This window comes from Choloepus didactylus (genome assembly GCF_015220235.1).
Source record: "Choloepus didactylus isolate mChoDid1 chromosome Y unlocalized genomic scaffold, mChoDid1.pri SUPER_Y_unloc1, whole genome shotgun sequence".
Taxonomy (NCBI): domain Eukaryota; kingdom Metazoa; phylum Chordata; class Mammalia; order Pilosa; family Megalonychidae; genus Choloepus; species Choloepus didactylus.
In genome coordinates this window covers 2533317-2677495 of record NW_023637624.1, presented here as the reverse complement: position 1 = coordinate 2677495, position 144179 = coordinate 2533317, and the positions used below count along the sequence as shown (strand labels likewise).

The window sequence follows — 144179 nt, the reverse complement described above, 5'->3', positions numbered from 1 at the left end:
ATTAGTCTCAAAGTTCACTCATTAATGTTAGTTGCTATTAGTGGGACAAAGCAGTGTTTGTCCTTTTGTTTCTGACTAATTTCATTTAACATGTCATCAAGGTTCATCCATGTTGTTGCATGCTTCATGACTTTATTGTCTTTTAGAGCTGCATAAAATTTCATTGTGTATATACCACAGTTCGTTTATCCACTTGTCCATTGATGGACATTTGGGCTGTTTCCATCTCTTAGCAATCATGAATAATGTCACTATAAACATTGGGTTGAATATGTCCTTTCATGTCCCTGCCTTCAGTTCTTCCTAATATATACCTAGTAATGGGATTGCTGGATCATATGGCAACTCTATATTTGGCTTCCTGAGGAACCACCACACTGCCTTCCAGAGTCATTACACCATTCTACATTCCCACCAACAGTGAATAAGTGTGCCTCTTTCTCCACATCCTCTCCAGCACTTGTAATTTTCTATTTATTGGATAACGGCCATTCTGGTAGGTGGGAGATGATATCTCATTGTGGTTTTGATTTGAATTTCCCTAATGGCCAGTGAAGTTGAGCATCTTTTCATATATTTTTGAGCCATTTGTATTTGCTCTTTGGAAAGTGCCTGCCCATGTCTTTTGCCCATTTTTAAAAATTCAGTTGTCTTTTTGTTGTTGACTTGTAAGTTCTCCTTCTATATTCTGGGTATTAAACTCTTATCTGATATGTGGTTTCCAAATATTGTCTCCCATTGTGTAGGCTGCCTTCTTTACTTTTCTGACAAAGTCCTTTGATGTACAAAAGTGTTTAATTTTGAGGAGATCCCATTTATCTGTTTGTTCTTTGGTTGCTCGCACTTTGGGTGCAAGGTCTAGGAAACCACCTCCTTTCACAAGGATCTTTAAGATATTGCCCTACATTTTCTTCTAAGAGTCTTATGGTCTTAGCACTAATGTTTAGGTCTGATCTATTTCAAGTTAATTTTTTGTGTAAGATGTGAGATAGGAGTCCTCTTTCATTCTTTTGGAAATGGATATCCAGTTCTCCAAACGCCGTTTATTGAAAAGGCTGCTCTGGCCTAGTTTCTTTAGCTTGACTGCCTTATCAAGGGTCAATTGTCCTTAGATGTGAGGGTCTATTTCAGAATACTCATTTTGATTCCTTTGTGCAGTATATCTATCTTGATGTCAATACCATGTTTTTTTTTGACTGCTGTAGCTTTGTAATATGGTTTAAATTCAGTTAGTGTGAGACCTCACACTTCATTTCTCATTCTCAAGATATTTTTGGCTATTTGAGGCACCCTACACTTCCAAATAAATTTGGCTGTTGGTTTTTCTATTTCTGCAAGGTAAGTTGTTGGGATTTTAGTTTTATTGCATAGAATCTATGAGTCAATTTAGGTAGAATTTATATCTTAACTGTATTTAGTCTTCCAATCCATGAACATGGTATGTCTTTTAATTTATTTAGACTTTCCTTGATGTGTTTTAGCATTTTTTTGCGGTTATCTGTGTGTAGGTCTTTGATGTTCTTGGTTAAATTTACTCCTAAATATTTTATTCTTTTGGTTGCCATTGCAAACAGAAATTTTTTCTTGATTTCCTCCTCACATTGCTCCTTAATTGTATATGGAAACACTACTGATATTTGCATGTAGATCTTGTATCCTGGTACTTTGCTGTACTCATTTATTAGTTCTAGTAGCTTTGCTGTTGCTGATTTTCTGTGATTTTCTACATATGGTATCACGTCATCTGCAAACAGTGAAAGTTTTGCTTCTTCATTTCCAATTTAGATGCCTTTATTTCTCTTTCTTGCCTAATTGTTCTAGCTAGAACTCCCAGCACAATGTTGAATAACAATGGTGAGAGTGGGCATCCATGTCTTCTGCGTAATCTTTGAGGAAAAATTTTCAGTATTTCACCATTGAGTATGATGCTGGCTGTGGATTTTTCATATATTCCCATTATCATGAGGAAATTACCTTCTATTCCTATCCTTTGAAATGTTATCATCAAGAAAGGTGTTGAATTTTGTCAAATGCCTTTTCTGCATCAGTCAAGATGATCATGGGATTTTTTCCCTCTGATTTATTGATGTGGTGTCTTACAATAATTGATTTTCTTGTGTTGAACCAGCCTTGTATACCTGGAATAAGTCCCTCTTGGTCTTGATGTATAATTCTTTTAATATGCTGCTGGATTCAATTTGCAAGTATTTTGTTGAGGATTTTTGCATCTATATTCATTAAAGAGATTGGTCTGTATTTTCTTTTCTTGTAGTATCTTTTTCTGGCTTTGGTGTTAGAATGATGTTGGCTTCATAGAATGAGTGAGTTAGCTTTCCCTCCTCTTCAATTTAAAAAAAAAATTTAACATGATTCCTACTAATTCTTTCTTGAATGCTTGTTAGAATTCACAAGTGAAGCCATCCAGCCCTGGGGTTTTCTTTTTTAGGTGCTTTTTGATGACTGATAAAATCTCTTTACTTGTAATTACTTTTTTGAGGTCTTCTATTTCTTCTTCAGTCAATGTTGGTTGGTCATGCTTTTCCAGGAAGTTGCCAATTTCATCTACATTGTCTAGTTTATTAGCATATAGTTGCTCAGAATATCCTTTCATTATCTCCTTATTCCTGTAGGGTCAGTAGTTATATCCTCTCTCCCATTTCTGATTTTATTTATTTGCATCCTCTCTCTTTTTTTGTCAGCATAGCTAAGGGTCCATTGATTTTACTGATTTTCTCAAAGAGCCAACTTCCAGTTTTGTTGATTCTATCTATTGTTTTCATGTTCTCAATTCCATTTATTTCTGCTCTAATCTTTGTTATTTTTTCCTCCTGCTATTAGTATGCCTACCCCACTTTTTTCCAGTTATTTGCATGAAATATCATTTTCCAACTTTTTACTTCCACCTGATTTTTATCTTGTGTCTAAAGTGACTCTTTTGTAGACAGCATGTAGATTGGTCCTGTTTTTTAATCCATTCTTCTAGTCCATGTTTTTTGCTTGGGGAGCTTAATACATTAACATTTAATGTTATTACTGTAGAGGCACTACTTTCTTCTACCATTTTGTTCTTTGGATTTTATATGTCATATGTTATTTTCTCTCTCTCTCTTTTTACCCTTACTGATAGTCTCCATTTCTACACTCTTCTCCCAATCTCTGTCTCCTGACCTTTTCTATGTGCCTGTCATGCTCCCTTTAGTATTTCTTATAGAACAGGTATCTTCTTCACAAACTCTCTCAGTGTCTGTTTATCTGAAAATATTTTAAACTCTCCCTCATTTTTGAAGGACAGTTTTAATGGATATAGATTTCTTGATTAGCAGTTTTTCTCTTTCCATATCTTAAATGTATCATACCACTACAATCTCACCTTCATGTTTTTTTGCTGAGAAATCCACACATAGTCTTATCAAGCTTCCCTTGAATGTGATTCATTGCTTTTCTCTTGCTGATTTCAGAATTCTCTCTGTTTTTGACATTTGACAATCTGATCAGTAGGTGTCTTACAGTATGTCTATTTGGGTCTATTCTGTTTGGGGGTATACTGTGTTTCTTGGATCTGAAATTTTATGTCCTTCACAAGAGATGGACTGTTATTTACTCCATTATTTTTACTGCCTGTTTTCCCTTCTTTTCTCCTTCTGGGGCACCCATGACATGTTTATCCATGCATGCTTCATGTTGTCATTCAATTCCCTGTGATGTTGCTCATATTTTTCCATCCTTTTCCCTATCTGTTCTTTTATGTGTAGGATTTTAGATGTTCAGTCCTCTAGTTCACTAACTCTTTCTTCTGCCTCATCAAATCTGCTTTGTAAGTCCCCCTTTATTGTGCTTTTCATTCCCATAAGTTCTGCCATTTGTTTTTTCAACTTTCAATTTCTTCCTTATGTTCACCCAATGTCTTCTTTGTATCTTTCCTCTCTTGTGCCATATCTTCCCTCAACTCATTGATTTGATGCTTTAATTGATTTAGCATGTTTGTTTTAACATCTTTTATTAGTTGTTTCAACTCCTGTATCTCATTTAAAGTGTTAGTTTGTTCCTTTGACTTGGCCATATCTTCATTTTTCCTAGTGTGACTCATAATTTTTTGTTGGTGTCTAAGCATCTGATTTCCTTGATTAGATTATTCTATGGTTGTTTTCAGCCTTTTACTTAGGGTTTTCTTGTTAGTCGGCTTTGTTCTCTACCTGCTCATTGGTGTTCAGTTCAACTTATTCTAGACCTCTAGCTTAGTTTCTGTTTAACTGATCAGAATTTTTCTCCTCTTGCTATTATTGTCCTGCCTATATGCACTCTTTCTTTTTCTTTTTCTTTTTTTTTTTTTTGAGGAGATTCTTCCCAGATACGATTGACCCCAGATTTTCCCATACAAGACAGGCCCAGGACTCACAAGGAGGGTGTAATCAGTATCAAGTTTCCCAGAGGATGAGACTCAGCATGTTGTCAGACTTTTCTGTGGGGCCTCTAGAATCTGTGATTTTCTATCCTGCCCAGCAAGTGGCACTTAGCCTGCAGCTCCTTTAATTCTCAGCAGACCCTATCCCTGACAGGGGCTAGTTGAGAAAGAGGCTGAGGTAGAAGGCAAGTGTGCCAGTTTGATGTATTATGTCCCCCAAAACACCATTATCTGTGATGCAATCTTGTGTGGGCAGACATATTAGTGTTGATTAGATTTTGGAATCCTCTGGGTGTTTCCAAAGAGATGTGATTCAGTCAACTGTGGACAAGACCATTGGTTGGATAATTTCCATGGAGGTGTTGCCCCACCCATTCAGGGTGGGTCTGAATTAAATTACTGGAGCACTATATAAGCTCAGACAGAAGGAGCAAGCTTGCTACAGCCAAGAGGGACACTTTGAAGAATGCACAGGAGCTGAGGGAGGAACTGCAGTTTACAGAGACATTTTGGAGATGACCTTTGAAGCAGACTTTTGCTCCAGAGAAGCTAAGAGAAGACAAATGCCCCAAGGGCAACTGAGAGTGACATTTTGGTGATAAGCTGAGCCTAGAGAGGAACATCCTGGGAGAAGGCCATTTTGAGACCAGAACTTGGAGCAGATGCCAGTCTTCTGCCTTTCTAGCTAACAGAGGTTTTCCAGTTGCCATTGGCCATCCTCCAGTGAAGGTACCCAATTGTTGATGCATTACCTTGGACACTTTATGGCCTTAAGACTGTAACTGTGTAACCAAATAAACTCCCTTTTATAAAAGCCAATCCGTTTCTTGTGTTTTGCATTCTGGCAGCATTAGCAAACTAGAACAGCAAGCTTAAGCTCTTTAAGTTTATTCCCTGCCCCTGGTGCCTGTGTTCTTTGAAGGAGGGCCACACTTGAGCTGGGCCCCACCCCACATTTTCTTGGGGAAGATATGCCCTGTAGGGAATTATCTGCTTCATTTGACTTCTTATTTTGTCTCTCAGACCTATCTTAATTCCACCATTGCCTGAGACATCACTGACAACTGAAAATCCCTAAGGTTTTCTCTAATGATGTACTTAGAATAGTTTTTAGAAAAGAAAAAAGGAAATCCCCTTTTCAGAGTCAGTTTTCAGCCCCAATATTCACCAGTCAAAAGCCAGAGTTGGTACTCCACTCTTTGTGCCCCTTTTCCTGCAGCAAAGCTCTTTTCCACTATTCTGAGCTCAGCCAGCTCCAAAAGCCTCTGTTTGTATTTTTTTTTTCCATCATCCCTGCCTCCTCTCTACCAGGAGAGACCTCCAGTTTCCTTTTTATCTTTCTCCATGTTTATCTGTGCTTGTAACTTGTATTCAGTAGTGCTATTTTTTAAATTAAAACTGCAATTAGAGCTTGGTTGACCTTTCTTCCCTTACTCCTCATAGAGACTGCTTCTTTTCCCCACAGGGAAGTGTCCCAACTCATCCTTCCATGCCAGTGTGTGTGTGATGGGGCACACCAGGCTCCACAGTTTGGGGGATTAACTTATACTTCTATGCTGTGATCTCAGCCATTCCACCCATTCCAAACTGGTGCCCAATGTGTCTGGTCATGGATGTTCCCAAAACAGTTGTTCCAGACAGTTCCTGACTATTTACTAGCTACTCTAGTGGGCTAACTAAATTCCACACCTCTTTACCCTGCTATCTTTTCCCAATTCTCTGTTGAGATATTTTATAAACATGAAAGAGGGGAATGCTTACCCTCACTGTTGGCAATTAATTTGTATATGCTAAGTTGTAGACAGCATCAGGAAGAGAGGTAAACTGTGCCAGAGTGCATGAGTTTCATGGCATAGTGGATTTGGGGACTAGCTTATCAAAGAGGATCCAAAATGAAAAAGGAGCAGAGTGTTCCTAAGGCTCTAGCCTTCTATTCAAGTGCTGCCACAATTTTGGCAAAAACATTTTGTGGGATTGCTATGTACAGGACCTGAATTACCTGTACCTTGATTCATTCTGCATTCTTTTATTTGAATGAAAATCATCAATGTGGTGATTGAACCAGGGAAACTGTCCTCATCATCTCACATTCACTGCCATGCAACAGCCAGCCTTGAAAGTTTAATAGTAGAGACTGCTATGTTATTTAGGTTTTAGCATCAGGTAGAACTGATAGGAAGGACTAGGAGGCCTGTTAAGTGGTAACATGGCAAGGGTATATGCAAGGTTCCTAAGACCCTTCCTAATTTCTCCCTATCTGCAACATCATAAGAATGCAGATGTGATAGCTTGGATCTAGAGGATTACAGGTGTGTCCTATTTTATGTAGTAATTGTATCATATAAAGGTGGCCACCAAGCAGTTTTCCCATGTAGAATCACGTTCCTCATTGCCTTTCACAAAAACACTAGAAATTGATCCTTTGACAAATATTTAGACCCCAAGTGGCTGCAGATTCTCAAAAATGTGAAACATACATTGACAAACTTATTTGAAAAGAAAAACTTCAAATTTCTTGATAATGTCCTAAAAATAAAAATGTATGGACAGAACAGTTAAATGAAGTTCAGGGTAGCTTTCATAGGAAAAAAAATTGAAATAGATTCCTTTCACTTCCTACATCCAAGTGCTGCTGGGAGGATTTGATGCCATAAAAGAAAAAGTCCTTTATGTATGGCAAGGTGTTGTAGACATTTGAATTCTGATTACTGTTTTAGCCAATCGTGGACAGTCCCTTTTAAAAAAACAGAACTACCTCTCACCCACCATGGGCAGTTAGAAAAATAACGATATCATTTGCCGCTTAGAGGGTAGTTCATTTACAGTTTTAGTGCTGCATATTAAGAGCTGCTCACAGAATGAACATGCTTTAATTCTTAGTTATCTGTGGTCTTATCTTTCAGGATAAATTTGGTGGTATGTGAGTTCACTCTGTGGTGTTCATGCTAATTAACTGGGTGCTTTCCATTTCCTTGCCATGGGTAGAATAATGGAAAGATCACAGAGTCCACCAGCACACTGTGATTGTGGGACTTTGGGCAAAGCAACTGAAACCCCCCCAAGCCTCAGATTTATCATCTAAAAATTAGAGGGACTAAGGTGGTGGAATAAGGACAGGCAGAACTTACTTCTCCACTGTAGAACAACTAGAGAACAGGCAGAAACTGTCCAAAGCAGCAGTTCTGGGGCTTGGGTTACCAAAAGGACTGCTGCAATATATCAGGAAAAGCTGAAGGGAAAAAGCAGAGAAACTACAACTGAGAAATAGGGGTGACTGTACTAAATTGCAACCATCCCTAAGGCTGACTGACATGCACTGGCAGGACCAGGCAGCCAAAAAGTGGTGCCCTCTTACTTTGGCTGCTGGCTGATGAAGTTAACTCTCACAGTCTTGCAGCCTAGAGTCTTGCTATGCAGGAGCCTTGGAGCCAGGAGATTCATTATATCTGCATACAGAGTTTGCTTCAGTGCCCAGTGCCCACCTCCCATCCATGAGGCTGCCCACTGTGGGTGCCTGGATTGGGGGAGATGGAACAGACCTCCCCTCAGGAGGTGAGAGGGAAACAGAAGAGTGATGATCTGATGGTTGGCTGGTGAGGACACCCTCTGGGTCCTACAGTCTTGAACATTTCTACACAGGAGACCAGGGCACTCACTGCTCAGCTGCTTACATGAACAGAGATGCAGGGTGAGGGAGGGAACTGCATTGCAAGGCCAAGTGACCTTCCCCAACCCCTGAGGCTGAGGCTGTGCACTGGCCTGTTCCTTGCTAGTTGACAAAACAACACGCACCTGGGTGGGCTTCTGGCTAGTGAAGTAGACCCTCTTGTTCCCACAGACTGGAGTCTTTCCACTCAGGAGACTGGGAACCACCAGCTCCATTGTACCCACAAGCAGAGTCTTCTCCATGGTGCAAAGTGTACTCCCCCCAGCCCCAGGGCCAGAGGCTTACTGTATGCCCAGATCTGAGAGAGACAGGGAGGCCCTCCCATCAGGAAAAGAGGGAGGAGAAGAAGAGTCCTGTGGGAACATTTGGCCAGAGAGAGCAACTCTCTGGGGCTTGCAGCCATTTACTGGATTTTGGCTGGTCTGGTCCCTGCCCAACTGGCTGCTGCAGTCAGGGAGAGTGGGGTTGTGGAGAATACATGGCCCAAGAGTGCCATCTGCTGGGAAGATAAGGAAAATGCAATCTGGCAAGCTGCTTTTCTGCCCAGCCTCTAAGCACCTTCCAAAGATGTTGTAACCCTTGCATGAAACCCTGACCCTGGTTTATCTGGGAATTACTGACAAAACAAGTGCCAAAGGAGACCTTCAACACAAACCCAAGCAACAACAAAATCTTAACAAGAGAGGAAAACCAAATTTTAAAATAATTTTATCAAGATAATCAGTTGCCAAGACAACAGCAAAAGAAAAAAAAAACTGTATATGAAGAAACAAGAAAATGTGGCCAAGCCAAATGATAAAATTTTAATTTGGAGGAGAAACAGAATTTTGAACAACTATTGAAACGTGCTTAAAAAAATCTCCTAAATAACTTCAATGACATGGTTAAAGAGATAAAGGATATCAAGAAAACATTAGAAGAGCATAAAGGAAAATTTGAAAGAATAAATAGAAATAGCAGATCTCACAGAAATGAAAGATACTATAGATCAAATTAAAAATATACAAGAAACACACAACAGCAGACTTGCAGAGGCAGAAGAAAGAATAAGCAAACTAGAGGACAGAGAAAATGAATTTGAATACACCAAAGAAAAAATGGCAAAAAAAAGATGGAAAAATTTGGAGTGGATCTCAGGGAAATGATTGACAACATGAAACACACAGATATAATAATCATAGGTGTCCCAGAAGGAGAAGAAAAGAGTAAATGGCCAGGAAGATTATTTGAGGAAATAATTGTAGAAAATTACCCGACCCTTATAAAAAACATAAATATGCAAATCAAAGAAGCCCAACATACTCCAAATGGAATGAATCCCAATAGACCAAATCCAAGACACATACTAATCAGACTGTCAAATGCTGAAGAGGAGAAAATCCTGAAAGCAACAAAAGAAAAGCAAATCACAACATTCAAGGAAAGCCACATAAGATGAAACACTGACTACACATCAGTCACCATGGAAGTGAGGAGGCAGTGGTACAATATATTTGATTCTGAAAGAGAAAATTTGCTAGCCAAGAAGTCTTTATCCAGCAAAGCTGTCCTTCAAAAGTGAGGGGGAGTTTATAATTTGTAGGATAAACAAATGCTGAGAGAATTTGTTAACAAAAGACTTGCCATGCACAAAATACTAAAGGGAATTCTGCTGGCTAACAAAATGACAGAAGAAAGAGGCTTGTAGGAGAATATAGAAAGGATGATTATCAGTAAGGGTAACTTAAAGGATAAGAAGAGAGAAAAATACTAGCTCTGACAAATAGAAGTCATGGGATAAAATGGTTGAAGTAAGTTCAGATGTTAAAGTGATACCATTGAATGTTAATGAATTAAACCCCCCAATCAAAAGACACATATCAGCAGCATGGATAAAATAATATGATCCATCTTTATGCTGTTTACAAAAGACTCATTTTAGACCCAAAGCTACAAATAGGCTGAACATGAATGGATGGAAAAAGATAATTTATGCAAGCAATAACAACAACAAAAATATGTAGCTGTGCTGATGTCAGTCAGAAAAACATAGACTTTAAATGCAAAAATGTTATAAGACAAAAAAAGGACATTGTATTTTAATAATAGGGACAATTCACCAAGAGTAAATAAGTAACAATTATAAGTATGCACCTAATCAAGGGGCTCCAAAGTACATGAGGCAAACACTGGAAAATCTGAAGGGAGTAATACAAACATTTCTACAATAATGGTGGGACACTTCAACACACCACTCTCTTCAATAGATAGAACATCTAGACAGAGGTTGAATAAGGAAATAAAGAACCTAAATGATATGGTAAATGAATTGGACCAAACAGATCTATATATAGATCATTGCACCCCAAAATAGGATAAACATTCTTCTAAAGTGCTCATGGAATATTCTCCAGGACAGGCCATATGCTGGGACACAAAACAGGTCTTAATTATTTTAAAAAGATTGAAATTATTCAAAGCACTTTGTCTGATCATAATGGAATGAAGCTGGAAATAAATAATGACCAAAGAACCAGAACTTTCACAAATATAAGGATGTTATAAAACCCACTCTTAAACAATCAGTGGGTCAAAGAAGAAATTGCAAGAGAAATTGGTAAATATCTGGAGACAAATGAAAATGAGAATACAACTTATCAAAACTTACAGGGGAGTGATGTCATCAACATGGCAATGTAAAGAGTTACTGAAAACTCCTCTCCAGAGAGTCAATGAAATAAAAGGACAATTCTGAATTGTTTGAAACTCCGGAGAAGGATATAGACTGGAGAAGGACCCTGCAGATGCCGAATTGAAGAAAGAGAACAAATATCAGGTAGAAATCATCCATCCCAGACCAGCCACTTCTTTGCTACCCCTCACTTGGGCTCATGTGGGAAAGGCATGAAAAAGGCACAGAATCTACAGACAGGAACCCTCCCACCAGGGACTCAGATTTTAAAATCTCTCACAGCAGTGAGACAAACCCCCACTGTTTGAAGACCCAGGGAACAGGGGAGGACACTTCAAGGCCCAGGTCAGAGAGAGACAAAGAGACTGAAAATACATGGAAAGAAACTGCATTTCTGGTCCTGGGTCTGCAAACCCTTCCCCCACCTTTAAGAGAAGCAGCAGCTGGCAGCCATTTCCTTGCCTTGGGGGTGGCTGGAGTACTGGGTCATATGAGAAAGTATTCTGCTACAGGTGTAGCCCCACATTGAGCCAGATTTTGGTCAACAAAATGAGGGAATAGGAACCCCCCAGTTTCAGCTCACCTGTGTAGAAGCAGCCTATGCACAGAGACAAAGCAACCTCTGAAGATGATTAAGTTACCAAAGAGCACCATCTTCTGGGCAGTCCTTTAAGTGCAAGGGAATAGAAATGTTTTTTAAAAGATGCCCAGATCCTTTATTAGGACCACAGGAGCTGCTCTAGATACCCTGCACAGAAACCAAGTCCAGTTTTGGCTGAGAAAACTGGACAACACAACTGTCAAAGCAGGGCTCTAAAACAAATCCAGGTCTTGCTGACTGGTGAAAAACAGAGCATCACTGTAAGCCAGCAGATCTATATTACCATACACAGTGAACTTGCTGGGGTGCACAGTGCCTAACTCCCATCCCTGTGGCAGGCCACAGTGGGTCCCAGATTTGGGAGGAAGACTGAGGGGAAGAGCCAATCTCATAGCTGGCCAGTGAGAGAAACCAAGAAATATAGAGATCAAAGAAAATCAACATGAAAACCCAAGGCAAAAGAGAGAAAACAACCTCCAGAATAAACTAATCAAGAAAATCAGCTGCCTAGACAGCAAAAATCATGAGCCACACAAGGAAACACAAAGATATGGCCCAGTTAAAGGAAAAAACTAACAACTCAACTGAGATTCAAGAGTTGAAACAACTAATTAAAGATGTTCAAACAATTCTAAATCAAATCAATGAATTGAAAGAAAATGAGACAAAAGAGACAGATATAAAGAAGACACTGGTGACCATAAGGAAGAATTTGTAAGCTTGAAAAAAACAAAAGCAGCACTTATGGGAATGAAAGGCACAATAGAAGAGATGAAAAACACAATGGAGATATACAACAGCAGACTTGGAAAGGCAGAAGAAAGGGTTACTGAACTAAAGGACAGGATATCTGAAATCCTACACACAAAAGAAGAGATAGGGAAAAGAATGAAAAAATATAAGCAGGATCTTAGGGAACTGAAAGACAACATGAAGCACGTGAATATAAGTGCTATAGGTGTCGAAAAGGAGAAGAAAAGGGAAAGGAGGCAGAGAGAATAATGGAGGAAATAATCACTGAAAATTTCCCAACTCTTATGAAAGACATGAAATTATGGTCCAAAAAGCACAGTGTACCCCAAACAGAATTGATCCAAACAGACCCACTACAAGACACTTACTAATCAGATTGTCAAACGTCAAAGACAAAGAGAATTTTGAAAGCAAGAGAAAAGCCATTTATCACATAAAAGGGAAACTCAATAAGAATAACTGTGGATTTCCCAGTAGAAACCATGGAGGCAAGAAGGCAGTGGTATGATATATTCAAGATAGTGAATGAGAAAAACTGCCAACCTAGAATCCTTTATCTGGCAAAACAGTCCTTCAAAAATGAGGGAGAGTTTAAAATATTTACAGATAAACAGACACTGAGAGAGTTTGTGAACAGGTGACCTACTCTACAGGAAATACTAAAGGGAGTGCTACAGACAGATAGGAAAAGATAGGAGAGAGAATTTGGAGAAGAGTGTAGAAATGAACATACCAGGAGACAGAAAGAAGGTAAAGATCAGGCATTTGATCCTGAAGGAGTACAGAATGTTCAACAGGATTGATTGTATAGATCCGGAAGTGGATACCACAATACTGGGTGATGGTAGCATAATACTATAAGTGCATTAAACAAAGAGGATTGTGAGTACAGTTGAAAGAGGAAGGTTGGGGCATGTGAGACAGCAGAAGGAAAGATAGAAAATAAAGATTGGGATCATATAACTTAGTGAAACCTAGAGTAGTCAGTGATTGTGATTAAATGTACAAATATAAGCATGTTTTTAACATGGGGAGAACAAATGAATGTCAACTTTGCAAGGTGTTGAAAATGGGATGCAATTGGGGAAAAATACAATCAATACAAACTAGAGTCTGTAGTTAAAAGTAACACTGTTATATGCTTCCATTAAATGTAACAAAGGCAAAACACCAAAGCTAAATGTCTATAAGAGGGGATATAAGTGAGGGGCATGGGATTCTTGATGTTGGTGGTGTTGTCTGACATTTTTATTTTATTTTAATTTTATTTTTTTCTTTTGTTGCTTTTTAGTTGCCATTTTTTCTTTCTTTTCATTTTTTCTTTTTTTGCGTCTTTCTCTTTCTTTGTGGAAGAAATGGAAATGTCCTCATATAGATAATGGTGGTGAATGCATAACTATGTGATTATACTGTTTACTTAGGAGGGAATGTATGGTGTGTGAATAAAACCATCTAAAAAATAAATAGAGGAATACAAGTGCTGGGGAAAATGTGGAGAAAAGGATGTACCTAATCACTGTTGCTGGGGAAGTACAATGATGCAGCCTATATGGAAGGCATTGTGGTGACTCTACAGGAAACTAAGCATGGGGTTGCCATATGGCCCTGCAACTCTGTTATTGGAAGAACTGAAAAGAGGGACATGAATGGACATTTGCACAGTGGAGTTTATGGTGGGAGTATTCACGATTCACAATGTTTGGAGGTGGCCTAACGGTACATTGACTGATGAACAGAATGGCAAACTATGGTGTATACATACGATGGAATATTTAGTGGCTACAAGAAGGAATGATGTTGTGAGCTATGCAACTAAGTGAATGGACAATGAGGACAGTATGTTGAGTGAAATAAACCAGAAATGAAAAGACAAACATCATAATGCCTCACTAATAGGAACTAACTATAATGTGCAAACATTGAGAATTGAATCTGAGAGCATAAGTTATCAGGGGAAGGCTTATTGTACAGGTTCCTAGACTGTAAGCTCTTACAGCAGTTACATCTATTCCTGAATTGTAATGGTTGTCTCTAAATTCTGAGATGCTGAGCTCTTTATGTATAACTTGGTTGGTCTCTGGAACTTTGGGTATCTGTGAGATACCTAAGACTCAAAGCCAGAGTCCAGCAGCTATGAATATCAGCATTACCCCAAATTACAGCAAATGTTAAAGAATTTGAAGAAGAGATCAGACTTCAATTAGATATAAACAAAATGGACTTGGTTAGGACTAAGGTAAATCAGACTAAAGGGTAAAGGATGATATTGTTGGTGTTTTAAAACTTCAACTTCTGTGTAGACCAAAGGAAGAGATGTCTATTAGGTACAAAATCTATAATTTTTGTGACACACTATACAATTTAGCTTGTATGGTCATTTTATTCAAACACCATAATTACATGAAATTTTGACTAGGGAGTGAAATTTAGTTGGTTTGTACAGGTTAGTGTGAAGCCCTGATACATCCCAGAGTAATTTGGGCAGAGAATAAAAATTGTTTGCAAATACCCCTTAAGTGACTTTGGGAAAATGTGGAAATATTAAACTTCCCCACCTGGAGAATTATTGATATTCTTATAAGCATTGGGGACTACCAATTTAGAAGGTCAAGCTCTCAATCTTGGGGCTTGCCCTTATGAAGTTCGTTACTGCAAAGAAAAGTCTAAGCCTACTTAAAATTGTGCCTAAGAGTCATCCAAAGAGAACCTTTCTTGTTGCTCAGATGTGGCCTCTCTCTCTAAGCCACCTCTGCAGGTAAACTCACTGCCCCTTCCTACATGGGACATGGCTCCCAGTGGTGTTAATCTCCCTGGCAGCGTGGACATGACTCCCAAGGATGAGGCTTGACCCAGCATTGTGGGATTGAGAAAGCCTTCTTTGAACAAATGTGGGAAGTAAAATGAAACAAAATAAAGTTTCTGTGGCTGAAAGATTTCAAATAGAGTTGAGAGGTCATTCTGGAGTTTATTCTTATGCATTATATTGATATCCCTTTTCAGTTTTTAGTGTATTAGAATAGTGAGAAAGAAATACCTGAAACTTTAAGTATAACCCAGTAGCCTTGATTCTTGAAGACAATTGTATAACTATACAGCTTATACTGTATGACCATGTGATTGTGAAAACCTTGGAGCTCCTACTCCCTTTAGCCAGTGTACGGACAGATGAGTAGAAAAATGAGGACAAAAAGTAAAGAAATAATGGGGAGGAATGGGGGTATGGGATGTTTTGGGTGTTCTTTTTACTTTAATTTTTATTCTTCTTTTCTTGTGGTAATGAATATGTTCATAAAATTGTGATGAATGCACAACTATATAATGGGACTGTGAACAATCGGTTGTATGATACCATATACATATGTACTGTGAATGATTTTATGGTTTATGAATGTATCTCAATAAAAGTGAATTAAAAGAAAAGAAAAAAAAGTATGAGAATCAGTGAAGGTGGTGGTGAGAAGAAAATTTATAGTCCTAAATGACTACATTAAAAAGTAAGAAAGAGCTAAAACCAAAGACCTAACTTAACAACTGTGCTGCAAACTAATCCAAAACTAAGCAGAAGAAAAGAAATAACAAAGATTAAACCAGAAATAATAAAATGGAGAACAAAGAAAAAATGGAATCAATAAAACCAAAGCTGGTTCTTTGATAAGATCAATAAGTTCAACAAACCCTTAGCTAGACTGAGAAAGTCAAGAAGAGAGAAATGCAGGTAAATAAAATCAGAAATCAGGGGTTGGGGAGTCGTTACCACAGACCCAAGGAAATAAAAATGATCATAAGAGGATATTATGAAAAACTGTATGCCAGCAAACAAGACAAATTAGATGAATTGGACAATTTCTTAGAAACACACAAACAACCTATATTGGCTCAAGAAGAAATAGAAGACCACAACAAACCAAACACATGTAAAGAGATTCACTCATTCATTAATAACCTCCCTACAAAGAAAAGCCCAGGACCAGATGCCTTCACAGGGGAATTTTACCAAACATTCCAAGAAGAATTGGCATTATTCCTGCTTAAACCCTTCCAAAAAGAATTGAAGAAAAAGGAACATTACCTAACTCATTCTATGAAGCCAAGTCAACCTAATATCAAAGACTGATAAAGATACTACAAGAAAGAAAAACATAGACCAATCTCCCTGAAGAATATAGTTGCAAAAATCCTGATAAGAATACTTGCAGGTCAAATCTAACAGCACATTAAATGAATTATACACAATGACCAAGTGGGTTTTATTCCAGATATGCAAGAATGGTTCAACACAAGAAAATCAATTATAATAAATTGAAAGGGAAAAATCATATGGTCATCTCAATTGATGCTGAAAAGGTATTTGACAAAATTCAGTATCCTTTCTTGATAAAAACAGTTCACAAGGTAGAAGGAAACTTATTCAACATGGAAAAGGGCACATATGAAAAACCTACAGCTAACATCATGCTCAATGGTGAGAGACTGAAAGCCTTCCCTCTAAGATCAGGAATAAGACAAGGATGCTCACTCTCACCACTGTTATTCAACATTGTGCTAGAAGTGCTAGCTAAAGCAATTAGGCTAGAAAAAGAAATAAAAGGCATCCAAACTGGAAAGAAAGAAATAAAACTGTCATTATTTGCAGATGACACCATCCTATATTTGGAAAATTCCCCCAAAATGACAAAGCTACTTGAGCTAATAAACACATTCAGCAAGTGGCAGGATACAAGATCAACAGAAAAAAATCAGTGGTGTTTCTATACACTATTAATGAGCTATCCAAGGAGGTAATTAAGAAAAAGATTCCATTCTCTATAGCAACTAAAAGAATCAGGTTTCTAGGAATAAACTTATCCAAGGATATAAAGGATCTATATACAGAAAAGTATAAAACATTGCTAAAAGAAATCAAAGATGAACTAAATAGTTCTTCTTTGATAAAACAAATAGTTTAGTTACCAAACTAAATTTGGTAACCACATATCAGTTAAGGGTTTGATATCCAGTATATATAAAGAAATCCCACAACCCAACAATAAAAAGACAAACGGCCCAATTATAAAATGGACAAAAGACGTGAATAGACATATCTCCAAAGAGGAAATACAAATGGCCTAAAAGCATAGGAAAAGATGTTCATCTTCATTACCTATTAGGGAAATGCAAATCAAAACTACAATGAGATATCTTCTCAAACTTATTAAAATCGCCACTATTAAACACATGGGAAACTACAAGTGTTGGAGAGAATGCAGAGAAATAGAACACTTATTCCCTGCTGGTGGAAATGTAAAATGGTACAGCCACTGTGGAAGACAGTTCTGCAGTTCCTCAGAAAACTAAATATTGTGTTGCCCTACAACCCGGAAATTCTGCTACTCAGTACGTATCTAGAATATCTGAAATTTGGGACAACAAACAGACATTTGCACACTGATATTCATAGCAGCATTATTCAGAATTGCCAAAAGATGGAAACAATCCAAGTGTCCTTCAACCAGTGAATGGATAAACAAAATGTGGCATATACACATGATGGAATATTTCTCAGAAGTAAAGAAATAACAAGATCCTGAAACATATGACATGGATGAAACTTGAGGACATAATGCTGAGTGAAATAAGTCAGACACAAAAGGACAAATATTGTATGATTTCACTAATTTGAACTAAATAGAATATGTAAACTCATTGTCATAGAACTCGGAATATAGGTTTTCAAGAGATATAATGAGGCTAGAGAATGGGATGCAGTTGCCTAATACGTATAGAATTTTTAATGAGGTTGAACTTGAATGTTATAAATGGATAAAGGAGGGGTTTTTAGAATCATGTATATCACCAGAAGGAAAGCTAGAGGTTAAAATATGGGATTGTTCAAGACAGTGAACCTTGTGGTGGATGTTGTTTATGATTAACACTACAAATTTAAATAGGTTCTTTCATGATCTAGTACAAATGTATGACTCTTGTACAGAGTTAAGGGCAGAGCTGTAAATGGGGAAAAAGTACCTATTGCAAGCTATGGACTATAGTTAACAGTAGTATCTTAATATTCTTTCATCCACAGTAACAAATGTACCCACACAAATACTAGGGGTCAAAATGCACGGGAAAGCGGTGTGGATGTTTTAGGTATTCTTTTTTATGTCTATTTGTTATTTTTCTTTTTGGAGCAATGATGATGGCCTAAAATTGAGTGTGATGATGATTGCACAACTAGGCGATGATACTGTGAGACACTGATTGTATACTTTGAATGTGTTATATGGTATGTGAATATACCTCAATAAAATTTGCAGTTAACAAAAATTAGAGAAATGCAAGATGGTGGTGGTAGCGGGCACTGAGAGGTGCTTTGGCCACTGCAGGAGAAGGCAGATAGTTACTTTTTTCACCTGTTGGCAATGAAGGCCTTTGCTAAACACCTCCTAATTTGAAGGGGCACCCTTCTGCTTCAAAGGACAGATATGGCAACTGCCTAAAGCTTTGAAGGAGATCAATTCTTCAACTCACGATGTCTGATTTACTGTGAATGGGCCCAATCTTTGATGAAACTGAAAACGTTTTGGGACATACACAGTCTCAAAAGATGGGATTTTCAATACCCAAAAGAAATGGAACTTAATGTTGTGCCAATGTTAAACTAGCGCAGTTGGTATAAGTTCTGCAATGTAAATAGAACACTAATTAAAAACAACTTGTAAAAATTCAGTTTTAGTACAGTGAATTTTTATTCCAGTATGATGGAGACATCCTGATTCTTAGACTTTCTGAGGGTTTTAATGACCACTAGAGCTTGTCCCCTTATGTTTTGTCCAGCTTAATATTGTTTGTCTAGTAAGATGGGTTTTATTGCCTGTTTCTTTGATATATAATCAAGCTTATAGCTTTGAGAAACCAAACATTTTACAGAGTAAAAAATTGTTAGAAACAGGGAGGGAAAATCTGATTTATTTCTAAGTCTTATTTATCTGCCCTGCACTAAGATTAAAAGTCTTGCATGGGTTTATGCAATTTCAGTTTAAGTGAAAAAAAAACCAATCAATTTACACATTTTGGAAAAATAAGATTTTGTGGTTATCACATGCCCTTAATGATTGGATCTTTCATTGAATTCATGAATTCATGAATGCTACTGTTGCTACTTGGAAAACTTCTGTTAACTTTTTTTCATTCAAAGCTGAATTTGCTTTTTAATAAACTAAAGAAAATACCAACGAAGGAAGAGAAACTGGCATAAGAATTTGCATAGGGAGAAACTCTGAAATAAATGTACCAAAAATGTGAAATAGAATCATGTAGTAAATATATTCTTAGTGTTTTTCATTTTTTACAATCATGTGGAAATCAGAAATATTTGTACAGGTGTCAGATCAGAATTTTCAAGAATTATGTTTCAATGAAATTCTACTTTGTGTGACATTTCAGCAAATAGAGAAAAAAATTCTGAACTGATCATAATGAGCTAAAAGTTAGCTTTTCATTTATGAATCATGGAAGTGCTAACCATTAACTCTTGCCATGTTAGGAGACTGAAAGTTCACACTAACTTATTTGTAAAGACCGGTGCTGTTCATTTATGTTGAGAAGGACCTTTCTTTTGTGACTATAGGACCATTTTTCAAAATGGGCTTTCTTCATAGAAGAAATGTTTAGTTTAATTAGGTTTGGATTTTAAAATGTTTTTTTCTGAATGACAAGATATAGTGGGTTTGGCCAGTTTATTTTATCTAATTTAATGAATAATAAATATTACACTCTTGGTTTTTACCTATATGTTTGTTGGCTTATGAAAATGTTATGAAAAATTCTTGAATATGCATGCTGCTTTCATTTTTATAAACTTTTTATTTTTTAACTCTAGCTTTATTAGTAATTCCAAAATGCTACGATTTAGCTGATTTCTTCATCCAGACAGTTGGCTTTGTGGGTGGCTCTTTTCATACTACTGTTAACTGTTTTTTAAGAAGAAGTAATGTAAAGACTGTAACCATTTAATGCACTAAACTGTTTCTTCTTTTACATGTTTAAAAACTTCTTAAAGGACTCTGTATTATAATAACTAAATTGCTCCCTTTTTTAAACTAAAAAAAATTTAGAGTTATGCTCCCCATGGTTGTGGTGAGGGGGCAATGAAATGAAGTAATGTGCAAGGGGCCATGAACTGGGAAGCACCTTGCAAATTCTCTTAAGGTATAAGCAAGGGTTCTTTCTCCAAAACTTCCTTTTGCAGGATGCTTTTTGTTGTTACTGTTATTGTTTGCTTGTTTGCATCTTCCAGTTTTCATTGCAGGTATTTTTTCAGCTTCGTGGCCTCAAAGCAAGTGAAGGTTCATTTGGATGCATGTATTTTATTGATTTGAGGCAACCCATTGATTTTTAGTTTCTGCCTATTCAAATTGGCTTTCTGGGGCTGTTTATTGTATTTTTAAGTGAACAATTATTTATTTAGAAATGATGAATGGGATAGTAAGCAAGTTTCTCTGAAGGGCAACAGAGTTTAGAAGGAAAGGGGCTACAAGAATTTTACCCTCTCTGAGATCCAGGTTTGGATGTTTGTAAAATTTCAGAGTTGTACAGACCCTGTGTTTAGAACATAAGAAACTTTTATATGGTCCCCTAATACTTTTCTCTACCATACATAAATCACTTAGACATTTACCCACTTCCAAATTAGTAATGTATATCTCATATGTATAAGCTTTCACAACACCAACCCTGAAGTCACACAGGGCAACCTCTTTGAATTTGAGAAGACCCACCACTCACTAAATTTGTCCCTAGGAGAAAGTGACAGTGGCTATAGTTCAAAGGTTGCAAACCAGTTGCCTGTGGGCCAACTTTGGCCTGCAGACATGTTTTGTTTGGACCTCACAATTTTTAAAATTCAATTAGTTGCTAATATTTCAAACTTAGAAACAAAAGCCCAGATTGCCAGCTTCCTTTGAAAAACGGAATGAGCTGGTAACACTGATCAGCATTCAGCCATGGCAACAACCACTTAAAACTTAATAGTGACCGAGTTTGGACTCTCCAGTTCTCCATACTCCCTACTAGGTCTGTTACCAACCAGCCTTCTATGGGCATTGACTAGACAGCTTGTGTAGTAAAAGTGACCAGTTTTATATCATAGAGTCAGAGAGGAGATAATTATGGTTTGGTTAGTATACCCAACAACAGGACGGATAACTGGCTAGCCACTCTCTTGATGGAACCTTTCACTTGAACCAGAAAATGAACAATTAAGGCAATGGACATGAATGTCCCAAGGCTGTTTCAAAGGATTTTCTGAGCTCAATAACTCTGAATCCATACTCCCTCTTTTTTCCTATTTTCTACATGCTGACTGGCTATTGTTTGTCTACATGAATTTCCAGTCCCTCTCTCTCCACTCCTACTATCCATATCTTGGAGACAGGACTGTTACCCCACAGGGCCTAGAAAAAGGTGGAGTCAACCATTGGAACTCAAAAAATATGTGTTAACTAATCAAATGAATGAAGGAGTCAGTCCAATGATAGATGTACCACAAAGCCCTTCTTTGCTTGACTGTGACAAATGGAAGGAGTACTGAAGATTTTGGTGATTGTGTCCTCAGATTAAGGGATTTGCTGTGTTCTTGGATGGAAAACAGGATGTCATTAATTAGCAGGGCACAAGTGAGGAAAGAAAACAGAACATTTGTTAAATGTCAGTAAGGGGAATTAAAGGGTAATCATTACCAATGTTTGATGGAAGGAAGTAGCTGGGACAAAAAGGCTGAATTCTACTTATTTTAATAAGTACTTCAAATCATAGTAGGCCAGGGTCTGGGAATCTTTGGGAGGAACAAATATCCTTCCCCATTTCCTCATCACCTCCTCATTCCATTGTCCTACCCCTGAAAGGAATAGGAGGAAAAGAGAGTTGAGTATGGGGGCAGAAACAAGGAAGGGCGGGTGAGGTTAAGGGAGGACAAAAAGGGTCCTTTGTAACATTTTGGCTGTAGAACCCAAGGTTAAGAAATTGTAAGAATGGAAATAGTGGTTTTTAAAATGTGTATTCCCTGTGGGTTAGTTTCCAGATGACTTGCAAGTTGGTCTCCTGTAGTATTAATATCCATAATGTGAAATGTTTGGGGTCAGAATTAGTAATTTGCTTGTGTTGAATAAAAACAAGTGTTTACATCATTATTTCCTTACTCAAGGCAATGCTACTTCTTTAGATTCCTTTCTTCAGTGCCCTTCTTCATCATTTAATTTGAAGTGGTTTAGGCACCTAAGGAATTTGAGGACTACAAAGCTTACCCACTGCTTAACGTTAATATTCATGACTGTCACGGTTAACTATATTCTCCTGCTTCCAGATGGAAATTTGGCTTTTGACAGATACAAAGAAATCTGAAAGGCAAAAAAAGATCAGTTCCCACAGGTTGTCAACCCTCTTGTAGTGCCAAGGAAATATAAGCTTTGGGTTGACAAGCCATAGCACCTGTCAGAAGTTACTGACTTGATGTATAATGGTTCATTAAAAGGCAACTCAAAACTTCACCATCCACTTCAGGAATTTTCTTCAGTGGCCACTCATAGACTTTCCTTGAAACTCTCCCCTTCTCACACCCTCAGAACCAGGTATCAGTTATCAGGGCCTCATCCTTGTTGTGTCTTTTCCCCTTAAAGAACTCAAGTAACCATTCCAAAACAGCCAAAGTGTAAATAGAGTTTTTGTTGGATTCTTTTCTTTTTAATGAATATTCTACATATTCATGCCCCTGCCATGACACATGGATACATGTTTATGCCATCTAGGTTAGCTGGAATATTCCTTGTAATCTCAGAGACACAACACATTCCTTGTAAGCTTCAGTGTTCCACTTGTTCTTTCTTGCCCCTATAATGGCAATTTTTTAAAATATTTTTATTGAGAAATTATTTACAGAACATAAAATTCACCTATTTAAAGTGTACAATTCAACAGTCTTTTGTACATCCACAGAGTTGTGCAACCATCATGACAATTTAAATTTTGAACATTTCATCACACAAAAAAGAAACTCCATACCCATTTGCAGTCATTCTTCATTATCTCCACCTGAGCCACAGACAATGACTGATCTGCTTTCTGTCTCTATAGATGTGCCTATTCAAAGCATTTCATATAAATGGAATTGTGTAATATGTGGTCTTTTGTGACTTCTTTCAGTTAGCATAATGTTTTTGAGATTTATCCAGGTTGTAGTATGTATAAGTACTTCATTCCTTTTATTGTTGAATGGTATTCCATTGTAGGGATATACCAGTTTTTGTTTATACATTCATTAAGCAATGGACATTTGGGTTGTTTGCATTTTTTGGCTATTAGGTGTAATGCTGCTGTGAACACTCCTTTACATGTCTTTGTGTGCACAGATGTTTTTAATGATCTTCAGCAGAATTGCTGGGTAATATGGTAGCTATATCTTGAACAACTTAAGGGGAATACCAAACTGTTTTCCAAAGTAGCTACATAATTTAAATTCCTACCAGCAATGAATTAGGGTTCCAATTTCCCCATGTCTTTGTCCACACTTGTTATATTGTCTGTCTTTTTCATTGGAACCATCCTAGTATATGTGAAGTGGAAATATATTGTCGTTTTGATTTGCATTTCCCTGATGACTAATCATTAGCATCTTTTCATGTGTTTAATAGCCATTTGTATATATTCTTTGAAGAAATGTCTATTCAGATCTTTTGCCCATTTAACTGGGCAAAATTTAGTATTGAGTTATATGGGTTGTTTAAATATTCTGGATATCAGTCCTTTATCAGATATATGATTTACAAATATTTTCTCCAATTCTGTGGATTGTCTTTTCACCTTCTTGGTTGTATCATTTGCAGCACAATAGTTTTTAATTTTGATGTAATACAATTTATCTGTTTTTTTTTTATTTTGATGCTTATGTCATGTCCAGGAAAGTATTGCCTAATCCAAGGTCACAAAGATATCCTCCTGTTCTTTTTCCTAGGAGTTTTATAGTTTTAGCTCTTACATTTGAGTCCATGATCCATTTTGAGTTAAGGTTTTTGTACAGTTTAAGGAAGGGATCCAATTTCTTTCTTTTGCATGTGAATGTCCAGTTGTCTGAGACTATTATGTTCCCCATTGCATTGTGTTGACCCTTGTCAAAAATCAATTGAGGAGAACCTAAGATGGCGGCTAGGTGAGACAGGGCGAAAAAACACCTCCATGAGAAATACTAGATAAAAGCCAGAAAGTGACCCAGAACACCAGTTCCAGTGATGCACCAGCCAGACAAGGTCTGCTAAATCCACAGGGACTGTGCATTTGGTAAAACCGAGAGTCTGCATTCTGAAACTAGTGAGTGAGCCAGCTGAAAATCTGGCAGCCATGCTGTGATGTGGGGAAACCATGGGTTGGCATTTGGAGATGGACTAGTTCTTTTTCAAAAAAAAAAAACAAAAAAACCTAGAAGCAGCTGCAGATACAACAGGGAGAACTGTGCAGTGAAGCATGGCAGGAACAGGCTGTACCAATGCCTCAGTCTGTTCCTGCCATGCCCTTCCCACACCCACTGCTGATTGGCTCAGGGCCAGGGGGGACAGAGGGGAGCCAAAAAGAGAAGGAAATCATGCCCCTTGCAGCCATCTCCCTGGCGGACTGGGGATGCTCCTGCCTGAGGCTGGACCCACAGCCCAGAGCCACACCAAGAAACCCAGTGTGATGGGGAGTGTTTCCCACAGCACCATGCACATGCCACAATATCAGCCACGGACAGTGGCCTTTAGTGCATCCACAGCTAATTGGCCCAGAGCTGGGAAGGAAGAGCTGTGTGAAAAGGGGGAAATTAACATGCCCCATTCAACCATCTTTACAGCAGGCTGGGAACTCCCCGGCATGGCCCAGCAGCCCAAGGCTTCCCTGGAGTGCCAGCATGCACTTATAATGTGGCACAGCTTTCCCTCAGCAGAGGTCCTGGAAGACCATAGCTGGGAAGGGGGACCCGCTCAGAAACCCCAGGGACCCTACACCAATACCAAGGACTTGTGGGTCAGCAGCAGAGACAATCTGTGGCAAGAATGAAATGAAGGCTTAGACTCTTGCAACAGCCCTAAATCTCTGGAAACACCTGGGAGCTTTGATTATTTAAGCAGCCCTGCCTCCCTAACTACCCAGACACATGCCCCACATTCAGGGTGGACAGCATCAACAACACACCCAAACTTAGTGCACCAATTGAACTCCACAAGAATCAGATCCCCACACACCACAAAGACGAAGTTGGGGAGAAATGACTTGAGGGGAATAGGTGACTCGTGGACGCCATCTGGTGGCTAAATAAAGTGTATGCCACCAAGTTGTAGATCTGACAAATTAGAGGTTGGTATTTTTTATAACCTGAAAGAAACCTATCAAGTAAAGCAAATGCCAAGAGGCCAAAAACAACAGAAAATCTTAAAGTGTATGATAAAACCAGATGATATGGAGAAAAAGAGACACAGTACTTGGCACAATTAATCAAAGAACTAAAGTCAAACAATGAGAGCATGGCACAGGATATAAAGGACATGAAGAAGAGCATAGCACGGGATATAAAGGACATAAAGAAGACCCTAGAAGAGCACGAAGAAGAAATTGCAAGAGTGAATAAAAAATAGAAGATTGTATGGAAACAAAAGAAACTATTGGCCAAGTTAAAAAGACTCTGGATACCTATAATACAAGATTAGAGGAAGTTGAACAATGACTCAGTGTCCTAGAGGACCACAGAACAGAAAATGAAAGAACAAAAGAAAGAATGGAGAAAAAAATCAAAAAAATCAAAATGGATCTCAGGGAAACAATAGATAAAATAAAACGTCCAAACTTAAGACTCATCGGTGTCCCAGAAGGGGAATAGAAATGTAAAGGTCCAGAAAGAGTATTCAAAGAAATTGTTGGGGAAAAATTCCCCAACCTTCTACACAATATAAATACACAAAGCATAAATGCCCAGCAAACTCCAAATAGAATAAATCCAAATAAACCCACTCCGAGACATATTCTGCTCAGACTCTCAAATACTGAAGAGAAGGAGCAAGTTCTAAAAGCAGCAAGAGAAAAACAATTCACCACATACAAAGGAAACAGCATAAGACTAAGTAGTGACTACTCAGAGGCCACCATGGAGGTGAGAAGGCAGTGGCATGGCATATTTAAAATTCTGAGAGAGAAAACTTTCCAACCAAGAATACTTTATCCAGCAAAGCTCTCCTTCAAATTTGAGGGAGAGCTTAAATTTTTCACAGACAAACAAATGCTGAGAGATTTTGCTAATAAAAGACCTGCCTACTTCAGATACTAAAGGGAGCCCTACAAAAAGAGAAACAAAGAAAGGAGGGAGAGATATAAAGAAATTTAACAGACATATATAGAACATTGCATCCCAGGTCACTGGGATGCACATTCTTCTCTAGTGATCACGGATCTTTCTCCAGAATGGACCATATGCTGGGACATAAAACAACCCTCAATAAATTTAAAAAAATTGAATTTGTTCAAAGCACATTCTCTGACCACAATGAATACAAATAGAAGTCAATAACCATCAGAGACTTGGAGAATTCATAAACACCTGGAGGGTAAAAATGAGGGGGAGATGGAAACATTCCCAGATAATCAAAAGCTTAGGGACTTCATCACCAGTAGATCAGTACTCTAAGAAATCCTAAAGGGAGTTGAGCAGGCTGAAAGGAAGGGACAGTAAACAATTGACTGAAACCACATGAAGAAATAAAGATTTCCAGTAAAGATCACACAGTAAATATAAATACCAATACTACTGTATATTTGATTTGTTACTCCACTATTTACTTCCTACAGGATCTAAAATACATAAACTGTAATGATAAATTGATGGTTTTGGACTCAATGTAATATATGTAATTTTTGACAAGAACTACATAAAGGTGGGGGAATAGTGGTATATAGGAACATAGTTTACGTGTCCTATTGAAGTTAAGTTCGTATCAAAGAAAAACAAGATTGTTATAGATTTAAGAGGTTAAATTTGGGCCCTGTGGTAAACACAAAGAAAGTATCACAGAATATGACCATAGAGATGAAAAGTAGAGTATGGGTTATGAGAAGTGGGGGAAGGGGCAATGGGGAGTTAAGAAATGAGTGTAGGGTTTCTGTTTGGGGCAAAGGGAAATTTCTAGTACTGGATGATGGGAAGGTGATAGCATTGCAGCATTCTAAATGTGATTAATCCCACTAATGGAATGCTAGGAAGGGGCTGGAATGGGAAGATTTAGGCTGTATATATGTTTCCACAATTGAAAAAAAAAGACAGTCTAAATAGAGAATGACAATTAAATGCCAAGGTTGATACTAGATGGGATCTGAGGATGTAGGAGAGGAGGCTCAAAGGGACACAGTTGGAACATAAGAAAAAAAAGGAAATATAGAACGTAAGCTTTGTATCAATGTTGAATTTCTTGAACTTCTTAGCTACGCTTAATGGAATTGCATAAAAGAATGTTCTTGTTCATGGGAAACGTGTATGTGAATTATATTGTTTGTTCAAGGATGTGTGCAGCTTGCTCTCATATGTTCAGAGGACAGAGCAATAGATGATGGATTATAGATAAGGAGGGAGGGAGAGAGGGAGGGAAAGAAAGAAATGGTGGTGTGACAGGATGTTAAAGTTGGTGGATTGGATTGGGGTATCAGGGGAGGGGGGTTGGGGTATGACGGAGTTATGTGTATGGGGTTTGTATTGTTTTTGCAACTGTTCCTGTAAGTTTGAATTTATTTCAAAATAAAATTTAAAAAAATCAATTGAGCCCTCCTCCCAGGCTGCAAGGGGAGAAGTTCTTGAAGAAGCCAGAATCGCTGTTGCTTTCACAGAGTCAATGAAGGAAATAGCATAAATGCAGTGTCTGCGTGTTAAAAGCAAGATCTATGTCCAGAGCCAAGGAATCACAACAATGCCAAATGCCAACTTTAATGGGAACACCTTTCTTCAACATTCAGGGATTAACCAAAGTGCTGATAATTTGCATGTGTTTCTTTTGATATGTGGACTCAGACAAGTGAAAGACCCTCTTTACTTGGTGGCTGTGTTTTCAGAATGGCATTGAGAAGAGCCCAATGTTTACCTAGTAATTGTAGGTCCTGAAGTCAATCCAGTGTTTACAAAGAAAGTAAAAGCCAAAGTAAGAAGCGCAACTGGGGTGCAACTGATGGGAGAGATGTCATGAGAAAACCTCCATGCAGTTATGAAAAATTGCTTTGCAGTGGTGAATAGTTCCATTTCTGAAGGCATGTCAGCTGCAATTCCGGAGGCAATGGATTTAGAAGTCCCTGTATTGGCAATGGACATTCCTGTGAATGTTGCTGTGGTGAGACATGAAGCTACAGGATTATTGTTTTCAGATCCTCAGGAGTTTGTTCAGCTGGCAGAGGCTGGTTAGTGATCATCCTTAAAGAAACAGATGGTGGCCCATGGAGGGGAGTACAGGGAGCACATATCATTCCTGGTGCTCAGAAAGAGCCACCTATCAGAGCCTTGTCCGGAGGCTCGAGGGGAGCATGGAGGACTGAGAGGACATGCCAGCCCTCACCATGTGCCTTTTGAGCTTCCATCTGAGCTCTGCCCAGGGCCACCACCCAGACATGGCTGCGTGCCAGTCAGGTCCAGTCCAGTTCCAATCAACCCATTTTCATCTCTGTCATGGAGGTGTTGGTCACAATGCCACCATTTGCCCCCAAGTAACACCAGGTTCACCCAGAAATTTCCATGCTTTCAAATAACACACCAGCTATTCTTAACCAGATTGGTCCTGATGGAGGTTCAGAGGCTACATGGGGATGGGGAAGTATAGCTGGTTTTAAGGGGAATTAGGGAGAGGATTTGATTAGCTGCTTTAGGACTTCCACATAGACAACAGAGGCTTGTTTTTAAGCCATCACAAGTGTAGACACTTCTCATCTGTATTCTCAATGGCCCATACACATCGCTGAGTTCTAAAAGCAAACACAAAGGCCAGATGTGACAGCTGAATGCAGCCCTAGTAGTAGTTCTAATGTGATACAGCAGATCTGGGCTCTGGCAGTAGCAAACAGTTGGTCCTCTGATAGCACCTGGGCCCACCTGCTCCAGCAGCTATGCTTCTCCAGTTACCAGGGATGCAGTCAGTGTGAGATGACTGCTGGCATCCAGGAGAGCATGCAGACAACTCCCCAGACCCACCCACATTTGAGTGGAAACTGAGTTGAAAACCAGGTTGGAATGAGGAGTATGCTGCCAATAGCCTGGAAAGTTCCCAGGTGCCCAGGTGGAGGACTTGAGAGCCATGGTGATGTCCGTCTGCATCAATACATCACCAAAGTAGCATCCATTCTTTCTGAAGCTGTGGAAATGTTTTTGTGGGATGCAAAGGGCTTGGAGGGGCCAGACAGTATAAAGCAGCCTTCAAAGCCCCACTTAGAAAATGTTTTCCTAAAGAGTTTATCTGAAAGCTTCTGACTCCAGGAGGGGGTTGGGTGGCATAGTGACCAGAACCACCCTTGCTTTTTGCTTTCTAACCATCATATTAAAAAAAAACTGGCAAAACTTACATCTTGCTTTTAAAAGAATGTCTCAAATTAAACATCTTCAGGTCTGATCATTTGGAGATGAGAAGAGTATGCTGAGATTCCATACTGTGTCACTTGACACTTCATTCTGCCACTGCCATCACAGAACAGAAGTGCTTTCCAGAGGCAGTTCACTGAAGCAACAACTGCAGGGAGGACAGAGAGGGGGAGCCAAAGCCCTGAGCCCCGAAGGAGTGTCCTTCTAAACCAGAAGTTAGAAAGGCTGCCCTAAGGAAAGGTACAGTTAGATCCAGTGCCATCTTACAAAGAGTACAAAATGCTGTTGCTTGAAAGAGCAACTCTTCCTTACTGAATGACACAACAGCTGCCTGACCTCCACTCTACCTTGACATCACTCATTTATGTTTTCATATAAAAATGCACATGAACTAAATGCACTTTGGGAAAGGGCATGTTTTCAAGATAATAAACTGTGTCACCAACAGCTGTACAAAAAAACGATTGATGATACATCTAAGTGTTTATTTCTAGACTCTCAATTCTATTCCATTGATCTATATATCTATATATGTCAGTACAACACAGTCTTGATTACTATAGCTTTGTAGTAAGTTTTGAAATCAGGAAGTATAGATCCTCCAAATTTGTTCTTTTGCAATCTTTTTTGGGCTACTTTGGGTCCCTTGCAACTCCATATGAATTTTAGGATCATGTTGTTCAATTTCAAGACAGTTAAGATTTTTAAGGATCTGCATTGAATCTGCATATCAATTTGGGGAGTATGGCAATTTTAATCTTCTGATTTTAATCTTCTGATCTATGAACCTGATATGTCTTCTCATTTATTAAAGTCTTAAGATACATTCAGTGATGTTTTGTAGTTTTCAGTGTTGAAGTCCTGCCTTGTTTTGTTAATTTTATGCCTAGATATTTTATTCTTTGTGAAGACATTGTAAATGTGATTATTTTCTTAATTCATTTTCAGATTACTTTTCCCACTGCATATAAATACAGTTGATTTTTGTATATTGATTGTATCCTGCAAACTTGCTGAACTGATTTATTAGTTATAATAGTTTTTAGTAGGTTCCTTAGGATTTTCTGTATAAAAGATCATGCCACCTGCAAATAGAGATAGTTTTAATTTTTTCCCAAATGAATAACTTTTATTTCATTTTCTTGCCCAATTGCCTTGGCTAGAATGACTAGTAATCTTGAATAAAAATGATGATAACAGATATTGTTTTATTGTTCCTGATCTCAGGGCAGGGAGGAAGCATCAAATCTTTCACCATTAACTATGCTTGTTGTGGGTTTCTCATAGATGGTGTTTTGGTTTGCTAAAGCTGCCAGGATGCAATATACCAGAAATGGGTTGGCTTTTAAAATGGGGATTTATTCATTTACCAGTGTACAGTTCTAGGCTATTAAAATGTCCAAATTAAGGCATCAACAGGAGAACACTTTCTTTGAAGAAAGACTACTGACATCTGGGGATTCTCTGTCAGACAGCAAAGCACATGGCCAGCATCTGTTGGTCCTTCACTCCTGGGTCTTGTTACTTTCAGCTTCTGGTTCCAGTGGTCTCCTCTCTGAGCTTCTGTGGGGCCTCTCTAAGCATCTCCAGGGTTTTTCTCTAAGCTTCTCTGGGTGTTTCTTTCTAAGCTCTCTGGGTATTTCTCTCTGTGTGTTCCCTGGCTTTTTTTTTTTTTCCTGTCCTTTATCCTCTCAGAAAGGATCCCAGTAAGGGATTAAGACCTACCTTGAATTGGGTGGGTCACATCTCAATTGAAAAAAACCTAACTGAATGGTCCCACCCACAATAGGTCTGCACTCACAAGAATGGATTAAAAGAAAATGTCCTTAGAATTGTAAAATTATAAGCTAATAAACCCCTTTTGTAAAAGCCAACCGATTACTGGTATATTGCATTTTGACAGCTTTAGCAAACTGAAACAGATTTTGGAACCAGAGAAGTGTGGTGCTGCTGTGATTTGCAAATACCAAAAATGCTGGAAAGACTTTACAAATGGAAAAGGGAAGATTCTGAAATAATTGTGAGATGCTTGATAGGAAAAACCTAGATTGCTTTGAACAGACTATTGGTAGAAATATGCACTTTAAATGTACTTTCAATGAGGTCTTAAACATAAATGATGAATGTGTCATTGCAAAATTTTGGAAGGGAGATTCTTGTTTTAAAGTGGCAAAGAATTTGGCAAAATTGATTCCTGATGTTTGATGGAAGGGAGAATTTGAAATTGATGAGCTGGGATACTTAGCTGAAGGGACTTGAAAATTAAATTGGAAAATGCAGCCTCGCTTCTCCTTGTACCTTATAGTAAAATGTGAAAAGAAAGGGACAAGCTGAGAACTGAACACTTGAGTACAAAGAAACCAGAAACTGATGGCTTGGAAAATTCTGAGCTTTTGAAAAATGAGTCCCCAGAGGATATTGCCTCATGTGAGGCTTTAACCAAATAGAACCAGCCAGCCATTTCAGCATAAGTCAGAATTGGAAAAGGAGTTATCCAGAAAGGATTTGTGGAAAGTCCTACTGTCTGACAGTTGGGAACCCTGTATGCTGCATGCAAACCAACAACTTTGTTGTGGGATCTGTACAAATGGAACCACTGACAGTCTGGACTAAAACAAACAGAAAAGGGACAGATTGAAGGAAAAATGTCTTCAAAGCCAGAATCATGGAAGCTAAGGTCTGGAACCAAGAAACCTTGGGCCTGTAAAGTGGACCTGCCCATGCATACGGAAAGGGTGAATTTGTCCAGAGTTTGTAGAGGGTGGGCCTTCCACCAGTTTGTTCAGGAAGGGTGTTATCACCCCAGGGCTCTCAGATGTCTGGAAAATTGAGGGGAGCTTGGCCGACCCATTATTCAGGATGAATGCTGCTGCCCTATGCTTCAGAGGGGGTGGAGCAGATTCCTGGGGGATTGGGGAGAGTATGGCTATGACCCCACTGTTTGGAGAGGGGTGAGCCTGTGCCATGCAGATGGCAGAGAGTCCAGGTGGCTGCCTCAATGCTTGAAGAGGGTGGAATGGAGAACATGGCAGTCTCCCCAATGTTGAAGGTATTGGAGCCTTCACCTCAGTGTTGAGAAAACAGGGCTGCTGTGTTTTCTAAGCCCTTGGAAAGGGTGGAACTGCTGCTCTCTCAAGCCCTAAGAATAAAACATCTTTCTGTAGATGACTCTCAAACTTTGAAATCTAATGGAGTTTTCCCTGCAGGTTTTCAGAACTGTTTGGGAGCTTTGACCCCTGTTTGTATTCCAATTTCTCCCTATGGGAAATGGGAACTTTATCATATGACTGTCCCTTCTTTCTATATTAGAAGCAGATAAACTGTTCTAGGTTTCAGATCTATGCAGCCAGAGGGGATTTTGCCTTAGGACAGGCCACACCTGTAACTGATTTTGATGAAACTTTGTACTTAATATGGTTACTGAAATGATTTAGGTTTTTGTGATATTGTGATGGAATGAACATTTTTTGCATATGGAAAAAGCATGTCTTTTGGGGGTCCAAAGGGTGGAATGTGCTGGTTTGAAGCTTTTATGTACCCCAGAAAAAGCCATGTTCTTTTAAGCCATTCTTGTAGGTGCAGACCTATTGTGGGTGGGACTTTTTGATTAGGATATTTAAATTTAGAAGTGACCAACCCCAATTCAAGGTTGGTCTTAATCCTTTACTAGTGTCCTCTATGAAGAGAATAAAAGACAGAAAAAAGCCAGAGAGCTCAGAAAGAGAAACACCCGGAGAGCTAAGAGAGAAACCAGAGAAGCCCAGAGATAAACCCTGGAGATGCTAAGAGAGGCCCCACAGAAGCTCAGAGAGGAGACCACTGGAACCAGAAGCTGAAAGCAACAAGACTTGGGAGTGAAGGACCAGAAGACACTGGCTATGTGCCTTGCTATCTGACAGAGGATCCCCAGGTGCCAGCAGCCTTTCTTCAGAGAAGGTATTTTCCTCTTGATTCCTTCATTGGGACATTTTCATGGCCTTAGAATTGTAAAATTACAAGCTAATAAACCCCCTTTGTAAAAGCCAACCCATTTCTGGTATATTGCTTTTCAGCAGCTTTAGCAAACTGAAACAGATGGGTTTTATAGGTAGAGGAAGTTCCCTTCTATTCCTAGTCTGTTGAGTGTTTTTTGTTTTTTGTTTTTTTTTTATCATGAAAGGATATCAGATTTTGTCAAATGCTTTTTCTGCATCTATTGAAATCATCATGTAGATTTTGTATTTTATTGTATTAATCATGTATATAACATTAATTTACTTAGGATATTAAATCAGTCTTGCATTTCTGAAATAAATACCACTTCTTCATAATGTTCATTTTAAATCAGTTTAGAGAAGAAAAAAAAAAAGAAATATGCAATCTTACCATCTTTTATAATTATCCACATAAATACCTTTACTGGTGATCTTTGTTCATTCATGTGAATTTGAATTACTGTTTGCTAGTCACTTGCATTCACCCTGAAGAACTTCTTTTAGTTTTCTCATAAATACTGCTCTCAGTGAATTCGCTTAATTCTTGTTTAAATGCATCTGACCAGTACTGGAGGATGGGTATTCCCTGGGAATACATGAAAGATGAATGGCTTCTTCCCCCTAATTAGCCTTTTCTCTTAGCCAGAGGCAGTATTCAGTTTCAGTTTGGCTCCAGTACAATAGACTCTTAGAGGCCCTGAGATCATCATAGTGGTGTCCACCATATGGGGAGATCTATGCACAAGAACACATTCTCTCTTTTTTGTTACATTTCTTATTAGAGAACATGTGGGTTTACAGGAGAACCATACATAAAACACAGGATTCCCATATACCATTCTATTATTCACACCTTGTTTCGGTGTGCAACATTTGTTACAATTGATAGCACATTTTATTTTTAATTAAGTTTTATTGAAATATATTCACATACCATACAATCATCCATGGTGTACAATCAACTGTTCACAGTACCATCATATAGTTATGCATTCATCACCCCATTCAATTTTTGAACAATTTCCTTACACCAGAAAGAATAAAAATAAGAATAAAAAATAATAATAAAAAAGAACACCCAAATCATTCCATCCCTCCATCCCACTCTATTTTTCAGTTAGTTTTTGTCCCCATTTCTACTCATCCATCCATACACTGGATAAAGGGAGTGTGAGCCACAAGGTTTTCACAATCACACCATCACCCCATGTAAGCTGCACACTTATACAATCATCTTCAAGAATAAACATTACTGGGTTGCAATTCAACAGTTTCAGGAATTTCCTTCTAGGTATTCCAATACACTGAAAACTAAAAAGGGATATCTATATAACACATAAGAATAACCTCCAGAGTGACCTCTCAACTCTATTTGAAATATCTCAGCCACTGAAACTTTATTTTATTTCATTTGGCTTCCCCCTTTTGGTCGAAAAGATTTTCTGAATCCCGTGGTGCCAGGTCCAGGCTCATCCCTGGGAGTCATATCCTCCATTGCCAGGGAGATTTACATACCAGGGAGTCAGGTCCCACATGGGGTGGGGGGCAGTGAATTCACCTGCCAAGTTGGCTTAGCTAGAGAGAGAGGGCCACATCTGAGTGACAAGGAGGTACTCCAGGGGAGACTCTTAGGCATCCTAATAAGCAGGCTTAGCCTCTCCATTGCATCAACAAGCTTCACAAGGTCAAGCCCCAAGATCAAGGGCTCAGCATACCAAATTGCCAGTCCTCAATGTTAGTGAGAATATCAGTAATAATCCAGATGGGGACGTCCAACATTACTCCATTTCCCCCAACTCCTCAGGGGGGCCATGAATATATATTTTTATTCTCTGCCCAAATTACTTTGGGATGTATCACCATTTCACACTAACCTGTACAAACCTACCAGATCTCACTTCCTCTTCAAAGTTCCATGTAATTATGGTGTTTGAATAAACTGACAGTACAAGTTAAATTATTTAGTGTGCTATAGAAGATACATATCCTGCACCAAATAAATATCTCTTCCCTTGGTCTCACACAGAAGTTGAAGTTTTAAAACACACTCAGTGTTGTCCTTAACCCTTTAGCCTGATTTGCCTTAGTCCTAACCAGATCTGTTTCATTCATATCTCTAATTGAAATCGGGACTCCTTTTCAGCTTTTTTAACAGTTGCTGTATGTGCTAATACTGACATTCATATCTGGCGAGCTCAAGCTCTGAGTTTCAGATGTCACACAGATACCCAATGTTCCAGAGACCAACCAGGTTATACACAAAGGGATCACCATCTCAGAATTTGGACATAGACATTACAATTCAGGAATAGATGTGACTGCTGTATGAGCTTATAATCTAGGGATCATTACAATGTTTTCCCCTGATAAGCTGTGCTCTAAGATTCAGTTCTGATTTTACACATTGTAGTTAGTCCATATTGATGAGGCATCACAATGTTTGTCTTTTTGTTTCTGGCGTACTTCATTCAAAATGCAGTCTACAGGATCCATTCACCTCCTTGTGTGTCTCACAGCTTCACTCCTTCTTGCAGTTGCTCAATATTCTATTGTATGAATACATCACAGTTCACCATTCTGCTCATCATTCAATGTACCCTTAGGCCACCTCCACCCATTGCAAATCATGAATACTGCCTCCACAAACAACAGTGTGCAAATGTCCATTCATGATCCTGCTCTCAGATCTTCCAAGTATATACCCCATAATGAGGTTGCAGGACCTGATGGCACTCACATACTTAGTTTCTTCTGGAACCACCACACTGTCCTTCAGATAGGCTACACCATTCTACCTCCCCAACAGTAAATAAGTACATACCTCTCTCCATGTTTGCTCTGGCACTTCTATTCCTATTTATATTTTTTCCTCCAATTTTATAGAGATATATTTGCATACCATACAATCATCCACAGTGTTCATGGTATCATCATATAGTCATGCATTTATCACCACAATCAGCACTTGAGTATATTCATTCCTATGAAAAAAAAATTTTAAGAATAATAAAAAAGAAAAATACAATACAATATAATAATAAGGTCAGACAACACCACCACTACCAAGAATCCCATATCTCCCTTATATCCCCTCTCATACACTTTAGCTTTGGTATATTGCCTTTGCTACATTTAATGGAAGCATATTACAATGTTACTGTTGATCATAGACTCCAATTTGCTTTTTCCCCAATACCATCCCCTTTTCAACACTTTGCATGGTTGACATTCATTTGTTCTCCCACATGTAAAAACATTTTTATATTTGTACATTTTGTATTTGTACACAATCATTGACCACTCTAGTTTTTGCTAAGTTATACAATCCCAATCTTTATCATCTATCCTTACCTCTGGTGTCATACATGACCCTAGCACTCCTCTTTCAGCTTTACTCACAGACATCTTTGTTCAGTGTCCTTACAATATTGTGCTACCATCACACAGTATTATGCTATTTCTGGATCTACACAATCAATCCTGTTGAAAATTTTCTAGTCCTTCAAATCAAATGCCCAATCTCTATCCTCTTTCTATCTCCTAATAACTGATGTTATCAGCATTTAACACTCAAAGTTTGATCATTAATGTTAGTTCATATTAGTGAGATCATACAGTAGTTGTCCTTTTGTTTCTGGCTGACTTCACACAACATAACATCCTCAAGGTTGATCCACATTGTTATATGTTCTTTGACTTTGTTCTCTTACAGATGCATAATATTCCATAATGTGTATATACTACAGTTTGTTCATCCACTTATACATTGATGGACATTTGGGCTGTTTCCATCTCTTGACAATTGTGAATAATGCTGCTGTAGACATTGGTTTACAAATGTCCATTCACTTCTTAACTTTCAGTTCCTCTGAGTATATACCTAGAAATAGAATACCTGGGTCATATGGCAAATCTATATTTAGCTTCCTTGAGGAACCACCACACTGCCTTCCATAGTGGCTGCACCATTCTACATTCCCCAAAACAGTGAATTAACTGCCTTTTTCTCCACATCCTCTCCAGCACTTGTAATTTTCTTTCTTTCTTTTTTTTGGTGATGGATATTCTGGTAGGTGTGAGATGATATCTCATTGTGGGTTTGATTTTCATTTCCCTAATAGCCAGTGAAGTTGATCATCTTTCCATCTCTTTTTGAGCTATTTGTATTTTCTGTTCAGAAAAGTGTTTGTTCATGTTTTTTTGCCAATTTTTTAATTGGATTGTTTGTCTTTCTGTTGCTGAGTTGTAGGATCCCTTTATGTATTCTGGATAATAAACCCTCATCTGATATGTGGTTTCCAAATATTGTCTCCCATTGCAAAGGCTGCCTTTTTACTTTTCTGACAAGGTCTTTTGATGTACAAAAGCATTTAATTTTGAGGACATCCCATTAATCTGTTTGTTCTTTGGTTGCTCATGCTTTGTGTGTAAGGTCAAGGAAACCACCTCCTGTCACAAGATCTTTAAGATACTGCCCTACATTTTCTTCTAAGAGTTTTATAGTCTTAGCACTAATGTTTAGGTCTTTGATCCATTCTGAGTTAACTTTTGTCTAAGGTGTGAGATAAGAGGCTTCCTTCATTCTTTTGAAAATGGATATCCAGTTCTCCAAACATCATTTGTTGCAGAGGATGCTCTGGCCCAGTTGCTTTGGCTTGACTACCATATCAAAGATCAATTGTCTGTAGATGTGATGGTCTATTTCAGAACACTCAATTCAATTCCATTGGTCAGTATAGCTATCCTTATGCCAGTACCATGCTGTTTTGATGACTGTAGCTTTGTAAAATGTTTCAAAGACAGGTAGTGTAAGACTTCCCACTTTGTTCCTCTTTCTCAAGACATTTTTGGCTATTTGGGGCAACTCGCCCTTCCAAATAAATTTGATAATTGGTTTTTCTATTTCTGCAAACTAAGTTGCTGGGATTTTAATTGGTGTTGCATTGAATCTATAAATCAGTTTAGGGAGATTGACATCTTAAATATATTTACTCTTCAAATCCATGAACTTGATATGTTCATCCATAATTTTAGGTCCTGTTTGATATCTTTTAGCAGTTTCTTATAGTTTTCTCTGTATAGGTCTTTTGTGGCCTTGGTTAAGTTTATTCCTAAATACTAGATTCTTTTGGTTGCTATTGTAAATGGAATTTTTTCTTGATTTCCTCCTCCTGCTGCACATTACTTGTGTATAGGAACACTACAGATTTTTACCTGTTGATCTTGTAGCCTGCCACTTTGCTATATTCATTGATTAGTCCTAATAGCTTTGCTGTAAATTTTTCTGGATTTTCTACATATAAAATCATGTCATCTGCAAACAGTGAAAATTTTACTTCTTCCTCTCCAATTTAGAGGTCTTTTATTTCTTTTTCTTGCCTAATTGCTCTAGGTAGAACTTCCAGCACAATGTTGAATAATAATGGTGACAGTGGGCATCCCTGTCTTGTTCCTGATCTTAGATGGAAAGCTTTCAGTCTTTTTTCATTGAGTATGATATTAGCTATGGGTTTTTCATATACTGCCTTTATCATATTGAGAAAATTTTCTTCTATTCCTATCGTTTGAAGTGTTTTTCATCAAGAAAGGATGTTGACTTTTGCCAAATGCCTTTTTTGCATCAATTGAGATGATCATGTGGTTCTTCCACTTTGATTTATTGATGTGGTGTATTATATTAATTGATTGTCTTGTGTTGAACCAGCCTTGCATTCCTGGAATAAATCCCACCTGATTGTGGTGTATAATTCTTTTAATGTGCTGCTGGATTCAATTTTCAAGTATTTTGTTGAGGATTTTTGCATCCATATTCTCTAAGGGGTTAGTCTATAATTTTTTTGTACTATCTTTGTCTGACTTTAGTATTAGGGTGATATTGGCTTCATAGAATGAGTTAGGTAGCTTTCCCTCCTGTTCAATTTTTTTGAAGTGTTTGAGCAGGATTGGTAATAATTCTTTCTTGAATACTTGGTAGAATTCACATGTGAAGCCATCTGGTCCTGGGCTTTTCTTTTCTGGGGAGTTTTTGATGACTGACTCAATCTCTACTTGTGATAAGTGTGTTGAGGTCATCTATTTCTTCTTGAGTGAATATTGGTTTTTCATGCTTTTCTAGGAAATTGTCCATTTAGTCTAAGTTTTCTAGTTTATTAGCATATAATTGCTCATAATTTCTTCCCATTATTTCCTTTATTTCTATGGGGTCAGTAGTTATTTCTCCTTTCCCATTTCTGATTGTATTTATTTGCATCCCCTCTCTCTCTCTCTCTGTCTCTCTCTGTTTCTCCCCCCCCAACTGGTTTTCTAAGAGTGTGTTGTTTAGCTTCCACATATTTGTGAATTTTATGACCCTCTACATGTTATTGATTATCAACTTCATTCCATTGTGATCTGAGAAAGTCGTTTTTATAATAGCAATATTTTTTAATTTGTTGAGACTTGCTATGTGACCCAACATGTGGTCTATCCTAGAGAATGTTCCATTTACACTTGAGAAAAATGTGTATCTTGCTGTTGTGGGATGTAGCGTTCCATAAATGTCTGTCAAGTCTGGTTCACTTATTGTACAATTCAACATCTCCATTTCCTTATTGATCCTCTGTCTTGATATTCTATCCATTGATAAGAGTGGTGTGTTGAAGTCTCCAATTATTACTATAGAGGTATCTATTTCTCCATTCAGTGTTTGCCTCAAATATTTTGGGGCCATCTGGCTTAGTGCATAAATACTTACGATTGTTATGTTTTCTTGATGAATTGACCCTTTCATTAATATATTGTGTCACGATTGTCTCTTTTATTTGTTTTACTTTTGAAATCTAATTTGTCTGATATTAATATAGCTACTCCCACTTTCTTCTGGTTGTTGTTTGTGTGAAATATCTTTTTCCAACCTTTCATTTTCAGCCTATTTTTGTCCTTCTGTCTAAAATGAGTTTCTTGTAGACAGCATATAGATGGGTACTGTATTTTAATCCATTCTGCCAGTCTATGTCTTTTTATTGGGGAGTTTAATCTATTAACATTTAGTGTTGCTACTGTAAGAGCAGTACTTTCTTCTACCATTTTGTCTTTTGGATTTTATATGTCATATCTTATGTTTTTCTCTCTCTCCTTTTACCCTTCCTGATAATCTTCACTTCTACACTCTTCTCCAAACTTCTATCTCTTGTTTTCTCCTATCCACCTGTAGGATTCCCTTTAGTATTTCTTGTAGCGCCAGTATCTTACTCACAAACTCTCTCAAAATATTTTAATATTTTAAAATTTTGCCTCAAAATATTTTAATCTCTACCTCATTGTTGAAGGACACTTTTGCCAGATATAGAAGTCTTGGTTGGCAGTTTTTCTCTTTCAGTGTCTTAAATATATCATACCACTGACTTTTCACCTCCATGGTTTCTGTGGAGAAATCTGTACATAGTCTTATCATGTTTCCTTTGTATGTGATGAATCACTTTTCTCTCACTGCTTTCAGAATTCTATCTTTGTCCTTGACACTGGACAATCTGATCAGTAAGTGTCTTGGCATAGGTCTATTGGGATCTGTTCTGTTTGGGATATGTTGTGCTTCTTGAATCTGTAATTTTCTGTCTTTCATAAGAGTTGGGAAATTTTCAGTGAATATTTCTTCAATTATTCTTTCTACCCCTTTCCCTTCTCTTCTCCTTCTGGGACACCTGTAACACATTTATTCGTGTGCTTCATGTTGTCATTCAGCTCTCTAGGACCCTGCTCATATTTTTCCATTCTTTTCCCTATCTGTTCTTTTGTGCATGTGATTTTAAATGTCCTGTCTTCCAGTTCACTAATCTTTTCTTCTGCCTGTTCAAATCTACTGTTGTATGTCTCCATTGTGTTTCTCATCTCTTCTATTTTGTCTTTCATTCCCATAAGTTTTGCCATTTGCTTTTTCAAGCTTATGAATTCTTCTTTATAGTCACCCAGTGTCTTCTTTATATTCTTCGTCTCTTTTGCCACATTTTCCTTCAGCTTGTTGATTTGGTTTACGAGATTTGTTTGAACATCTTTAATTAGTTGTTTCAATTCCTGTATCTCAGTTGAACTATTAGTTTGTCCCTTTGGCTCTTCCATATTTTTGTGTTTCCTAGTATGGCTCATTATTTTAAGCTGTCTAGACATCTGAATTTCTTGATTAGTTTATTCTGGAGCTCATTTTCTCTTTTACCTTGGGTTCTCTTGTTGCTTGGCTTTGTTCTCTATCCTTTGGTGTTCAGTTCAACTTATTCTAGACCTCTAACTTAGCTTCTATTTAGTTGATCCAAATTTTTCACCTCTTTTTTTTTTTCTGTTTGTTGCCTGGGTCTCCTCAGATATGGTTAACCCCAATCAGATTTTCCCTTCCCAGAAAGGCCCTGGTCTCAGGAGGAGGATATGGAGTTTCCCTGAGATTGATACTGTTTTGTTAGGCCTCTGTACTCTGTGTTTTTCCTATCCTGTCCAGCAGATGGCATTTGTCAGCCTGCTGCTCCCTATTGGTTAAAGAGGTGCAGTACCTTTAATTCTCTGCAGACTCTTTCCTTGTCAGGGGCATGGCTGACTGAATGGTTTTGTTTTCCAGCCCCTGGGATCTGAGTTCTTTGAAGATGGGCTGCCACTTGAGCTGGACCATGCTCCCCTTTTCTTGGGGAAGTTATGCTCTTAAAGCAATTGTCTCCCCCACTAGGTTCATTGCTTTTTCTGTCAGACCTATCTCAGCTCTCCATTGCCTGGGTACAGAGGCCAGTTGCAAATATATGAGGCTTTTTGTAAAGCACTACTTAGAATAGTTATTTTTAAAAAAAGGAAAAGGAAAAGGCAAAACAAAATGCCTTTTTAAGCCCTTTCACTAGCCCCCAAGTTTTGTCAGTCCCGATATAGAGCATTTAAAGATATGAGCTTTAGGCTATTAGCTCTTTCACCTTAATAGTTGCTCTCCTGCAGCTTTAATTCTGCCCTTGCCAGGGGGCTATTGAAGAGTAAAAAGATAAGAAGTCAGAGAGCAAGAAGAGAAAAGGGAAAAAAGTAAAAGAAGAAATAAAATAAAATAAAATAAATAAAATAAAATTTAAAAAAAAACCCTTTTCAGAGCCACAGAATGAGAGCCTGATTGGGTGTCCATTTCTATGTGCCTCCACTTCCTGGAGCATGGCCTTTCTCCAGCACCCTAACCCCCCCCCAACTCCAAAAGCTAGTTAATTAACTTGTTAATTAATTTTGCAGTTGAGGCTGGGTGAGTCCCCCTTCTCTCTTCCAGCACAGATTGTTTCTTTTTCCCTTGTGTAGCCAGCTCCAAGACAGTCCACCATGTCGGGAAGGGGATGGGTGCCAGCCCCCTGGCTAGGGAAACATACAGGTTTCTCTGCAATCTCAGCCATTCCACCTGTTCCAGACTAGTGTACAATGTGTAACTGTTCACTGAAAACCCCTTAAAGGCTGTTTCATACAGTTCCTGGCTATTTACCAGCTGACCTAGAGGAGTAACTAAATTCTACACCTCACCACTCCACCATCTTGCCAATAGCACATTTTTATAGTTGTACCATGAACTATAGTCCCTAGTTTAACTTAGCATTCACTGTTTGTGTAATGTAGTTCCATGGATTTTTATAATTTTTATTCTGTTACGATACATACAACTTAACATTTCCCTGTTAGCACCATTTTACATTTCCACCAGCAACAAATGGGTGTTCTTATTTCTCAGCATCCTCTCCAACACTTATTATGTTCAGCTTTTTAAATAGCAGGCATTCTAATGAGTGTGAAATGGTATTTCATTGTGGTTGTGACTTGCATTTCCCTGATGGCTAATGATGTTGAGCATCACATTCTCTTTTTTGTTTCTTCAAAAGATTAACCCAGGGCTATACTCAAGATCTAACCATGGCTAAGAATGGAATAGAATCACATCCTCCTTGAGTCCTCCGTGCACAATTAATAGTTTTGCTGCTTCTCTCTTTCTTGCATGGTTAGGTTATGATTATTATCATTTTCTTATTTCTTATACTCCATCCCAAAATTTTCTGCATTGGTTCCTTTTTCTTCCCTCCCCACCTGCCCATCTATCCTTTTTTCCTCTCTCCTGTATCTTTATTTTCTAGAATACAAAAAGGACACTCTGCTCTGCCTGGGCTATAGACATTCTGGGGCAACCAGGGTGGTTGACAGCATATTTGCTGCACATATTGTAAAAATGTTCAGTCTCCACAATTCAATTTTTTCCAATTAATTTGTAAAATATCAAGTATCAGGAGGGGACACAGGTCCAGGATATCATCCATAAGTGTCACTGTAGTAATGGAATAGAGTTGGTTTAATTCTATCTAATTTTATGTGTCAAAGCATTAGGCTTAAAACAGCTCTTTGTTTCTATTTGAAAATCCAGTCCATGAGGGCTTTGGAGTGTGTAAGGGAGAAGAGGGCAAGGTTCCTTAAGGAAGGCTCATTTCCCAGAGTAGTTGCTCCCTTTGTGGTTTTCCTGTTCAAATCACCACAGCATCGAACTAAGATTTAAGGTTAGCCTGAAGAACCACAACTGCTCATTTTGCTAGCCCAAAGTAGATTCTGCTCTCCATATATGCCTGTCCTGTACTTTTTCCAGACTCCTGATTTGAAATAAGTACATATTCTGCTCTCCTTGTCACATATAGCAACTTGGGAAATAAGGAGCTAGCTCTTCCATCCTTTCAAAGGCCTTGGGGTGACTGGTAGAGCTTGGCAAGGGGGTGGGGTGATCCTGAGTAGGGGTTGGGTACTGGGATATTGGGAGTGGGCTCTGAATAACAATGCAGAATGTTTTTTCTTGGGGAGAGGGTATAGTATAGAGGCAGACAAAATAGGAACTTGAAGAAAGATAAGAGGGTCAGTTTGTCCCTCTGAAAATTTGCATCTTTTTAGGTGAAAATGTTTGTTATTGCCCATACAATACCCACACATTGTTTTCCTCCAAGCAGCTGTGAAGTAGCTACAGGAAAGACATGAGGTTCCTCTGCTTTGGATTCTTCAGTCTAATTGCCTTGGGACTGTCACAAGACTTTGATGATAGTAGGTGGAGAAATGACATGGCTATTGCTGTTTGGTTCCCCAGCCTCCTCACTCTTTTCCTGGTGGCATTTTGAGTTATCTGTCAGGGTTATGTTACCAGTGGCATATACCTGGGTTCAAAAATTCAAGGGCCTTTTTGGGTCAGGCATGCAAAGTAAAAGCTTGAAGAGTAAAATAATAGTAATAAAAAGAGTTAGCATTTATTGCACCCTGACCATGTCCCAAGCACTGTGTTAGGAGCTTCATGTGCATGACCTTGATAATTTGTGCAATAACTCTGTAAGTGAGATATTACTATTATCCCCATTTACAGATGAGGCAACCAAAGCTCAGAAACTCATTTGCCCCAAGGTAGCCAGTTAGGCACTGATGGCACTGGGATTTGAACCCAGGCAGTTGGTGGCTCTAGCACTCATGTTCTTAACCATCCAGAAGCAGAAAAGTACAAGCAATGGGGAATAGTGGAGATTGTGACAAATCAAAAATATTTGTTCCCCATTAAGAGAGATCCAAATTCAATTTTTGGGTACTAAAAACCACAGAAGTCAAACAAACCCCATTTGAAGGCCACCAGTTTGCAATCTGACCTGGATTCTGGTTCTGCTTCAGACTTTTGCAATGATTTTGCCCTCTGTGAACTTCAGCTCCTCCATATGCTGAATGAAGGGGCTGCACTGGACACTAGAGGAATTATTTTCAATCTTTTCACTTTTTTAAAAAAATCAGAACCCCTCTTTGAATGAAATCTTAACACTAAAGTCCAAGATATTCAAAACATAACCCCTCAGCCATAAGTCCACAAATGGATTATTTAGGGACATTAAACCTTCCTAGTTTGGCAGAAAACAATGCCTCAGTATTTTTGTGGAATGTTTGATGTATTGCCTCCAATTTTTCTGGAACAAAGTTGGAAAAACTCTGTGGCAGTCTGTGGTCATTTCATTCTTTCACTGGATTTTTGTAATATTTGCCTTTTTAGAAGAATGAGATCTGTTAGTATGAAGCAATAGGTCTTTGGATGATTAATTCATGGGAGCCCTACTCAGGTTTCTTCCAAATGGTCCATATCTAGAGATTGTTTTTAAAAATTGTTTAGAGCAGAGATTTTCAGCTCTCAGAGAGTCATCAGTTTCTTCGGGAAGTGTTTTAAAGGTCTCAAAAAATATTTCCCCCCAAATTAATGGCTATTCAACTTTAACTGAAAGTCAGCATGCCATATATTATATTCCTTCTCCTCCATACCCCTCCCTCAGGGGGCAAGGCATGCAGTAGATGATTCTCCCAGATGCTTCCATTCAAAGTATCCTGTGCCTTCAGCTGTAGATTAACTGAGCCTCCACATTAAGGACAAAGTGTAAAACTACTGAATGAACTATAGAAGCCTTCTCACACCAGTCTTCTAGTTGTCCCTTTTCAGTTCCTCCCAGCAGGAGGAGGACAAGCAGAATATGCAGAAGTAACAAGAAAAAGAAGTAGACTTAAAAGGGATGATTAATTTGAATGCTGTTCTCTTAATCATGACTTCTCCACCTTCAGGATTTATACTCACATCCCTCCATTCACATTGAGTATTTTTCCTAAAATGAATATTTTTCAGACAACTAACAGCATAACTAGTGAGGACTAATATCTTCTGTCTGAACCAGGATGTTTAGAATCCCTAAATTCTGGGTGAATAATTTTTTAAGAGCCATTAACCCAAAGAAGTCTGTGGTGGAATCAATGATAAACAATTCACAAGTAGAAAACAGCCTCATTTGCAGTGACCATTGTTACAAGTAAGTATATGGGGCTGGAAAAGTCTTTTCACTTCAACCTGCTACAGTAGTATGGAGTATTTGACAATACATGTGTGCCAGTTTGAGTGTATTGTGTTCCCCAAATGCCATTACATTTGATGTAATCTTATGTGGACAGACATTATCAGTTTTGATTAGATTTCCTTGAGTGTTTCTTTGGAATGTGCCCCACCCAGCTGTGGGTGATGACTCTGATTGGATATTTCCATGGAGCCATGGCACCACCCATTTAGGGTGGGCCTTGATCAGTGGAGCCATATAAATGAGCTGACAGGCAGAGGGAACTCAGTGGAGCTGTGAGTGATGTTTTGAAGAGGAGCTATGGCCAAGAGGGACATTTTGAAGAATGCACTGGAACTGAGAGAGGAGCTTCAGCTTACAGAGACATTTTGTAGATGGCCTTTGAAAGCTGACTTTTGCTCTTGAGAAGCTAAGAGAGGACAAACACCCCAAGAGCAACTGAGAGTGACATTTTAGAGATAAGCTGAAGCCTAGAGAGGAACGTCCTGGGAGAAAGCCATTTTGAAACCAGAACTTTGGAACAGACGCCAGCCATGTGCCTTCCCAGCTGACAGGTTTTCCGGACACCATTGGGCATCCTCCAGTGAAGGTATCCGATTGCTGATGTGTTACCTTGGATACTTTGTGGCCTTAAGATTGTAACTGTGTAACCAAATAAACCCACTTTTATAAAAGCCAATCCATTTCTGGTGTTTTGCATTCAAGCAGCATTAGCAAACTAGAACAACATGAAAATGAATTATGAACAGGAAATATACAACTTTAAAATTTTTCATTTGTGACAATATATTAATAAACATACTTCAATTCCATATTGTGGATTCTTAGTGGAGATAGAGAAAAAGTAAAACACAGAAAGATAAAGAAATAAAGGAGAGCAGGAAAAAGTAGGAAAGGGAGAAAAGGAAGCTGAGAGAGAGAAAAAAATTTGTGGGGGAAAGGGGAGAGGAAAGAAAAAAGTACTCAGGAGTTTACATGGACATAGAAGTAGTTACTGTAATCTTCCTTTATTGCCATACCATCCTTTATGTCACTAACCAATGGCTCTCAGCTTCCACCTGGACACCACAGTGACAGACAGTTTCCTACCTCATGAGGCTGCTCATTACATCCTGGCCAGTTCTGAGTCTGGTAGACAGTTCTTTCTTTTTGGTCCCAAACTACCTTGCTATAATTTTAGCCTACTGGTTTCATTTCTTCCCTCTGAAGCTTCATAGAATATATCTGATGAATCTTCTACACAATTACCTCTATAAATATTTGATAACTCCTCTCTTCTCCTCTCCTAGCCTTCTCTTCCTTAGGCTGAACATTCCCAGTGCCTATAGGTGTTCCTTACATGTAACAAGTTTCCAGTCATCTTCCTATGTACACATTTATCAACATCCCACTTTAAAATGTGGCACCCATAACTGAATGTACTTTTCTAATCTAGGCAGTGAGCTGAGGCTCACCATTACTCTGAACATGATTAATCCAGTTTGTGATTAGGCTACCATGTGGCATTAATCAGTAGAGTTTGGGTCTGGTTATTCTACAAGCAACGCTCCTGTAATTATTTCTCTTTGTTGTCCATGCTAATATCATGAAAGAACTTGGCAAATACTTTGCTGAAATCTGAGTTCCCTTGGGCTACTGCATTCACAGGTTATCAAGTGGGAGATCATAATTTCCTGGGTCATGGCTTGTAATGCCTGAAGAACGGGTTCTGCTTTAAGGTTAAGTTCTTCTCAGAAGAAGCAAGGAGAATTTATTAATGTAGATATCTGCCAAACTGAGATCAAAGGCCTTTAAACTGAAAACTGAGGAAAGGGATAACCATTCAACCAAGAACTGTAAAATTAGCTAGTAGAGGAGACACCTTTTATGACAAAATAAGAACAGCAGAAGGAACATTTAGTAATTGAGTAACTTGGAAGAAGGGCAGAAATAGTGTTTGTAGCTTCAGTTGTATGGACAGTTAAAAATTTGAAACTGTCTTTAGCAAAAGGGAGTAAATATAAATGCCTTGGTATCATGAAGACCTAGGGTGGGGGCATATATGGCATGGAGTTGAGGGGGTTAGGATAGAGAAAACCAAATGCTGTAATTAAGAGTGTATACCACAGGCCACATAGACAGAGAGAGGAAAGGAGTGATGTATTCTTAATGCTTAGACAAGAGTTGTTTTCCTATGGCTGACTCAATTTCAACAATTTTAATATAAATTCTTATTCTTCCTGCCACCCACCTCCTCCCTACAAGATATCATTGTTCTCTTTCTCCTGGCCCCTTGGCACCATTCTTTTATAAGTATCTCTAGGTTAAGAAAAAACCTTGAAACTCCCATAAGAGGGCTCAAGTAAATTGTGTTTGCTCATGAACTGACCTTCCCGTTGGCATGCAGTGGTGCTGCCTATTGTTTCTATCTTATTGGTTGGTGAATTTAACAAAAACGTATAGATGTGTGCATGTTTGGGGCAATGGGAGTGGCAAAGAATTGTTTAGGTTGGGGGGTCCTGAACTCAAATGCCTCCTGGAGTCAGGCACCCCATCTAAAGGGAGCAGCTCTACTAAGTTCCAGCCAATTGTTGCCTTGTAAGAATATAGGCCCACTGTTGCCAGATGTTCTATTGTTTTGTTTTTAAAGAAACAAGAAATCTGGATTTTATGTGAAATATTTTGCATCTTAAATATTCTCAATTAATTAAAAACTAAAAAGTTAGGTGGGCAAAACAAAACACTTCCATGAGCCACCAATTGGTGAATTCTAATTTAGGTGACTGACAGAATTCATGGCAAAGCCTGATTTGGTGATTTAAGCTCAGTCTGGCTCTTTGTCCATTCAGTATGGGTTTGGTTCTAGCTTGGTGGGGTGTGAGCGCTTCTCACAAATGGCATTCTTGCTTATGGGTCTGTATCCTGTAATATAAATCAGAACTTCCTCCATGATGATAATGTTAAAAAGACTCTATGCTTGTTTGTGGTCAGTGTATTTAATAAATAACAGAAAATATCAGTTATGAGATAGGTAAAGAAAGTAATCACAAGGTGAAGACCCCTTTTGGTGCCCTTTTTATGTGGTTGCTCCCTCACCAGATCATGATGGCCCTTGAAGAGCATACGATTTGGTTCTAAAAGTGATGGGATGCTATTGGAAGTGCACTGCACAGGGAAGGGACATGGTCCAGGTTTATATTCTAAAAGGAGCACTCCAAAAGGGCTGACAGGTAAGCCCTGCCTGGAGCTACAACCTGGAGACTTCCAGAGAAACTGTCTTTACTGACCTTAGCCTCTTCCCCTACTATTTGCTCTTTCCTTAGGAGTGTTGTTATCATATATATTTATACCCCTTCTCCCCCAGTGGAGGTGGTCCCCATGGTTCTTGGGCCTTGTGTCCTAAGAAACTTGGGTCCTGTTTAAAACCTTTAAGTCTGGGTTCTTGAATGAAGGCCTTTTCAAAGTAAAGATGCCATGAATATGTTTGGTGGGAGATGGTACTGGATCACTGATGTCCTACCAGGATGAGTGTGTCATCCAAGGGTAACCAATGACTTTTCTGATTGGATTGACTTTCTAAGTTCTTGCCTGACCCTCAGGCCATTTTGCAGATATGTGACAGATATAGAGCCTTGGAGAAATCCAACCTTCCCATTAGGTGCACGGTGTGAACTGTCTTGATAATTGATCTAGGTTTCTCTCCTTCAGAAAATACTGAAGGAAGGACCACTGCTAAAGAACTGTAACTCCTTCAAGAGATGGAAGCTTAGATATTTCCTGGTTTGAGGACAAATTCTTTGCTTTGCACAGCATCCTGCGGTAATTATAGAACCTTGTCAGGTTGGGTTAGTGGGAAGGTACCAGGAAATGTTTATGTGGGGAGATGGGCCTTTAGGCCAAGATGTGTTGACAGACATGGGGTGGAAGTTAACACCCTCTCCTCTTCCCTTAACTGCTCCTTTGGGCCAAATGGAGGTTACTTTCCTCTGCCTTCCCCTCCTTCTTTCTTTTCCCTTTCATGGATCCCTGAACTTGCTCCTGCACCTAGAGCAGAGCCAGCTAAATAATTTGTAGGGTCCAGTACAAAATGAAAATGCAGGGCTCCTTGTTCAGAAAGCAGGAAAAACATGCCATTAAAAGTACTAAACTGTAAAGCTTTTTCCTTTCTTCTGCAATTTCTCAACTCATCGTGGTGTTTATTATTTGCTATTTAGCATCCCTCTAAGTAATTAAAAATTAAAATTTTAAATAATTAGCATACATTTTGACCATTTATCTGTGTATGGTGTAATGCCAATTCTAAAGGCAAATAGGAAGGATTATGAGGAGATGGTAGAGTAGGAAGCTCCAGGAATCAGTCTCTGCACCAGAACAGCTATTGAACTAGCAGGAACTTCCTTAATGAACAATTTTGGAACTCTGGAGTCTAGTTGAATACTGTGCAGCACACAGAGAAGACCAGGAGGAAAAGGTGGTAAATGCAATTGAATTTCACTGTCCATGCAGCATCTGCTATCTCCCATTCCCCAGCCTTGCAGCAGACAACAGTGGGGTCCTCAGCTCCCACTCCTGGTTCAGCTTCCTGGTTCCCCAAGATCCAGAAGTGTGCAGTCTGAACAATGATCACTGCTTTTGTTGAGCTACTTTGGATCACTGATGGTCCAACTCTGAGGGTGGCCATTATTCAAAACTGTGTTGAGAAAAAGCAGCAGAGGAGCCTTAAAGACAATATACCCTTCCTCAAAACTACAGAAAACAGTTAAAGGGCTGCATTAACTGGGAAAGTGCTGGCAGAAGAAAACACAGTTTCAGAAAGCCATAGGAGAATCTCCTGGCATACTTGCTAAACCCTTCTTCACCCCTTCCCCAGGTCAGCGTGGAACCATCTATTGCTCCTATTGTGGGTCCCTGGCCTCCTTCTTGCTGGGAAACTCCTCCCCAGCATGTCACCACAACCTCACACCCCAGAATTTGCCTTCCAAGGAAAACTAGCTTGGGACAGAGAAAGCACAGTAGGAAGCAATTAAGCAAAACAGCCTGGGGCAAAGTTTTACCTCCTTTACGTCCTAACATGGTACATCCAGAAGAGGTAGAGAGTCTATTTCATAGGTAGTAGAGGGAATATTCAAATTCCTATAAACAGAGGAATTCCTAGGGCCCCTAGCAAGAAAAAAACAGGACAAGACACAGGCCCAGAAAATACAGGGAGGATGCTGCACTTTGCATTCTCCTTGGGCTGATCTTCTTGATAGAAAGGCTGAACTCTGAATGAGAGCACCAGCCAAAGCAAAACCAATTTGCAAAGGCTGTAAAAGGTGTTTTTTGCATTGGTTTGTTTGGTCTTGTTAGCTGCTAGAACACAAGAAAATCTCTGTCATGACACCAGCTGGATACAAACTCAAGCCAAGGGACTAAATCCCAGAGTTAACACCTTGAAATATTAAAATGTACAGTGGTACACTGTGCAAAAAAAAAAGATTATAAAAGAAACAAAGAAACAGGAATTGTTGGTCCATCCAAAAGAACAGGATGAAAATCCAGAAAACATCAACAAAGAAGAAAAGACTGTGGACATACTAGACAAAGACATTTAAGAAATGATCCTCAGTATGCTCATGGAGAGGAAAGAAAATTTAGAGAAAGAACTAAAGGATATCAGAAAAACAATGGATGAAAAATATGAGAATCTTAATAAAGAGCTAGAAATTTTAAAAAGGAAACAAAAGGATCTACTGGTGTTGAAGACCACTGTGCCAGTTTGGATATATTATGTACCCCAGAAAAGCCATGTTCTTTAATGCAATCTTATGGAGGCAGATTTATTAGCCTTTTGATTAGGGTGGAATATGTTGATTGAGTGTTTCCATGGAGATGTGACTCATGTAACTATGGGTAATACATTTGATTTGATTATTTCAGTGGAGGTATGGCCCTACCCATTCAGGGTAAGTATTCATTAGTTCACTGGAGTATTTAAGAGAGAAGCTAAAAGCTGACACAGACCCAGATGCTTGCTGTCACTTGGAGATGCTTGGAGAAGCAGACAGAAGGATGTTTGGAGATGCTAATCTAAGAGCTGAAGCCCAGCATTTGCCCTGGAGAAGCTAAGATAGGACTCCCAGATGCTGAGAGAGAAACACCCTGGGAGAAAGAAGCAAGGACACCCAAGAGCTGAGAGAGAGGAGCCCAGAGACATTTTGGAGAAAGCCATTTTGAAACACAACCTGGAAGCAAAGGACCAGAAGATACCAGCCATGTGCCTCCCCAGCTGACAGTGGTGTTCCAGACACGATTGGCCTTCCGTCCTTTTGTTGATGCCTTAGTCTGGACAATTTTATGCGTTTAGAACTGTAAATTTGTAACCCAATAAATCCCTCTATAAAAGCCCATCCATTTCTGGTATTCTGCATAATGGCAGCATTAGCAAACCAGAACAACCACAATAACTAAAATTTTAAAAAAATTCCCTAGAGGATTTCAACAGCAGTTTGGAGCTGGCACAAAAAAGAATCAGTGAACTCAAACCACAACTATTGAAATGAGACAGGCTGAGGAGCTGAGAGTAAAAAGAGTTAGAAAAGTGAAAATAGCCTAAGAGACCTGTGGGACAGCATCAAGCATACCAACATATGCATTATGGTTCTCCCAGAAGGAGAAGAAAAAGAGAAAGGTGCAGAGGAATATTCAAATAAATAATGACAGAAAACTTCCCAAACTTACAAAAGACATGAATGATGAATATGCACGTCCAAGAATGCCAACAAACACCAAACAGGATAAACATGAATAGAAGTATAGCCAGTCACCTAGCAGTCAAACTGTTGAGTGCAAAAGAAAAGAAGAGAGTTCTAAAAGCTGCAAGAGAAAAGCAACATGTTATGTAAAAGGGAGTCCCAATAAGATTAAGTGCCTATTTCTCATCAGAAACCATGAAGACAAGAAGGCAGTGTGATGAAATACTTGAAGTGTGGAGAGAAAACAATTGCCAATGAAGAATTTTATATCTAGCAAGTCTTTCTATCAAAAATGAAGGAAAGATGAAGATATTCCTAGATAAACAAAACTGAGGGGGTTCATTACCACTAGACTTACCCTACAATTAATGCAAAAGGGAATTATTCAGAAGGACACTATACAATGGATCAAAACAGCATAACAAAGTAAAGGTCTCTGGTAAAGTTATCTATATGAGTATTTACAAATGCCAGTACTCTTGTCTCACACTTTTGGGTATGTAACTCCACTTTTTACAACTCTTACAGGTACTAAAATGAAAATTCATAAAAAGTAACAATAAAGCTATGGTTTCAGACATACAAAGTACAAAGATATATAGACATACCTTGTATTGTGGGTGCAGTTCCAGACCACCACAATAAAGCAAATATCACAATAAAGTGAGTCACGCTATTTTTTGGTTTCCCAGTGCATACAAAAGTTATGTTTATACTATACATTTGTCTATTATAGCATTATATATAAAAAACAATGTACATACCTTAATTTAAAAATACTTTTTCATTAAGGATGCTAAACATCCTCTGAGCCCTCAGAGAGTCATAATCATTTTGCTGGTGGAGGGTCTTGCCTTGACATCGATGGCTGCTGACTGATCAGTGTGGTGGTTGCAGGTGGTTGAGGTGACCATGGCAATTTCTTAAAATAAGACAACAATGAAGTTTACCATATTGATCAACTTTTCCTTTCACAAAAGGCTTCTCTAGCATGTAATGCTGTTTGATAAAATTTTACACACGGTAGAACTTCTTTCAAAATGGAGTCAATCCTCTCAAATACGGCCACTGCTTTACCAAACAAGTTCATGTAACATTCTAAATCCTTTGTTGTCACTTCCACCATGTTCACAGCATCTTTACCAGGAGTAGATTCCATCTCAAGAAAACACTTACTTTGCTCATCCATAAGAAGCAACTCCTCAACTGTTGAATTTTTATCAAGAGATCACAGCAATTCAGTCATGTCTTCAGGCTCCATATCTAATTCTAGTTCTTTTGCTATTTTCACCACATCTAACATTACTTCCTCCAGCGAAGTCTTGAACCTCTCTAATTCATTCATAAAGGTTGAAATCAACTTCTTCCAAACTCCTGTTAATGTTGATATTTTGAACATTTTGATCACAAATGTTCTTAATAGGTATCTAGAATGCTGTTCCAGTTTGCTAACGCTGCCTTTATGCAAAATACCAGAAATGGATTGGCTTTAAAACCGGGGTTTATTAGGTTACAAATTAACAAGGTATTAACAAGAGGATACATTCACTGAAGAACAATGGCACCTGGAATACTTCTGTTAGCTGAGAAGACACTTGGCTTGCATCTGCTAATTCTTTGCTCCTGGGTTGCATTGCTTTCAGCTTCTGATTCCCGTGGCTTTCTCTCTAAGCATCTGGGAGTCCTTTCTTAGCTTCTCTGGAATGAGCCCTGGGCTTCATCTCTTAGCTTAGCATCTCCAAACATCCTTCTCTCTGCATCTCCAAGCTTCTCTAAGCGTGAACAAGCATCTGGGTCTGTTTTGGCTCTCAATTTCTCTCTTAAATACTCCAGTGAACTACTCAAGACCCACCCTGAATGGGCGGGTTCCACATCTCCATAGGAATAATTTAATCAGAGGTTCCACCCCAATCAACAGAGTAATTTGTCTGCCCCCACAAGATTGCATTAAAGAACATGGTTTCTCTGGGGGACATAATATATCCAAACTGCCACATTCCACCCCCCGGACCCTAGAAAGATGTTCTTTCCAAATGCAAAAATACTTTCATTCCATCACAATATAGATAAGTGCAACGCCTTAACATTCTCCTCTGCCTGTGTACCTTGAAACACAGAACAAATTGTCTGCTTCTGATATACAAAGGAGGGACAGTCATAGAATAGTCTTTCCCACTGCCATAGGGAGAACTGAAAGGAAAACAGGGTTCATGGGGACCAAAACAGTTCCTCAAACCCACAGGGCAAACTTCATTAAATGTCAAAGTTTGGGAGCCATTTAAAGAATGATGTTTTATCCTTGGGGCTTGAGAAAGCAGGAGTCCAACCCTTTCCAAGGGCCTTCCTGGCAGCTCTTTCCTTTCCAAATGCTGGGGTGACTGCTCCAACATATCCACACATTGGGAGACCACCTTCTTCTCAGCCCCATACTCTGCCAACTTTGGGATGGCACCCAGACTCTCTCCCATCTCTGGGACACATGCTCAACCCCTTCAGAATAGTGGTGTGGTGGCCAGGCTCTCCCCAGTCTCTGGGGAATGTGCTCAGCAAACCCAGCAGAACCCCACTTCTCTGGTACCAAAATCTGTTCTGGTTTGCTAATGCTGCCATCAAGCAAAATACCAGAAATGCATTGTCCTTTATAAAAGGGGATTTATAGATTACAAATTTACAGTTCCAAGGCCATGAAAGTATCCAAACTAAGGCATCAACTAGAGGATACCTTCACTTCAGGACAGCCAATGGTGTCTGGAACACCTCTGTCAGCTGGGAAGGCAAATGGCTGGCATCTGCTAGTACTTTGCTCTGGGTTGTGTTTCAAAATGGTGTTCTCCAAAATGTCTCTGTGTTTCTGTCTTCACTCCTCTCTTCTCAGCTCCTGTGTATCCTTGCTTCTTTCTCCCAGGGCATTTCTCTCTAAGCATCTTGGGGTCCTCTCTTAGCTTCTCCAGGGCAAACTCTGGGCTTCATCTCTTAGCTTAGCATCTCCAAAAGTCATTCTGTCCACATCTCCAAGTGTCTCCAAGCATCAGCAAGCATCTGGGCCTTAGCTTCTCTCTTAAATACTCCAGTAAACTAGTCAAGACCCACCCTGAACAAGCAGGGCCTACACTTCCATGAAAATAATCAGAGGTTCTACCCTAATCAATAAACTAATCAGGGAGAACCTAACATGGCAGCTAGGTGAGACAGGGCAAAAAAACACCTCTGTGAAAAATAGTAGATAAAAGCCAGAAAGTGACCCAGAACACCAGTTCCAGTGATGCACCAGCTGGACAAGGTCTGCTAAATCCACAGGGACCATGCATTTGGTGAAAATGGGAGTCTGCATTCTGAAATGAGTGAGTGAGCCAGCTGAAAGTCCAGCAGCCATGCTGCAGTGTAGGGAAACCATGGGTTGGTGTTTGGAGATAGACTAGTTCTTTTTGAAAAAAAAAAAAAAAAACAGGAGTGGCTGTGGTTACAACGGTGAGAACCACGCAGTGAAGCACGGCAGGAGCGGGCTGTGCCAGCCTCTCACTGTCTGGCATGGAGGATAGCCCACTGCTAATTGTCTCAGAGCCAGGAGGACAGAGGGGAGCCAAAAGGAGAAAAAAGTCATGTCCCTTGCAGCCATCTCCCCAGCGGGCTGAGAATGCTTCTGCCCAGAGCCGGAGCTATAGCCCAGAGCTCTGCCAAGAAACCCAGTGTGACGGGGAGTGTTTCCCACAGCACTGCACACATGTCACAATATCAGCCATGGACAGTGGCCTTTAGTGCACCCACAGCTAACTGTCCCAGAGCTGGGAAGGCAGAGCTATGTGAAAAGGGGGAAATTAACATGCCCCATTCAACCATCTTTACAGCAGGCTGGGAATGCCCCTGCATGGCCCAGCAGCCCAGGGCTTCCCTGGAGTGCCAGCACACACTTGTGACATGGCACAGCTTTCCCTCAGCAGAGGTCCTGGAAGACCATGGCTGGGAAGGGGGACCTGCTCAGAAACCCCAGGGACCCTACACCAATACCAAGGACTTGTGGGTCAGTGGCAGAGACAATCTGTGGCAAGAATGAAATGAAGGCTTAGACTCTTGCAACAGCCTTAAGTCTCTGGGAACCCCTGGGAGGTTTGATTACTAAAGCCACCCTGCCTCCCTAGCCACCCATAAACATGCCCCATATTCAGGGCAGACAGCACCAACAACACACCCAAACTTAGTGCACCAATTGAACTCCACAAGAATCAGATCCCCACACACCACAAAGACAAAGTTGGGGAGAACTGACTTGAGGGGAATAGGCGACTCACAGACACCATCTGCTGGTTAGTTAGAGAAACTGTACACCACCAAGCTGTAGATCTAACATATTAGAGATTGGTATTTTTTATATCCAGAAAGAACACTATCAAGTAAAGGAAATGCCAAGAGGCCAAAAATAACAGAAAATCTTAAAGCATATGAAAAATCAGATGACATGGAGAACCCAAACCCAAACACCCAAATCAAAGATCAGAAGAGACACAGTACTTGGCACAATTAATCAAAGAACTAAAGTCAAATAAAGAGAGCATGCCACAGGATATAAAGGACATAAAGAAGACCCTAGAAGGGCATAAAGAAGAAATTGCAAGAGTAAATAAAAAAATAGAAGATCTTATGGAAATAAAAGAAACTGCTGGCCGAATTAAAAAGACTCTGGATACTCATAACACAAGATTAGAGGAAGTTGAACAATGACTCAGCATCCTCAAGGACCACAGAATGGAAAATGAAAGAACAAAAGAAAGAATGGGGAAAAAATTGAAAAAAATCAAAATGGATCTCAGGGATATGACAGATAAAATAAAACATCCAAATTTAAGACTCATTGGTGTCCCAGAAGGGGAAGAGAAGAATAAAGGTCTAGAAAGAGTATTCAAAGAAATTGTTGGGGAAAACTTCCCAAACCTTCTACACAATATAAATACACAAAGCATAAATGCCCAGTGAACTCCAAATAGAGTAAATCCAAATAAACCCACTCCAAGACATATTCTGATCAGACTCTCAAATACTGAAAAGAAGGAGCTAGTTCTGAAAGCAGCAAGAGAAAAGCAATTCACCACATACAAAGGAAACAACATAAGACTAAATAGTGACTACTCAGCGGCCACCATGGAGGCAAGAAGGCAGTGACATGACATATTTAAAATTCTGAGAGAGAAAACTTTCCAACCAAGAATACTTTATCCAGCAAAGCTCTCCTTCAAATTCAAGGGAGAGCCTAAATTTTTCACAAACAATTGCTGAGAGATTTTGCTATTAAAAGACCTGCCCTACTTCAGATACTAAAGGGAGCCCTACCAACAAAGAAACAAAGAAAGGAGAGAGAGATATAGAGAAATTTAACAGACATATATAGAACATTACATCCTAAATCACCAGGACACACATTCTTCTCTAGTGATCATGGATCTTTCTCCAGAATAGACCACATGCTGGGACATAAAACAAGCCTCAATAAATTAAAAAAAAAATTGAATATATTCAAAGCACATTCTCTGACCACAATAGAATACAAATAGAAGTCAATAACCATAAGAGACTTAGAAAATTCACAAACAACTGGAGGGTAAAAATGAGGGGGAAATGAAAACATTCCCAGATAATCAAAAGCTGAGGGACTTCATCACCAGTAGATCAGTACTCTAAGAAATGCTAAAGGGAATTGAGCAGGCTGAAAGGAAGGGACAGTAAACAATTGACTGAAACCACATGAAGAAATAAAGATTTCCAGTAAAAATCACATGGTAAATGTAAATACCAATACTGCTGCATTTTTTTATTTATAACTCCACTATTTACTTCCTACAGGATCTAAAATACATAAACTGTAATGATAAATCAATGGTTTTGGACTCAATGTAAAATATGTAATTTTTGACAAGAACTACATAAAGGTGGGGGAATGGAGGAGCATGGGAACATAATCTGTGTCCTATTGAAGTTAAGTTGGTATCAAAGGAAAACAAGATTGTTATAGACTTAAGAGATTAAATTTAAGCCCCACAGTAAACACAAAGAAAGTATCACAGAATATGACCATAGAAATGAAAAGTAGAATATGGGTTATGAGAAGTGGGGGAAGGGGCAATGGGGAGTTAAGAAATGAGAGTAGGGTTTCTGTTTGGGGTGAAGTGAAATTTCTAGTAATGGATGGCGGGAAGGTGATAGCATTGCAACATCCTAAATGTGATTAATCCCACTAATGGAATGCTAGGGAGGGGTTGGAATGGGAAGATTTATGCTGTATATATGTTTCCACATGTGAAAAAAAGACATTTTAAATAGATAATGACAATTAAATGCAAAGGATGATCCTAGATAGGGTCTGAGGATGGAGGAGAGGAGGCTCAAAGGGACACAGATGGGACATAAGAAAAAAAAAGGAAATATAGATTCTAAGCTTTATATCAATGTTGAATTTCTTGAACTTCTTAGCTGTGCTTAATGGAATTGCATAAAAGAATGTTCTTGTTCATGGGAAATGTATATGTGAATTATATTGTTTGTTCAAGGATGTGTTCAGCTTGCTCTCATATGTTCAGAAGACAGAGCAATAGATGATGGATGATAGGGAGGGAGGGAGGGAGGTAAAGAAAGAAATGGTGGTGTGACAGGATGTTAAAGTTGGTGGACCGGTGGATCGGGGGAGGGGAGCTTGGGGTATGCTGGAGTTCTGTGTAGACGGTTTGTATTGTTTTTGCAACTGTTTCTATAAGTTTGAATTTATTTCAAAATAAAATTTAAAAAAAATAAATAAATAAACTAATCAGTCTGTCCCCACAAGATTGCATTAAAGAATATGGCTCTTCTGAGGGACATAATATATCCAAACCAGTACAATAGATAAATGGGAACTTCTCAAAATCAAAATCTTCTGTACCTCAAAGGACTGTCAAAAGGGTGAAGAGGCAGCCAACTCAATGGGAGAAAATATTTGGAAGCCATATATCTGGTGAGAGACTGACATCCAGACTACAGAAAGAAATCCTGCAACTCAATGACAATAGTACAAACATCCCAACTATAAAATGGGCAAAACATTTGAAAAGACATTTTTCTTAAGAGGAAATACAAATGGCTGATAAACACGTGAAAAAATGTTCATCTTCACTAGCTATTAGGGAAATGCAAATCAAAACCAAAATGAGATATCATCTCACACCAATAAGAATGGCTGCCATTAAACAAACAAGAAACTACAAATGTTGGAGAGCATGTTGAGAAATTAGAACTCTTGTTCATTGATGGTGGGAATGTATAATGATACAGCCACTGTGGAAGACAGTTTGGTGGTTCTTCACAAAACTAGATATCAAGTTACCCTATGATCTGGGAATTTCAGTTCTCAGTACATACCCAGAAGATCTGAAAGTAGTGACATGAACAGACATTTGTACACTGATGCTCATAGCAGCATTGTTTGCAATTGCCAAGAGGTGGAAACAACCCAACTGAACTTAAACAGATGAGTGGATAAACAAAATGTGGTATATACATACTGTAGAATACTATGCAGCAGTAAGAAGGAATGAGGTCCTGAAACATGACAACATGGATGAACCTTGAAGACGTAATGCTGGGTGAAATAACTCAGAAACAAAAGGAGAGACATTGGGTTATCACTAATGTGAACTCCCTGAACAATGTAAAAATCAGTGTCTTATAATGTAGAATATAAGGGAACTAAAGATAGTCAGAAGCTAGTGAAAGGGGAATGATTACCTAATTTGGACAGACGTGTTAATGAGGATGAACTTAAAGGTATGGGAATGGACAGAGGTGATGATAGTTCATTAATGAGATTATAAGTATCAGTGCTGCATTGAGGATGAATGTTATTGAAAGGGCTTTGCTTAAAGGTATGTATCTTACAAGTGCTTACATGATCTACTTCTATGGTATGACAATGGTACAAAGAGTTAACAACAGAATGGTATATGGGAAAAACTACATCTTGCATATTATAGACTATATTTTACAGGAATACCTTACCAGTACCACACTAATACTAAGTGTATATACCTAGGGACTGATAAGAGCTTAGGGGTATTTTGGGTTATGATAATTGTTTAAAACTGAGAATGATGATGATTGTACAAGTAAATGAAGATAATGTGAGATACTGGTTGTTTTTCTTGTATAGAATATATGTTATGTGAAATTGTGAACCCCCTACTTAATAAATCAATCCTGAGACTTGCTCCAATGAAACTTAAGGCTGTAAAGGGGAGACTAAGCCTGCCTATAATTATGTCTAGGAGTCACCTCCAGCAAACCTCTTTTGTTGCTCAGATGTGGCTTTTCTCTCTCTAAGCCCAACTCTGCAAATAAATTTATGAACCCCCCCACCAAGTGGGTCATGACTCCCAGGGGAGTAAATCTCCCTAATGATTTGGGACATGACTCCCAGGAATGACCCTGGCCCTGGCATTGAGGGATTGAGAGTGCCTTTTTGACCAAAAGGGGGAAAAGACAACAAAATGAGGTTTTAGTGGTTGAGAGATTTCAAATAGAGTTGAGAGGCTATCCTGGAGGTTGCTCTTATGCAAGCTCCAGCTAGATATTACGAATGCCCACAGTATGCCAAGCCCTAAACAACAGTAGTACTAAAAAACACTAAAGAATACCTAGGTCCCTATCTGAGACTCTTTAAATGTTTCACTCATTAAGTCTACTTTTCAGAAACTTAAATTCCCCAGAGTGTTCCGACGCCAGATAAGTCCCAAAACCCAGAGGCAATAGTCTCTCCAAGAACATCAAACAGATGCATCCCTCTTCCCCATAATGTCAACAACCCTTTTCAATATGAACAAGTTAGGTTTGTCACTGCCCTGATATCCCTGAAGATTGAGACAGTGATCAAACAAGAAAGAAGGGCAGCAACTGACAAGATAGGATTTAACAAAGGATTACAAATACTGAATCTTTATATAAAGAATTTTTTTTAGTTTCTAGGGTACTAGAATATCTAGAAGGAAATAACTGACATGATGGAACTGTAACATATAACATGCTTCAAAATTTGCTCTACAGCTACTTGTTAAATTATACTTTGAAAGTTATCACATTTCTTTATATATGTTATATTTCACAATAAGGAAATAACGGAAATTGTGGAACTGTAACCCATAACATTCTTTGAAATTTGCTAACTACTTGTTAAATCATACTTTGAAAGTTATCACATTCCTGTATATATGTTATATTTCACAATAAAAAAAATTTTAAAAAGACCATCCTGGATGAGGTGGGTCACACCTTAACTGAAGTAGCCTCCTCAAAAGGTCCTACTTACAATGGATCCACACCCACAGAAATGGATAAAATTTAAGAACATGACTTTCTGGAGTGCATACAGCTTCAAGCCACCACAATCAGCCTGTCCTTTGAAGATCTGAACCCAGGCATTGACTTCTCCTGTCTAGCTAAGAAAGTCCTAGATGGCATCTTCTTCCAATAAAAGGCTGTTTCATCTACATTGAGTATCTGTTTAGTGTAGCCACCTTCATCAAACATCTTAGCTAGATCTTCTGGATAACTTGCTTCAGCTTCTACATCATCACTTTTTGCTTCACCTTGCACTTTCATGTTATGGAGATGGTTTCTCTCCTTAAACCTCATGAAGCAACCTCTACTGGCTTCAAACTGTTCTTCTGAGGCTTCCTTACCTCTCTCAACCTTCACAGAAATGAAGGGAGTTAGGGCCTTGCTCTGGATTAGGCTTTGGCTTGCAGGAATGTTGTGGCTGGTTTGTTCTTCTATCCAGACTCCTAAAACTTTCTCCATATCAACAATAAGGCTGTTGTGCTTTCTTATCATTCATGCATTCACTGGAGTAACACTTTTGATTTCCTTCAAAAACTTTTCCTTTGCATTCACAACTTGGCTAACTGGTGCAAAAAGCCTAGATTTTGGCCTATCTCAGCTTTTGATAAGCCTTCCACACTAAGCCTAATCATTTCTAGCTTTTGATTTAAAGGGAGAGACATGTGACTCCTCCTTTCATTTGAACACTTAAAGGCCTTTATGGGATTCCTAACTGGCCTAATTGCAATATTCATGTGTCTCTGGTAATAGGGGGGCCTGATGAAAGGGAGAGAGACAGGGTAAGGCCAGTTTTTGGAGTACTCAGAACATACACAACATTTATCAATTAAGTTTGCCATCTTAGATGGGCATAGTTTGTGGCACCACAAGACAATTACAATAGTAACACCAAAGATCATGGATCACAGGTAACTATAACAGATATAGTAATAATGAAAAAGTTTGAAATATTGTGAGAATTACCAAAATGTGACACAGAAACACAAACTGAGCACATGCTGTTCAAAAAATATTGCTGATAAACTTGTTTGATGCAGGGCTGCCACAAACCTTCAATTTGTTAAAAAAAAAAAAAAGCAGTATCATTAAAGTTCAATAAAGTGAAGCACAATAAAATGAGATTGTCTGTAGTTTGTAATGGATACCAAAAAAAAAGTTGAGACGACACAGGAATATAGGAAGAGTGTATGCTACTGAAATTAAGTTGGTATCAAATCAAATAAGATTGATATAGATTTAAGAGGTTAAATTTTAACCCCATAGAAACTACATTGAAAATATATTAAAAATAAATTCAGAAAGACGTTAGAGTTGGCTCTAAATAGTACAATACAAAAAAATCAAATATATATGAAAGTACACATTAATGAAAGAAATGAGGTCAGAAAAGGCAGGAGATTTACAAAGAAAAAATTGCAAAATTGCAAAAGAAAGTCCTGCATTTTCAGTAGTTACTTTAAAAGTAGATGAATTAAACTCTCCATTCAAAAGGTAGAGGTTGGCAAAATGGAAAAAACAGCATGACCCAACTATATGCTTTGAATGAGAGACTCACCTTAAATTCAGACATAAGTAGGTTAAAAGTGAAAGGTCGGTCAAAAGTACACCATTCAGGTAGTAACCAAGAGAGCTAGGGTCACTAAACTAATGCAGATAAGATAGATTTTTAAGTCAAATGCTGTTACTAGGAACAAAGAAAGCCAGTATATACTGATAAAGGGGTCAATTCAACAAGAAGACATAGCAATTATAAATGTATATGCACCTAAAAGCAGATCCCCAAAATATATGTAGCAAATATTGACAGATTTGAGGGAGAAATAAACAGTTCCACAATAATAGTAGGAAACTTCAATACACCACTTTCAATAATAGATAGAATATCTAGCCAGAAGACCAGTAAGGAAATAGAAGACTTGAATGTACTCTAAACCAACTATATCTCACAGACATGTATAGAATACTTCACCCAACAGCTGCAGAATACACCCTCTTCTCTAACGCACATGGATCATTCTCCACGATAGAACATATGTTAGGTCACAAGCAGAAACAGTAAATTCAAAAATATTGAAATCACACAACGTATCTTTTCTGACCACAGTGGAAATAAGGTAGAAATCAGTAACAGGGAGAAATGGAAAATTCACAAATATGTGGAAATTAAAAAGTTTATTCTTAAACAACCAATAGGTCAAAAAAGAAATCACAGGGAAAGGAGGAACTATATTGTGGCAAATGAAAATGAAAACACAGAATTCCAAAATTATGGAATGCAGTGAAGGCAGTGCTGAGAGGGAAATTTGGAGCTCTAAATGTTCACATTAAAAAAGAAGAAAGACTTCAATCACAGACCTAAATGCAAAACTGGAGGATCTCGGAAAAGAACAAACTAAATCCAAAGGAAGCAGAAGAAAAGAAATAATAAGATTGGAGTGGAGACAGATGAGATAAAGAACTAAAAAAACAATAAACAGGATCAACAAAACCAAAATTTGGTTCTTTAAAAAGATCAATAAAAGATAATCTTTAGTGACACTGGCAAGGAGAAAGAGGACTCGAATAATTAAAATCAGAAATGAAAAGGTGGGCATTACAACTGACCCCACAGAAATAAAAAGGACTATAAGAAGATACTATGAACAATTATATGCCAACAAATTAGATAAACTAGTTTAACTGGACAAATCCGTAGAAACAAACAAACAGTCTACACTGATTCAAGAAGAAATAGAAGATCTCAAAAAACCAATAACAAGTAAAGAGATTGGATCAGTAATCAAAAACCTCACAACAAAGAAAAGCCTATTAACAGATGGCATCACAGGGGAATTTTACCAAACATTCCAAGAAGAATTAACATCTATCCTGCTCAAATTCTTCGAAAAAAAATTGAACAGGAGGGAATACTACCTAACTCATTCTAGGAGACCAATATAACCCTCATAACAAAGTCAGATAAACATACCACAAGAAAAGAAAACTACAGACCAACATCTCTAATGATTACAGATGCAAAAATCCTGACTAAAATACTGGCAAACAAAATCCAACAATCTGTTAAAATAATTAGGAAGCACGATCAAGTGGAATTTATCCCACGTATACAAGGGTGGTGAAACATAAGATGATTAATTCACATAATACACCACATTAAGAGAATCAGGAAGGAAAAAACACTGGATCATCTCAATTGATGCAGAAAAGGCATTTGACAAAATCTAGGACCCATTCTTGATAAACACACTTAGAAAACTAGGAATGGAAAGGAATTTCCTCAACATGATAAAAGGCATATATGAAAAATCCACAACTAACATCATACTCAATAGTGAAGGACCAAAAACTTTCTCTCTAAGATCAGGAATAAGACAAGAATGCCTCCTGACTCCACTGTTACTTAACGTTGTCCTGGAAGTTCTAGTCAGAGCAATTAGGAAAGAAAAATAATAGAAGGCATTTACATTGGAAAGGAAGAATTAAAACTTTTTCTTTTTGCAGATGGCATGATCCAATAACAGAAAATCCTGAAAAATCTGCAACAAAGCTATTAGAACTAACAAATGAATCCAGCAAAGTGGCAGGGTGCAAGATCAACATGAAAAATCCGAAGTGTTTCTAAAGGATAGAAATGAACTAACTGAAAAAGAAATCAAGGGGAAAATTCATTTAAAACAACAACAAAAGAATCAAATATCTAGGCATAATTCTAACCAAGGATGTAAAGGACTTGTACACAGAAAACTTAAAAACATTGCTAAAAGAAATCAAAGACCTAAATAAATGAAAGGATATATTCCATGTTCATGAATTAAAAGACTACATTTTGTCAAGATGTCAATTCTATCCAAAGTGATTTACAGATTCAATGCAATCCCAATCAAAATTCTGACAACCTTCTTTGGAGAAATGGAAAAGCCAATCATCAAATATTTATGGAAGAGTAAGGGGCCCTGAATAATCAGAGCCATCTTTACAAAGAACAAAGTTGTAGGGCTCTCACTTCCCAATATAAAAACTAAATAAAAAGCCCAGGGCCAGGTGACTTCTCAGGGGAATTTTACCAAACATTCCAAGAGAACTAACATCATTCCTGCTCAGACTTTTCCACAACATTGAAAAAAAGGGAACAATGCCTAATTCATTCTATGAAGCAAGCATCACTCTAATACCAAAACCTGATAAAGATACTACAAGAAAGGAAAACTACAGACCAATCTCTCTAACGAATACAGATCCAAAAATTCTCAACAAAATACTTGCAAATCAAATCCAAAGGCAAATTAAAAGAATTATACACCACGACTAAATGTGGTTTATTCCAGGCATGCAAGGGTGGTTCAACACAAGGAAATCGATCAGTGTAATGCAACATATTAACAAATTGAAAAATCACATGATCATCTCGATTGATGTGGAAAAGACATTCAACAAAATTCAGCATCTTTTCTTGATAAAAACCCTACAAAATGTAGGAATCAAAGGAAACTTCCTCAATATGATAAAGGACATACATGAAAATTTCACAGCCAGCATCATACTCAATGGTAAGAGACCAAAAGCCTTCCCCTAAGATCGGGCATGAGACAAGGATGTCCACTGACACTACCATTATTCAACATTGTGCTAAAAGTTCTAGCTATTTTTTGTAAAAATAATATTAATAATAATAATAATAGAGGGTCAAATGGGTAAAAACAGCTATTGCAAATTAAAGACTATAGTTGATAGTAATAATTTAATATTCTTTCATCAACAGTAAAAAATTTACTACATCAATACCATGGGTCAACAATGGTGGAGATAAAGTCTATGAAAAGATTTGGGTTTTAATTTTCATTCTTATTTCTGTTCTGGAGTAATGAAAATGTTATAAAATTGATCAAGGGAAAGTATGCACAAATATGTGATCATTCTGTGAATTAGTGATTGTAAACTTTAGATGGTTTTGTGGTGTGTGAATATATCTCAATAAAATTGAAAAAGACACAATGAGATACCATATCACGTCACCACTATAGCAACGACTCTTAAAAACTGGAAAATTACAAGGTCTGACAAAGATATGGAGACATAGTAACACTCATTTGTTGTTGGTGGGAATACAAAATTGTGCAGTCACTCTGGAAAAGAGTTTGATGTTTCCTCAGAAAGTTAAGTATAGAATTGCCATATGACCCACAATCCCACTTATAGGTATGTATCCAAAAGAATTAAAAGCAGGGACTTGAACAGATACTGGCACACTGATGTTCAAAGTGGCATTATTCACAATTGTCTAAAGATGGAAGCCACCCAAATACCCTTCAGACAAATGGATAAACAAAATGTGGTATATTCATACAATGGAATATTATTCAGTTGTAAAAAGAATGAAGTTCTGATACATGTGACAACATGGATGTCCCTTGAAGACATCCTGTTGAGTGAAATAAGGCAGACACAAATAGACAAATATTGTATGATCTTGCTGATATGTAATAATTAGAATAAGCAAATTCTTAGAGTCAGAAACCAGAATATAGGTTACCAGTGGCCAGGGTCGGGGTAGGGAATAGGGAGTTAATGCTTAAATTGTACAGAGTATCTATTTGGGTTGAGGGAAAAGTTTTGGTGATGGATGAGGGTGACAGTAGCACAATATGATGAATGTAATTAACAACACTGAAATAAATAAAAGGAAATTTAAGGTTTTATATATATGCTACTAGAATAAAAAAATTAATATAAGTATAAGAGCATTTATATAATTCATATGAAGAATCTCTAGAAATTATGCAACTTGTATTTAGTAGCTCATGCATACATAGGTATTTTGTTCTTACCAGTACACAAAACAACAGAAATCTACCTTACTTTTTGATACTTGCACATTCTACCAAGATTCTCTGAATGAAGGGGAAAGGAACTATGAGTTGCCCTAACCTTCCGTTTCCTTCTATGCCAACATTTTCAGCATGGGTGTTTGGCTAATACAGGGAAGTAACATGAATAAGAAATAACACGATAATGTTTCTTTGTTTGCTTGTGTTTCTTACATGTCCACTGCCTTTTTACTGCATTCAAAGCAAGTTCTGGTTCAAACGTAAAGTGTGGCCTCTTGGGGCTGTCGGCACCCTGCTTACTCTGTCATAGATGTAACAAACTTACTTTGTACTTGCTTTGAACCTCTCTAAACTGCCACACATTGAGGGTCCACTGGAATTCTGTGCTCACGTGGCATCACAAATGCCATACGCAAATGGAGTGGCAAGAAATAGGGATAGATGTGCATATTGTGCATATGTCCGCTGCTCATGTCCATGACCCATGTCCTGTTGAACTTCACTTACAAATCACAAATTCAAAGATAAAATTATTTAAAATTTCATGAAGGTGACAGCAGAGCATTAAAATGAGTGCAGGGCCCTTCTGAACACAAGGCCTTGTGTCATATGCCCATGAAGTAGACCCTGTCTGTGTCCATGCTGTCGACTTTTTGCTGGTGACTGGGTGGTATCTACTACAGCTAGTATAGAAGGGGACACAGCAACAAGATCAAAGGCTGCCACCCAATAAAATAGGATCTAATAACAATCTGCTCTACCAGGCTCCTACCTGGACCACATCTTACTTATTTTCTCCCGCATAAACATTTATATTTGGATAATTCTTATCTGATCAACCCAAGCCTTCCTATAAATCCACATAAAAGTTTTGAGAAGAGTTGTACTTTGGTTTAGTTTCGTTTGTTTTCTGTTTATCATATGATACATCAACAAAAATCATTATGCTAAATAAATTCCAGAACTCCAGTCGAAGAAATGATTTGGTAGTGACTGCCAAAATTGCCTGTTAATGTGTTCAGTTTTTCTTGTACTCTTGTAATATCTCTTTGCCTCATTAACCAGAGTGGTTTTTTTGCCTGTCTCTCTTTTATATATTTCCAGTTTGCACGTTTTGAAATAATTGATCTCTCTCATGTCACCTTGGCAGAAAGTAGCTGTAGGAACATTTACCACAGTTTTTGTGTAAGTAAGATTGGGAATGACTGAATGGGTGGAGGTGGAACTAGCTGTGAAAGGGGGTTGCCACACTCACTTGTTGCCTCTTTGGTCTTCAGGTTTCCCAATTCTCCTTTGGTCCCAAAGTTTGAATGGAAATCCACTTTATGTAGCCTTGCAAATAAGTGCTGAAGATAATTCATACAATATTTTCCACCAGTCCTTTGATGGGGGGAAGGTGATGATCCATTCCCCATTACTAAGCTAGTAGAAAACAGAATTTATTTGGGGGAAGGTGACTATTTAAAATATCAGTCCTCCTGGTGAAGGCCATTTAGAAGAGTAACAATGGGCAAATCTCAAGAGACAGCTATGTTGTAGAAATATCAGATAATTGAGCTACATGGCATCATCCCCTTTGATGAGATAGATAAGAACCCAAATCAAAAGTGAAAGCTCCTCCACACTGTGATTAATAATGAGAATATCTCAAAGAATGTAGAGCTTTTTCTAGGAAATACTCAAATGTTGAAATGTCATATGGCTTTGGTCTTCTAAGTGGATCCAGACCAGAAAGCCCACTGAAAATAGCAAGTCCATTGACCTAGCAGTTCTCCAATCCACCTCCTCCCAGTACTGTCTTCTCCCAGCCTCAATAGTGGGTTATAGAGACTGGGGTTCCTCTTCAGGCAGGTAAGGGGGGAACATAGGAGATTAAATAACTACAGGCCCTATATCTTGCTTTTATGGTTGGTCCACACTCCACTTCCTTTGAAAAGAGAACAGCTAGGTCTAAGAGGGAGACTCTGCTCTCATTTCTCTCTCATTACATCACACTGACTTAGGGTGAAGCTGAGGGTTCTGTTGCCCCAATCCCCCCCCCCAAAAAAAGCTTAACATTTGGGAAGTGAGTATACAAGCTAATGTTTTTGATCTCCATTCTGTGAAAAAATCACAAGAGTTAGGTTGCCCCAAAGCCTAATTACAACCCAGAAACACTGCTCATCAACTCCACTCAAGAATGGGTTTGGACCAAACTAGTGGCTTTTTTCACAAGCCAAATTAAGTCCTATTCCTACCTATCATGGAATCATGCTTTTCCACATGCAAGAGGAGAGAAAAATTGTTGGTCATGTGGCAAGCTTTGCTTCCAAGATTTGGAGGGTTGGTTGCAAGGGTAGGTAGGACATTGAATAAATGATTGATGCCATAGCTATCCATGCTCCCTCCTGTCCTCTGGGAAAAGACCAAGTCCTGCCCATGCCATTGCTACCTCTGCTAGAGCCTCAGCATAGCTTTCTCATTATTCTTACCTGGGTTGTTTCACCAAGCTGAATTAATAGAGATAGCTGTAAAATTCTCTGCAGGTTATCCCTGCCCCTAAGAAAAAAAGAAATTGGATTTTTGGACTCCTCACACCAATCTCACTCTACCACCAAATAGAAAGAGACACACCCTGTAGAGGCATGTACTCTTTTACTTCTTTCAGTTGTACAGAGTGATAATAGGGTTTTCAGGTAATCAAATTTGGTATAGATGAGTGCATGACTTAATATTTAAAACCATGGATTCTGGAGCCAATGAATCTGGATTTCAATTCTGGCTTTAGCTTTTTACCTGTAGCTGGCTGACTGTTAAACAAGTTATTTAACTCTCTTTGCCTTGATTTTCCTCACTGTGAAATAGGAAAAAATAATAATGCCCATCTCATGGGGTTGTAAGAAAATTAAATAAATTAATGTACCTAAAGTACATAGAACAGTATCTGGCACATAGTTAGTGCCATTAAACTGTTACTTATCATTATCATAATTATTATTATTTTGGGTAGATGTCTGAAGAGAGCTGCAAGTGGCTCTGGGAACTCTGGCTTGTCCTTAAGAAATGGCCTGGGTTGTGCTTAGTAGATCTGTCTACTTACACAGGGAGTTCACTTCTCTGTTTGGGGGCAAAGTTGTGGAGTGCAAGCCAGCTAATAATGTAACTTTTTGTTTAGGCGATCACACCACAGCGAAAAGTCACCTTTGCTGCACCCAACCGGAAAGACATGGAAGAATGGATTAATGTCATAAAAACTGTCCAACAGGGAGAAATTCGTAAGGTAAGGGAACTAGAGAATTCAGTCAACTCTCAAGGGAATATCTTTAATTTGTTGTATTAATTAAACTACTTTTCAAACAGAAAAATAATAAGATGGAAACATTGACCATCTGGTCAGGAATTATAGATGGATATTATTAGGAAATCCATTTGGAACTATTAATAAATGGAAGTAACTCACTCACACTCAGACATTGAGAAGTATGCGTTTTAGATACCTCTGTGCACATCCACTTGAGATGAGGCTACCACTGTATACCCAATGGATGAGGCACTCAAGATATGTGTTGACAACTAACTCAAATCCTCTGATGTTGGAAAAATTGGACGTCAGCAGCCTTGACTTTAGTCTGCTGAGTGACTACAGTAAACAACAATTTAGTAGACTAAGGCTCAGAAAGAGGAAGGAACCACATCAAGATGAAATAACTACTCAATAGCAAAGCCAGGATTTGGACCCAGGCTGCATGACTCCAAAGGCTGTGTCCTTAACCACTGAGCAGTTCTGTTTTTCTGTTTTCTGTCCACCACAAAAAGAAATGTAGAGAGAGAAGCAAGGAAAAGTCCTCCCCAAAGTTTGCCAGGGTTCTTTTTGTCCTTGCCAATATCAAACTCCTGGCCACTGCTCCCTGCAACAAGTGGTACCACCATTGAAACTCTGGGCCATGCCCTCAGACCACTCTTCTTTGGCCCTACCACAGTTAGAAGTCATACAAGTTCCAATAGGGGAGAGATTTTTGTCTTTTTTTTTACTTAGAACAGTGACTGGCACATAGTAGATGTTCAATAAATATTTTTCAAATAAATAATTGAATCTGAGGACAATCTTGGAGCCAGAGTTTGGGGAAGGGATAATACACGGTTTATCCTAAAGCAAGTTTCTAATGTGAAGGTCCTCGAGATAAAAGAGAGGTGAATCTAGCCTTTAAAAGAGACTGATGCATTAAATACGCAGCAAAAGGCAGAAGATTGTCCTAGGAATTAGTGATGGGGCAATGTGGAATGGGGCTCAGTAAACAATGAGATTTAGAGATAAAAATAATGCCATGGATAAGAAGAGTCTATCCCTGCTCCTCTAGGCTTCTCAACCTTAGTCTCATATCTATACATTCTGCTACTTATGGCTATGATAGCAGAATATGAAAAGTTGGCTGAGCTGGGGCCTGGGCACCTCTCCAAAGGCCCACATTGTATATGCTTAATTGAGAGTTTCTCTGCTTAGAATCTGATGAAAGTCCCTAGATGACTTAGCACTCTGCATTTCACTCCTTTGTTGCTTCTCTTTCCTGTCCTGATCAAGAAGCACACACACCCACCCCTGCCAATGAGGCTACTATGGCACAGCACTATAGGTAGCCACAAAAAGTTGTAAATTCCATTCTTTCCCATTCTCACCGCTATGGACCAATCCCTTTCCTTTCCTCAACTTACCTCTATTTAAACTGAAGGACGTCTCCTGAATCATGTAACATTTTCAATTTGGCATAAAATGTTATATAGGATATTTTGAATTTTAATTGCTAATTTAAGAATGTAAAATCTGCTAGAGAAAGCCACCAGAGAATTGATGCGCCACTCCTGATTCAATCTACCTAGCACAAACTAGAAAGGAAAAAATTAATCTGCCTATTTACTCTCTTGAAAGAGTTGTAAGTATCAGGTTGTAATCACAACCTCTGTGGAGCTGCTATGGGGACCTAAATCTATTAAGGAAAACGTTTAGCTGATACTGAAATTTCTCACCACTAGCGTCTTAGAAATCTGTCTGTCTTGGGACTTGAACAGTCAAATACACTTTCTCCCATATATACCTTATCTCTTAACGGTTCCTTCTAATCTCTGTCCCCACCGGTGTCTGATAAGATTAATCATGGATTCAGTGGCCTATTAAATTCACTACAAAGTAATTGTATAGTCTATTAGAAACTAGTAACCACACGCCGATGAGTGAGCCCCTACTAGATGCTCAGTCTATTCCATGGGGCATTGAAAAAAGGGGGTAGCCCTGGCTTCCTGGCCTCAATGAGCTTTTTAGGTAGTTGAGGAGAGAAGACATAGACAAAAGAAAGAGTTAAATGGCATTACTTGAAATAAATAGCAGTTTTTAGAGATGTTACAAGACAGTGCATGACTGATTGCCAGATGAATGAAACAGACATCAAAGCAGTATAGGAGTTTAGGGGAGGAAGAGAAAAGTATGGGCTGGATTCCTCTTGGAAGAGTTAATAGAGAAGACATTTGAGACTCATCTTGAAATATTGATAGGATTGTATCGGTGGCAGGGTTTCAGGGGATGGTGAGGTGGTGGTGGGGAATCCTGAGCAGGGTAACTGATATAAGCAAAAGACGAGTAACAAGAAAACAGAACCTTTTTGGAATACAATGAAAGGGACAATCCATTAGACCAGAAGAGTTTGAGGAAGCAAGTCTAAGAAATATGTCTGGAGAGGTAAGATTATGGAAAATTTTCAATGCAAGGCTAAGGAGCAGCAATGTGATCAAAGCTCAGTTTAAGGATGATTTATCTATAGAATGGATTAGAAAGGGAAGAGAGCTGATCAGAGGGATACCTTAGAAAGTCAAGATGAATTTCGCAAGGGGAAAGCAAGGCCAGAAGATCAGAGAGGAAGGTATAGAGTAATACAGGCAAGACAAAGCTGAAATCCAGAATGAGGATAGAAAGGGATGACAAATACTGCACACTGGATTACGGGTGGAGAAGAACCTAAATATATAGAGAGAAGCAAAGGAGAAAGAGAGGAGTTAAAAGCAGTTGAAAGGTTTGGGTCTGGGAGACAAAGAAATTAATGAAAAGGAGAAAATTGGAAATAAGGAGCTTCTTGGGAGACTAGCCTAAAACGTTAGCTCTCTCTAATGAATTGTCATGGAATCATTGACTTTGTGAACAGAAATGGACCTTAAATATCATCTAGACTCCAGATTATACATTCTAGAACATCTGAAGATCATAACTCATAGAGCCTTTATTTGAACACTTCCACAGAAGGAGAACTCAGTTTATTGCAAAAGAGCCCATTTAATATTCTTAAAATTCTAAATCTTAGAAAGTGTGTTCTTAGATTTTGGCACAGTAGAAGAAAGAACTTTCTAACATTCAGTGTGAGCTGCAGGAATGGCATCAGCTGCCTCTTGCAGTAGAGAAATCCCCATCATTGGAAGGATTACAAGCAAACTGTTGGACAACTGTATGTCAGGATGTTGTATAGAAAATTAACTTTTCAGGTTGGCAGTTAGGCTAGATGAGGTCCAAGATTCTTCACAAGTTGAAAATTTTATGATTCTAAAATTTCATTAAGCAGATGAGAAAATTGAGCCTTAGAGAGGTTAAGTTGCCTTATCCAAAATCATAGTTTATTGCAGAAGAATTGAGATCTTAGCTCTCCTAACTCTTAATACATGCCCTTGGAAGGACATCTTTAACTCTCCCAGGCTTTAACTCTCTCCTCTCTCTCCTCTAGCCCCTCCCCTTGTGATTATGGGGTAGGATTACTAAACCAGACAACTGAAGTTTATAGATCAACAAACAGATTCAAGGTGGCTAAATAAGGACAAACCCATTTTAAGCCTGTTACCCAAGCATAATTATTAATAGCTTCCCATTTCACTGTCGAATGGGACAGTGATTTGAATGACATGGTCACCCTACCAATGGCCGACCTAGGAGGCCCTAACCTTTTTCTGTAGTTACCCAAACTTTTATATAGCAGAGCAGTTGAGTTCAAGTTACAGTGCAAACCACTGACTCTGATTTACCTAAACACCACCTTTATCACATAAGCCATATCAAACAAGATTCCTTAAGGAATTACATATTTGAAAAATTTTGTGTTTTGTGGGATGTTTCATTTGAGACTTACATGCACTTTGCAGACACTTAATATTATTAAATCCTTACATTGGGATAGTATTTTAGAATTTCCAAAGCACACTAGGGCTAACAAGATCTCATTTAACTAGTAGACAAATAATTAATGTGCCTATCTGGGTTCTGGATTATGCTAAAAGGGATTCAGAAGATGGAGAAAATACCCTTTGTACCCTAGAGCAGTGAAGAAGTTTTGCATTCATGTATTCACTTAAGTAATTTAGACAGGATAAAAATCAAACACAAAAGCCCAACCACCACCCACTGAAGGCTTTAAGTCAGCCTGCCTTCCTTAGCATTCAGAGAGCAGTGGTTTGCATACATGCCACAGTTTTGAATCTGTCTTCAAAATGGATTTTTAACCTGTTTCAAGAAGTAGGAAGGTCTATAATGACATATTCATCCAGGGTGTGGATGCATCAAAGTTTCCTTACAGAATTAGATGCACATGAGGAATGTAAAGCCGATTTCCTCAATTGTCAAATCAAGGCAATGTTCATTTTATATCGTCTTTTATATTCTATAACTGATTAGACCATAAAATTCAATATTCTATGCAGGACAATTCTACATTTGTCCACTTTATCCTGTACTACCTAGCACATTCTAGAAGAGCTTGATAGTCACTCTGTACTGAAATTGTATGTTTAGAAATTTGTCTCCTCCAGGAGACTATGAGCAACTTGAGGACAAGAACTGTGGCTCATTCAGTTCTATACCCTCAGTCCCTAGAATGGTAGATATCACATAATAGGCTCTTTGTAATATTGAAGGAGGGAAGAAGGGAGGGAGGAAGGAAAGAAAGGGTTTGGAAAGTTACAATCTAGTGGTTTGGGGAGTGGAAAGATGAACTCAGCATGCCAAATCCAAGACTATGTTGCTTCTTCAGGACTCTCTGCCCTCTACTCTGACCTTCCTTTAGCTTTCCAGGGTCTCAGCATACAATAAACATATTGTAATTACAAAGAAATCCTGGACCAGGTGAGCCTTTTGCTCATCAAAAGAGCTTTCCTTCCAGAAGATTCCTGATCAATCCAGCAGCAGTTTAGTACATAGTCAGAATGCCAAAAGGAGAAGGAGGGATTAGAGACTGCCATAGGCAGACTGTCTTGGATGGCTAAATCCTGTAAATTGATCAAGGTTGAATAAGTAATGTGAAAGTCTTCAGTAGCTCTCTCTTGAATGAGGTTCTATTAGCTGGCATCAGGAAAAATATATAGTTCTTTTTAAAGTCTTGTCACACCTTCCCACACCCACTCCATTAGAATATCAAGGATAAAAAACTTAGTGTGTGTTACCCTAGCTGCACTCCAAAAGAAGACCAAAGGAGAAAACCAGATGTTCACAGGAATTAGAGAAAGGGTAGAAGAGCCCCATGGAAGGTTTACCCAAAACAAACTTGGGGGTTTTTGGTGCCCAACTCTCCCCCTCTTCTTTCAATCCCAAAGATTGGTTACTGATATACCCTGTCCCTGCCCCACAATCAGGAAAGTCAGACTATGGTAAACAAATGCAGCCTCCACAGACAGATTAACAATAAACCTTGAAAGAAGACGTCAAAAAGCATATCACTCCATAAGGGTAGGGACTTTGTCTTGTCAATTACTATATCCTCAATGCCTTGAAAATACCATTTACATAGTGGTTACTCAGTAAATAATTGTTTAATGAATTATTGAATGAATTGATTAACCAGAAACTGTGGGCAGTCAGAGCATGGTATTCAGGAAAAACAATGCTTGGCAATAAGGCTCTGATATGAAATTGTTGTCCAGGTGAAGCAGTGCTCTGCTCACCTGGCAGCAGTGGGACCAGGAAGAGAGGTATGTATCTCCAGGAGGTAGCTAAAGCCTGACAAATATTCCTTTGCCTGGAGTCAGAGCCCTGCCACCTCTCTTTCTTCTCTGGCCAGAGGGCTTGGATATCACAGAATTTCCAACTCATCACCTCCTTTTGCTCATTGCTGCAAAAGAACCAAAGCCAAGGCTGACGGAAGTATTTTTTGCTTCTACTAATCCAATACAGCATTTTGGCCAAGTGGTATAAAGATCATTGTCCCTGCCTTCAGCTCCTATTCCAGGATCTGATGCCCTATTCTTTTTCCCTTTTCATAACCACTGGCCTTCAGAGATGGGAGATTTGTTAGTTATTGGCTCCAATTTTCAGTCTTTTCCTTCACATACTCTGACACCTACATAGCTGGTCATTTCAGCTTTAGCAGCAGAATTTCTGGCTTTGCCTAATCTGACTCCGTGGTTAACTCTCCATTCAAATCTCTTCTCTTTGATTTCTTTTAGATACCTGCAGCAGAAGACAACCCTTTCCTTATTGGCATGCACTGTTGGTACTCCAGCCACAGCATCTGGACCCAGCACTGCAATGTCTGTTGAGACAGCATTCCTGCCTTATCTAGAAATGTTATCATCTGTGAAGGTACCTTCCAATCTTTGAAGAAGTGGAGCTCAGTGAGTAGGGAAATGTGTGAAGAAGCTCCTGTGACTTTAGTATCATTGACATACACTAGGTCACTGACTCTGGGTGTAAGGTTAAACTGGACAGTTAGACTGAGAAAAGGAGATGGAAGGAAAGTGGTGTGAGGGGAATTCTTATGAATGAAAATGGAGGGTTGAGTCTGGACCTGTTGAACATGATATTCAGAAAAATAATGCTTGAGCAAGAAGGCCCTAAGAAACTGTTGTCCAAGTAAAGCAGTGCTCTGCTCACCTGGCAGCAGGGGGACCAGGAAGAGAGGCATATTTCTCCAGGAGCTAGCTAAAGCCTGACAAATATTCCTTTGCCTGGGGGCAGAGCCCTGCCACCTCCCTTGATAGGGTCACAAGGGTTAAAGAAACAGAAATCCCCTCATTCTTACCATGAATTTCCATCCAAGTGGGGATATTAGAAAGTTTATCCAGTAAGAATAAAAAGAAACTGAATCATCTGGGAAATCAGTTTTTGGAGATTGGTTAGAACTATTTAGAATGCATCTGGGTTCTAACTTTCAGTGAAGCTTAAGGAAGGGAATTAGAATATTGTCACCAGACTCACACTTATCTTTTTCCTTCCTCCTCTCACAGTGTGTAAAGTAAAATCTCACAGAGTACGTGCATTGAGAACAAGCAAAGATTGCAAGTGGAATACCTTGTCAATCACTGATGACCTCCTCATGCCTGCAGATGAAGTAGTAAGTGACAGCTATGTTCTCCCACAGTCACCCTCTCCCATCTCCCCTTCAGCCAGGACACACAGGGGTTGTCTCCAGACAACCCAAGGGGACTTCTTTCCCAGTTTCACAGTACAACCAATGTGAATGAATGAAAACCCTCCACTCCCACCAGTCATTGATCACTAGCATTGGAGATTGGGAGGGCAGGACCATGAGGCACTTACTTGGGGTTACCTTATGTCCTCCAAGGAGTGATGTGTAGTATGGTTATTCCAGCTAGTCTTTCCTTTCCTTATATCTCTAACTTCTACCCCTCGTCTCTTTATACCCTTCAGAAGACCATGCCCCATCAATGGATAGAAGGAAATGTGCCTGTCAGCTCTCAGTGTGCAGTATGTCATGAGAACTGTGGCATTTACTAAAGACTTCAAGATTTTCGATGTCTCTGGTGCAACTATGTTGTAAGAATCTATTTATCTTGCTACTTAGAGAACTTGACTTCTGGAGAACAGGTGGCTTGGAGCTTGACTACACATACACATAGATTGAAATCTCAGAAACCCTTACCCCAAAATAGATTGTATCAATTCCATGATACAGAGCTTGGTGTCTTACATTTCCAGATATGGCTTTGGGGTCTTGGGAGAAAGATTTAAGATTCATATCTCTAATGGTTCTTGATTAGCAAGGTCCACTAGCAAATGAAAAAGATGAACTCTCTTCTGACAGCATGGACAATTAAAAGATAAGTTGTGAGATTTCTCTTGGAAAAAATCTTCTTCCACATTCACCATTTCCTGGGAACTTGTAATCTTAGTTAACTAATAATGACTAATAATAATAATATTGTTATTTTTTATTGCCACTATGTATTAAGTATTTTTTAATACATGATCTCATTTAATCCATACAACAACTCTAAAGCGGGCTTAGTTGTCCTCATTTTAAATATAAGGAAAGTGAAGTTCAGAAAAGTGAAATGATTTGCCCAAGGTCATGCAGCCAGTAAGCAGGAGAGTCTTGATTCATATATAATTCTGCAAAGACTATGCTCCTAACTACAATACCACAATGCCTCTAGGCCAGTGTTTCTCAACTGAGAGTTATTTGGCATTGTCTAGAGACATTTTTGGTTGTCATAACTGGGGTTGGGGGTGTACTACTAGCATCTAGTGGATGAAGGCCTGAGATGCTGCTAAACCTCCTACAATGAACAGGACAGCCCCCCACAACAAAGAACTATCTGGATCAAAATGTCAGACCTTCTCTGACTTTCCAACCTTTTAGATGTTCCTCTCAAACTTATCTTTCTGGACAAGAAAAAAAATGAACTATGTGTTTCTTAGAAGATTTTGGTTGTACTCTTTCTCTGTTGTAATGGCTTTTGAATAATTGGACCAAGTTCATGCCCCCTGGAACTAGGAAATGATCCTGAAAGTGGTGCTCAGAGATGTCAGAAATCTGGGAATAATGGCCACTTAGGGGGAAGGCAACAGAGTCTCAGCTCTGCCTCTTCCCAGTTATTAGACCTTGGGCAAGACCCTTTAGCTTTTGAGCTTTGGTACCATCATTTCTAAAATGAATCTAATAACATCTTCCTTACTACATGCATTTGTTGTAAGGATTGAAGTGTGATAGCATATTATTAGGATTAGAACTCTTATACTGCAAGTAAGCTCCCCATTCCAAAAGCCACTAAGATTAGGCCCTAGGATTGGTGGTTACTCGGTGCCTATAAGTGAGCATCTTCTGGATGTCACCTTTGAAAGGGCCAGAGTTCAGAAGCCACAGTTAGGGACAACCCATGCTTGGAGGGGAAGTGGGGGTATCTAGATGAGTCAGGGGTATATTCATGGGACTAAATCTCCAAAATGGAGCTATGAACACTTGAGAACCCAAATCTTGGGATTGGAATTCAAGGTTAATCAATGTTATCCATTTTCCCCCTCCCTTTTTTCTCTTTTCTGCTCTTGTCTTTTCAGGTGCATGATGACTGCAGGAGACGATTTTCCAAGGAATGCTGCTTTGGAAGTCAGCGAACACCAGTCATACCCCCTACTGCCCTCAACTACCCTAAAGGAGATGGTGAGTAGCTAAACCCTAACCTCAGAAACACAATGGGTAGGACAGGAAGGTGCAAAGGCTGGGAAGAACTGCAATTAAGTTATTCAACTTAACTATTCAAACATTTTTGGCTAGTGGGGTGTGCTTGTGTATAGTCATAGCTCATGGTTCTCTTAAGACCTTTGGGATGGTGAATGCCAGTGTGTGAGCTGTCTGTGTATGTGGGCGTGTTCTCTCTAGGCTCTGTCATGATTATTTCTGCTTGATCAGAAATGACTTCAGCTTTTTCATGATTTCCAGACACTAGATAATCCATTAACTAAATTTGTTTGTGTTCAGGTGGTAAAGGAAGAACTGCATAATGATTCCAGGTTATATTATTTTTAAAATGAAACTAACACCAAAGTTGTCCTCAAATTTAAAACCAACATGGTCATTGCTCCAATATCTCCACTGATGGTTTGTCAATTTCTGGACGCTAGGAACTGATCACTCTTAATAACAAGGTACTTGTAGGCTACAAGGAGATCTTGCAACATGGGCATTGCCAGAGCTCATGGTTATTGTGGATCCAGGATATTGAACTAATAATTGCCAAAGGAGTGATAGAGACACTTGGAGATCAGAAAATGTTAGGAGTGCTAGCCAGTTGGAGGAGGTTAAGCAGAAAGGGGGTAGTGATGAAATCAGTGCAGCAAGAGTATACATTATATAGACTCTTTTATCAAGAAATCTAGCAATGTTAGAACAAAGAAAGCAAGGACAAAGGAAAGGGTAGTCTTGTTTAGTTTTTGTGTTTGTTCTTTAAGAATAGATGAGACCTGTAGGCAGCATGTATAAGAGAAAAAACAAAAGCCAGGCAACCATGAGTTTTAGTAACAAAGTCACTAAACCATGAGTTTAGTAACAAAGTTACTAGCTAAGTAACTTTGAGTAAGTCACTTACGTTCTCTGAGCTTCACTTTCTGTATCTGTAAATGGGGATGATTCTGTGTATTGTGATGATAAATTATAAGTATAAAGGGCCTAATTATCCTGAAATATAGGCCCAAAGGATCACATAATTAAATCCCTAGTCTTCTGGGGCAACTAAATCCTTAGTCTTTTAGCCTAATGAAAACTGTAGTCCCTCACAGGAATGATTCTTCAGTTACACTCTTTGGCACTTGCTAATTACGCTTTCTTGGGTTCACCTCTCCTTCCCCACTTTTTCTTTGCTTCTTCTATGAGACTTTCCCTTCAGTCATCCAATTGTTCATTTGCTTCTCCCATCATTATTCATTATTAAAGAGTGGGAGAGGTCAAGATAAAATCACATATTACAACTAAAATACCTGACTTATTTTACTAATATTTTAAGAAATTGAGAAATCTAATATACTTGCCAATGGCATATTACTGTTTCACTAAAGCAAGGAAGAGATATACTGCCCATTAATTTCACTTTGTGTATGGTTAGGTTCACTCTACATGTGGTCAATTTAACTTTCTAAAGGAAATATCAAATCCTTCCCAAGGCAGAGGGAGCAGCAGCCTGGGCTTGCAAGGCAACAGTGATGGACGCAGGTTGGTGATGGTGAACATAGCTCTCCAACATGAGTCCATCCTTCCCACCACTGCCCAGCTGCTGGCTGGAGCAGGTTGCTGGCACAAGCAGTGGCACAGACGGTCCCCCAGAGGCACCGCGACTGCTACATGAATCAGCATGAGCCCATGTGGCCCTTTGTTGTGGTGATGTGGGTCAGCGTGGGAGTGCTCTGGCAGCACCCAGCCACGGATACCAGCTTTGCTGACCTTTTGCTTGTCTCATTTTGAGTGAAAATTCAGAAAAAGACATTTGTCAGCTGAGCTATTGACAATGCAACCACAGGAGTTAATGATCTCCAAAGTTGTAGCTGTATACTTCACCCAGGAAGAGTGGGCATTGCTAGACACATCCCAGAGAAAGCTGTTCAGAGAAGTGATGCTGGAGAATATCAATCATCTCATCTCAGTAGCCAGCCATGGACTTGATACTGCACTATTAATGAAACTAAAAATCCAGGTATCTTCCTACAAACTGGATGTCAGGTCTGCACATCAGATGTGCTTTCCCATTTGGCACAAGGAAAGGAATTATGGACAGAAGGAATGGGATTTCTCCAAACCCAGAATTCAGGATGGAAAACTGACTGTAAAAAGCAAGAAATGACATTCATGCACCTTATCTCAGGGAAGACAATTCTAACATCATGTTATTGCAGATATCTTACACTCAAAACAATTCCTTTCAATGTAATTACTTGCAAGAAGATTACAGTCTCAGATCTTCAGTGACTCCACATGCATTGATTCCCATGAGAAAGAAACCATATTTAAGCAAACCAGTTGGAAAAGTCCTCAGTGACCAGTCATCTTTTCAATACAATGGAACTCAAACTGGAGATAAACTATATGAATGTCATCTATGTGAGAAAGTCTTCATTAATTTTTCTAAACTCATACAACATGCAGAACTCACACTGGAGAGAAACCCTATGAATGCAAAACCTGTGGGAAAACCTTCAGACAAAATTATTATTTTAGACAACATGAGAGTACACACACTGGAGGGAAACCTTATGCACTGGAGGGAAACCCTATGAATGCCATACCTGTGGGAAAACCTTCGTTTATTGTTCTGGCCTGAGAGAACATGAGAGAACTCACAATGGAGAGAAACCATATGCATGCCATACCTCTGGGAAAGCCTTCATTAATTGTTCTGGCTTAAGACAGCATGAGAAAATTCACCATCAAGAGAAATCCTATGAATGCCAAACCTGTGGGAAAACCTTCAGTGACTCTTCATATCTTAGACAACATGAGAGAACACACACTGGAGAGAAACCCTATGAATATCATCTACGTGGGAAAGTTTTTGCTTGACATACAGGCCCCTGGAAACATAAGAGAATGCACAGTGGACAGAAGCCATAAGAATGTAATCTGTATAGGAAAACCATATTTTTTATTTTCTTAGACAACATGAAATTATTCAAACTTGACAGAAACCCTATGAGTGTCATCAATGTGGGAAAGCTTTCAGTCAGTATTATGACCTTAGATGAGATGAGAGCACTCACACTACACATTTTGAATATGGAAGAGATTTCTGACAGAGCTTTAACCTTTAAACACATGTATTTAGGAAATACTGTTTGTAATCTATGTGGTAGTTCCTTTAGCCATCTGTAGTATTACAATTAATATAAGGAAATTCATACAGGAGAGAATCTGTATGTATGTCATGTATGTAGAAAACCCTTAATGCATGGTTTGATATGTTATGTGAGAGAACTCATAAAATAAATCTAATGGAAGTGGAGAGTCCTCATCTCCCATTCTAACTGGCAAGCAAGCCAGGTAAATTACATGTGAGCAATTCTATGTACTCAGTGTAGGAGTGCCTTAATTTGTAACTTATCCTTTAAAATAAGTGGCCTCCACAGGAATGAAACACTGGGTCTGTAATTACTATGCACTATCATTCAGTGAAAAACAAGCCTTAATGCGCTAAAAAATACTGAATTTAATAATAACCATGAAAACATGAAGTAAGAGGGAAAAGTCTTTATTAGGAGGATGGTACCCCTTCAGAGAGATCCAGAAATTTCATGATGTAGAATGTATTTAATATGAACTCAGGGGAAACCATTTATTCAGAAATTTGGGAGGAAACATCAGAGAACACACAGTGGAGGGAAGCCATAAGAATGTAATCGATATAGGACTTATTGTCCTATATAGACTTATTGTGTCTCTGTGAGGGACATTGTTTGATTGGGCAAATTATTGGATATTTGGTGGCTGAGTTATGAAGATCAGTGGCTGAAATACTGTTGTTGTGGGGATAGCATGTGAAGTCTGTGATTTTGGAGTCTTCTAGGGTTAATGAATATACTTCTGTGGTTGCCTCTAATGGATCAGTAATGGGCATTTTTTTCAGTCAGTGATTAAATATCTGAAGCATAAAAAAATCCTTACTAAATGTTTTAATAAAAATTTCTCTAATATGCTGATTTACCCATCTCTGACATGTGGAATGTCCACTAGTCCAAGAGTGATCAGTGGCCCAACATTTCATTCAACTTTATTTCATTGACTTAAAAATTATCCCCATACTGATGCTTGCTGCCTACTTCATTGCCAGGGAACACCCTGCTGGGAGCAGAGAAAGAAAAAGAAAATAAGCAGATGTTTTCCTTAGTCAGAGAATGGAAGAGGCCAAGGATTTCTGTGACCCTTACAATACAATTTAGAGCTAAACATAGTATACGTGTATGGCCAAGGATTTCTGTGATCCTTACAACATAATTTAGAACTAAACATAGTACACGTGTGTGTGTGTGCACATATGCACACACACACAGTCACTCTAGCCTCTTTCATATCTTTTTTTTTAACCCTAACACAGATACGAATAGACATTGGTAAGTGGAATGAGCCATTCACACAGGTTTCTGCAGGCAAGTGTACACATGCATCTTCATAATGACATGCACAGGCACAAAGCTAACCTCACTCAGTGGTACATGCATATATTATTCTCAGACGTACTCAGATATTTTTCCACATAGAGTCACCCACCAGGGAGTTAACTAGAGAGGTGATGAGATTAATGACTTGGTAAATAAGAGATGCTCAACTGGATAGGAGAAGGAAGGGACTAAGGGGAAGGCCGGGTTGATGCAAGAGAAGTAGCAACAGGTCAGCTGAGCAAACTCAGGTTGTTAATGAAGCCAACCTAGTCTTGAATCTGAGATTTTGTGCTCATCCCCACAGGGACCTGGAGAAGATGTCTTTGAGCAGAGGGCCCATCTCATCATCCACAGATCACCACATATAGGTGATAAAGGGTGTTGCCACCTCTCTTTTGTAACTGGGCCAAACAGGTTCCATACTTCCTGTCCTTATAGAAGGTGTCTTCCTTTTTTTTCCCCTCTCTTATACCATTTTTTGTTCTTGTTATAGGTTATTAACTAGTTACGTTACTACTTTCTTTTGCTTTCCACCAATGGCTTGATATTATTGCTTAGAAGCACCTGGGCTAAGACATTCATTTTGTTAATGTGGTCCAACCCCTCAAGCAGGCTACGGTATCCCTTCTCAAGCATCCCAGGAGGGAGGGGGTGGCCATCCAGCTGATTGCTTTCTGAAGAAGCCCTTGCCATGGTTGGGTAACACTCATGCATTCACTCATTCATTTATTCAGTCAGTAGACTCTAATTTCTGGGAATGCTCTCCAATTACCCTTGTCCCCCTGCCCACCCCCCCCATATCCAGGCTGCATTGTAAATTACTTCTCTCATCCTTCAAGGTCCAACAACTCAAAATCAAACATTAACTCCTCTGTGTGAAGGCTTCTGTAAGGGTCCCTCCATACTTCCTCAGATAAATTAATTACTTCCTTTACTGTAAACCAGAGCACATATCTCAGAGCACCTAATGCACTCATTATAATTAATGATGTCTGTCTCCCACCCCTTCACAGACTGTGAACTGTTTGTATCCATAGCACTTAACTCATACCTGAGTACATGGTATGTGTATAGTCAAGATTTGGTACATGATTTCATTAACACATTTACTGAATATCGACCACATGTAAGGCTCAGTGCTTAGCAATCTAGAGAATAAGAAGCAACTAACATAGCATCCCTGATTCATGTAGAGGGAAAATAGTGTAGTTCAGTGGTGTCAAACTTCAGCATGCAATAGAATCATATCAGAGTCAGATTTCTGGGCCTTACTCCACGAGCTTTTTATTCAATGGGTCCAGGATGGGTCCCAAGAATTTGCATTTGTGACAAGTCACCAGATGATGCTGATATTACTAGTCTTGGAGGCACATTTTGAGAACAACTGCTTCACTGGTTATAAGAACAGACTCCAGAACCAGAATGCTTGGTTTGAAGCCTAAATCCATCATTTACTAACTTTGTGACCTTTGGAAAGCTTACTAACTTCTCTTTGCCTCATCTGTCATTTGTCTTGTGCCATTTGGAAGTAATAGTGGTATGCTTAGGTGTGTTGGGAGGGTTAAATGAGTTAACATTTGTAAAAGAGGATTTAAAAAGTATAGGAAGAGGAATAGCAAGAAATCTTCATGCCAGTTAGCATCCTTCTATGGTGTGAGCAGAACAAACTTGAGAAGGACTGTTGGCCCCCCTGCTCTGGGGCACTGTGGTTATATTAATGCAGCTCAAAGACACGTTAGTTTTGTTGACAGCCTCTTTCAGGATGTTGACTTATCTAGAGCTTAAAGTTAACTAAATCCCCTAAACCCTCTTCACACTTGATGCTGCCAAGCCAAGTCCCCATTGACCTGTTCTGGTGCAATTTATGTCCTTGAGCCTAAAGGCCAAGCTTCACATTTACCCTTTTCCATTTGATTTTGCTGACTTTGACCCATCAGCCTGTTGAGGTAGTTTTTTTGTTTGTTTTTTGTTTCTTTTTTTAATCTTGATTTTGTTATTCAGTAACTCTATCGCCAACTTTGGGTATTTCAAAGTTGACAAGCCAGTTTTCTACATTTTCATATAAATTGTTGATTAAAATTGTTGAATAGTTCAGGGTTCTCCCTTCTAATTTAAAAGAAACCTTATGGGCAAAGGTATTTGCCTGGTTATGAATCTGCCTAACATTGCTACATTTCAGTCCACAATAATACCAGTCTCTATCATCATGTTCATGAGACTCTTGAAAAACTAAGTCTTGCTCAAATGCAGTTGTTCTCTGACTCTGAGGGACATGTTAGATGGGGCTGGCCCTGTGTTTTCCTGAGACTGGCTTCCTGCCACCCCTGCTTCTCCTTGGCTTCACATCTGTGATTAAATTAGATATGATGCTGAAGTTCAAGTTGCCTTAATTACAGATGTCTTTTCTTTATCTAGCAGTTTCCCATCCCCAACCTGCATTATGTGATTAATCATTACAACATGATGCTTTCGTACGCATGGGGAAATGACCACCCAGAGAAGTTAAGATGTTTGCTCTGTTAGGTATAAACCAGGAAGAGAGCCAGCTGTGGCAAACTGCTGCATTCTCTTGTAGAGGATAACCTATGCTCCAAATTGCCAGATAGACATAAAAATTATTTCAGATACACCCTCATGGCCATTTAACATTAGTACAATTCTTTTGTCCTATTTCCTAGTTTAACACTTAACTAATAAATTTACATGGTTCAAAAAGTTTTTAAAAATAAATAGATGTGTATATATATACACACACACTCACACACATATATGTGCATGTATATATAATATTCTGTGAAAATCTTAAGGTTTTCTCTGATCTGTTTAATCTCCTACATCCCAATCTTCCCCATATCACAGTTAATCACTGCCATTAGTTTCTTGAATATTCTTTGAGTATTTCTTTATGAATATACTAGTAAATATAAACATAGAATCTTAGCCCCGCTATCTAACACTATGCACATTGTTCTGCATTTTGCTTTTATCTCCTTCACTATGTATTCCTGAGATATTTCCAAATTAACAAAAGAGAGCTTTCTCACTCTTTTTTAAAGCTGCTAGACATCCCACTATGTTAATATATCATAACTTATTTCTTTATTTGAGGTTTTTAGTGTTTTCCTGTTACAACCTCATACATGTTGTTTGCATCTAAACTTATAGGAAAATTTTCCAGAAGTGGAATTACTGGGTCAAAATGCCTATGCCTTTGTAATTTTTCTTCATAACGCACTATTTTCTGTATTTATTTTTTATGATATGCCTCCCTCCCTTAGAATATAAGCTCCACAAGAGCAGAGACTGTGTTTTTCTTGTCCAGCATGTGTTCTTAGAATATATAACAAGGACAGGCACTGAGAATATCCTCAATACATATTTTTTGAATGAATGAATGAATGAGTGAGTGAATGAGTCTTAACTACCATTGTGTCAACATATTACCTTTTGCAAAAAAGTTGCTGAAAAGTGTGATACTTTTGGATAATGTGTTCATGGAAAGTAGCTATTTCCAAACTATGCTACTGAGGGGACATAGCAGATGGTCCCTCTTATATCTGTGAATCCTGGTAAGCCAGGAAAATTTTGTTCATGGCTGGCTAACTGGCTTAGGGTCCTTTCAACTTCTACTGGCCAATGAGTGGGAATTGGTCTGTAGAGGCATCCTGCCTTAAGCTTTCCCATTCAAAACAGTGGTGAAATCTGTCCAGGTCAGCAGTCTTCCTTTTAGACTCCTTTTCATGAAGATTATAACAAATGGGACATCTCAACCCACCTACCTGCCCTCACCCAGGAGCAAGCCACTTGCTTTTTGACCTGCACATTTTATTTTGTTGGGGCAGGGCTGACAAGCCATGAACTTAAGGGCTCTTGATTTGTTTATCATCACCTAGGGGGTCATTTCTCACTGCCTAACTCCCTATCAGTAGATTCTAATATTCAGCACAAGCTAGCAGACTTTAGGTATTTCAACTGCTGTATCCCCAGTTCTCTATAGGGAACTTCAGTGTTGGGAATTATTAAAAGCCTCTTCCTTGTTCAGACAATTTTCCTTATCATCTTGCTCCCCTCTGAAAATTGATGTGACAACAGAATCAAGATAGAAAAACTACCTCTGGATTGCTCTGCCAGAGCCTTAGAGAAGTGATTAAAGTTCCTTGATGTACCCTACATTGGTATGTTTTGTCATTAGCTCCTGGCTAGATGGCAACCTTTCCTCCCACTGACTCCTGAACTGATGTCTTCTCACTTTGAGAACTGACTCTCCCAGGCAGAGAGAGAACTATTTGGTGTGCAGATCCTCCTCTTGAGCTCCCAACTCCCTCCTTCCTCAGTTTCCCCACAGCATTTTACTCATACTTGGTTGTGGCATCAACCAAGGATTCCTTGTGTTCCAACATATTCTTGTGTATAGGTCTGTCTCAACAGCTTGAGGGCAGGAGCTATGCCCCTAGCAGTATCTACCATGATGCTTGGTATGTAATAGTTGCTCAGAAAATGCAGTTTGCCTAGCAACAGCTAGACAAATACTTTTAAGCCCTTCAGGGTTGTGTCCTGAGTTTGCCTTTGCTCCTCAGTCTCAGGAGACTCAGACAGTTACTTTAAAAGTCCTTGCAAAATGTAATACTAAATTATGTCTCCTTTCCAGTTCAATGGCTCTGTTCTTTTTTTCTTCTTTTTGTGTCTGTGTGTGTATTAGGCCAATTAGTAGTCTCTTCAGACTTTTGGAGTCTTGACTGGTCATCAGCCTGTTCATGTCCCATCCTCATCTTCATCAATTCAAAAAGTGGTGATCATCAAGGGATTGTTTTCCTCTGAAAATTCAAGCAATACCTTAACCCTTCTCAAGTGTTTGATCTGGTGAAGGGTGGACCTGAAGCAGGGTAAGCATGGGGTAAAGAATATAGTTGGGCATACTGAAGGGACTCCTCCCTCTATTCATTCTAGACTAGGATGGGCTTTCTGGAAACAGTCCCTGTATCTGGGCAGGAAAGATCTATTTTCTCAAGTCAGGACATAGAGCATTTGGGGTTGTTGGTGGGAGGACTTTTAGCTCTCTCCCAGAGAGTACTTCAAGCCTGCAAACCTTCTTTCAGATTTGCTACACCCTTTCTGGTTGGAAGAGAAGAAAATACATCTCCTGACCCTGGAGGAAGAGGCAAATGGATATTGCCTAGCTTCTATCCACCTTTCCTGCCACTCACTCTTTTTCCTGGGGTCAAATACATGTATCTCTCTATGGACTTGCATTATTTTAGGACCATTTGGCAACTCAGCCCTGATTCCAGAAAACCCATAGAGCACCATGCAAGGTATTCTTACTGGACCTCAGGAGACTGGGTTTGGCTGGGTGGCTTTTAGAGCAAGATTGTGCACAACAGAGTATGTGTTGCGGCAAGGCCTGATCTTTAAAATTGCCTGTGGGAATACTGTTTGTGTTCTTAAGTACATGGGCTAAGGGAAAGAAGGCAGTTAGCCTGTTATCAGGATGTGGAAACGGCGATCCTGGGATCCTGACACATTGTAGGAAAGGAATACAAGGCCAAGCAGTTCATGAAATGACTCCCTTTTTTCCTTTTCCTGGCAGGCTGAGCAGTTCAAGAATTTTGCTCGCTTTCGTATTTTGGTTTGTGGTGGAAATGGCAGTGTGAGCTGGGTCTTATTTCTGGTTGATGCCTTTGGATTACATGGAAAGGTAAGTCACTGGCTGACTCATGTATCCATTGGTAGAGAGACTAATGGTGTGGAGTTGCTCATCCCAAGAAGACCCTGGTCTTCACTTTCCTTGTCTGTAAACTACATGCTTCCTGCTGGCTTCATAGACGACTTGACTGGTAGATTCCCAATCTAAGCCTGCTTGGCTAGATCATATTCTGGAGAAACGAAGGAAGGGGAAATCAGAGAGTCAGCAGAAGGAATGAGCATTGCTGTAATCCCAGGCTCCAAAATGAAGAGTTGAAGGGGAAGGGGAGCAAGCAGAAAAGTGACCTCAGGCAGCATTTGACCTCCCAAATTCCTTCCCCTCCTGAGGCTATTGATTTTCTTCCCAGAGTCTCAAGTGTAGCAGAAACTTTCCTTTACCTCCCTTCTCTCTCCCTAGTGAGCCCTTCTCTTCTGACTCTAGTAGCTTTGTATCCTAAGATACCCCATCTTATTTGCCCAGCCCTGATAGAGTTATGACTATATTTCTCTTTCACAAGCATGGCTATTAAATATTGGCATATGCCAGCAATTTTTCCCTTTACTGAATAGGTGCTGTATTGCTAAGGGTGGGGTCCAACTCTTTAGGGAAAAATTCACTGGACTTCAAACAGCTTCCCATTGTACTTCCTGTATCAGAAGTCCCTTATCACCATGGATTTTGAGACCATAATCATTCCCAAAAAGCGTTGTCTGGGCTCTTTTATGGGTGTAGCTTGGTAGCAAGACTGAAAGGAATGCGTAGTTTTGTTCTTGCAGTGTCAGCTGGCAATAATTCCACTTGGAACTGGCAATGATCTGGCCCGTGTTCTGGGCTGGGGTGCATTCTGGAACAAAAACAAGTCACCTCTGAATTTCCTCAACAGAGTGGAGAAAGCTAGTGTGAAGATTCTAGACAGGTGAGTGACCAAAACACCTGGCTTTTGTGTCTCTTCCAATTCCACACAAGTTGCTCCCAACGACATCTCAATCAGGAATATTCTAACCTCTCTCACAGAACCTTGTTTCCTTTATGGCTTCAGTATAGTACAGTTTTGGTGGTCATGTCTCTTAGGAAGCCAGGGACTACTAATGTATCCTTCAAACAGCATTTAAGCCCCTCTTCAAACCTAAAAGATCCTAGAATAGGGGACCCGCGGATAGATTTCAAGGGTTTTGTGAGTCCCCTTCAAATTACATTGCCAATTATCTATTCTTGGGAAGAGTCCATAGTTTCATCAGTTCTCAAAGAAACTCTGAAAAAGGAAGTTCATAAACAATTGGCCTAGATCATTTCTGCTTTAGAGAAGAGAGAGTATGGCTGAGAAAAAAGACTTTCTATGTTGGAGCATATTTAAGTATTTGATTTATGGGTGCCTATCATGATCTCCTGGGGATCTTTTTTCAAGATACCATGCTGGGCACACAACAAAGATTCTTATTCAATGGGTGTTAGATAGGGTCCTGCTATGTGTATTTTACAAAAGCACCTCAGGTGATCTTGTTGGCTACTTCTGTTTGAGAACTACTTCTCTTTAAGAACACTGTCATGATTCCTTACCTTACACTGGCCTACAGCAGTCATGAAGCAGACACCCTTCTTGTGCTGTACCTTGTGATCAGGTGGTCAGATCTCAACCCATCTCCCCCATTACACAAGCATTTTTGGCCTCTTTCTTGACCTGCAAATCATTGACTACAGCCTATGATGAAACAGAGTCCTAAGTATGTCTTTGAACTTTATCTCAGATGGAGTGTGATGATCCGTGAGGCTCCCAGACAAGCCCTGCTGCCAAGAGGACAGGTTGAAATGGACATACCTCTATTTGAGGTAATTATTGCTCAGCTGTGATTCAGACCAACCTCTTTATTACATAGTGAAATAATAGGCAAATCCCAGAGAGAAGCATCTGTACGGTCTATGAGTTCTAGAAGGATGAGATTATTGAGGACTGGGGAGAGGTCGCTCAGCATCTATTTACCAAAAACTGTGTTAGGAATTGGAGATATAATTCATTCAGCCATTTCTTTATTCATTCAAAAATATTTATCAGCATCAACCTGATTCATCCCCCTTCCTCATAATGTTGACATCCCTTTTCAATATGAACAAGTTAGGGTGGTCACTATCCAGATATTCCTGAAGATTGAGACAGCAATCAAATGAGAGGGAGGAGTAGCAACAGACAAGACAGGATTTAACAAAGGATTATGATTAATGAATCTTTATATAAATATATTTTTTTTAGTCTCTAGGGTACTAGAACAACTAGAAGGAAATAACTGAAATGATGGAGCTGTAATCCATTACATTCTTTGAAATTTGCTCTATAACTACTTGCTAAATCATACTTTGAAAGTTATCACTTTCATGTATATATGCTATATTTCACAATAAAAATAATTTTAAAAAGTTTATGGAGTAATTACTATGTGTGAGAGACTGTTCCAGGAGCTGTTCTTATATCCTAATAGGTAAAGAAGAAAGACATAGTCCCTGCTGTCATAGAGTCTATAGTGTAGTTGGAAAGAGAAAAAAAGAAATGGTTTTAATAAAATAATATGAGTATTAGAATATAAGGAAGGAAATGGGGTTGGAATGCACCTCAGGTGTACCTAACTCAGTCTGGATTTCTCAGAAGAGGTGCCACTTTAGAAGAGACTTGAGGACCAGAGAAAGTTAACCAGGAGAATGAGAAGGAGGAGACTTGTTCCAGACAGATGGGACAGAATGTGTAATTCCAAAGATAAGAGAGCATGGAATATTCACAGAACTGAAACACATTTATAATGGCTGGGGTATAATGGCCAAGACAGTGGCATGTAAGGAGAATGACTAAAGTGGAGATGGGATAAGGGCCCAGGCCAGGAAGGACCTGGAAAGCCCTAGTAAGAAATGTGAACTTTTATCCTGTGAGCAAAGAGAATTATAGAGAGTCTTCTTTTCTTAGTTTATTACGAAAATTTTCAGTGTGCCAGAAAGTTGAAATGATAGCTTCTACTATAAACATTTGACTATACTTGCATTATCACATATCTATCTATCCATTCTGCTGTATATTGGAAAGGATTGAAGCAGAGGAGTTGCATGGCATATGGAAAAGCAACTGAAGGAGTAAAGACTGGTGGCAAGGAGAACAGGTATGAGGTGCTGTGATTGTCTACGCAAGAGATGATGGCGATTTCTACTGGGGGAATGGTAACAGGGACAAGGAAAAGTGAACACATCTGAGACATACTGAAGAAAGAATCTTGAGGACTGGTAGATGATTGAAGGTAGGGGATGATAGAGAGGAGTAGTAGAAGTTGTAGTTAAGAGTACAGACAGTAGTTAATAGTCCAGCCAAACTACCCAGAATTGAATCCTGCCACTTATCAGCAACTACCTCCCCATGCCTCAGTTTCCTCTTCTGTAAAATGGGGTCAATAATCCTTATTTCATAAGGTTGTTGTGAAGATCATATATATGTATATTGCTTAGAACAGAACCTGGCACATAGAAAGTACTATATAAATGGATGCTGCTATTATTACTAATATTTGAGGCAACACTCTGGCATTAGAAAGATATGGCTTTGAATTCCAGCTCTACTATTTACTAGCTATGTAATATAGAATAGTGTTTTAGTTTCCTAGGCTGCCCTAAGCAAATATCATGTAATGGGTTGGCTTAAACAATGGGAATTTATTACCTTACAGTTTTGAGGCCCTGAAAATGTCCAAATCAAGGCATCATCAAGGTGATGCTTTCTTCCTGAGACCAGCTGCCTGTGATCCTTGGCTTCTCTGCCACATGGCAAAGCACATGACAATGTCTGCTGGTCTCTCCCTTCTCTTCTGGTTTCATTGATTGAAGCTTTCTTGCTTCTGTGGCTTTTCTTTCTCCTATGTGTGTTCATTCCATTTGTAAAAGACTCCAGTGATAGGATTAAGTACTATTCTGAATGAAGTGGGTCACCTTACTTAAAGTAGCCTCATCAAAAGGTCCTACTTAAAATGAGTTCATACCCACAAGAGTGGACTAGATTTAAGAGCATGTTTTTTCTGGGATACATACAGCTTTAAACCACATAAGTAGTTTGTTCATTTGAAACATGGAGTAAATATTATCTCCTTGGTAAGAGTTTTTCCTTATTAATTTAAATAAGAGGAAACAAATATACATCCATTATGTTTAGAATGACCATAAATCTAAGAATATATATGGGATTATTTTCCCACAACAAGCGAAGGGAGAGACCAGCAGACATTGTCATGTGCTTTGTCATGTGCTTTGCCATGTGGCAGAGAAGCCAAGGATCACAGGCAGCTGGTCTCAGGAAGAAAGCATCACCTTGATGATGCCTTGATTTGGACATTTTCAGGGCCTCAAAACTGTAAGGTAATAAATTCCCATCGTTTGACAAGAATTCTTTGATTACAATTATTTCCAGAAAGGCACTTGAGTTGCTGGCAAAAAGTCAGTAGGAAATAATGAATCTGTGGGTGGTGAGGATGGGCAACACACTGTCACAGAGATAAAATTCCAGGGCTGAGCACTCTTTCCCCCTAGGCTGCTGCCATCCAACACTTAGAATTTGCAACCATTGAGTTGAACAAAATCCTGAAGGCCAAGTGCCCCACAGAGATGATCATCACAAACAGGTCAGTCTTCCTTTGCCTCTTGGGCTTTGGAGTGTTTTTGCCCCTTATGGGCTATTCCCAGGTCAGAGTTGGGGTACATTTTGATAACTTAAGGTGTTGAGGCCAAGGAAAGTATATTCCTACCTTTCCAAATTGAATTTCTCCTAACTCAAACCTACCAAGAGGGAAGTTTGGAAAAGAAAGATTAGATTGAGATGAAGGCTTCTGCTACTCCAAAAAAGACAAAACTGCAAGTCAGAGATTTGGAAGAAGGATTACAGAAGGGAAGCACAATATTCCAGCCCACTCGAGCAGAGTGATGCTCCCTAGAGACAGAACACCTTGTCTTCCATTTTTGCCACTGGGAAAGTTCTCTGTAGTACCTGCGTACATCTGCTTTCTTATAGCCTAGGCAACATATTCTCCCCTTCACATATGAAGTCATTCATTTTTCCTGAGACTTTTTGGGGGATTCCTGCTCAGTCCACCACACTCTGCTTTGAGAAGTACCCCTCAAAGGGGTAGTCCTCCCAATGTCATTATGTTTTTACAAAATTAGCTGGGCCCTTGAACTACAGATGATTTGACCTGGGATGAAAACCCGACCAATTGAATTGTCTTTCCTGGAAATTTTATATTAGAGCTAAGTTATACTAATTAAGCTCTCTTAGGTGCTGGATTTAGGATGTAGTATGAAACTGTACTGAAGTGGGGATGGAGCATATTTCACCTTATGTTCATGAAGACAAAAATAAAAGAGACAGAAAGAGAGAGAGAAAGAGAGATCAGGAAAGAGAGAAGACAGAGAGGAGGAGGAAGACGGAGAATGATGACATTAAAGAGAGAAGGCCTCTCTTATCTTTCCAGATTCTTGTCCTCAGCTATAGAAGATTTTGTGGTTGATATTGTAAAGGCCTGGAATCTGATCAAACAGAACAATACAGCAATAGAGTCTGTGATTTTGAAAGTAAGTTTCCATTTCTTTTGTTCTGTACTCTTTGTGGAGTCAGGGTCCCCTTTTTAATAATACCAAATGTTTCTCTCACTGCAAGTTGTAAAAGAAAGGCAAGGAGGAGCAGCTGGTAAGCCTCTCTGATGGAGAAAATCCAGCCTCCTGAAACATTCATCTTTATCCAAATGAAGAGTGGTGCTATGCATGCACACACATATACCATGTACCTAACTATATGCCAAGAAGTTGCCCACACCTACACACAAGTGTACCCCAAACTTACCTGCGTACATGTTGTATACCAGAACATACTTGAAAACATGTAAATACACATACACCAGAAATATACCCCCATTCACCTCTCTAACAGCAAGAGAAGCAAAGATAGCTAATGTTATACAGCACTTACTGTGTGCCAGGGACTATTCTAAGCACTTTTAATGTATTAAGTTATTTTATCCTCACAAATGCCCTGAAAATAGATGCACAAAGAGATTAAGTAACTTGCCTCAGGTCACAAATTATCATGTGATGGAACTGGAATCAAAACCATAACCATATGGCAGTTGTACATTCCCAAACATACACACCTGCAAAGGCAGACACAAGGCCCCCATATAAAAGCACATCACCATCCATAGGAGCATGTCTATAAACACACCAATCCAGAAATGTTTATCTTTCTTCTAGTTTGCCATGTTATATGTCATTTTGCAGGCCAGTCTGATATGAGAAAGACTCAGGAACATATGTTGATGCTTGGGACTGCTCAAAAATGAATAGTATGTGTTTGATCCTCTAACACTCTTTTGTTATCTTATCACATCTACCCAAACATTCATCTTTCCCCACATGTTGGCTTTCTATACTCAGTGCTTTTAGCCAACTATTCACCCCTGCTCCACCCCATACCACTCCCAGTTCCTCAGTCTGTCCTCCCCAGCACTTATCCCTCATGTTATTGCCCTATTTCCTTCCTCTGTATACAGAGCAACTTAATGTATGACAAGCTCAACGTTGTGACTGATGTCTTGGATGAGGAGGCAGCAGCTATGCCTGTTGAGAAAAGTGCTACAGTATGTGCAGATAGTGGCAAGGTAGCTGGAAAGTCCCCCATCCCTCAGATAAACGCTTGTACTTGTCTGGTTTTTTTACAGTAGCCATTGCAGTGGGTGTGAAATGATATCTTGTGGTATTGATTTGCATTTGCCTAAAGCTAGTGATGTTGATTATCTTTCCATGCACTTTTTAGCCATTTAGGTATTGTCCCTGGAGAAATTTCTATTAAAATCTTTACCCTTTTTAAATTGGGTTGTTTGCCTTTTTATTGTTGAGTTATAGGATTTTTTTTTATATTCTACATAATAAACCCTTATCATATATATGGCTTCCAAATATTTTCTCCCACTAAGTAGGTTGTTTTTTAACTTTCATGACAAAGTCCTTTAATGCACAAAAGTTTTTAATTTTGAGAAAGTCCCATTTATACAATTTTTCTTTTGTTGTTTGTGCTTTAGGCAAGAAACCATTGCCTACCACAAGGTCTTGAACATGCTTCCCTATTTTTGTTCTAGGAGTTTTATAGACCTGGTTCTTATATTTAGGTCTTTGATCCATTTTGAGTTAACTTTTGTATGTGGTATGAGATAGGCATCCTCTTTCATTCTTTTGGATATGGCTATCCAGCTCTCCCAGCACTGCTAGTTGAAAAGAATGTTCTGTCCCAGTTGAGTGGATTTGGCAGTCTTGTAAAAAACTATTAAGCATAGATGTGAGGGTCTATTTCTGAACTCAATTGTATTCCATTGGTCAATATATGTATCTTTAGACCATTACCATGCTGTTTTTTAATTCAATTTTATTGAGATTGTTCACATAGCATACAATCATCCAATGTGCACAACCAATTGCCCATGGTACCATCATACAGCTGTGCATGAATTATTCCAGAAAAGAAATAAAAACAAATAAGAAACCTCAAATCCTCCCATACCCCAAACACTCCCTTCCATTATTGACTCATGGTATTGTTACAGTACATTTGTTACTGTTGATGAAAGAATATTTAAATACTACTAACTGTAGCACATAGTTTGCAATAGGTATATTTTTCCCTATATACCATCTATTATTAACTTCTAGTTATAGTGTCATACCATTTGTTCTAGTTCATGAAAGAGATATCTAATATTTGTACAGTTAATCATGAACATTATCCACCACAAGATTCAGTTTTATACATTCCCATCTTTTAACCTCCGACTTTCCTTCTGATGACATACATGACTCTAAGCTTCCCCTTTCCACCACATTCACACACCATTCAGCACTGTTAGTTATTCTCACAATAACGTGCTACCATCACCTCTGTCCATTTCCAAACACCTAAGTTCAACCTAAACATTCTGTTCATAATATGCAATCACTCTCCATTCTTTAGCCTTGTTCTATATCCTGGTAACTTATATTTCATGTCTATGAGTTTACATACTAGCATTAGTTCATATCAGTGAGACCATACAATGTTTGTCCTTTTGTGTCTGACTTATTTCACTTAATATAGTGCCCTCATGGTTTCTTCATCATCCCATTTTTTATTTTTCTTTTTGTTTTTGTTTTAAGATGGTTTTGGTCACCCACCATACATTCCATCCTTAGTAAACAATCGATGGTTCCCTGTAAAATCACATATTTATGCATTCACCATCATCACCACTATCTATATAAGGACATCTCCATTTCTTCCACAAAGGAGGAGGAAGAGTCAAAGAAGGTAGACAGACAAAAGAAAAAGAAAAAGAAAGAAAAAAAATATGGCAGCTAAAAAGCAACAAAAGGAAAGATAGGATTAAACTAAAGTATGATAAAGAGTCAGGCAACATTACCAATGCCAGGAGTCCCGTACCCCTCCCTTATACTCCCCTCTTACAGGCATTTAGCATTGGTATATTGCCTTTGTTACATTAAAGGAAGCATAATACAATGTTTCTCTTAACTATAGTCTCTAGTTTGCATTGGTTGTATTTTTCCCCCAGTACATTTTTAAAACCTTGCAAGGTTGACATTGATTTGTTCTACCTCATGTGAATACGTATTTGTATATTTTATCACAATTGTTGAGCACTCTAGGTTTCACTGAGTTATACAATCCCATCCTTTATCTTTCCTCTTTCTTTCTCATGTCCCACATGCTCGTAACCTTCCTCTTTCAACCATACTCACAGTCATCTTTGTTCAGTGTAATTACATTTTTGTGCTACTGTCACTCAAAATTGTGTTCCAAGACCAGGTATCTTGTTTTCTCATTGCCTGTTTGTCAGAGAATATTTTACCTCTCCCTCATATTTGAAGGACAGTTTTGCCAGATATAGGATTCTAGGTTGGTGTTTTTTCTCTTTCAGTGTCTTAAATATATCGCACCACTTCCTTCTTGCCTCCATGGTTTCTAATGGGAAATCTGCACATAGTCTTATCAAGCTTCCTTTGTATGTGATGGATCCTTTTTCTCTTGCTGATTTCAGGATTCTCTCTTTGTCTTTGACATTTGATAGTCTGATTATTAAGTGTCTTTGGTATAGGTCTATTCAGATCTAGTCTGTTTAGGGTATGCTGTACTTCTTGGATCTGTAATTTTATGTCTTTCATAAGAGATGGGAAATTTTCTTTGATTATTTCCTTTATTATTGCTTCTGCCCCTTTTCCTTTCTCTTCTTCTGGGACACCCATGACATGTACATTCATGTGCTTCATGTTGTCACTCAGTTCCCTGAGATGTTCCTTATATTTTTCCATTCTTTTCCCTACCTGTTCTTTTGTGTGGTGGCTTTCAGGTGTCTTGTTCTCCAGTTCCTGAGTGTTTTCTTCTGCCCCTTGAACTCTGCTGTTGTATGTCTCCATTGTGTTTTTCATTTCTTGTGTTGTGCCTTTCATTTCCATAGATTCTGCCAGTAGTTTTTTCAAACTTTTGATTTCCACCTTATGTTCACCCAGTGTTTTTGTTACATCCTTCATCTCTTTAGCCATATCTTGCCTGAACTCTTTGATTTGGTTGTTTATTTGATTTAGCATATTTTTTTGAAATCTTTAATTGACTGTTTCATTAGAGTGAAATGATATTTCAACTGTATCTTGTTTGAGGTGTAAGTTTGTCCCTTTTACTGGGCCTTATCTCTGCCCTTCCCAGTGTAGTTTGTAGTCCTCTGTTGTCAAGGCATCTGGCTTCCCCAGTTACCCCAATCAGATTTTCCCAGACCAGAACAGGTTCAGATCTCAGAATGGGGTTACATTCAGTTTCATGTCTCCCTGAGGGTGTGTCTTAGAGGTTGACAAACTTTCCTGTGAGGTCTCTAGCTGCTGTGTTTTTCCTAACCTGCCCAGCAGGTAGCACCTGTCAGCATGTTTCTCCCAACTGGTGTAAAGAGGTGTGGCCCCTTTAGTTTCTGTTTTGGCTCTTTTTTCCCAGGCTCTGGGGTCTGAGTTCTGAGGGGATGGTAGGCTCTTGAGTTGGGCCCCATGTCCTTCCGCTTAGGGAAGATACACCTCCTAGGGGGCTATATTTGGCATTTCAATACTTCCTTTGTCTCTCTGGCACTGTGAGCTCCATCCCTGTCTGGGTCAGAGTGTGCTGTAAACTGAAAATGGCTGGGGCTCCACTGAGTCACTCAGATTGAGAGAAAGAAAAGGGGAAAGAAAGCTCCTTTCAGAGCCAGTACATAGCCCCCCAATTTCACTCATCGGTCAGATAGAGCACCTGGTCTTCTGGGCTCCCCCTCTCAAGACACAGGTGTTTTCTGGCTCTCTAAGGTCAGTCTCCAAAAGCCTTTGTATTTTTTTTCTTTTTTTAATTAAGTTTTTTCCCTCTATGTCAGCCCCACCTCCTCTCCACTGGGAGCAACCTCAGGGTACTTTTCTGCTTGTCTCTGTTTGTAGCTTGTATTCAGCAGTCCACATTTGTTAATTTAACAATTTAACAGTTAGAGCTCAGCTGGGTTAATTTTGCTTGCTCAGAGAGTGCTGCTTTCTCCTACAGTGAGGTTTTGCAGCTCAGTCTGTGGTGTGGGGAGGGGGCTCCCAGCACAGTTCCACAGTTTTTACTTACAGATTTTATGCTTCAATCTCAGCCTTTCCACCCAATCCAGGTTGGTACATGATGTGGGGACAGTCACGGTTGTCCCCCAGCAGTTGCTCCAGATTATTTACTAGTTGTTCCTTGTTGTTTATTAGTTGTTTCAGGGGACTAACTAATTTCCACACCTCTCAGTGCTGCCATCTTAGCTCCAATCTACCATGCTGTTTTGACCACTGTAGATTTGAAATATTCTTTAAAGTCAGGAAGTGTGTGTCTTCCAATTTCATTCTGCTTTTTCAAGATATTTTTGTCTAGTTTGGGCCCCTTACTGATCCATATAAATTTGATAATTGGCTTTCCATTTCTGCAAAGTAGGCTTTTGGAATTTTGGTTGGGATTGTGTTAAATCTATAAATGAATTTGGTTAGAACTGACATCTTAATGATATTTAGTTTTCCAGTACATGTGCATGAAATGTCCTATTTATTTAAACCTTCTTTGGTTTCTTTAAGCAATGTTTTGTAGTTTCTGTGTACAAGTTCTTTACATCCTTGTATTCCTAGATATTTGATTATTTCAGTTGCTATTAAATGGAATTTTTTTCTTGGTCTCCTCCTCAGATTACTCCTTACTACTGTATAGAAACACAGCTGATATTTGCATGTTGCTCTTGTATTCCACCACTTTGCTGAACTTGTTTATTAGCTCTAGTAGCTTTCTTGTAGATTTATCAGAACTTTCCATATATAGGATCATATCGTCTGCAAACAGTGGAAGTTTTACTTCTTCCTTTCCAATTTGGATGCTTTTTATTTCTTTTTTTTTGCCTAATTGCTCTGGCTAGAACTTCTAGCATAATGTTTATTAACAGTGGTAACAATAGGCATCCTTGTCTTGTTCCAGATCTTAGAGGGAAAGTTTCACTCTTTTGCCATTCAGTACGATGTTAGCAATGGGTTTTTCATATATGCCCTTTATCTTCTTAGGGAAGTTTCCTTTTATTCCTATTTTTTAAAATGTTTTTATCAAGAAAGGATGCTGGATTTTGTCAAATCCTTTTCTGAAATTGAGATGATCATGAGGTTTTCCCTTATGTTTTGTTACACTGATGTATTACATTAATTGATTTTTGTTGAACCATTCTTGCATAACTGGGATAAAATCCACTTGATCATGGTGTATAATTGCTTTAATGTGCTCTTGGATTCAATTTGCAAGTATTTTGTTGAAGATTTACAACAATATTCATAAGAAAAATTAGTCTGCAATTTTCTTTCCTTGTACTATCTTTATGTGGCTTTGATAGTAGGGTGATGTTTGCCTCATAGAATGAGTTTGTTATTGTTCCCTCTTCTTCAATTTTTGGGAAGATTTTGAGAAGGATTGGTATTAATTCTTCTTGGAAAGCCTGGTAGAATTCACCTATGAAGCCATATTTGTTGTCGGCAGGTTTTTTTTTTTTTTTCATTCAATTTTATTGAGATATATTCACATACCAAACAGTCATCCAAAGTGTGCAATCAATTATTCACAGTATCATCATATAGTTGTGCATTCATCACCCCAATCTATTTTTGAACATTTTCCTTGTATCAGAAAAAGTGAATATAAGAATAAAAAATAAAAGTAAAAGTGAACACCCAAATCATCCCCTCCTCCCACCCTATTTTTCATTTAGCTTTTTGTCCCCCTTTTTTCTACTCATCCATCCATACACTTGATAAAGGGAGTGTGATCCACAAGGCTTTCACAATCACACTGTCACCCCTTGTAAGCTACATTGCTATACAATTGTCTTCAAGAGTCAAGGCTACTGGGTTGCAGTTTGATAGTTCCAGGTATTTACTTCTAGCTATTCCAATGCATTAAAATCTATATCTATATAGTGCATAAGAATGCCCAACAGAGTGACCTCTCAACTCCATTTGGAATCTCTCAGCCACTGAAACTTTATTTCATTTCATTTTGCATCCCCCTTTTAGTCAAGAAGATGTTCTCAATCCCATGATGTTGGGTCCAGATTCATCCCCAGGAGTCATATTCTGCATTGGCAGGGAGATTTACACCCCTGGGAGTCGGTTCCCATGTAGGGGGGAGGGCAGCGAGTTCACCTATTGAGATGGCTCAGTTAGAGAGAGAGAGGGCCACATCTGACCAACAAAGAAGTACTCATGGGGAGACTCTTAGGCATAATTATAAGGAGGTTTAGCCTCTCCTTTGCAGTAATGGGCTTCGTAAGGGCAAGGCCCATGATAGAGAGCTCAGCACATCAAACTGCCGGTCCCCAATGTTTGTGAGAACATCAGCAACAATCCAGGTTAGGAAGCCCAACACCTCTGCATTTCCCCCCAGCTCCTCAGGGGGGGGCTGCATATATATTTTTATTCTCTGTCCAGATTACTTTGGGATGTGTCACTATTTCACATTAACCTATGCAAACCTACCAGGTCTCACTTCCTATTAAAAGTTCCATATAATTATGGTACTTGAACAAACTGTATGAGTTAAATTGTTTAGGAAATATAGATCTTGCACCAACTAAACACTTCTACCTTTGGTGTTGACAGGTTTTTGATGACTGATTCAATCTGTATGCTTATAATTGGCCTTTTAGGGTCTTCAGTTTCTTCTAGAGTCAGTGTAAGTAATTTGTATGTTTCTAGGAATTTTTCATTTCATCTAGGTTGTCTAAGTTTTGGGCATAAAGTCATTCATAGTATTCTCTTAATCCTCTTTTGAACCTTTTATTTCTGTGGGGTCAGTAGTAATGTTCCACTTATCATTTCTGATTTTATTTATTTGTGTGTTCTCTCTTTTTATCATTATCATTTAGCTAAGGCTTTGTCAATTGTTATTGATCTCTAGGAACCAACCCTTGGGTTTTTTTTTTTTTTAATTCTCTTAATTGGCTTTTTAAATTCTCAGTTTCATTTGTTTCTGCTCTTATCTTTCTTATTTCTTTCCTTCTGCTTGCCTTGTGATTTGTTTGCTGTTCTGTTTTCTAGTTACTCCAGGTGTGTAGTTAGGTCTTTGATTTTAGCTCTTTCTTCTTGTTAAATGTAAGCATTTAGGGCTACAGAGTTCCCTTTCAGTACTGCCTTTGTTGCATCTCATAAGTTTTGATAAGTTGTGTTCTCATTTTCATTTATCTTGAGATATTTACTGATGTCCCATGCAATTTCTTCTTTGGCTCACTGATTGTTTAAGATAGTGCTATTTAACTTCCATATATTTGTGAATTTTTCAGTTCTCTGCCTTTTATTTATTTCCAGCTTCATTCTATTATGGTCAGAGAAAATGCTTTGTATTATTTTTATTTTTTAGAGTTAGTGAAACTTGCTCTGTGACCCTACATGTGGTCTATCCTGAGGAATGATTCATGATCACTTGAGAAGAATATGTAGCCTGCTGTTTTGGTATGCAATATTCTGTATATGCCTGTTAGGTCTAGTTCATTTACCATATTATTCAAATTCTCAGTTTCCATCAAATCTTTGTCTAGATGTTCTGTCTATTGATGAGAGTGGTGTATTGACATCTCCAACTATTATTGTAGAGACATATATTTCTCCCTTCATTTTTGGCAGTGTTTGCCTCATATATTGAGACACTGCTCAATTTTTTCTATTCTTTTCTCTATCTCTTTTTATGTCTGTAAGAATTCGATTATCCTATCTTCTAATTCACTGATTCTTTCTTCTTCCTGTTCAAATCTGGTTCTGTATTCCTCTACTTTATTTTTGATCTCTTCTATTGTTCCTTTCATTCCCATAATTTCTGTTAGTTTTCTATCTATACTTTCAAATTCTTCATGTTCACACAATGTTTTCCTAATATCCTTTATCTCTTTACCCATATTTTCCTTCATCTCTTTGAATTGATTTAGATTTGTTTGAAATTCTCTGATAACTTGTTCCAAATTCTATGTCTCCTCTGAAGTTTTAATTTGTTCCCTTGACTTGGCTACATCTTCCTGTTTCTTAGTGTAGCTTGTAATTTTTCGCTAATGTCCAGGCATCTGATTGCCTTAATGAGTTTACTCTGCAGGTCAGCTTCTCTCTCTTGTCTAGGATTTTATTATTGGTTGGCTTTGTGTTAAGGCTCTTCTATTTTAAGTGCAATTTTATTGAGATATATTCACATACCATACCATCATCCAAAGTTTACAATCCATGGTTCACAGTATCATGATATAGTTGTGCATTCATCACCACAATCAATTTTTGAACATTTTCATTACTTCAAAAAAAATAAGAATAAAAATAAAAGTAAAAGTAAAAGTAAAAAAAAAAAAAAACCACTCAAAACATCCCATGCTCCTCATACCCCCGCTTATTCATTTACTTTTTGTCCCCATTTTTCTACTCATCTGTCCATACACTGGATAAAGGGAATGTCAGTTACAGGGTTTTCACAGACACATGGTCACACTGTAAGCAACGTGGTTATGCAATCATCTTCAAGAATCAAGGCTACTGGGTTGCAGTTAAACAGTCTCAAGTATTTCCTTCTAGCTGTTCCAATACACTAAAACCTAAAATGGAATATCTTTATAATGCGTAAGAATAACCTCCAGAATGACTTCTTGACTCTATTTGAATTTTCTCAGCCATTGGAACTTCATTTTGTTTCATTTCTCTTTCCCCTTTGGGTCCAGAAGGGTTTCTCAATCCTATGATGCCAGGTTCAGGCTCATCCCTGGGAGTTATGTTCCATGTTGCCAGGGAGATTTAAACCCCTGGTAGTCATGTCCCATGTAGAGGGGGATAGCAGCAAGTCCACCTGCTGAGTTGGCTGAAAGAGAGAGGCCACATCTGAATGTTTAGTCTGCATTACTCTAGACTATTAGAATAGCCCATGTTTGATCAGATTTTTACACTCTTTTTCATCTGATTCTTGCCCTGGATATGTGGTACAATTTTTGAAATTGCACATTTTGTCCTATTGTTTCACCTTCAGGAGAAAGCTTCCTTTCCTCTGTTCCTTCTCCAGGAATCTTGACCTGTTCTGTTTCTTTCAGTGCAGAATTTTCTCCTCAGTTCCTATGATTTGTTTAAGTTCTCTCCCTCACTTAGTGCCCCATTTTCCTTGCACTTTTCCATTCTGAGGACTTCCTGTCTTACTGCAGTTCAATTTAAACACCCCCTTTTCTTCCTCTCTGTTCTAGTTTGCTAATGCTGCCAGAATGCAAAAAACAGAGATGGATTGGCTTTTATAAAAGGGGGTTTATTTGGCTACACAGTTACAGTCTTAAGGCCATAAAGTGTTCAAGGTAAGTCATCAACAATCAGGTACCTTCACTGGAGGAAGGCACGTGACTGGCAACTGCTCCAAAGTTCTGGTTTCAAAATGGCTTTCTCCCAAGATGTTCCTCTCTAGGCTGCAGTTCCTTAGAAATGTTACTCTTAGTTGCACTTGGGATATTTGTCCTCTCTTAGCTTCTCCAGAGCAAAAGTCTGCTTCCAATGGCCATCTTCAAAATGTCTCTCATCTGCAGCTGCTGTGCTTTCTTCAAAAGCATTCCTCTTGGCTGTAGCAAGCTGGCTCCTTCTGTCTGATCTTCTAATTCAGACCCACCCCGAATTGGCGGGCCAACACCTCCATGGAAATTATCCAATCAGAGTCATCACCCACAGTCGAGTGGGGCACATCTCCATGGGAACACTCAAAGAATTACAATCTAATCAACACTGATAGGTCTGCCTACACAAGATTACATCAAAGATAATGGCGTTTGGGGGACATAATACATTCAAACTGGCACACGCTCCCTGAGGCCTTTCCGTCTCTGTATGTTTTTCCCTGTTAGTGTATTCTGCCCCAGAGACCAAGATGGGGTCAATCCAGAAAGGTAGGTTGCTACATAAAAATCCATTTTGCATTCTGGTGGTCCAGCCAACAGATACTGAATTGAGTGAGTGTACCACTTTCCAGCTGTGGCTTCTTTACTCTCCACCCCCTGGAGGGGGGTGCCTTATTTATGTGGCACTCCCAAGTGGTTTATATTCCATCCTGGGTCTCTGCTGACTTGGGGCCCGGTGCCTCAATATGTGTGGGATTCTAGCATGCTCCTGCAAGTGGCTTTAAAGTCTGTGACCATGGTGGAAAGGAGGGATTCTGACCTCTCTTTCTCTGAGGGATTCCCGAGCTGTGAGGGAACAAGGGGAGGGAGTTCAACATAATAGGACTACAGTTCTGGAGCAGCAATTTCCTACTTGTTATTTTTCTTTTCCTTGGCTTCAATATTTGTGGAGTCCTTCTCCAGTCTCTACTTTCCTTCAGAGTTTTAAGCAAGTGGGATTTGTCCTTTTATTCTCTGAATCTCTGGGGAGATTTTTCAGAGGATGTCTTATGTCACCATGTTCATGATGTCACTCTCAGGAAACTATAATCACCCACAACTTCTTCATTTAACATTTGGGTTTATACTTTTTTCACACATAGCTTCTTTAAAATCAGATCTGAACATGATGTTGAGACCTAGTCTGTTCTAACTGATCTATTGGATTTGAGCAGATGTCCCGTGAAGTAAGGAAGATCCTAAGGTTGGCCTTTGACTTTTAGCCATGGTAACTTCCCCTGCCTTGGCACCTTTAGAGACCACCAAAAGAGAAAGGAAATCTCATTATGCACTGTGGAAAATATTGAGCAGTTTGCTTCTATTTCTATAGTTGTTCTTAAAGTAGTGGGTATTAAATTAATCTGATATAGCCATAACACTGTCACAATCAACCCTCAGCCTGTTCCAGCTCCATCAGCATATTTGCCAGATTTAGAAGTCCATCTTATGGCCATAGGACAGATAAAGGCTCCACTGGCAGGGTGGAGATTGAACCTATAACCTGTGGCGTGGTCTGAGCATCTGAGCTATGCAAGATATAGGCTCGTGAGGAGAAGAAAACATCTCAAATGTTCTAGGTTTGGATGGCACATTTCAGTGAAAGAGAAACATGATCCTAGAGGCTCAGGTCTGGACAAAATCATGTGAGTAAATGAGCTAACAAAGAAGTGAAGATAAAAGTAGAAGTGCAGAGGATTTCTGCCCATCCATCTACCCACCCACTCCTTGAGCTTCTTCTCACAACCACATTTACAGGCTAACAGAAAAAGAGTAACCAGTAAAACAGAGAAAGCTCAGGTATAGATATGACAAAGCAGGGGAGCAAAACTATCAAGGAAGCTGAGACTAAAAACAACATCGTGGAGTAGAGTTGATGGTCAAATGGAAATCTCTGTTATCTATACGCACACTGGTTGGCATTAACTGAGCACCATAGATGCTCAATAAATATTCAATAAATGTGACCTATCTTACCTCCGGCTCTCCCTCCTTTCCTCCCTTCCTCCCTTCCTTCCTTTTTTTCTTCCTTCCTTCTACTTCTTCTTTATCGTTTTGGATGGTCAAAGAAGACAGACAATATTGGTAAAGAACTTTACTTCAACTTTCTTCCTGGAAGATGACTCAGAGGATATTAACAGGACAAGCCCAACACACTGTAAGGATCTTTTTTCCTCTTCTACTTCTGTTATTCCATCCTTCATCACTGTCACCCAGTTCCCCGAGAAGAAAGATGCGTTTTCATGTATCCATCTTTAGCCATATTCTTACTCTCCAGTAGATACCCCACCCTCTTTTCTAGAAACCTCACACTAAAAGATTCCATGACAATGTCCATATAGAAATGAATCTATTGGGCATTTAAAAAGGCTGGTGTGATGAAACACAAGATTTGATGCTGTTTTCACTGCCAGCAAGCAAGCAGCCAAGCCTTACTATTCTCTCAGTGAAAAGTCCCTGTCTATCCAAGGGATAGACTCTTTGAAATGAAAACCTAGAATATTATCTAGGAGAAAGTAAGTGAGCTTGACCCTGATCCAGACAGAAAATAGGGTAAAATGCAAGTTGGGAGAAAGAGATTTCTTGTTTGCATCTGACACCAGTGTGATGTCTTTTTTGTCCAGGTTCTCATCATGGCACTTTGTCTTCTATATCTTCTCTCAAAATTGAGGACCTAGATAACCTCAACTTGGAGCATTTACATTTCATGCCTGAAACTATGCAAGTATTTAATCCTAATATATTTTTATGCCTTCTTCCTTTCCCTGGTTAAAAGCACAGTCTCAAGATATTCATATTCAAATCCTGAATTTGAATATGTTCAAATTCTAGTTGTGTTACCTTAGACAAGTAACTCAACCAATCTGAAGCTCCATTTCCTAAAGTGGAAATAATTGTATGAGGACTTGTGTCATAGGTTTGTTGTATTTATTAAGTTCATATATTTAAAGTACCTAGAGCAGTACTTGACACTCACAGTTAAGCACTAAATGTGCTAGCAGTTATTGTTGCTATTATTACTATAAACAATATTAATTGTTATTTCAGAGGACTTGTTTTTCCATTGTGTTGCCTTAATAATTGATTGGAGATGCTAAAAAAAAATGGGCACTAGGGGACTAAGTACTAAATTTAAGGAAGTCTGTCTCAACAGCCCTACCTCTTTAGAATATTCCCAGCAGCCAAAACTCACTTGTTTTGAGTTTCATTAAGAACATCAGTTTGGAATCAGTTAGAGAAACCTCAACTCCTGGACTGTGCAGGGGAGGCAAATCTCATGTGAGAAATGTGGGGTAAGCTTAATAACAAGTAAAAATTATCCATGAGTGAGTAGACAAACTGTTCCTATTTTCAGTTTCTCAAAAGACAGACAATTACTTCAGTTTTCTGGAGCCTCCCATTTATTCCTACCCCCTCCACCTCAGCATTGGTTTAAGTCACATCAGGGGTTTCAAGGGACCTACCTAATGAATTTTGATCAGTGATATGCTGGCAAATGTTTAACAACCAGCTCTCCGGGGATAAAAAAAAACACAAAGTCCTGATTTATTTCTGGTGTAGACCCCCCCCCACACCATGGTTTATTTCAAGCTACTGATGTGATGTCACTGAATGTGGAGTTGGAAAGAATATGCATAATAGTCTTACATGAGCTGGTATGAACTGATTACAGCCCAACACTGGTCTTCATGTTGACAGCTTGGAGGGGTTATCCATTCTGTCACCCTGAACAGATGCAGGAAACTCAAAAAAAAAAAAAAAAAACTGCCTGACTTTTTCTGTTGTGGAAATATCTACACTCATTAATGAGTTTCCCCAAAATGTGTGATCACTTTGTCCTTTGATGTGAAAGTGCTCTAAAGGAGTCAGATGTCTCTGAGAGCAGTGCAGACTTAACACTCATGAAGCATTTTTTTGTCTGGAATGCTCAAAAGTTCTTCATAGGGAAAATCCAGTAACTCTACTTGCCTTTATTACATGTGGAGAAAATACTGGCCACTCATTTCAGAGAGTCTCCAAAGCTGACTAAAAGATCATGAACATTGCTCCTTTATTATGAGTTGCAGTCCCACTCAATCCTCCAAATGGGCTGGACACCTTCTCTTACTGCTAACAAGCTGGTTGTTAACACAATAAGACACCTACAGGTGCCTTTCAAGAACATTTTACAGCTTGTGCCCAACTTAGAGGAGGCCTTCCTTCAGTGGTTTCTGATCATACAGATGAAGCTTGTTTCCCAATGAGAGCAGCACCTCTTTAATGCACCAATGTCTGTCCTCTTCCTTTTGGCTAATTTCAGATGCTTTAAAGAAAGGTGCATCATGAACAACTATTTTGGAATTGAATTGGATGCCGAAATTTCCCTGGAGTTCAACACCAGAAGAAATGAACACCCAGGGCAATACAAGTAAGGAAAGGAAACTCATCTCCTCACACACGAACACACAATCAGAATACACGCACACATTTCTACATTACCTACCTCTCAGACATGCAAAAGAAAGAAAGAGGTAGTTTGGAAGTAAAATGTATCTGTCCCAAGGATAGCAGAGTGCAACAACTTGTCCTAAATGTTGGATAAATATTATGATGACAGTGTTAGCATCCTAATCTTGGAGCTGCCTACATCTTCTAGCCCTGTGGATTGCTGTGTAAATACAGCTACCTGTGTTAATGTTATTGAGAATAGATTATGCTGACTTGATTCAGCAAATTGCCTATCTTTGCTCTGTCTTGAGAGCTTTGCCAGTTCCCAGTCATGGCTTCAGATCTGTTTTGCTTGGCAAAATTGCAAATATCAAAGATCTCTCTGTTTCTTCTTGATATCCCTTACCTGGTTCCCCTGGACTCATTAGTTCCACCCTATCCAGTTTGGCTTGTTTGGCACTTTATGGGTCTTTTGTACCACAGATATGCCCTAAGGTAGCCTCAGAATTCTTGTGGTAAATTCGAAGTACAAGTAAAAAGAAGCACCTCTTCCCTCCCAACCCCACCCACCTGTCACCAGAACATCTTTCTCAGAGCAGAAAATTAGGAAGGATCTCCACTTAAAGATTTGCTGGGTCATGAAATCAAACATTTAGACATTTTTAAACCAGGCTTGGTGGAAAGTCTGCCCTTTTAAAGTTGAGTTGTTTTCGACTGGCTGGGCCTAAATGCATGCAAATCTGATGATAAGTTGTTCCCCACTACTGCCATTCTGTAACTTGAAAATCACTTTAAAAATAACTTTTGCAAATGGTAAATTATATGAAAGGCAAAATTTGACTTGATAATGTACAATTCAATTTTTAAAATAAATCTACCAAATTGTATAACCATTACCGTAAATCAGTGTTAGAACATTTTAATCCCTCCAATATGATCCTTCATGCATATTTATAGAAATCTACTTTCTGTCTGTATAGCTTTGCCTTTTCTGGACATTTCATATTAATGTAATCATACAATATGCAGTCTCTTGTGTCTGGATTCTTTCATCAAGCATAATATTTTTGAGGTTCATCCATGTCATACCATTTAACTGTAGCTTGTTTCTTTTTACTGTTGAATAGTATTCCATTATATGGATATACCACATGTTGTTTATCCATTCATTGACTGATGAATATTTGTGTTGTTTCCACTTTTTGCCATTGTAAGTAATGCTATGAATATTCATGTATAATTTTTTGTGTAGACACATGTTTTCATTTCTCTTGGGTATATACCTAGGAGTAGAACTGCTAGGTCATATGGCAAGTGCAGTTTAACTTTATAAGAAACTACCAAACTGTTTTCCAAAGTAGCTGCACCATTTTACATTTCCACCAGCAGTGGATAAGGGTTCCAATTTCTCCACATCCTCACCAATAATTGTTCTCTTCCTTTTTTATTACATCTATTCTAGTAGGTGTGAAATGGCATCTCATTATGGTTTTAATTTGCATTTCCCTAATGACTAATGATTTTGAGCTCTTTTGATATGCATATTAGCAGTTCATATATCTTCTTTAATAAAATATCTGTTCAAATCTTTTGCCTATTTTTTAACTGTTTTTTTTTGTTGTTGTTGTTTTCTTATCATTGAGGTATAAGAGTTCTTGGTAGATTCTGGATACAAGTACTTTATCAGATATGTGTTTCACAAATATTTCCTCCTAGTTTATTGTTCATCTTTTCATTTTCTTAATGGTTTGTTTTGAAGTGCAAATCTTTTGGATTTTGATGAGATCCACTTTATCATTTTTTTCTTTTGTGGACCTTGCTTTTGGTGTCATATGTAAGAAATCTCTGCCTAGCCTAAGTTCTTAAAGATTTGCTTTTAAGTTTTCTTTTAAAACTTTTCTTATTTTAGTTTTACATTCAAGTCTGTTGTCTTAATTTGCTAGGCTTCTATGACAAATATCACACAATGGGTTGGCTTAAGAACAGGAATTTATTGGCTCATGGTTTCAAAAGCTTGAAGTCCAAAATGAAGGCATCAGTGTTCTGGTTCTGGCTTACCATAATCCTTGGTGCTCCTTGGCTTGCCCCTCTGCCTCCTATCACATGGTGATCTCTTTCTTTGTGTTGTTTTTCTGGTTTCTGCTGACTTCCAGCTTTTTCTTATGGCCTTCTCTGACTTTTCTTTATAAGGCCTCCAGTAATATGGATTAAGCTCCACCCTGACTCAGTTGGGCCACAGATTAACTAAAAATACCACCTTTAAAAGGTCCTATTTACACACAGGGACCTGAAATAAGATTACTAACATTGTTGGGGTACATAATTCAATCTACCACATTAATGATTCTGAGTTAATTTTGTGTATGGTGTGAGGTAAGAGTCTACATTTATCTTTTTTGCATGTGGATATCCAGTTGTCCCAGCATCATTTGTTGGAGAGAATATCCTTTCTCCATTGGATAGTCTTCGCACCTTTGTCAAAAATCATTGACCATAAATGTAAAGGTTTTTTCTGGACTCTCAATTCTGTTACATTGATCTATATATAACTGCAACTTTATAAGTAAGTTTTGAAATCAGGAAGTGAAAGTTCTCCAACTTTGTTCTTTTTTCAGAATTGTTTTTCTGTTCTAAGTGCTTTGCATTTCTGTAAAACCAAAACCCCATTTTCATAGATGAGGAAACTAAAGTGCCCAGAGAACTTACGGGTTCAGAGTCCAAATGATTTTGTGCTAGCCTTACTTTTCAAAATTCTATACCCTGTGGTGGTTCATTTCTGTGGCTCTACATAAAAAGCTCTTAGTAAGCTATATCTAGCCTTTCTAGTGATTGTTTTTAATTTGAAATTCTGCAGTCAACAAGGACCTGTCCTTCCTACCTCCATCCCAAATCTCCTCATGTCCTTGCTTGTCCAATATTCTCTTCACTGGCTCCTCTAGAATCTGTTTACTAGGCTTAGTTCTAGTCTGAATTAAGTATATAATTATACTGAATTAAGTATATAATTCTGGGTCTAGTGCTTGAAAAATCCTTCCACTTTCTCAGCAAAGTCACTGCTTCAAAGAACTTGCAATCTAACAGTCATATATTTCAAATGAAATTGATTCTAAGCAGTGGAAATCTAGTGCTCTTGAAGTGGCACTTGCCAGGGTAGCTGTTGTGCCAACCAGTTATCCTCATAGCTTTTTGTAAGCATTGCTTTCTGAATATGCCCTGTCTTTTGCAAGTCTGAACCAATATCAGCAGCAAGGAAAAGTGGCAAAATCACCTATTGATGGGTTACGGAGGCATCAAAGGGGTCCAGGAATACATTTCAGCAAGTGTTTGCATGGGGATCTCACTAACATCCTAGCAGCCTCTCTTGTGTCCAGTGGCCATGGACTCCTTTCTATAAGAAGGCAGTTGAGAAATAAATTGCATTCCCTTCCTGTTTTTCCCCATTCACTTATCTTGATATTATTCATCCTCTGACTAACGTTCTTTACCCTTATCTACCTGTAGCAGCCACCTTAAGAACAAGATGTGGTATGGACTCCTAGGAAGCAAGGAACTTTTGCAGCACTCTTATAGGAAACTAGAAGAACGAGTGCACTTGGAAGTCAGCGGAAATGGGTGGAGTCCTTCTGGGGCATGGGGAAAGAAAATTTCATGGCCTTGGGAGTCAACTTTCCCATATATCCTTGGTTCTTCCTAAGCTTTAAATGTGTAATCCTAACTTGAAGCCATGAGAGGAAGGCATGAAAACATATTTCCATTTTATGCATAAGAAAATGATAGCGTAAGAGAAAACAGAGCCCCCAACCCCATCCTGTAAATGTCTCTTCACATTGGTATCTGAAAAGCCAGCCAATGAAAGCTACTTTTTTCTTTTAGTGTGATGGAGAAGCTATCTCTTTACCAAACCTTCAGGGCATTGTAATGCTCAACATTACTAGCTATGCTGCAGGTATCAACTTCTGGCCCTGTATTAGCAAATACAGATCTGGGAATCCTAAGAAGGGATAGGAAGAAGAAGCCAATAGGCAAAAAGAACACTAGGAAGCCTGGCACAGCAACCATGGTGAGTGTGAGACAAGAAACAAATGGGGAAGGAGAAAGGCATGACCCCCTCTAAGGGCTCTCAGAAAGGAGAGCTGGATTGACTGGAGTAGGGAGTGGACAATGCAGGAAAAGTAAGTAGGCTGAAACCTTTAACAGCAACTGTATGATCAATTTTTTTTCTGTGAAATTACCATCCCAGAGCACAAAAATCAACCAAAGACCTCAGTATTAGATCACCTCTCAGGTGTTGCCTGGGCTTTGAGTTTTCTATTCCTCAGGCCTAATGGATTCTTGAAAGGTTACCTGTACAATGCTCCTTCTCCTCCAAGATGGTCTGCCAATAAAATCCCCTTGGGAAACTGGCCATGACCCCTTTCTCTAAGATCATCAAAGAAGGCCATGAGGCCAATGGGACTGGACTTGGAGACTTGTGATTCTGAATTGTACAGGGAGGTAAACAGCTAGAAGTTTTTATCTCAGTGCCCTTTTCCAAGATTGATGTACTGACCTCACCTTTTTCTCTAATATGTAGTTTCTCCACTTTTCATGATCTAGAAAAGCTCTCACTGGGAGCCTTTAAAGCATATCTGCTTCTTAAAGCCAAGGTAGTCACACAAGGTAAGGAGATGTGACACAGGCATCTCTCCTTAGGAATATGAGGCTCCTGCAATAGATGATGGGAAGCTGGAGGTAGTGGCAATCTTTGGTTCCATGCAGATGGCAATGTCCCATATCATCAACCTGCATCATCATCGCATTGCCCAGGTAGGCAGGGGCTAGGTGGGAACTGAGTGGCTGAGCTTAGTGGTTCCAGCCCAGGATGTGGGGTAGTACCAGCAATTAACTGGGTATAAGAGTGCCAGGGTAGAGGGAAGAGGCTACCTGGTAGGCAGCAAGATGATGGCTAATGTTGGAGACATGAACGATAGGAAGTAAAGGAGCAAAACCCCTTCCTTAGACCCTAGACTGATGTCATTCATGCCCACAGGAAATGGGTGTTTCTCCCTGGGATAATCTGGTTCACATCCTTGCCGATATAACTTCAGATACACATTAAAACCCTGACTGTGGGATTGTCAGCTTGCTTTATAGCACTTACCTCATTTTTCTCCCCCCATTTTGCCTCCTCCTCTTGCCTGGCAGTGTCATGAGGTAATGATAACCATTGATGGTGAAGAAGGTATCCCAGTGCAGGTGGATGGGGAGGCCTGTATTCAGAGACCAGGCCTTATCAAGATTAGGTGTAAGAATGCTGCCCAGAAGGGATTGGATAAGAGGGTAAAAACTCATCTTGAGCTCTACACTGCCACATCCTCAGTTGTCACTTAAGTGCTGAACACTTCCAGTCCAGCAAAATTCCTCAAAGTGAAATCTGGAAGTCCCTTGCATCAGAATCACCTGGTGGGGAGGGGGCTTGTTAGAAATGCACATTCCTGGGCCCCACATCAGTGTCTTCACCACTACTAGTATGGGGCTGAATAGTTCCCAGGAACTTGCTCTTGTATTTGTAAACAAGCTCCCAAAGACGTTCTGGTATATACCAGCATTAGCAAACTGTCATTCAAGAGGGTGAGACAAGGAGCTCCCTTCTGTGATTTTGAACAAGGTTGTCCTCCTTCTACCACTACACCAAAAGCTAAAGGCCTCAGGTGGTTATGGAGGAATCTGCTCCTTCAACAACAAATTTGGCATGGAGTATGGTCTTTAGGTTCCTCCAAACTTCCTTAAAATGCTGAATTCACAAATGTTACTCAATTGAGCTAAACTTTCTAAAGCTAGAAAGGAGCTATTATTGATCATACATACAGTGCTTGGAGACACTGACCTGTGGACAGTCATAGAAATAGCAGTAGAAAGGGGAGAAAAAGTCCACTTTAGTACTGCCTACTTTGCACTGGGCATTTTACATCTGTTCTCTCCTGTAGGTCCTCCCAATAATCCTATGAGGTAAATACACTTATTCCCATTTTATAGATGAGGAAAATGAGGATCAGAGAGGAAAAAATAATTTGCTAAATATCATACAGCTAGTAAATAACAGAAGAAGCATGATTTGGAGTTAGATTAGATATGTCTCCTCTAAAATCCACCACTATAATGTATTGCCTAGATTTGGTGAAGAAGGGAAGGAGTATGAAAGATGCTCTGCTATCTTATTGACTCCAATACCCTCATATAGAAGTTTCTGGAAGGCATAGATCTGTCTGATTCAGGCCTGTTTCCCAAAAACAAGCATAGTAACAATAACAAAAAATAAAAGAATAAATAGTAAATAAAATGATGGCTAGATGTATGTATCAATAGGATTATTGGGAAGACCTACATAAGAGAACAGTTGTAAAATGCCCAGCACAAAGTAGGCAGAAGGGGAGATGAATGGGAGCCCTCTTTATTCTTTGCCCACTAGTTCCACAAATATCACACTCATGGACAGGTCTGTATGTGCCCTATTAGCCACAGTTATAGGGTCTGCTGTTGTCTTCATCTCCAGGACTTTGAGAGCTCCATGATAATTTGGGAGCACAAACATACTGAAATTCAAGCTGCCCTTCAATCCCAGCTGGAACTCAAGGAGTTTCAAGATAGCCTCTCTGATGAAGACTATGCCCAGATGCAGCACATAGCTCAGCTTGCAGAAACCCTCATCAGCAGGTAAGTGGACTGGCCCTGTATTAGCAAATACAGATCTGGGAATCCTAAGAAGGGATGGGAAGAAGAAGCCAATAGGCAAAAGGAACACTAGGAAGCCTGGCTTCAGAAAGGAGTCTCACCCAGAGTACAGAAGATTGACTGGGACCTCAATAATCCAGGCAGGAAATAGCCTTTGTGGTCAGCAATAAACCAGCTTGGATTTGTATCATTAGGCCCAGAGATAAATTTTGATCTCCTCCTGCTTCCTCAGACCCAACAGGACGAAGAATATTTATCCTTGCCCTTAAATATCAGGAGGGTCTTAGAGTTCCTGGAGTCAGTTGATCTCCTCTACTCTGGCTTCCCACCTTCCCCAAGCTCCCAAAATCTAAATTCTGGAGCCCATCTTCTTGTCTCCATATTTTTGGAGACAAATATGGACAAAGGTAACTACTAGAGAAGAGTAATAACAACATGATGGAGTAAAGAGTCCCAGTTCAGCACCAATAGATTTCATTTCTTTCCTTACACCAACCCTCACCAGCAACTAGGCCAGAGTCTTTCAGGATTCCTGACTCATCCATCTGTCCTTGCTTCACTACAGACTTACTGACCTAAACAAGGTCCACCAGCATGTGTCTGTCCTCATGGATTCTGCAAATGCCAGTGCTGAAATCCTGAATGATATCTTCTATGGCCGAGACAGTAGCAATGAGGCAGGTGCAGCTTTCTGCACTCCCATTAAGGTAAGGGAGAAAGGACAGATGAAGGAAAGGAGTCAAACCAAATAGGAAAGGAGATGAAGGTGAAGGAAAGGGAGCCAGAGGCTGGATGGAAAAAACTTGGCAAATGATATTGCAGGGAACTGGTAGGTAGAGTGTAGCAGAAGGCAAGTTTTCCTTGACTTGTTACAGGACCAGGGTGTCTCCTAGGGAACACCACAGCAGCTTTCATCATCCTGAGAGCTAGCAATCTTCTCTGGTAGCCATCCACCCTACTTACCTCAGGGAGAAATGGCCAATGAATGCAGAGGAATTTGGTCTCAGCCATTCCTCATCCTTGGTGGATCCCTGTATAACCTGATAAGGTGATACCTGTCATTGGAACTAGAACTCGAGCATACCTTGGTTTCCCTCTTGAGGGAAAGGTCCAGATTAGTACACTTGGTGTTAAATGTGCCATCTCATGAAATTACCCACTGCCAAAAGATTTAAATGATACTTTTAAAAAGTAGCTTTTATGCTAGGCAAAAGATACAAAAGGGCCACATATCAGGTCAGGGTCTACTAAAATGTAGGTTAACTATTTATTTGGGGCGAGATTTTAGTTGGTGGAGGCCTGGAATGCAAGATCTGGAGTTTCAAGTAGAGAGATAGTTGGGTCTAACTCCACCTGTAATGGGGAAAGTGGCCTGATTTTGCTTTCTGCCTTGCATATTTTCTGTTTCCCTATCCCAAAGCACTCAAACAATGATGCCAAAGCCAAGCTGTGCTGCTCCACTTCATATGACACACCAATATAAGCTGGCCCTAGTAGTGACAGTTGGTGTTAGTTCTGATTGGCTGTTGCCCATGCTGTACCAGTTGTGCTTTGTTTTGGGATTAGTTTTTCATCTGCAGCCACATCCTACCTGTTCGCCTTTCGTTCCCATGGAGAAGCCAGCTGCATGCTTACTAACCATGCTTCTGTCTTTATTCTTTCTTTTCCTTTCTTCTTGTCTCAGACTCTAAGCAGAAATGACACAGTTGATGTTACATTTAGTCTTAAAGGGCTCTACAGTGACACCAGAGCTTTCCTGGATGAAAACTTGGTGAATGCAGGAGGTTGGCACATGGGAGGGCAATGTATCCCATCCGAGGATATTCACTGTCTATACTTAGTTCTAGACTATTAGCAAAATGTGAGAGCATTTTGCCCAGGTACTTGCCTGACAGTCACTCCATCTTGAGCAGCAGGAAAGATGGGAGCTTGGTCTTCCATTGCCACTCAAGCCAAGCTGTCCAGCATCTGAGCCCCAAGTTGGAGTCTTTTAGCCTTGGCCAACAGCAACAGAAGCACCTTCTATATATAGGCAGAGCTCATGGCCTTGCCATCTTGAGCAGCAGGAAAGATGGGAGCTTGATCTTTCATTGCCACTCAAGCTTTCTCAAGGCTCATGAATGAAAATTGGTTTGTGCCTGTGTCACCCAGAGTTGACATTGATTGTATTACTTCATAGGTTATGCTAATCTGCTGAAAGAAAGTCTCTCCCTCACATTGTCCTTTGGTAAATGTCTCCTGTGTCCAGATCAGTCCAATTAAAAGTAATGTGTTCTCAGCATACCTAAGAAAGCCACAGTAGAAAGGCATGAGTTCTTTTTAGCTCCTCTGTATCTACCAAGTTTCAACATATTGCTTTCATTATGCGGGAACGCAGTATGGAATAATGGGAAAAGTTGGAGGATCTAGGTTAAAATCCCAAATCTGCCACTTATCAGCTGTGTGAGGTGACTTCACCTGTGGATTTCAGTTAGTCTATCTCTACAAAATATGAACTTTAATCTCTACCTCCCTAGGCTGCTGTGAGGATGTGTCCGGTGCATAGCAGGGGCTTGACAGATGATAACTTTTACTAGTGCTAGGGACAATGGACTTGAGGCTAAGTTTTTTGAGCTACAAAAATAGTTGCATATTTCTCAGAAGGGAAAGTCCATAGGCACACTTGGTGAGTGCTCTCCAAGCACTTTTGGGTTGCCGAGGCACTGAGGCAGGAGCTGTGTTTGCCTCTCATCATAATTAAGTTTTATTTGAAGAGAGGCTGCTGAGCTGATCTTGCAAGAAGTGCATCCACTTCCCATTTCCTTTTGTTACATTTAATTGGCATACTGCACAGTCTGAAGAGTGGTTAAGGCAATCAGGCCAAGCTCTCCCAGCATCTGAGCCCCAAGCTGGAGTCTTTTAGCTTTGGCCAACAGCAACAGAAGCTCCTTCTATATATAGGCAGAGCTCACGGCCTTGCCGTCTTGAGCAGCAGGAAAGATGGGACCTTGGTCTTTCATTGCCACTCAAGCTGTCTCAAGGGTCATGGATGAAAATTGGTTTGTGCCTGTCAACAACCCAACTTGAGAATATATTCACTTGAGAAGGCTCCTATTCCATAGGACCTGTTGAGGATACCCTCTCCCATGCACCCCTACCCACATGCACACATACATCCAAATGAAGCCAGAGAATAGGCAGCAACTAAGAATGGCCATGTATTTTCCAGTAAGGCTATATCATAGAAGTAGTCTAGAAATAAGGCATTTCATTTAATTTGGGTGTTATTCCTCCCCATGAAGAAGGAGAGCAGTAGGGAGCTCAGGGTTGGCAAAGGGACTGGAGATTTATGATGAAGTGAATCCCACCCAGTAATACTAATTTTCCTTATTTGGCAACCTCAGTTGTGCTGTGGCAAGTGACATGTTGGGACAAGAACCAAGAAATGAGCAACAACAACAAAAAAGTCCTCTGAGTCAGTTCACACATCTACCTCAGAGAAGAATCCTGGATAAGGTATCCACTGAAGCTGGAAGAACAAGAGGATAAAGCATGAGACTCAGGCCCACCTACCTACAGTTTTTCAGAACCTGAGTCTCCAGATGCCAAATAGGAAGCCCTTAGGAAGTCATTTTGTTCCTCTTCTGTTATGATTAGGAATCACTTCTTGGGGCTCCAAACTTCTCTTTCCTCTCTGTGACCTTGGGTTTGGCTACCAGACCACTAAGGACTCCCTATCCCTCTGTGCTTACCTTGAAGTGATGGTATTTCTAGCTGACGTCCCCTTGCCTCCCCTTCACCCACTGCACACACATGTCCCATGCTTCTGAACTAGTCTATGTTGTCTTAAATCATTAATAGTAAAGCAAAGGAGACTGTTGGCAGTGGCTCCTTTTTCCCTAATATCACAACCTGAAAGGCTGTAACACCACACCCCACCTCATGCCCATTCACTGGCCACCAACTTGTGACAGGTGGCAAGGTTCTACCTACAGCTAGAGCAACAAGTGCCCCATACAGAGCTGAGAAGCCACATTAGTGCCAAATTGAAAATAGAGTGCATGCCAGGGAAGAGAAGTGACGCCAAGTTAAGTGGGTTGGTAAACATATCAAGGCTGAAGAAATCAGAATGCACCTGTCCTCCTGTTTTATTCTTCACTGGAACATGAAGTATCTCACCAATGTTGCTTGTCTTGAACTTGGTTCTTCTGAACTAAAGGTGGCCCAGACAAATCCATTTTAAGTCTCCTAAAGGCTATATAGTTCATCCTGTGGGTGCTAGGGGTTACTAGGGAACACTTAAGCTTCATTTTATGAACCTACAGGACAAGCCATTTGGAACTCTTTTCTTGAATTACTAAAAGTGAATACGTAGTGGCTACATAAAGCAAAGCCTAGGGAGGCAAATCTTCTTCAACAGGAAGGGAAAATTTGAGCCAGTCTCTTTCTCTAGCCCTTTCCTTGTTTCACAAAGCAGCCTTTAAGTTATGATAGCTATGTAGTAAAGATTCCCCCAGCATCTGGCTACCTCACATACACTTTCTGGGACAGTCTGGTATAAAAGGAAAGCAAACAGATCTGAGTTCTGTTTAACCATGTGACCTTGAACAAGTCACTAAACATCTTTGAATCTGTATTATCATCTATAAAATGAGAACAATAGTGCCTAATAAGGTATTGTGAAGTTATTGAGAAAATGGAATGAAATTATGTATCTCAGTGCCTGTGCTCAAAAATCAGTAGCTGTTATTCAAGGGGACACTGAGGTGTCTCCAGGGACTCAAATGAGGTCAAGGGTAGCGCTATTTTCCTGGACCCTAAGCTGTAGTGTTAGTTGATACTTGTCAAAATTGATACTCAGTGTTAGCTGATACTGGTCAAAGGACCTCCATGCTTGCCAAACTATAAGCAAGGAGAGCCCTACCATGGGGCTGTTTCCTGAATCTCTCTATTGAGAAAGAAAAGAGCTGGTTACAGTCTCCAGTGACCCTAAGGCCAAAGGAGACACACTGGTCTCTTGGCCACTAGCAGCACTAGGAGTGGAGCAGACTGCAAGAGCCTATGAAGAAGCAGGATGCTAGGCATTGGACACTCACTCTTTCTCCTGTCTGCAACAGCTGAAAAATACTAAGGAGGAGGCCACACTGCAAATCACCCTGGATGCCATGAGTAAGGAGTTTGAAAAGCTGTCAGAGATAGAATAGATAAATCCATTCCTTGTTCCAGAGGTGTATAACCTGGGGACTGGGAATAAAGGGGAAGAAAGCTTCTCCTTTGGTGCTTTACTTTCAGGTGTGGGCCAGGACACAGTGATTGATGTAGCAAGAGGAGTCCAGTGGTGGCTTTCAGCTTGGGCTTAATGGAGACACCACCCCCCCATCTCATTATCATAAGTAGTCAGAATAAGGCAGAAAGCACATTAAAAAATTAGGTGAGCATGAAGGAAAATGAAAGAAAACCCACTCTGTGGCAGAAGATGATTGGGAAAGAACAAGGAATATTGGCTTTTCCTGTGCTCTTCTCCTGATCATAATGCCTTCTCTCTGCTCAGTGCCTGCTGATGGGACGTAATTTCATCTGGTACGTACCAGTATTGCCATCCCAATTTTTTACAGCCAACTTCTGTTCTAAATGGTTGATGCTGGGCTTACCAGTGGTATATCACCTGTCCCTGCTGCTTCCTGCTCCTCCCCCTCTGGGAGAGAAGCAGGCTCTCTCAGTGCCTCCCCCAGCAGATGTATGGCTTAAAAGAAAAATCAAGCATGACAGCAGTGGCTACAACACAGCTGTAAGGATTCTGTCATTTTGGGAAAATTCTGAATACTTCCCTAAGATCAAAAAATAGTCCCATTTCATAAATAAAATGACCCAAAGATGTCCACCTGTCACTGGTAAATTATTCCCTTTATGATCTGACAGAGTTTTCCTTGAAAATTTCTCACTGTGAAACCACTCATTTCAACTTGTTGGAATCCCTGCTCCACCTACTCATTATACTTGTTTTCCGGCTCCATACACCAGTTATATGCATGTAAACAAGCCATACAGGCATGTTTAGACTAGGGCAGCAACGAGGCTACTATTTCAGAGAAAAATTCACATTCAGGTTCAGGTCTTAAAGGATTCAATAACTTTCTCATTCAGATATGCCTTTGCTGATGACCCAAGCACTTTCCAAGGCCCTTTGAGGCCCACTGCTCTTGATCAGCAGTCCTCTGAGGGAGGAAAGCATACTGGTATGAAGAAAAGGAAGCAAACTCTTGTTGCCTCTCCCCATTGCTCTATTATTACCCAGTTCAACTATTTCTCACCACACCCCTGAACTAGGCAAAGGGACTGGATATTGAGAGAAATGGTTCATACATAGTCCACGTCTGCAGTCCAAATTTTTATAAGTCTGCCTGACCTGGGGCATAATTTCTTGCTCTGGGCTCCAGTATTCCCACAGAGGTGAAAAAGTGAGGCTCTGAAGAAAAGTGGAGTGGATTGAAAGAAAACAAGGAAGATGTTACTCATTCACTTCACATCAACTTGCCACCTTAAGGCCACAGAAGATTCAAATCCACTTTTGTGGGGAAAACAGGATGAGAGTCAATTATTCATTGGGTTTTCCAAGGCTTTGGCTGAGGAGGAAGGTCTTTTGACCTTCCTTGAGGTTTCTTCTGAAAGACAATTGTGGAGACCAGTGTACACAGTCAGGAGTAGTACTAGAGGAGAGGATAAGTGGGAGTCAGAATAGGAAGAGGTTTATACCCTTCTTCTAATGGATGGGGGCAGAGGTACAGAGAATCCCAAAAGAAGATAATCTCAAAGCTTCTAAGAATGTGCTTGGTTGGATTTTATGGCCACAAAGTTAACTTCAGATTATGTTTTCTTTTTTTTTTTTTTTTAATCATCATTTTATTGAGATATATTCACATACCACGCAGTCATACAAAACAAATTGTACTTTCGATTGTTTACAGTACCATTACATAGTTGTACATTCATCACCTAAATCAATCCCTGACACCTTCATTAGCACACACACAAAAATAACAAGAATAATAATTAGAGTGAAAAAGAGCAATTGAAGTAAAAAAGAACACTAGGTACCTTTGTCTGTTTGTTTGCTTCCCCTACTTTTCTACACATCCATCCATAAACTAGACAAAGTGGAGTTTGGTCCTTATGGCATTCCCAATCCCACTGTCACCCCTCATAAGCTACATTTTTATACAACTGTCTTCGAGATTCATGGGTTCTGGGTTGTAGTTTAATAGTTTCAGGTATCCACCACCAGCTACCCCAATTCTTTAGAACCTAAAAAAGGTTGTCTAAAGTGTGCGTAAGAGTGCCCACCAGAGTGATCTCTCGGCTCGTTTTGGAATCTCTCTGCCACTGAAGCTTATTTCATTTCCTTTCACATCCCCCTTTTGGTCAAGAAGATGTTCTCCATCCCACGATGCTGGGTCTACATTCCTCCCCGGGAGTCATATTCCACGTTGCCAGGGAGATTCACTTCCCTGGGTGTCTGATCCCACGTAGGGGGGAGGGCAGTGATTTCACCTTTCAAGTTGGCTTAGCCAGAGAGAGAGGGCCACATCTGAGCAACAAAGAGGCATTCAGGAAGAGACTCTTAGGCACAACCATAGGGAGGCCTAGCCTCTCCTTTGCAGCAACCGTCTTCCCAAGGGTAAAACTTATGGTAGAGGGCTCAACCCATCAAACCACCAGTCCCCTATGTCTGTGGTCATGTTAGCAACCATGGAGGTGGGGTAGGCGAATACCCCTGCATTCTCCACAGGCTCCTCAAGGGAGTAGTAAAATGAGCACACTAGAACACAAGGGAGAGACTGGGAGGCTGAGCTGGAATTACAGAGACTTCATGATCTGCACAACAGAGAACCCTCATTCACAATGAAGAGCTATGTTTAGAGAACCCTCTTTGCATTCCAGACAGGAAAGCAGGTGGCCTGGGAAGCAAGTTCTTCCCTAAATGAAGGTACTCAGTCAAGAGAAAACATTGGGTCTCACCAAAACATATGTCTGAAGGAAGGGGCACCTTTTGCTAATTCATGCCCTAGCAGTCTCACCCATTCAATTCCTAACCACATGAGCTCAGGTGAAATATTTAACCTCTCTGAGCCTCTGTTTTCTTATTTGTAAAATAGGGGTGATAAGAGCCAACTTGCAAGGTTGTTTTGAGGCTTATATAAGAGCATTTATTAAAGCATCTATCAAGGCACCTGGAACAGAGTAGGATCTTTGTAGATAAAGAGCAGTTGCCTTCCTAGGGCATGTGACCAGTGCAAATGAGTAGGGATAGCTCTCATGCCTGGATATATAGAAGATATGCCTGCTTTCTGCTGCCCTTATTGTCTCCACCTTACTAGCCTCTAGGAAATGTTTTGAATGGTAGGCAGCTAACATTTTTTGGGCGACTAACATTTTTACCTCTCTTCCTTTTTAATAATTTATTTTAGATTGAGGTAAAATACACATAAAAATTTTAACCATTTTAAGTGGGCAATTCTTTCACATTAAGTACATTGACAATACTGTGTATTAAGTACATGACTATCTGTTTCCAGAACTATTTTCATCATCCCAAACAAAATCTCATTCTCATTTAGCAATAACTTCCCCCTTTCCCCATCCCTATAACCACTACTCTGCTTTCTATCACCATGAATCTGTCTATTCTAAATATTTCATATAAGAGAAATTAAATAATATTTGTCTTCCTTTTTATGGCTTATTTCACTCAACATGATGTCTTCAAGTTTCATCCATGTTGTAGTATGTACCAGTACTTCACTTCTTTTTACAATTGAATAATATTCCATTGTATGGATACACCACATTTTGTTCATCCATTCATCTGTTGATAAACACTTGGGTTGCTTCCACCCTTTGGCTATAGTGAATAGTGCTGCAATGAACATTTCCATAGAATTTGTGTCAATTCTTTTGAGTATATACCTAGGAGTGGGATTGCCAGGTCATATGTTAGGTCTATACTTAACTTTCTGAGGAACCAAAAGTAATTTCCCCATAGGCTGTACCATTTTACATTCCCACCAACAATGAATGAGTGTTCCTATTTCTCTACAACCTCTCCAACTCTTGTAATTTTCCATTTTTTTAATAGTAGTCCCTCTAGTGGGTGTGAAGTGGTATCTCGTTGTAGTTGCAATTTGCATTTCTCTAATGGCTAATGATGCTGAGCATCTTTTCATATGCTTATTGACTATTTGAATATCTTCTACAGAGACATGTCTTTTCAAATCCTTGGCACAGTTTTTAATTGGGCTAACTTTTTGCTGTTTAGTTGTAGGAGCTCTTTATATATTCTGAATATTAAACCCTTATCAGATATGTGGTTTCCAAATATTTTCTCTAATTCTGTTGGTTGTCTTATCACTTTCTTGAAAATGTCCAGAAATGCACAAAAGTTTTTAATTTTTATGAAGTCCAATTATATATATTTTTTTCTTTTTTTGTCTCTGCCTTAGGGATGTGAAAATCTTAAAGTCCATTGCCTATTACAAGGTCCTAAGGAAGTTTCCCTATACCATATATTCTTGTAAGAGTTTTATAGTATTAGCTCTTAAATTTAGGTTGTTGATCCATTTTGAATTAATTTTTATATGGTGAAATGTAGGGGCCCACATTTATTCGTTTGCTTATGGATTTCCAGTTGACCCAGCACCATTTGTTGAAGAGACTATTATTTCTCCATTGAATGGAAATAGCACCCTTTTCATAAAACATCTGGCCATAGATGTATGGATTTATTTCTAGACTCTCAGTGCTATTCCATTTGTCTATATGGCTATCCTTATGCTAGTACTACACTGTTTAATTACTGTAGCTTTGTGGTAAATTTTGAAGTCAGGAAGTGTGAGTATTAGAACTTTGTTCTTCTTTTGCAAGGTGTTTTGTCTATTTGGTTCCCCTTGCAATTCCATGTGAATTTGAGGATAAGCTTCTCCATTTTCACAAAAAAAAAGGCTTCTGGGATTTTGATAGAAATTGTATTAAATTTGTAGATTGCTTTAGGCAGTATTGACATCTTAACAGTATTGTCTTCTAATCCATGAACACGGGATATCTTTCCATTTATTTAGGGGTTTAATTTCTTTCAGCAATGTTTTGTAGTTTTCAGTATAGAAGTCTTTCACCTCCTTGGTTAAATTTATGCTTGGGTATTTTATTCTTTTAGATGCTATTGTAAATGGAATTGTTTACTTAATTTCCTTTTTGGGTTGTTCATTATTGCTGTATAGAAAACCAACTGACTTCTGCATGTTTACCTTGTATCCTACAATTTTGCTGAATTTTGTTTATTAGTTCTAGCAGCTTTCTTGTGGATTCTTTGGGATTGTCTATATATAGGATCATGTCATCAGAAAACAGGGATAATTTTATATCTTCCATTCCAATTTGGATGCTTTTTCTTTCCTTTACTTGCCCTATTGCCCTGGCTAGAATGTCCAGTATGGTGTTGAATAATAGTGGTGACAGTGGGCATCCTTGTCTTGTTCCTGATCCTAGGGGAAAAGCATTCAGTCTTTCACCTTTGAGTATGATATTTGCTGTGAGTTTTTCATAAGTGCTGCTTATGTTAAGAAAGTTTCCTAGTTTTCTGAGTGTTTTTATCATGAAAGGATGTTGGGTTTTCCAAATGTCTTTTCTATAGTGATTGAGATGATCATGTGTTTTTCTCCCTTGATTCTACTAATATGGTGTATTAGATTGATTGATTTTCTAATGCTGAATGTCCTTGCATTCCTGGAATAACTCCCACTTGGTCGTGGTGTATAAATCTTTCCATATACTTTTGAACTCTCTCTTGCTGTGATTTCCTAGGAAAAATCTTCAGACACTGACAGTGTACACCTCAGGTTGAAAGTTGAGCTCCCCAGATTGAGGAAGAAGCAGCTAGAAGAGGAAGACAAGCATAAATCTGGCAAAGGAGTCCAGGGTTTTATTGGTAAGTATCTCCCATAAGCATAGGAGTAATGAAGACTACCCCAACAGCTTGAATACGTCTCAGGGACCTAAAGCCTCATTAGAAATGTTCATGGGCGTGATGGTGATTGAGGTGGTAGGCAGCTGTGAGCCAACCTTAGGCAATGCTAAGCAATCTCTTGGACAAAGTTAAGTTATAAAGTGATATGGAGACTGGTAAGGGGAGAAACTGAGAAAGAACATTGCTGTGTGGTCTCTGTGATATATGCAGCAGAAGAGAAGAATGCAAGCAGGCAGTTGCGTGTCTTCTTTGACAAATTCATATCCCCTGTTACTAAAGTATGGAGAAACTGTCATTATTAGATCTCTCTCCCAGTCAAATACAACTTAAAGAAAGCAGTATTATTTGAGATTGGGTGGGATATGTCAGTGCTGGGCAACCAAAGGGTCAGGAGCAGGTTCCATGGTCTATCTAAATCCTTTTTTTTTTTATCTTTTATAGTAATTCTCTGGAAATGTAAGATTTCTATGCTTCATTGTTTGAATTTTGGTTCTATCCTTTTTTCAGAATAATTCCTAAGTATTATTGATATGTCAGTGGGGCTCAAAAGAAGGCTCACTCAGAGTTGTCAGTTGTGCCCACTCTGATATCTATGGTTTCTCCTAAATTTTAGACATAGACAACATAGAAGCTTGAAATATACAGCAACAGAATGAGAAAAAAACAGGATAGAGGGTAACAGTGTCTTTGTATATCTGGCAGGACATAATGAACACCCTAGTCCTAAGAACATCCCACCCTGCTCAAAAAGAGGGCATAGTACCTCTTGAATGGATCTAGAGGCACCTTTAAACTTAACAAGCACCACTGTCATAATCCACACTCCATGAGTATATTTGTTAGGACAGAGGTTGCCCCTTTCACCAACACCCATATTCCTTGTGGAGCCTTGAACTAGATTGATGTGGCAAGGTCATTGCCTCAGACCTCCTTAATATTCTAATACCTGCCTGTATTAGTTATGGTTCTCTAGGGAAACAGAATCAACAAGAGATATCTATAAATATAAGATTTATAAAAGTGTCTCACGCAATTGTGGGTATGCATGAGTCCAAATTCCTTAGGGCAGGCAGCAAACTGGCAACTCAAATGATGTTCAAGGAACTCCTCAAGCAATGAACTGGCAACTTCAAAGAATGTGTTCAATGAACTCCTCGGGAAACACTGGTGGCTTCAATGAACTCCTCAGGAAATGCTTCACTGGTTACCCAAAGAAGAAGTAAAGGTCCTCTGTCTGTCTTGCTTAAAAGTATTCAACTGATTGGATTAAATCCAGCTGACTGCATTCTCATTGTGGAAGACATGCCTTTCATTGATGTAATCAGTCACAGCTGCAGCCAATTGACTGATGATTTAATAAACCAGCCTTCTGGTTTATTAAGCAGCCACAAATGTCTTTGCAGTAATGGTTAGGCCAGTGCTTGCTTGACCAGACACCTGGGTACCATCATCTGGACTAGTTGACACATGAACCTAACCATCATACTGCCCCTCTTCTCTACTGCCCCCCCACCAACCCAATCAACTCAACATCAATTCCCAAGGTTTTGTCTATTGCCCTGCCAATGTGAATTTGGGTATATGAGATGACATCAGGGAATCTGAAAGCCCCATGACAGAGCTAAGACGGGTGTGTATGCAATTCAATTACCCATTTTCCCAGCCCTATACTAAGTTCCTTCAGGGTCTCAAGGGAGAGAGAAAACAGAATCCCCATCCTCAAGATGTCATCACTTTTTTTTCAACATTTTAACCTTTTATCTGTAACCAAGTGCTTCCCAGGCTAAGGGCCCATCTTCTTGGCTATTGATTTCCACTGCCATCAGAAGTTTCCAAGAGCTTGCTGCTACCCATATGAGCCTCTCACCCAGTCTTCCTTATTCTTCCTCTGACTTTTGCTTGTGGCTTTTCTCTCTTTGGTGTTTGAGTGTGTATGTATGGCTCTTGCCCACATGCTCTTCTCTGTCTCATTCTGAGATGGTCATCTTTAACTTTCATTTTTGCTAATGGACAAATAGGGCACTGATGAAGTGGTTTATTCACTGGACATGCTTGGTTTAGGGGAATACAAAAACATTTTACCTGCCGTTATATCCAGGGCTCAAAGCTTACCGCTTTGTGAAACATGATGGCTGCACCATTGGGCATGGACCTGACATGACTTCTGTCACAGTCTGACTTGGCTTGCCTTTGTCTTGCCTTCTTCAGACCAGAGATTCAGTAGGAACTGGCAATCTGTTATCTCATAGTGCCCACTCATCTCATCTTGAAAAAAGGACAGTAACCCTAGTACAGATAGTACCAAGTAGGTTTTAGTGCATAGTACAGGACAGAATTGTCTGGGTTAGGAGAAACCAAACTTACCACCAAAATATTCTGGTGGGTTCTGGTCTCCCTGGCTACCTAAATGTCTTTGTATTTCCAGAGGGAGGACTTCAGATACTGCTTCCAATCTCCAGAACAAGCCTACTTCTAGTATTCTACTAATACTCACAGAGACTGTCCCTCCAATGTAACATCATTTTCCCTTTCCTTAAATCTCATGCTTAAACACTTTGTATTAGTCTTGGTATGGACATCAGCTTTTATTTGCTTCCAAGGGCACACTCACTCTCTAAGGTATCTCTTCCTTTTCTTTCTCCTCTACCTTCTCTTCCACCTCCACCTCCACCTGTGATTGGGATTGATCCTGCCAGAGTTTAAAAAAAATGCAAGATCTTGTGGAACCACAAACATTGTCTTTTTATGAATGAGACAGCTGAAGCACCAAGTCTAGCCCCCAAAAGTAAGGGGACTGTTTCTCCCTCAAAAAGCTGCTTTTTTCTTCTTATTGTCTTTCATTCCATCCCTATTTTACAAGTCTGAGACTGTGGGCTGAGCCACAGGAATCTTCTGAGAGGAAACTTTGGCTCTGGGAACTCACAAAGTGGAGGGGATATAAGACTTTCTTTTCAACCTCTTTGTACTTAACGAAGCCTAAGACCCAGTTGGTAAGTAAAGATGATAAGCTGAACAGAATCTCTCTCCTGAAATCGCCAGCAGAGGGCTGGAGGTTGAGTGATGCATAGAGATGTTAGCTGGGTGGTCAAGTTACAAGGTAAACATTCTGCCTGGGATTAAAGGAGCTTGATTTCACTGCAGCTCTATTGTCAAGTGACTCCCTCCCTATTGACCATGGCCAATTCTCTTGGGTTCTATAGCCAGTCTTGCATCCAAGCTTATTAAGAATCCTTATTTCATCTTCTCATTAATTGTGTGCTTTGTTGATTTCTCCCCTTTTGTGGTATTGCATAGACTCCTAAATCTGTTTCATTGATATTGCTACGTACTGGTTCCAGGGACATGTGCAAGGAGACAGTTATTCTTGGTCCTGTGCTTTGCACAAGCCTAAGAAAGGAGTGGCTTCTCTCTCCCCATGGAGGGTTGAGCAGTGATTAGACAGGCTAGTACTGCTTCCTTACCTTGTGTGACACGTAATTCTAGGATATCATGCATGTCCGTTTTAAATTCAAGAATATGTTTTGACATATATTTTGTACCGCTCTGCTTGGCCTTCCAGTCTTAAGAATGAACCAGATGTTAACTATGTTTACTTATCATTCTGGTGACAGAATTACTGTCTGTGATCTAACGACAGATACATAAGCCTGGCAGGGCACTATGACTCACTAGAATGAGCAAGAGCATTAGGATCATTCACATCCAGACTGAAAATCCTGGTTTTGTTTTTCACTAGCTGTGTGTCCTTGAGCGAACTACTTAAACTCTCTGGACCTGAGTTCACTCTTCTATAAAATGGAGGGAATTACAGTATTTAAATCAGAGGGTTTTTGTGAGGATAAAATGAAATATATTGAAACCAAGTGCCTGGAACATAGTAGGCAGTGAATCAATGTTAGTGGTCTTTCCATTATTAGTATGTTACTGGTTTATAGACTCCTGGCTTTGCCTGAGAATTATGATGTTAGTTACAGAGCTAGGAGGTAAGAGGATACCAGATATTGACTTGATTCAAATGGGAAGCATTCTTTCCTGGCAATGTCCCCATCCTTTGGAACACTGTGGTGAAATACCAACATTACTTACACCTAATTTGACACAGCTCTGTATTTGCCACACCTAGGGTCCCTGGAAGCTGCACAGTGACAGATAATGCCTCAGGCAATTTTATAAGACCTCAATCTTTAGGAGGATTAGTGTTTTGTTTGTTTGTTATGGAGGGACTGAGTTTGAGAAGATGTCAAGAGACAATCCCCTGGACCAAACTTTATTCTTTCAGGTTTGGTCTAAATGGTTTGATTCCCCAAGAATCTGCCAGTTGGGAGACTCTTGTGTTTGAGAGTCTTTCTGAAGGGGTTGATAGCTGCTCTATCAGCTATCAGGTTCTAAAAACTCAGAACACTTGTGTTTGTCTCACTTGGTGTCACCTGGTGTCCTCTGATGCTTCAGAGATGGTTTGTACAATAGAAACAAGCCAGTCTGTCTCCTAACAGACTCTGCTGTCTTTGGGATCCACATATTTGGGCATCTGGCAATGTGCTAACTTCATTATTTTTATACTTGTTTTTCTCTTAAGGCAATTTGTGGCATCACAGAAATTGTGAAGATGAAGCAAAAGATGATGATCCTTCAACACCATACAGACCTCAACTGTAGCCCTCAAAAGCTGGAAGGAGAGCTCACAACATTTATAATTCTACTACAAAACTCTTGAATCCTCAATACAGGCTAGACTAAATTATTTCAGAACAAACATAAGCATCACCAAGATAGACTCTCCAATCCTTTACATCAATACATTTTTCCTAGACTCAACCGGAGCTCCATAGAGGTTTACATTTTCTCATTGGCAAAAGATCCTTGTTCCAAGTTGTCTTATTCAGTTCTCCCTCTCTTTGTGTATCTTGAGCAACTACAGTATTTAACTGGGATAGGCTCTTTATGGGTGGTCTGGTATTCAAGTGAACTCATCTGAAGTTTGGGAATGGTTTCCTCTAAGTGGCAGAGAATGTTGATGCTAGTGAATGAATGAAAGAAATACTCTCAGGGAGAGGAAAAGAAGAGGCAGGGCATGGAAACTTAGCTGTGTGTCTCTTGCACAACCCCTGCCAACTGCAACTTGCAAAGTTGGGAGGTCTTTTCTAGTTGGCTTATTGAAATAACCAGGGCCTGGTGCTTGTCCACTTTCATGTTACAATGACCATGTGAAATCTTTTCTTGTAGGCTTGGTGTTCATTCTCTTTCTGCAAACTCTTTGTGTTTTTTCCAGGTGTGCAAATATGTCTTTGCACATATCCAGATGCTGCTATGGTGCCTGGATGGGCCTGTTGGTTGGAATTCATCCATTATGACAACCATACAGACTCCCCTCCTACTGCTTTGATACTAGCCTGCATGCCTCCATAGAGTATTTGCCTGCATTCTCACTGGATTTTTTAACTAAATGTGTTGCCGCTGTGCTGCAGTATGCATTATAAAGACACATACACATAAAGGTGCATGTGTATGTTTGTATATACATATACATATACATAAACATATATGTATATGAACTGAAAATACGACTCAACCTCTAAGTGACCCTGTAATTTATTGTGATAACCCAGGAATCCCTCCCCGCTTTAATCTCACTCCCACCCCCCATTGCCCTACATGCATATACACACACACATACCACTGCCCTAGTTCTTGGTGGAGCTTCTAATCCTTTGGTGCATTTTCAGCGTCTTAGAAGTGGCTGGCATCCACCTATAGCCCAGCTGATTCTGAAGCCCCCTTAAAATTCTGAGCCAGGCCTTAGAAAGGGGAATAAAAATACCAGTGCCCTAGAGAAGGGGGCTAAGCTGGTATGCTGCAATTTTTGCTCTATTTGTCCTGGACTAGACATCAGCAACTGTCCCTACCTGTCTCTTTTTCTAATAAAAAATACCATGTGGAGCACTCAAGCCTTGAGCTCTGTGATTTAGAGGGCTGAGCTAGGGGACTACCCTGACAATCAAGTCACAGTCTAGGCCCTTCCCCACAAGCTCCATCTTGGCCTGCATCTTCTGTACTGACTGTGGCATCAGTCCCCAAATCACCTTTAAAATCTCCCATCTTGCCCCTTTCCCTTGAGTACAGAGAGGTATTCAGAGTGACCGGAAAGAACACAGGACTGAGACAACAAAGACTAAAAGCCTCTGCTTCTTCGTGGATTCCTTCTTCCAAATTTCTCATAAAAACAAACTGCCTGAATTGCTCGAAATCCTAATTTGTATTTTTTGAATGCTTGCTCCTAGTCAGGCAAATCTTATCAAACTCAAGTGCCCAGAGAGGTTTTCTCTGGTCTGCCGTGCATGTCCATGCCACCCTGAACTCTTATCTCTGGGTACAGGTCTATCCCTTCCCATTTATCGATAGAAAGCCAGAAAACTGGCCTCTCCCTATTTCTCAAATAGCATGCTCAACTACCTGACTCAGTCCAATAGGTGGTTCATTGAGGTGCACATTCCTGTCTCCAAGCGCTGGTTCTCAACTCTGGGACTTCACCAGTCTAGCCCACTTAAACCAGTCACTGAAAAACAAAACAAAAAAAAACTCCTAGCTCTACAAATGGAGAAAAAAGTCTATGGAAAAATATGAGAAAAAATATTTAAAACTTATTTCAGCAGCAGAATGTGTTAAGTTTTATGTATTGGGGTGGGGAGTACACTGTTACTGTGTCTTTGGCTTTCTCTGAATCACTCTTTTTTCCCAGGATGAGGTATTATCATCAGAGCAGCAAGGTCACCATTGTAGCCCAACTTGGATCCTCTGTGGCTGCATGCATTAGCACCTGCACACATACTCTCACAGAATTGGGATCTAAGTTGCATTTTTTTTCTAAGAGTCTTTTTGAAAATGGGTGAGCAAATTTAAGGAAGCAGAAAGATGAACTGGAAGAGAGTAGCCTTATCTTGACTCTCTATAAAACAGACCTGTGTCTTATAATTATTTTTATCACTGATGATAGTAACTATTATAGGACTCCAACTCTTGTGCTTACTTTGCTGAAGTACTATAATATATATATATATATATATATATATATATATATATATATATATATATATAAATAATATACATGTTTATTGTGTATATAATATAATAGCACCATAATACTCTGTTGTTACCATCTGAATTCCCTTTCACTCCCTCTACCTACTTGTCCTCCCACCTTGAGTCAGAATGATATTGAACGGAACTATGAGAATTTGTGACTGGAGTCAGCTCATGGGGCAGAATTGATGAGTGATGAGGTCCAGGAGTAGGTGTGGCATGCTAAATGGCTCCTAAATTGCTTAGTTGCTTGATTCCAGTAAAGGAAGAACACTTGTTCTTGCATGTACCAGCTTGAAAACAAAGCAAGATGTGATGCTTCTCTCAAGGGAGCTATCAGCCCCAGGGAACATAAACCCCTTTCAGGGCTTCACTGTTAACCGCTTGAAGCAATACAATTGCTTAGGCAATGGAACCAGACACCAAATATCCATCTTAATTTTTCAGAGACACCATTAGGAGCCAAAGCTCTGGGGCTTGGTTGCATCTTTGGTTGCACTCTCTGAGGAATTGACTGGGTGGGAAATTCCTGGTCAGAAGAACAGTAGAGAAGAGAGCCAATAGATTTGGGCTGCTACAACTGTTTCTGGTTTCAATACTACAGGGGAGTGGTGGTAAGCAACTATCAGTCCTCTCTCCAAAAAGGACCTGCACTGTATCCAACAGGGCAGGGGAGAAGTAAGGAAGAGATTTGAACTTAATAAATTAAAAGTTGACCAGAAGAAACAGTTGGGGTCAACACCATTTTCTCTGGGGACACAAGTAGAGGAGCTTAAGTTTCTTAAGAAGAAGTAGAACACTATACCAAAGCAACCAAATCCACTAGCACCGTTTCATTTTATAAAGGACCCCTATTGGCTATGTGGTTTGTGGAAGTCCATTTGTCTATTAATCTGCTAATTATTATTTTCCATTATTCTCCATTGTTATTTTCTCTTGTGTTTTTCTTTCTTCAGAAGTCCCTTCAAAAAAGAAGCAGGGCCAGGGTCTGGCTGGAGGAGGAAACTGGAGCAGTTATAGGACAACCAGGAAAAGCAGAAAGAAAAAGTCCACAGTGTGCTTATTCCTCCTCCCCCCAAAAATGTAAAACCACTGTTCAAAATTAATAAGGTATTGCTTCTCAAAATATTTTTATAAATAGATAAAATAATTGTTACCAGTGTCTCATTGTTTACCTTGGCATGGGGGGAGAGTTGAATGGGAGGAAGTGGAAATGGGGGTGGGCTTGGGTGGTCATCCAAGCTCTAAATAAGCCACTTTCAACTAAGGATGGAAGGTGAGAGAGGGGAGCAGAAGCACAAGCCAAGAGTCTCCATCAGTGTTAATCATAACACTAAAAAATACCACAAAAAATTCTAAAATCTAGCTCAGCACAGGCCTGTGGGAAAATAACTGCCACTGTAATTGTTCTACAAGCCAGTTCTCAGCAGCATTCAGACCTCAGTGAAATAATACTGAGAAGGTGAGGTGCAATGGAGATGTACAGCCCAGACTGTGCATAGATGCATAAAATACCTTGAAAAAATTTTGACAATACAATCTGCCACCCCCCAACATATACACTCCTTTCCCCTACACAAGGGTTTGAAGTGGGAAGAAGAGAGACTGTTCTGTTCAGATGTGCAATTGGATAGACCTAGGCTTGAAAATATTTTAATTTCTGCTCTCCTAACAGTGACTCTGGGAGCCACTGAGTCTGTAACTGGACCAGGATTCCACAAAACGCTACTCCAGGCTGAGAACTTGGGTCTTCTAAATCCTTGACTTTCCACTGCTGAAAAGAGTCTCTTACACAGAAACAAAACATTTGTGACCTTTAGGACCACATTTCTGTGGTCACCTAACCCCTGACCTATTTTCCAACTCTATAATTTTCTCCCTTCAAGAATGTCATATGAAGAGAATCAGAGAATATATGAACATTGAGATTGGCTTCTTTCACTTGGGATAATGCCTATCAAGTTTGTTAGTTATGGATCAATAGTTTGTTCCTTTTTATTGCTGAATAGTATTCCACTGTATGAATCCACCAGTTCGTTTAACCATTTTATCTGTTTCCAGTTTTTGGGCAATTATGACTAAAGCTTCTAAAACCATTCACATACAGGTTATTGTATGAACCTGAGTTTTCATTTCTCTAGTCTGCCAGTGGTGGGATTGTTGAGTCATATGGGAATTGCATGTTTAACTTTATAAGAAACTTCCAAGCTATTTTCCAGAGTAGCTGTATCATTTTTGCGTTTGAACCAGCTAAGTATGAGAGCTCTGCTTACTCTGCATCCTCACCAGCTCTTGGTATTGTTAGTAATTTTTATTTTAACCATTCTTATAGGTATAGCTTGGTATCTCATCATGGTTTTAGCTTGCATTTTTATAATGGCTAATAATGTTGAACAACTTTTTATATGCTTATTTGTCATACTTATATCCTCTTTGGTGAAGTGTCCACTATGATTTGTTTTTGTTTGTTTGTTTGTTTACTCATTGTTGATTTTTCATAGTTCTTTATATATTCTGGATCCAAGCTCTTTATTATACATATGATTTACAGATATTTTCTGCCAGTCTGTAGCTTGTCTTTTCAAAGAAAATTCAATTTTTTTCTTTTATGGATTATGCTTTCTGTGTCATGTCTAAAAGTGGTTCTTAACCAGGGGTAACTTCACCTCCCAGGGAAATATGGCAATATCTGGAGACATATTTTGGTTGTTAAGACTGGGATGGGAGAGGGTGTTAGCTACTGGCATCAAGTAGGTAGAGGCCAGAGATGATGCTAAACATCCTACGGTGCACAAGAGACTTCCCCATAGCAAAGAATTATCCAACCCCAAATGTTAATAGTGCTTCTCTTGAGAAACTGGTTTAACCCCAGGTCACAAAGACTTTCTCTTATGTTTCCTTTCTAAAAGTTTTATAATTTTCTGTTTTATTTTCAGGTCTATGACCCATTTTGAGTTTATTTTTGCATGGTGAATGAGGTTTAGGTTAAGTTTCATCCTTTTGCATATGAATGTCCAATTGTTCCAACACCATGAATTAAAAGGACTGATTTTATCATTGAAATGCTTTTGCAACTTTAAAATCAAATACACATACTTATGTGGATCTGTTTCTGAGATTTCTATTCTGTTGTATTGTTTTATCTGTCTTTTTCCTCCCCAGTATCACACTCTGTTCATTACTTTAGCTTTAGAGTAAATCTTGAAATCGAATGATGTTATTCCTCTTTTATTCTTTTTCAAAATTGTCTTAGCTATTCTAGTTCCTGCCTTCTTCCATATAAATTATAGAATCAGCTTGTCTATCTCTACAAAAAATCCTGCTGGAGTTTTGACTGATTTTGCTGGAGTATTGAACTAAATCTACAGATCAATTTTAGGAGAACTGACATCTTTACTCAGTTAACACTTCTGTTCCATGAACATGATACCGCTCTCAATTTATATAGGTCTTGTTTGGTTTCTATCATCAGCATTTTATAGTTTTCACCATACAGGTTTCATACATGATTGATTAGATTTATACCTAAGCATCCCATTTTTTGGAGCTATTATAATTGGTATTTAAAATGTTTAATTTCCTTGTACATTGCCAGGGTATAGAAATACAACTAATTTTTGCATATTGATCTTGTGTTCTGTGATTTTACTAGACAAATGTATTAGTTCTAAGAGTTTTTATTTATTTATCTATTTATTGTAAATTCTTTGAGATTGTCTACCAATATAATCATGACATTCCCGAAGAAAATTTTATTTCTTCCTTTCTGAATGTATCCCTTTTGTTTCTTTTTCTTTCTTTCCTTTCTTTTTCTTTCTTTCTTTCTTTTCTTTTCTTCTTTTCTTTTCTTTCTTTCTTCTTTCATTCTCTTTAATCCTCCCTCCTCCTTTCCTCTCTCTCTTTCTCTCTCATCTCTTTTTCTTTCTTTCTTTCTTTTTGCCTTATTGTACAGGCTAGGACTTCCAGTACAATGTTGACTAGGACTGATGAGAGTGGACATCCTTGCCTTGTTCCTAATCTCAAGGAGGGGATAGCATTCAGTCTTTCACCATTAAATACAATGTTACATGTAAATTTTTATAGATGCCCTTAATGAGGTTGAGGAAGTTCCCATCTATCCTTGTTTATTGATCATTTTCATCATGAATAAATGTTGAATTTTGTAAAATGCTCTCTCCACATAAGTTGATAAGATCAAGTGTTTTTTCTTCTTTAAACTGTTAGTAGAATGGATTACATTGTTTGGTTTTCAAGTATTGAACCAGTCTTGCATTACCAGGATGAACTCCATGTGATGGTTGGGTTCATGTGTCAACTTGGCTAGGTGGCCTAGCTGTCTGGTCAAGTGGGCACTGGCCTGACGATTGCTGTGAGGATATTTGAGGCTGGTTAATAAACCAACAGGCTGGTTTGTCAGATCATCAGTCAATTGACTGTGGCTAACTGATGACTCATCAAGAGGCGTGCTTCCACAGTGAGAGAATGCAATTAGCTGGATTTGGTCCGGGTGATCAGTTGGAGGCTTATAAGCCAGACGGTTAGAGAACCTTCACTTCTTTGGCTGCTCAGTGAAGCAATGCCTGGGGAGCTCGTCGAAGTTGCCGGTTCATTTCCTGAGGAGTTCGTCAAAGTTGTTGGTTCCTTTCCCGAGGAGTTCGTCAGACGTCTTTCTTGGAGTTGACAGTTTGTTGACGGCTCTGCAGAATTTGGACTTGTGCATGCCCGCAGTTGGTGAGTCACTTTTACAATTTGATAATCAGAGACATCTCTCATTGATTCTGTTTCCAAGGAGAACCCTAACTAATACACCCCACTTGGATATGATGTATTATTCTTTTTATATATTTCTAGGTTGAATTTGTTAAGGATCTTTCAGTCTATTTATATGAAGGATATTGGTCTGTAGTTGTATATATATATATATATATATATATACACACACACACACACACACACACACATATATATAAATATATATACATACATATATATAGGCTTCATTTGGTTTGGTATCAGAGTAAACCTAGACTCATAAAATGAGTTGAAAAGTGAACCCTTTTATGTTTTCTAGAAGACACTGTAGAATTCGTGTTAACTCTTCTTTAAACGTTTGATAGAACTCATCAGAGAAATTCATCTGGGAATGGATATTTCTTTTTTTAATATAATTTTATTGAGATATATTCATATACAAGATAATCATCCAAAGTGTACAGTCAAGGGTTCACAGTGTCATCATATAGTTGTGCATTCTTCACCACTATGAATTTTCGTACATTTTCATTACTCCAAAAAAAATAAAAATAAGAATAAAAATAAAAAGGAACACCCAAAACATCCCATACCCCTTATCCCCCCTATTATTTATTTGTTGTCTTTGTTTTCTTACTCAATCTGCCCATACACTGGAGAAAGGGAGTGTCAGTCACAAGGTTTTCACAATTACACAGTCACACCTTAAGAGCTATATAGTTATACAATCATCATCAAGAATCAAGGATACTGGATTACAATTCAACAGTTTCAGGTATTTCCTTCTAGCTATTCCAATACACTAAAAACTATAAAAGGATATCTATATAATGCATAAGAATAAGCTGCAGAATGATCTCTTGACTCTACTGGAAATCTCTCAGCCACTGAAACTCTATTTTGTTTCATTTTTCTTCCCCCTTTTGGTCCATGAAGGCTTTCTCAACCCCACAATGCCAGGGTGAGGCTCATTCCTGGGAGTCATGTCCCACATTGCCAGGGTGACTTACACCCCTGGGAGTCACGTCCCATCTATAGGGGAAGACAATGAGTTTACCCACAGAGTTGGCTTACAGAGAAAGGCCACATCTGAGCAACAAAAGAGGTTCTCTGGGAGTGACTCTTACACATAATTGTAAGTAGGCTTAGCTTCTCCTTTGCAGGAATGTATTTCATAAGGGCAATCCCCAAGATCGAGAGCTTGCCCTATTAAATTGGTAGTCCCCAATGCTTGTGACAATATCAGGAATTCCCCAGGTGGGAAAGTTTAATATTTCCACATTTTCCCCCAGTCCCTCAAGGAGGCTTTGCAAATACTTTTGAGATTTCTTGTTTTGAAGATTTTAAACTATGAAACCAATTGCTTTATTAGTTGTAGGACTGCTCAAGTTATCTATTTTTATCTTAGCTGATGTTTGTTAGTTTGTAGTTTTCAAGGACTTGATCTGTTTCATCTAAGTTGTCAAACTGATGTGCATAGAGTTGTTTATAGTCTTCTCTTAATAGCCTTTCAATGTACACAAAGTCTGTAGTGATTTCCCCTCTTTCATTCTTGATATTGACAATTTGAGTGTTCTCTCATTTTTCCTTCATTGACTTTGCTAGAAGTTTATCCCTTTTAATGATCTTTTCAAAGAACTAGCTTTTGGTTTCAGTGATTTTCTCCATTGTTTTTCTGTTTTCAGTTTCATTGATTTCTGCCATTTCTAATTTCTTTCCTTCAGTTTGATTTGAATTTATTTTGTTCTTTTTCTAGTTTAAAGCAGAAGCCTAAACTATTGATATCAGAACTTTTTAGTTTTCTAATATGAAACTTAATGCTACCAATTTCCCTGAAAGCACTGCTTTTGCTATATCTGTTAATTTTGATATACTATATTTTCATTTTCATTCATATCAACATAGTTCTAATCACTCTTAAGACATTATCTTTGATCCATGGATTTTTTAGAAGTATGTTATTTAATTTTCAAGTGTTCGGAGATTCTACTATTATTTTATGTTATTGATATCTAGTTGAATTCTATTGTGGTCAGAGAACACTGTATAATCCCAGTTCTTTCTAATTGGTTAAGGTTTGTTTTATGACACAAGATATTGTTATCTTGGTGAATGTACTGTGTGCAGTTGAGAAAAATGTGTATTCTGCCATCTGGGGAGGAGTGTTCCCTAAATCTCTGTTGGATCCAGTTGGTTGATGGTATTGGTCATTTCTTCAATATCTTTTCTGATATTCTGTATGCTTGTTCTATCAAGTACTAAAACCATAATTGCTGATTTGGCTATTATTATATTTTGGATGAATTTTTGTAGGCAACGTATGGTTGGGTCATATTTTTAATCCGTTCTTACAATCTCTGCTTTTTGTTGGTGTTTTTAGACCATTTCATATAATTATTGATGTGATTGGATTTAGGTCTGCAATTATATTATTTGATTTTGTTTGATCCCTCTGATTTTTATCCCTCAGTTTCCCCATTCTTGCCTTCATTTGGATGATTGAACAAACTTTCCCATTTTTATTTATCTATTGTGGCTTTGACTATATCTCTTTGTATAATTTTTTAGTGGTTGCCCTAGGGATTACAAAATACATATTTTTCACAGTTTACTTAGAGTCAATATTTTATCACTGCCATTGCATTGTAGAAATCTTACCAGCATATTGGTCCCTTTGTCCTCCTCCATTTATGCTATCATTGTTTTATAATAATGTTTGAAAATCCCATCAGAAAATGTTATAATTTTTGCCTTAAATCATCAAACATATTTTACAAAACTCAAGAATAGACTATTACATTTACACAGATATCTACCATTTCTGTTGCTCTACCTTCATTCCTGATGTTCCAATTTTCCTTCTTGTATCATTTTATTTCTGTATGAAGAAATACCTTTAGTAATTATTTTGGATCATGTTTGCTAGCTATGAATTTTCTTACTTTCTCTTCTTCTGAGATTGTGTTTATTTCATCTTTATTCCTAAACGATATGTTTTGCTGAGTATAGATTTCTGAGTTGACAGTTCCTTCCTTACAACACTTGAAAGATTTTGTGCCACTTTCTCTTGATTTCCATAGTTTGTGGTCCATAATCATTCAAACTGTTATTCCCCTATACACAATGAGTCATTTTTCTCTAGTTGCTTTCAAGATTTGTCCATCTTTATTTTTCAGCAGTTTGATTATGATGTATCTATGTGTGGGTTTCTTTTGATTTATCCTGTTTGGGGCTCATTCATTTACTTGGATCCATAGGTTTAT

At 39.0% G+C, this 144179-nt stretch overlaps 1 protein-coding gene and 1 pseudogene across 1 annotated transcript; both read left to right on the top strand.

The window, feature by feature from the left end:
- Positions 1-24967: 24967 nt before the first annotated feature.
- On the top strand, positions 24968-28657 carry LOC119525883 (annotated as a pseudogene).
- A 6-nt stretch (positions 28658-28663) lies between these two features.
- Positions 28664-133743, top strand: DGKK (diacylglycerol kinase kappa). Its single transcript, XM_037824678.1, is given in 33 exon segments — positions 28664-28825; positions 50218-50328; positions 69524-69604; positions 71574-71678; positions 77861-77996; positions 78641-78747; positions 79068-79190; positions 80712-80814; positions 89992-90175; positions 90628-90637; positions 90889-90987; positions 91752-91891; positions 92721-92802; positions 95524-95615; positions 96462-96561; positions 97536-97680; positions 105554-105589; positions 108059-108086; positions 108354-108372; positions 109005-109110; positions 109577-109673; positions 111253-111360; positions 114882-114978; positions 115254-115339; positions 115954-116026; positions 116073-116186; positions 116565-116699; positions 117913-118073; positions 118657-118798; positions 119776-119862; positions 123188-123298; positions 128925-129048; positions 133664-133743. Coding segments are annotated over 33 exon segments (3384 nt in total).
- The last annotated feature ends 10436 nt before the right edge of the window (positions 133744-144179 follow it).